We start from the raw sequence: 144,179 nt of genomic DNA, 5'->3' as shown, positions 1-144,179 counted from the left end.
TCTCCTTTAAAGACCTTAGTTATCAAAGTGCTAGTCTGTAATTGCTTTGCAGTCCTTTTTTCACGCAGGTACTGGGTAGTCGGATTGTTAATACTGGAATCCTCTTTTTCTCAGTGCCATTACACATTTTTGTTCCCAAATTGTCTCAAAATTGTCCTATGGTAGTAAACTGTTGTGGGACAGGTTGCAAACACTTGAATTGTGGTATCTGTTGGACACATTCAGAGCTGATGCAGTTGTTTTGCAATATGTACATGTATTCTAAGAGCTTAGAAGAGAGACCTTCATATTACACTTGGTGCGACCAATTATATCATCTCAGCACATAGCAGCTTTGAGTAGAAAATGAACCCAAAATAGGGACAGTTATGGCAGAGTTATTGAGTCAGAGCCACTAAGCTCTGCTGACTGTGCTGTGCTAATTAATCTGTACAGCTTTTCGTCTGCTTACTGAGTGATATTTTTGCAATGATATGTGATCTATTTTTTTCCATCTTGTATTATAAAATGTTATTTTTCTTTTCCTATCAAAAACTGTATCTAAATACATTTTTTTAATTGTAGACAGGATTGTTCCCTTTTTTCAGGGATGCTCGGTATTAAATAATGCTGGAGCCATTAGTTCTGTCCTCTGTGTTAATGTTAATATATTTAATATGCATCATAATTAATTTCACTTAGCGAGAGTTTAAAAAGAAAATGTATGTAAGTTGAATAAATCAGAACCCCAGGATATCTGCTTTCAGTTCTTTCTTTATTAACAAATACTGTATTTCAACAAGGAATGTTGGTTATCTTCTGAATGTTCATATGTGATCTGGAACTCTACCACCCAGGAAGACAAATTTGGTGTTTAGTTGTATTTGGGTTTTGACTGCCACAGAGAACAGAAGCACATTGCAGGGTGCTGGTGTGCTTCGGAATTCATGCTTTCTAATAGGTGTATAAGGAGTAGTCAATTATGTATAGAAAATCTATGAGGGACACCATACGTTTTATGTAATGATATTTTAAGCTTTTTTCCATTCTGGAAAATAGCATGGAAGCTAACAGCTTTTCTGCATCAAAATGACAGCTCTGATTTATTTGAGTGACTTTTTTTTAACAAAGTTGTTGTAGTTTAGGTGAGAGAATTGCCATCTGTGTCTGTTTCTTACTGTCCAAAAGAAGTTTACATTTGAAATACATCAAGGTAGATTATGAGACGCAATGATAAATACACTAGCTTTGATCTGAAATGTGCTTGCTTTTCAAGTAGATTGAATACTTTACTTTCAAATTATAAACTTACAGATCATTGTTTTACTGCGTTGATTTATACCTTTAATAATATTTTTTTTTTCTTTGGTTTTTTGTTTGTTTTAAAATGCCATGAGCTTTTTATCATCCTGTAGTGCTTTCTTGAGAGTTGTAAAAGGCAGGTGGAAGAAATGCAAGCAGTTCCAGGTGCAGGAACAATTGGTGAGACTGGTGCTGCCCTCCTTCAAGAGTTAAGGGATGGTAACTGTGTGCGAGAAATAAGTGGCTGAAAAGCACTAAGCTTCCAGCAAGCTACTTAGTGTGTCCATTGAGTTAAACTTAAATTAGTGATTAAATCATCTGATATAATATCCTGCATGCTCTTGTTAACAGGCTATTGTAATTCTACTTAAAAATGTGGTGTTTTGTTCTTTTTTTTTTTTGGCCCAGGAAAGCATTCAGTTTGTCTGTGAAAGCGTAGAATTAATCCACTGAAAGTTTATTTTAATGGTCAGACAGCTTTACAGGTAAACCTGTGCTTGTAATTTTTTTGCAGAGATGGGCATGTGATGAGATTCACTTTGCCCATGAGGACGGGGCTGTTATGCAGTGTCATGCAATCTGTACGTGTGATATTCTCCCAGCTGAGTCCAGTAATTGAAGGCTCTGAGGAACACTGATTAGATCCCTTCTCTGTACATGTTTACTGCAGTGATTTTGCAGATCTCACTCTTAAACTGCATTTGTTGAGAGCAAGAAAGATCTTTTTGAAGTCTGTGTTTTAGGAAGGAAATGGAAGTATTTGCTGTGACCAGCAAGGCAAAAGTTCAGTGGGCCCTCAGATAAAAAGAGGTTTTTTTGGGCTCACATTCCTTTAGTAGCTAACATAAAGCAGAATTGCGAAGCAGCTCTTTCTTTGATGTCTTTGAAGCTATTTGCAGTGGTTGCCTATGATCAATAAACTTTTGACTTGCTTTGGGAGTCTGTTTGGGGCTGATAGAAGGCAGCTGCATTGAAAGGTCATTCATAATTTGTTGAGTCATTCGTTCTCATCATATATTCTTATACTGGTGTTAACAGTACAAGAATATAAAAGCATTGTAGTTCTTAAAGTGTTTTGTAGCCTTTCTAGCCATTACCCTGACATAAAAATATAGCTGCAGCAAAGATTAATGTATCAAATAGAGGGATCAAAATAAATATTTAACTTATGTAGCTTACTTTGGAGACAGGTTTTATGTTTGTGCCCTTACTTCAAGTTGGGGAAAATGTATTGTCTTTTGATGAAACCAAGAAATGAATGTTTATGTGCACTGGCAAGTGTCTTCTGTGTGTACGGGAAGCGTGATACTGGTCAGTCTGGTTCATTTCCACTTCACATGGAGGACAGCAAAGATCTTGTTCAGGAGATGTGATACTCTGCAAACAAGATAAGTGGGAATTACTGAAAAACAGCTCAGCGGATTTGTGTGCGTGTATCCATCGTTTAGGGTAAAGGTTAATGTGAGCTGAAGCCTCCCTGGATTTACAAGCTTAGACCGTAAGACCAGGTATAAAAGAGAAGTTGTAGTAGGTGCAGAAGGGACGAACAGTGAGACAGAATCTAGTGGGACCAAGTACATTGCTTTCTCTCTGAGAAACTTTTTAAGAAGAGGGTTCTGCTGTCCTAAAAAAAAAAAAAAAAAAACTACCATACAAACTTGTCTGTTTTGTGCTGGGCTGTGCAAAGAATTTCTGCTAGGAGGTATGGAACTGAAACTTACAGGTTTTATCTGTCAGCATCTGTGATAATTGAGGCTGCATCTGCGCTGAGCTAACTAGGACCTGTGATTCTGCCCTGAGAATGCAACCAGCTGACTCATGACAGAATCAGGTGTATAAGATTTATATCATGTAACCAGTGGACCTGTTTGTGAAAATCACTTGGAAAATGTCATTTTAGGAAGGTAAGCATACTTGGTAGTCCGGTGCATGAATGTGCTGTGTTAAGTATTCTTTGTTGCTAGAACACACAAGGTTGCATAACAAACTGTTACCACACAGCCTGCAGGCTGTTGGAGAGGCAGTTCAGTGGGCAGCAACATTTGGTCAAGAAGCTGTTCAAGGTGCTGTCAACCTTTCACCTGTGTCTTAGAGGGTTGCTTGTCTCTGCCTGTGTTTGGCGGGGTTGTGTGTTTAGTTATGAAATGCCTTCTGTGGACTGAGACACAAACTCAGCTTTCCCAGCTCAGAGGCCAGGAAGTGGGGCCCTGATTGACTTTCACGACTATGCAATTTGAAGTTGTGTAATGTTACTAATTAAACTACAAGCTATGTAATCTAGGAGGTACCCTGGAATAAGGAATCTGTCTGGATGGAAAAAGACTTGTGTGGGCAGTGTAGTAGGACCTGTGCAAAAACCCCCTGATCCAAAATTTTCCATCCAAAATCCACTGGTTTTGCCTTGAGTAACTTCTGGATTTGTAACAGTTCTACTGCTTAATAAGCATGCTACTTAGTCAGATATTTTAAGTATTACAACTAATGTGTCATCGTTGTATCTACTTTATTCAGTATAAAGATACATTTGCAGAAAATGAGTCCATCTAAGCTAGTTTAATTTGTTAGTGTTGGTTTTGCTTTCCCACTGTTGGAATTTGTGCTGGAGGTAGTGGAACGGATAGGTACCTAAAATTAATAGAAAAGTAGATAGCTAATTTGTAGGTGTTACAGGCATGGCTGTGTGAATTTAATGTGCATAGTACACCTTTGATATTTTAAGGTCCTCATTGAGTATTAATTCATAGGCTGTAAACCAGAAATAAGGATAAGGATTTTTTTTTTTCTGATTAAAATTTAAATTCTTGATTCAATTTTAAAACCTTCACAGCTAGCTACTTGTCATGGCTTGTGAAACTTGCCTGCCTCCCTTTGGTAAGCATGAAGAATTCATGCCACCTTTTGCTTTTTGGAAGATACAGCACTGCTGGTGCTTCTGTATTCAGAAACGCATTTTCACACTTAATCGGTCAGTTGCAGTTGGCTTTCACAAAAGCATTTCTTTGCTCATATTGATAGCTGAGGATTAAGGTTTTCTGTTTATGCTTTTTAATAATTTTTATTATTTTTTATTTGTAATTTTTAATAATGCTTTTTATTTCAGTCCCTTTTCTTTGGCTGTGGAGCTCGTATGAAAATTAAGGGTACTACCAAAATTTATGTATGGTATTTGTCTTAATTTTATGATCATTTCACTTTGAAAAGTACTCGTAGAAATCGTTGATCAATGTGGGTCATGATATGACTTTCCATATTTGTTTCCAGTTTCAGGTCTGTCCAAAAAGTTTGTGTGTTTCAACTCCTGGGCATCGAACTGATCTCTTCCAGCGAGACCCTCAAAATGTTCTGATAACAGACTTCTTTGGCAGCGTAAGAAAAGTGGAAATTACTACAGAGACAATTGCTTTGGACCGTAATTTAGCTGGCTTTGAAAGCGAGTGAGTAGTAGTCATTATCTATTATATTTAGTGTATTATTTAGCTTTGTTCAGCAGAAACAAAACTGCCTTATAACTGTCAATGGAAGAAGAACTTTGTTTTCTGTGAAAGGACCAAGGAGTCAGTATGGACTGTTACTATTGATAAAATGGAGATTTGTCAGCAGAGAGCATTCTGTTTAAGAAAAATTCCCACTCCTTCATTCCATCTTCCAAGTAAATACTTCTAAAGACCAAGGTGTGGCTATCATCATCAACAGCAAAGAAAGTAGTGTAAAATTTTCTTTCTTCTTTGATAGTTTAATGTGCAGAGACATTTTGATTTTTATTTTTATAGTAGTTTACTCCTTCCGATAAGCTCTGAGTTCGAAGCATGGGTTGTTTCATTAATGTTTTCTTAATAAATGCTCTGTTTCTATTCTGCAAATTCTCTGCCTTTTGGCTTTAACTGTCCAGAGAATTTCAGTTGCAGAGATGTAATGATTTACCTGAATAACACTGCTGGTGCAAATTTGCTGGTAGAGTTAATAGGGATTCTATTTCTTTGTGGATGAAGAAGGAATTATAAACTCCTTTGTATTTTTGGTATTCTGTTGCCACCTATTGGAAACATGTAAAGGAAGATGTGCTTGTACAGCAGTTTATTTGGCATTGTACTGCCATTTCTGATGCATATTTTAGCTTTCACAATACTTTCCTCTAGGAGAGAAGAAAGAAAAAATTGTCAACTCTAACCAAGATTGTAAGATTTTTTTTCAAACTCATAAATTTATGTGAATTAATATTAACTGTCACTCAGATAAATTAAGTTGTTAGTGGATATCAAGTTCATTAATTTTAAAGATAATGCTAGCTCTGGCCCTTCTAATTAATACTATCCTACACTAAGTCCAGTGTATTTTATTATTTAGTTTCATATTGTGCTTTTAACTATATTGTGCATGGTAGTACTAACCATATACAAATTAAATAATTCTTTGCTTAATTCAGAACAATTTAATGAAGCTAGATCTTCTTTTGCCTCTGAAATAAAAAACATTTTTTGCTAGGACACCATGTGGGATTCTAGTTTGTGGAAAATTTAAAGGAGATCAGGTTTTAGACTTCTTAATTTCAGAGCTGCAAATTATATACCCTCCTTTTCAATTAAATGTAATAGTGAGATACATTTCTTGTTATGAAATCTTCTGGTTAAGGCTCTAATTAAATGTTATTTTGCTTTTAGAATACTAACAGTAAGTGAACTTTTTGTAAGCTTACTTTGTTGCCTACGAGAATGCTGAATTATGAATTGTACAGGATGCTTTCTTGGACCACCTCAATACCTCATTTGCTGTTTTTTCCTATGCAGCTTTCAGAATGAGCTTGGATGTTTTGCTGTTAGGATGAAAGATCATTGTTGTTTTTTTTTTTTTTTTCTTCAATGTATAGTGAAGATACTATTTTCATTTTCTTTTATATCGATGCCAAATTTTAAAACAATTTTTTAATGAATTTTCACCTTAATCCACAAAAACCAGAATTTAATAATCTTTCCAAACCAGTCATAAATAATCTTGTTTGTGCTTAATAGTTTTTCTAAAAGCCTTTGTGAAAGCAGAAAAGTCGCGTAGAATGGAACTTGCGCTCCTTTGGAATTTGCCTTAAAATAAACACACGTATTTGTCAGGAGGTGTCTGATACAGGAATCAGAAATCTATTCCCCCTAATACAAATGTTGATGTGTTACGCAGGTCACTGTAAATCTGTGCTCGCTGCTCTTTTTCTGAGAAAATCTGTGCCGAATTTTGAATCTTTTCCTTGTTCTGAATTGTATTTGTGTCATTTTTGTTTAAAAGATATTTTGCAGTGTTATTTTATTTTTAACATTTGATGTGTTCTCTTTTGTTCCTTCTTTTTGGAATCATTTTCAAGCTTTTTCCTTCTGTTCTTACATATTGGTGGCAGTAGAGTGCTACAAAATATTTGTGTTAGGGAGAAAAGCGGAAACAAAGTAGGGACCCCAGCTTTGATCTGGTCATTAGTGAGTGTTAGATTGGAATTGTTTTTGTTATGAAGTTGCAAGGGTCTACGTGTGCAGCTAAGTATGTTGCTTGAAACACAACAACCAAACAAAACCACTGACTGCACAGATAAGGGGCAGAGGAGATGCTGCTGTGTGATATGACCATGCCTTGGAATTGTGCTGTTTTCAGACAGGGTGAGGTTTCAGCTAACTCACTGTGCTGTGACTTTGCCAAATCTTTCCATAGATCTCATTTCTTCTGTTGCATGGTTCTTTAGCAATTACTTTGCAGTGTGGCTCAGTGCAAGCTCAGCACAAGCAGTTCGTGCACTGCGAGGTCAGTGTCTGATGGTGATACCAGCTCTGGTAGTCCCAGTGCAGCCTTAGGAGTTTCCTTTGCTTGAGCTGAGCTCATATAAAGAAATGACAACTAGATAATCAAAAGGTGAAGCTTTCTTTCTATCTGTGTAGTAGTTGGTGACTATTTCAGACTAAAAGCTTTAAAATTGAGGTGGAAAAAAGGAATCCCCTGCCCTTTCTTCATAGTAGTTTCATCTAAGCTATGTTCACTTCAGAGGGTTTCTTCCTGACTGGGTCTGTAGCTGCAACCTTCAAAACCTGGATGACATTCATGGACTCTGGGGCTCTGGCTGTTATGTGTGTGTCTGAATCGCTGTAAGAGCATAACGTGAACATGAAGAACGAGATGGTGAGTCTTGGAGACAGGTCTGTGTGGAGCTGAGCACTGCTGGTCAGTGTGGGGTGTCTCAGCCTCGGGTTGTGACTGTACAGCATGTTAGATCATTTCCTGCTGCTCCTGTCATGAGGAAAAGTTGTGTAACAGAGAAAACATTGGGAAAAATGAGGGGTTAATGTTTCCCTAAAGGTAGTAGAAGGTGAATTAAAGACAGCATCATATAAAACCATCCTAGTTTCATTGCTTTTGAGGTTTGGGCTTCAGATTTATTAATTGTGCTGGGCTGAATTGTGCATTACTCTCAGGGGCTGTTGTCCTAAAACTAAAGAGTTTTAACTAAACCACTTGGCGTAGGAAGGGTGCTTGTGTGATAGAGAATAATTGTGAGTGATTGGCTTATTTGCAGTACACTACTACCAAAGCTATCTCCCATCCATTTTTTGATAGTAACTCTTTATTTCTGTTTCCTGTTCTTCTTTTCTACTGGCTATTTTCAGTTTTATGCGCTTGGTGGGTGCAGCTGCTGTTGTGTATTCCTGAATTACAAAGGGATCCAGTTTGTGAACAAATATGTAATTTCTTTTGGCCGGTAGATGCTGCTCAGCGCAGTGAACTTCTCCTAAAATAGCAGAGGCTGTGTTTGTTCAGAGATTGCTGTTAATTTTTGACCAGGTGCCTCCGTTTGTTTAGAGATCACCATTGATTTCTGATTAGGCGCTCGCAGAGGCGGGCGGGCGCCGGGAGGTGGCAGCAGCGCGAAGGCAGCCGGGCCGTGCCGGGATGGCAGCGGCTTTGGGTTGGGTCCCTTTTCCCCTTTATTTGATCAGCTTTAGAGTGAAATTAGATGAGGAGAGGAATCACAGAATTGTAGGGGTTGGAAGGGACCTCCAGAGATCATCGAGTCCAACTCCCCTGCCAAAGCAGGTTCCCTACAGCAGGAGGAGTTGAATTACTATTATTATTATTATTATTATTATTATTATTATTTATTCAGTGTAAATTCTGGAGAGGCTCTGTTTTTATTTTACACTTGCTGGACATCAGTACACATGAAGTATGCTCATCAGTTATGCACGTAGTATACTTTCCCTTAATGCCTTACCATTACAACACACAAAATGAATTCATAATTGTGGATGTTCTTAATCCGTAAGTGGTTTAATAGCCTACAACTAATTTAGAGAGTTTGAAGAAGTAATAGGCAGTTAAATATTACTGCTGTATTTCTTAAAGTATTTTGTAAATACATTTATTTTTTCTCTGCTTGCCTGGGAGAAGATAAATATATGTGTATATATATATATACATATATATATATATATATATATATATATATATATATATGCACACACTACTGTGTTTGCAAATGTAAAAGATAAATTCAAAGTAAGACGATTGCAATGGCAATAGTAGAAGAAGTTCTATGGAAAGGTTGCTCCAAAAATAATGCTTCCTATTTTATTATTTTGGCCTGTAACATCAGAGGTGAGTGCTGATGGCACGGAAGTAGAGGTTGAACCTTCCCACCACTATCTCATTACATTTTATTGCTGTGCAACAGATGACAGCAGAGGGGAAGTCTGACAGAATGGTGACCTGCATTGTGTATTATATGGTAGCATGCATTTTCACTAGTGTAACATGACTATAAAATAAAAAAGGATGACTGCCAATATCAAAAGGAACTGCTAGCTATAAATTGTCTTGGGAAAACCTTAAAAACACAAAAATATTATGCTTGATTATTGTGCTCCCTGTTTAGCAATAAAAATCAGAGTTGAAGTTGAGTAATAGATTTTAATTTTTTTACTAATTTAAAATATTTTTTGAGGATAATTTTTACCAGAGATTTTTGCTGTTCATAAGAAAATATGTTTTCTTGCACAACTGTAGTTTGACTCAGATTTTCTTTAATCTTGGATGTATTTCCCCTTCTTCTACCTTTAGTGGAGTTTATAGGGCATCCTATATTTGTTCAGTGACAAAGCTTCAATTATTACTACTAGGCTGTGCTGCGATCATTTTGTGCGTTTCCAGTTGAATGCTACTCTGCTGAACCTATGTGCATAGAGTTTAAATAGGCATTGACACACAAAAAAAGAAAACTGTTGATCTGCAGAGTTGCTGTGTACTGTGAATGCCCCACAAAGGTTGCTTTAGATAAGGACTAAAGTACATAATAGTTAATGGCAATCTTTCTATTAACTTCAAACTTGTTCTTTGTAAGTGACTTTCACCTGCAAATTGACTTATGTATTATAATAGTTTCAGGTACTAGACAGGTAATGACTAAATTAGTTGGATGTCAGATTTCAAAGGAGTCCTTCAGTAAATTTAGCAGATTTTAACAATCTAAATAGCTGAGAATATCTAGGAATCTCAGGATCTTCAGTCTAGATTATTTTTCATTGTTTATCTATTCCTTTTTACATCTTTATATGTAGTGTTCTTGTTTTTTTTTCTTTCTTAATATTTCTTCACCTTTTCTCCCTTGTGTGATCTTTACCTGCTATTATTTTTACAGTTGAGTGGGCTGCTTTCTAATTCTAGTCCCCTAAAGCGCTCTTTAGACTTTCTACTGCTCTTCACGTGGAGATCATGATTTGATTTTCTTCCTTTGCTGTCCACTCACAAAATTAAAACTATTGTCTATTCAATGTACTTCTATAGTTATGTTCTATATTTTGCCACTCAGGAATACCATGCAGTCAACTGTAATGTTTGTCCTGTATCTGACCAGTTTTGTCCTGTATCTGACCAGAAAGTATTTCCATGTATGTATTTCTTCAAGGCTTTGAGACAGCTTTATAATTTCAGTAAAATTACATTAGTTATTATTATCATCATCTTCATATAAAAAATACCAGAGCAACTGTTGATCTTTCTTAAGTGTAACCTTTGTTGCGTACTTTTTTGTGATTTCAGAAGAAAATTTCAAGGGAATAGAAAAAAAAAAAGGGGGAAAAAGCAAGGAGGTGTCTTGTAACGATTGTTATGGGACTGTTATGTCTTTGGAATTTAGTGACCAAGCATATGTTAGCATACTTTATGCCCCAGAAATGAATCTGGGCACATAGCAATTAAGTCTCCAGGCTCAAATAACACTGCTATTTTTTTCTATGTGGTATTAAAGCATATGCACAAGCCCTTAGTCTTTCTGTTTTGATATTGTGAAAAAGCTTACACTTGTTTTTTGAGTGCCTGAGGGATTACCTTCCAGATGGCCAGAGATTTATGCCACTGAAAATTTACATCTCGTCCAAAGCTGTGGGGGGGAGGAAGGGGCATTTTGGCTTCACAACACATTTATATAACTGATGGCTAAAAGACCATAAAATGATCTCTATCTGCAATTCCCAGCCCTTCCAATAGGAGATACATTTCTCAAATCAGGTGTTTGGTGGACTGAAGTTTTTGCCATAGAGCTGTTAAATTTCTTACTTAAGTCCTTGAAGTCTTATTATTGATTTCAGTAAGCTGCAAGATGATCTCTTTGATAGGAAGAAGTTTCTCTGCACTGCTTATTTCTGAAGACTATTAGACTCAAAGAAGTTACACTTCACAGTAAGCTTTCTAGGGGCTTTAGTTCCTCAGTGGGAGAAAAAAAAAAAAAGAAAAAAAAAAAAGAAAAAAAAGCCAAGAAAGAAAGGAAAAGTATAAATGTATGTTGTGGGAGGAGAAGAAGAGCAGAAATCCAAAAAAAGCATCACATTATTACTAGGCATCTCTTTTCAGTCCAGTTAGCTGCTTGAATAGACAACTGGAAATTTCAAGCAAGGAGAGAGAAGGGAAGCCACAATTGCATCCAAGGATGGAAAGAAAACTGGAGGTGATTACAAAAGCAGATCTGATCATATAAGAAGTCGGTTTACAGATGGCTTGCTGAGCACCATATAATACTGCTTTACAAAGTGATCTTGTTTATATGCTTGCTCAGAGGTATCAGAAATCTATACAAAGTGTGGGAGGAACAACAGATGCTGAATATGTCTACCAAAGTGTTCAAGCTACTGTTAAGATTATTGTATGAAATCTGTTGGACAGCAGAATATTAACTGTGTGGCAAGATTGATCTTACAGGAAAAAAAAAAGCTGTAACTAAAGAACTTTCTGCAAAATAGAATTTATTCAGCTTTTTTCAAAGGCAGTAGACTGTAATTGCATGAAGGATAGATATTGGTAAACAGTAGGAGAAATGAACGAAAAGTAATGAAACATAACAAAGTGTTTTGAATGTCCTGAAACAAAATTGTATAGCAGGAGGAAAACAAAGATAGTTGGAGCAATTGCTATTCAGACATTGCATGCGATGTAGAATTTTTTTGGATCCTAGCTAAGTCACTTCAGTGGGCTCCAGTTACTATTCAGTAGTAATTGTGGATGTTCAGCTTTTGTAGGATGGTGATGCCCATCTTTGTTGTGCCAGGTACTTTTAAAAGGGCAAGACTAAATTGGACACAACTTCACGTAATATTGAAAAAGAACTGAAAGGCATGAAAATCCTTTACTCATCTGTCTAGAGGTCAGATCCAGTTTGGAACATAAAGACAGGCAGGATTTCTCTTTCATAAAGTGAGCTGGAAGATCCTATGTATGTTTATTTACACTCATGTTCCTATTTTGTAATACAGTGTCAGAATTAGTACAATTGAAGGCAGTTTGTTCCTTAGTCACCAACAGAACTAACATGTTTTGATTGCAAACTGACATTACTAGACTTCTGCAAAATCAGACTGTATTTGTGTTTCTTGTGGATGTAGGAATTGGTATCACTGAACTTCTAAAAATATAAATTGAACTGATCTCCATTATTTGGGGGAATCCCACTTTCATTCCACATGTATGATAGGGAATTAGTGAGAATGCAGTGTCACCTAAATAGTATTTTGGTAGCTAGCAGGAATTAGGATTTGGGAGCAAATGGAGGGGTAGGATGTCCCCTTCTTGAACCCTGAGTATTCAAACTGCACTTCATTCCAGTAGTTTCCAAGAGAGGACAAGAATACAGTGGAGACTGGATTTTCCTTCACTGTGGGGAAGGAAGGAATAAATGCGGAGCATTTATATTTACAGGCACTTTAGCATAAGCTCTTTGAATTACATGATAGCTATTTGAAGTTTCTATTCCTCCTGGTTAAAAAAAAAAATGGTGCTGAAGTCTAGGTGACATACAAATTTGTTCCAATATTGAGTGAATGCTTGATTAGAAATCAAAACACTTAACAGTGTTGCATCATCCTCCTGACACCCGTTGGCACATTTTCAATTTTATAGTTATATTTTCCATGTAATTTCTCATATGTTGCTATGTGAAAGATACAAAATCAATCCTGCAGGGACCAGATATGGAAGAAAAGATTGAATAACGTAGACTATCTGTTGATACATTTTTAGGCACTCTGAAGGATAACTAAATTTTTTTTTTGTTAATCTCTAAGAATAATCTTCAACAGATTATAGTCTTTATCTTGACTAAGTGTATGTTTTCACTCTGATGCTCATCACTTTAATATACTTTTGTAAATGTTGATGAATTAGATTATTGGTTTTCCAGTGACAGATGGTGGATGACAAATGTTTGGACTCACGCAGTTTCAAAAGGTGTGTGGAGGGGTACTTTGTGAAAGTGGGCTACCTCTTATTCTGCAAAAAGTTTAAGTACATATTTAGCATTACATTTAACGGGGCCACAAAGATGATGAGGGACCTCTTATGAGGAAGGGCTGGGAGACTTGGGACTGTTTGGTCTGGAAAAGACTAAGAGGGGATCTTATCAATGCTAATAATATCTATATATCTAAATAATATCTAAAGGGTCAAGTGGATGGGGCAGGCTCATTTTAGTGGCTCACAGCAACTGGAGAAGGAGCAACAGGCACAAGCTGGAACACAAGAAGTTCCATGAACATGAAGAAAAACTTTATTTTGAGGGTACCAGAGCACTAGAATAGGCTACCCGGAGAGGCTGTGGAATCTCCTTCTCTGAAGATATTCAGAACCTGCCTGAACGCTTTCCTGTGCAACCTTCTCTATGGGAGTTGCTTTAGCAATGGATTGCTCCAGAGGTCCCTTCCAACTCCTAAGATTCTTTTATTAGGAATCTGAATAGCTCCATCCAGTTAACCACTACTGAAAGTGTATTTATTGGTGTGGTGCATCACATGCTCTTAAGCCAATTCTGGGCTTGTTTATTCTGCTTGGAATAGCCAAATTGGCTATCAGAATAAACAACTAAAATGCATGTTTTCTGTAGTCCAGCTGGTCCCAAGTAGTTAGTCTGTATAATTTATACTCCACTGACACAGCAGAGCTGCTGCCCTTGCAGGGAAGGAGATTATCTGCAAGGAGTGAGCAGATGGTCTTTGTGCTCCCTGCTGAGGGCATTGTATCATGGAGAGGGCAGAGCCAGTCCGTGGCTAGGAGTCACTAGCTTGGCTAGCCAGAGCAGCCAAAGGCATCCTGCTGGCTGCTGCTCCTTGCTTTGCAGTTTGTGCAGAGCCCATATGGGCTCTTAAGAGGACAGGAGGGCGAGGGTTGTGAAATGCTGATCTTTTCCCCATGGCTGACTTCCTGGAACTACAGTCCAGGGCTATGGTTCTGCTGGCAAAAGCTTTCCAAAACTAGGGACAAATCTGCCTTGCAGATTATACATCTAAATTTCCTTTTGCACAGCACAGTGCTCTGAAGGATAGGAGTGGACAGATTTTCAATGCAATAGGAAAGATTATTTAAGTGCAAACTGTGTGAAAGAAGCACATAAGGGATGTTTTTTCCCGTACATCCACTGTAGCTGTTTACATTTTACAGGTGGGATACTGTATATTGTATTATAATTATATTAAATAATTCAGATGAGATAAAAATCAGAGTTACTTGTATTCCTGCATGATTTCTGGTTCTGTGTTGCCTGCAAATGAGACATGTTGCCATAGGCACGTTTTAGCTGCTCTAAAATTTTAATATTATTTTTCTGTTTGAAATAGTAGGACAAAAGCTACATCTCTACATGGTTAGCAGTTTATGACTCAGTTTGTGAAAAGAGAATAATGAACCTAGTAGCTGTTAAAAGGTTTATCTCAATTTAAGTACAACATAATATTTAAACTTCATAGTTCCCCACTGAGTAGCTTTTTTTTTTCTTGTTGGTTACTTAAGAGTCTGAACCATGGCTCCCCACTAGAATAAAATAGGAATGAAGACTGCTTGCTGTAGGTCTAAATTTTATCTGGGGAATTGGAGCAGAACAGCCACTAAGTGAAACTGCTCTGCATCTCAGCTATAGAGGACATAACCTCTCTTGCTTCCTTAGCTGTCAGATCGTGCCCTACTTTGTTTTTCTTTTGTGTGTGGTTTCCCTCTGATACAGTTTTACTAATGGATAATTTATTACAAAATAGTCTAAGCTGACTTCTATCCTATTAGATGATTAGGAGCTTTTATAAATGTCTTCATAAAAAATATATAGTGTAAAACAGATAAATCTACACCGTACTGTAACTTTTTAAAAGTAAAAGCTTTGTATAGGCACAGAAAATGTGATTAGATAGAAAAAAAAATCCTTAAAACAGTATATTTCTACGTGGTCTGTGAATCCTTAGAACAGTATATTTCTACGTGGTCTGTGAATCTAATGGTACTGCTGAAAAATATTAGCTTCTGTAGGAATCTGCAATGTATGAAGTAATTTAGGAAGGAGAGAAGAAAGAGGTGCTCTTGCTGTGGCAGGTAGAATTTCCATGCCATGTGTTCAAGGTGGCTTAGGTCAGTGGTCTCTCTGATGTATTGTATGTATAGTTGCTGTATTTTAAAAGATGTATAATTGTTCAGTTTCTATTGAGCAAACATCTAGGAAGCACCTTGAAAGCAGCTTCTCCCGTCGCTGTTTCCAGTAATGCCGGTGACTGCTGAAAGGCCATGGAGAGGGACGTGCTTCCATTCTGGTGGTGGAGTGGGGATAAACTGTGGTAGTGGGGTACATGTTCTGCTAACAGAGACTAACATTAGTCACAAAATCCATACTGCATTGGACTATCAGGGTTTTATGCAAACATAATTATTTCTTTAACACCAAGAGGGAGTGAGTATACGAGTCATTTGGTAATTATGTGCCAAATTATGACTGTTGTTAAATCATCTAATTCTAAATATAAAGCATTTTAAATTACAGTGCAGATCTTAAAAGATTATCATTATCGCTGTGTTGGATTTGTGTACACACACACGAGTTTTATGGCAGGTAATAGATGCAAAAGATGTATTAGAATAATAGTGATTAGTAGTCTGACATGGAATTTATTTGTGATAGTATGGCACCCAAAGCATACTTGGTTCAGTCTGTAGATATTCTAGATAATTGTCTCTTACTGGTTTCCAGCTGTTTCTTCCCTCTTTCTCTAGATGTGAAATGAAGACTAAAATAGCTGTCCTTTACAAGATATACTGAGACTAGGTGAAAAAAAGGAGATGGTAGGGGGAGGCTCATTTTACGTGTAAGTGATTATATTAAAAAATGCAGGTATGGAGCAGACATAATCTCAGTGTGACTGTTGCCTCTATTTAGGTGAGTGTAAGAGAAAAAGCTGCAGAAACTATGGCCAATAAAGATATTGTTATAAAGGAAATCCCACCTGCAGAGGAAATCCCATATTCTTTTAATGTGCCAATTGAATATGCAACCTGCACACTGTAGCAAACTGAAGTCTCAGTAAAGATGGTGTAATATAAATTGAAACAGGAATTAATTAATGTATTAATGCGTTTTGTGCCTACTGTGCTCATCTGGTGATCAGATTATTTTGCTAAATGCAATCAGAATTGTACAAAAGAATATTTATATAATAAAACTTAATTAACTAGAAATTTAAGGTGAAAAAAATTATGGGAGTGAAGGAAATTGTAGAATGTTGTCATCAATAGCTGTCTTTGTGAAGTATAAATATAATTTCTTGGTATGATTCTCTTCAAACTGAATTGGAAAAAAAATAGCAAGAGAGGAGCAAGTCATGAAGTCTGTAATTAGAAATAGCAACAATTTACATGTTGCTAGGTCAAAAATACCATAAAGTGTTTTTGGTTTTAAGAGCTGAAACGAAGGATCATCTTCCTATCCATAATCTGTGATAAAAAGACAAACTGTTTGGGCAAATGAATATTGAATGCAACTCACCCCTGAACAAACTAATGGAGAATCGCTCTGAGTGCCAAATTCTTTGATGTAGTAACTTTCTTAGCTTGTAAATCCTTCATATATTTTGCTAGTATTTTTGATAGTGCTTAAGAGGACAACAGTATTAAATGCAAATTATTCTGGTTTTCGGCTCTGTTGCAGTTTTCAAACTGTTTTCAAATGTCAGTGTTCCAAAGAGGATAAAAACTTCCTTGCTAACTTGGTTCTTATCATTTATTTTTTACATTATGCCGAAGTGCATGGCCCAGGGTTATGGCAGCTGCAGAAGTGTGGTAACTGAGGAGGTTAATTTGAGACCTGCATTACGTATTGAGCAGGTCTGCAGTCCTCTCTGCTTCTCCAGATGTCAAACGCAGAATCAGTTTGATGCTTTAGCTGTGCAACTGGGTGCGTTTCACAGGAAGTTATCACTTGGTTTGAAAAGATGGCCCAGAGAGCAAGATAGCAAAGGGTGACACTGCCTGAGGTTATGGAATGGCTGGGTTGTGAGAGTCTGCCCCGAGGATGATGGTATGGGCTGAAGAAGCAGTTTTGGTCAAACCAAGCTCAGCTCAGTAGAGAGAGGGAAACAGGGTTAAGAGTCATTGCTTACAAGAGGTGATTTCCATAGCCTACTCTTGTCAACTGGACCTAGCTGTCTCCAGCACAGCACTGCCAGTGTATATATTCAGGAACAAAATTAGGGGCCAGATGTCCACATTGGACTAAAACTTCAGAGATGAATGCTGCTTTTGGATCTTAATTAATGAATGAGGTAGTTAATCTGTTTATTGTTAATAGCTTGGTGTGGATTTATATTTTTAGTGTTCAGTCATGTGGATTGAATAAATCTTTTGTAGTTTAATCAGCCCAGGGTTTGTCTGAATGCTTGTATTTGAGTTACTTTTCATGAGTAGAGGGGCAAACATTCATGAGAGGTGCTTCCCATGTGAAGTAGAAAAAATATGACATTGTCCTATAGGAAATATCAAGAGAGCATTTACTATGCATTCAAGAAAAACAACAAACAAACAAAAAAAAGAATTTAGTCCTGTACTTATATAATCATGGAAAAATAAGTGTAAGAATCTGAGTGAAAAGTGTTTGGAGATGGCTCAAGCATTACCGTGTGCTTCATCTGTTTGCTGGCATATGCAGTTTGCTTCTTATATGTTCTAGACCAACTTGAGAACAGACTGCGTTCTAATGTGAAGAGAGAGTTTCTGAAAGTGACAGGAAACATTTCCTGTATGAAAGAGTGATTTGAACTGATGCTGATCTGCAGTGGTAGCACAGCACTTGAGCACATTTAGCAGTTTCAGGAAAAAAAATCGCTCAATGCTTATTTGTTTATTTGTGTCCTGCCTAATCTGCTTAAAACAACGGTGGCCAGTTTTCTTTTAAAAAAAAAAAAAAAGAAAAAAAGTGCCAAATCCAACTGGTTTTAGTACGTTGCCACAGAAGTTTCTTAAACATTACAATTTTTAAAAATTGCTTTGTCCTACGTATACTCTCAATGTATTTTGTATGAATAGATTTCAGATTGAAATAAGTAATTGTGCTCAGACATTAAAAAAAAAGAAAAGCTTCAATTGCTAGCTTTCAAAAAGTAGTAGAGCGCCTTTTTTTCCAGTTACGAGTGTGAAATAGCCAGATTCTCATCAGTACACTATACAGCACTTTAGTCAAGGAACTATTGTTATTGAGCAGATAAGATTTAAAAAAAAAATCATTGGGTTTGATGAAAACCTGCATGAACAGTGGGGGAAAAAAAAGCTGAAGTTACCATAGCAACCACCAGGGCTTTAGACAGAAGCTAAGTAAATAGTGGAGAAATGTAACAGAAAATGTGAGGGCCATTTGATAAAGCATTAAAAAATGAAAATGAAATTTTAAGGCAAACATGATTAATACGGAGCTTTTATCCCTTCAAAATCCCTAATCATCAGCTGATTGCCCTTAAAATAAAAATAAGAGGCCTATTATCAATAAAGTTTTAGTGTTGGAATCCATTAGACTCTATTAAAGAGATTTTTTGTGAATTTCATGAAGAACGGGTGACAGTTGTATGAGATACTTCTGCTTATTTTCTTCACAACAGAGTTTGAGGCTACAATGTTCACCTATAGCTGATGAAGCTTTAAGAATGCCTCTCCTGACATAAACAACAGTTAGACTGAAAGTTTGCCTGATGAAAGTGGTCCCACAGTAGAAATACCATGAGTTCTCTGTGGGATTGTGTTAAGTCAGCTGACTGCATAGGATTGGCATAGGCATCTTTTAAGTTCTTGGGCAGAATTCCATGAATGGACAATGTTGGTAAGCTGAGGGGGGCAGAATGTCCTGTATAAAACAGGTTTATGCAGTCTGCGCAGTCACTTTCCCATGCCTTTGTGTCTGAGCCTGTCCTTTAATTTACATGCCATGCTTTGCTTTTTGTCTTTAAATGCAGTTCTTCATTCTGTGTGTTAAGCCTGGTATTTTGCCTATATACTGCTTCACAGTGGGCAGAATCAGTTGTTATGTGGGTTAATATCAAGATTGCAAGCATCATTTCTTTCTTACTTTCCGTGCAGCTATTTAATCTGAAATTTGGTTTTCGTGGTCATAGAGTGGTCCACATGTAACCTTAAGTAAATAAGAAACCTTTGAAAATGGAACATACACTTAAATGTTCCATCTTGAAAGAGTGTGAACATTGAAGCATTCTGAATGTTTAAGTTCGACAAAAGAAACAAAGAATACTTTGTCCTTTCTTTAAAATACTGTCTGACTTGCTTCTTGTTTTCAGGACTGTGTTAGCACCTGCTTGGTTGTCACTTATGTTACAATATGCTGGCATGGTGCAGGTGGCTGGTACCAGCTATCTGTGCTGTGCCCTGGGGCTTTGCCTGTGTCAGTGCAGTTCTTAACTGGTGTCTGTTTCTTCTGTTCTTCTGGTTCTGAAGTATTGTTTCTGAAGAGCCAGTGATTACAAATATATGTCTACATTAAAGTAGGAACTTAAACTGGTAAAGTCCAGCATGGCTGGGCTTCAAGTGATAAAAGTTCTGTGTCAGAGCAGTGGGTTATGATGGTGCCAACTTAGCACTGGGGCAGCGTGGGGGTTTGGTTGCTCTGCACTCATAGCCATTGCAGGTGGTTGCTGCTCCCAGATCCTTCCTGCAGCCAGAGCACTTTGCTCAGTGTGCCCGCCTCTGCCAGAGATCTGATCCAAAAGCCCTGCAGAATCAAATCACAGCATGAAGCCTTATTATCTCACAATGCAGTCTGTTAGGGCTGTTGAGGTTTTTTGTTGTATTGGTGTACACTTGAGATAAGAAAACTCATAAACATTACATTGTGAAGTAGTTTTCTATGACGACTCAGTTAAGTTCCTGCTGAACATGTTTAGCACAACTAAAACAGGAATGGTTTTCTAGCACTTTTTTTTTAATATGCTTTTGTAGATGTGTGGAAACCCAGAAATGTGGTGCTGTAGTAGGTCATGCAGGCTTGAGATACTGAGCATATTGTGAGAAACATGGTCTGTCACTGGTGTCATGAGGCAGGAGCACGGCTAAACCCTGCATTTTTGTCACATGAAATTCAACCCCACTAGGTGGTGCAAGCAAATAAATCATCTTGCAAAATACTTCTTGCCAGATTAGTAAGCTTGGGGAAAATGTGTCTTTTACTAAACTAGAACACATTATTTATTTTTACCTCTGTAATTATGTTTTTATATATATACGTGTGTGTGTGTGTATTAGTTATTAGGAGTGTCATAGACTTCTCTTTCCACATGCAAGAAAAGGTGCATTCTGTTCTTTGCTGAGACGTGTATCTGCCTTTCAGGTAGCGTAGGCTGGCAGCAGAGTGCTGTGCTCACAGCTGAGACTGTGACCTGCAGAGGAAGTGGAAAAGCAAGCTTGTAGTGTTTGTGTGCTGGCAGAAGGGCCTGCTGATATCCTTTGAGGGCCTTTCCAGAGAGTCAAACGTACCCTGCCTGGCCCTCAGAATCTCTCCCATTAAGATTTATCCTTCGCCAGTTGCACTTGGGATTTGCTTACCTCTGCAGCAATATCATATGCATGCAGTTAAATAATATATTTACAGGAAAAGCAGCTTTCAGATGGTAAGTTAAAATACCACACCATCAAGTTATTGTCCTGAACAGTTAAGTGTATAAAATTCCAGTAGAAATTCACTTTTGCAATGTAGTGTATACAGCTGGCCTGTAATGGTCACTGTGCTGTGTTAGATCATTGGCTCTATTATGCGTTAAACAAACAGCAATGAACAACAGAAAGAAAACCACTCAAACCTGGAAACATACTTGTGTTGTGCTCCTGGACATCATTGTAACATGGTATTATGCTGTACTAGGTATACCATTGTGTTGAATTTAGACCATAATTTCTCAGTAGTTCAATCTTTTACTAGATTTTCTCTTCCTTCTCATTCCCATGAAAAGTCCTCTTGTTGAATGGCAGCTTTGCTGAAGATAAGCTGGACAGTGGTTGATCAACAGCTTTTCATAGCTGCAAGCCATTAGCAAAAGTATTTAAATTCTAACAAAGCGCATTCTTGAGATAAGTAGAAATTCCTGGGGCCTTCCATTTATGGAGAGCCATCAGCACTGTTGATTTTTTTGTCATAAGTCTTAATTTATTCAGAATTCATATGGCTTCCCAGTGGAACCCAGGCTGCCAGCTCTCCGAGAAGGTGGTGGCATCGTGGCACTGCCGTGGTGCTGAAGCAGCCCCTGCCTGCGCTGCTGGGTGAGTGCTGCAGTGAATGTGTTGTCAGCTGCTTAGCAGTCAGTGTGAGACAGCAAGTGTTCTTCTGTGGTGCTGTTTTTCCCGCTTATATCTGTCTTTCAGGCCTTTATTTCACAAGGAGTGCAGTGTGTTCATAAATGCTTTATTATCATGTTTCAGACTAGGGTTCTGTAATAAGGCAACGACTGCAGCTCTGTAGTGAAAGTTGTGTACTTTTCAGTGCTGTATATTTACTGAAATGGAAATTTTTCATTTCAAAGTGACTTAAATATTCGTCATTTAAGATGGGTGTGTTTTCCACATTTGTCCTAGCTCTTATAAAGCAGGGTATGTTTGTGTTGCTGCTGTTGTTGTGGGCTTGTTTTCTTAATAAGGCAGGGAGACATTAAAGTATAAAAAACCCAGCAATATTTGACATAAAACACTGCACATATAGCCTGCACTCCATGAAATCTCAATTAACCAACGGCCAATACATGTGCCAGTTGCAAATAATAAACATGTTCTCAAAGTTTTACAATAAGATTTTATTAGAATGTATGATCTCTTTAAGATAGACAGAAAAATTGCAGCAGAGATGTTGTATTTAAAATGCAGAAAGAAGGTTTTTTTCCTTAGTTTTGTTGTGGTAGGTGACCAATATGCTCAATTATCATCATATAGTTTTGGCTCTTATTAACTCCAGAGTTAGAGTAGAATTTGTACTATGAGTGAGGTAGAAGGATTTCATCTATTAAAGCACTTTGATATTCATACTGAAAGAAGTGGTGCTTGTGATAACAAGTTGAAAGTTGCATGGCAATCTGAACTCTTCACTTTCTCAATATATTTGATAATATATAGAGCGCAAAACTTTTTTTGACTCTCATTTGTGTTTGTGCCTTCCTCACTGTAGATTTTTTTCATGAGCATATTACTGTGCAGTTGGAGAGGTTCTATTGTTTATGTAACCGTTAGTTATTCCATATGCAGATGGTGAAGGAGAAATCTGGCCTCATTATCTGTAATAAATGGACCAAGAAACATAATTCATACCTCAGTTTCATATTTGTCCTTTATATATACGTGCCTGTGTACAGATACATGTATTACAAAGGTCCTGAGCAGCACTGAGGGCTTTGTTCTTTTACATAAGACATCTTGAGAGGTTGAAATTTCTAAGTTGTGACAGGTTGGCATTGTGATGTTTTCTGCTGTATGTAGTCTTTTCCTGGTAGTATCTGCTCTGTAGATGGTAAATATTAGCAGGAAATAACTTTTAGATAATGGAGAACACAATTGCTGAGATTAGGTTAATAAACCTTGCTGGACACAGGCACAGCCAGTGAGATGTGTGGCTGGAGAGCGTGTTCTATCTAAATACTGAAGGTTGGATTTTAACAGTTAAAGTCCAATTTTCACGAATAACTATTTACTATCAGTCTTCAGAAGACACTTTTTTTAGCATAGTAATTCTGCTGACAAGTTATTTATTTACTTATTTTACCCCATACAAGGACAACCCATGCAGATGTTCTTGAAAAATGTGCTGCTTAATTTTTTAGGAAATAAAAATATCTCATGCACCTAGTTTTTGCTGAATTATTTTGTAAAGAAAATCTTGGGTGATTGTGTAACATTGTTTAGTATATACAACGTTGATGATTAAGACCATTCCAAGATTTTTATAAAATAAAATTCATATAAACATCGGTATGGAAAAAACTGAGATTTCTTTTAAAAAACCTTTTTGTATTAAATGTTTTTAGTTCTTTGCTGTTTTAGTAAACCGAGTAAAAACACTACAGAAAATCTAAGGTAACTGAGAAGGAAAGATGAGGAGGGGTATGGTTGTACCTCACTCAGAGCTGATTCTGTTCCTTCTTTAGCCTTGTCCCTTGAAGACTGCAAAGAGAAAGGGAGCTTATAGCTTGTGGCATGCTCAGAGCTACTGCATCTGTCTTTTTCCAGCAAGAGGAGAGTGAGGTAAACAGAAAACTGGATTTGGCACGTGTCTGAGATACTGGATTTTGTGTCAGGTATTTGGATTAGAAACCACCTTGGAACATTAGAAGCCTGGGTTGTCCAGCCTGCTGTTCAGCTTTGCAGCCAGGGATAACTTACAAATCCAGGAATGTCTCTTGTGTGAGTATATCTGGCAGATAATGGTACTACTACAGCACTGAATTGATTGGAAGGCGATAGTGTCCCTGTGTCTGTCCCATGTACTTTGGACTTAGTGGCTTACCTTGACAAGTGGCTTGCCTTGCTGCTGCTGTTTCTGTTCCTAGGAATAGAACGCCAAAATAATTCTAGCTGCAAAATCTGTACAATCAAAGAACTTAATATAGGGTGCTCTGTTTAATATGCAGTGGTCTACAGTGGACAGGAGCTGAGTCCTTTCTGGCCCTAATACTACAACCAGGATGTAAGGGAGAATGGAAATACAAATCATGAAATACCAATGGTTTTTTTGTCTGCTTTCAGGTCACACAGTCATCGATTCCTTGTTCAACATCAGCAGACTCCATAGCCTGCAGTACCTTGACCTCAAAGAATGTAAGGTAGCTAAGTGTTAGGATTTGAACATGAGGTTTCATCTGCCATTAACAAAAACAAACAGAACCAAAATCACGACAGAAATGATACAAGCTGCCTGTAAAAACAAAACAAAAAGGAAATAATGATGTAGAAGATTAGACAGAAAAACCTTAAGAGCTGTCTGTGTTCCGTGCAGCTAATGTGAAGAAAAGCTCTCTAATGTGCTTAATAGTATACTGTTACCTAGACACATGTGCTGACAGGAGAGCCATTGGATCTCCTAAAGTATTTATTGTTGGCAGTCGGCCGATTTGGAACGCTGCTCAGTTCAGCCATGGCTGCTCAGAGCCAGCTGCAGAGAGAGAAACAAAGGAGGATACCCAACTGGTGAAAGGAGAGAAAACGGTTAAGTTATGTAGTGTATTGTTTTGCTGTCCATTGTGTATATCTGTTTTCTGCTTTGTACAAATGTGTTACTGATGCTGTATCCAAAGAAAAAATGCAACATTTAGTGTCTAGGGGGGAGCTGATTGCACAGCAAATCACTTCTTGAAAACCCATAACTGTAGTTTTTAAGATGAATATTCTGAGTGCTCAGGATATAGCATGTTTAAACATAGCCTATTATTGGTATATGCCTTTTTCTGTGTAGAAATGCTTAAGTTCCTTTTTTGTTGTTTGTTTTCTTGTTATTTTGTACCAGCAGAGGCTGGAAGCTGGCAGGGCTGATTAGCAACCCTTCTTTAAAGAATCTGAGGAGCTGTGGTGGACATGAAGTTGCGTAGAAACCAACAAGAGACTGTCATCATCAGTAAGGCAAACTGCCTGCTGAGGTACATGAGATTGTTAGCAGATTGAGCGATGTTACTACTATTTCTCCTTGATCAGTGCTAGTGGAGTGTCACCTGAAATACTCTGCCTGACTTTTGGCCTTCCCCTTCAAGAAAGGTGCTGAGATCCAGGAGAGGATCAGTAGAGGTTGCAAGAAAGGTGCTGAGATCCAGGAGAGGATCAGTAGAGGTTGGGCCAAGATGCTGAGGACCTTGAGCACCCAGCCTTGAAAGGTGGTAGAGGAAACTGGGCTTGCTTAGGCTTGTAAAGGCAGGAATTGTAGTGGCAAAGTACAGCAGTTTGAAATGCAGTTAGAGATGGTAAACTCTCTTCTAACCAAGGGATATTGGCTGTAGGTTGCAGCTTGGACGATTCAGGTTTATCATTAGGAGAAAAGTTCTCCTCTGTGAAAAAAATGTTATGTGGAGAGGTTGGTGAGGTTTTGAAGGCAGCTGGTGAAGCTGTGACTGACCTAATGTGGTATTGGGAGGTCTAACTAAATGATCTGCAAAAGCCTCTTAGAAACAATATTTCTTTAATTCCAGGTGACTATCTACATTGAATTTGAGTGAAAAGAAAAAAAAGTGAAGTAGGAAGCTTGAACTGCAGGGAGTATGGTAGAAGGAGTTCTGATGGCAATGTCAGATAGGGAACAGACATTGCCACTGTTACTTTGACAGATTCCTGTAGTGAACTAAATATTCTCATTAGAAATTATAGCTGAATGGTACATTACATGACTCATGAACTGAAAAAACAAAAATACTTTCTGTAGGTGTAGAAATATTGGGACTTAAAAACCCTGCGCATTTTAGAAAGTGCTTGTTGAAAAGCATAACAATTTAGACAAGAGCAGATACATTCTCTTTAATTTAAACATGCAGAAAGGAACAGTGAAATGAAACAAAATATGAATTTAACTGTAGTGGCCGCTAAAAAATGGAACTGCTGTGCTGGCAGGCTACCATGTTAATTGTTTGTTTTAAAAATATCTTCCCACTGATTTTTGTGATGTTTCATGTGCTGGCAGGTGTTGTTAGAGCCTCAGTTACTATGCATAGCAAAAACACACTTCAAACAAAATTGAACTTTTGCTCAGCTAGGTGGGAGATAGTCTTTTCTGGCTGGTTTGGATCATCAGTAAAAGCTCCTCTGATATTGCTAGACTTGTCTGTATGACGTGTCCCGAGTCTGGGGAAATTTGTGGAGTCTCTTATTCTCTTTTCTTCCCCACAAACTCTGCATGCTGAGGAGATGAAAAGTAAAGCAAGGGCAAGCTACTTTTTGCTGTGGACTCAGATGGTGATTTTCAATGATAAAGGAGAGACTTAGCAGGTCTTTTATCTCCATTTTTTTTTATTAGCATTTTGTGCTTCAGCAGCATCATCATGTTGAAGTTTAAATTAATTCAAGACAGATTTTCTAATTTACCTAAAATGTGGAATATTTGAGATAACAGAATAAGCCCTCCAGGTCGTGTGTTTTCCAGTAGCAGCAAAGACAGTTCTGCTTAGTTAAGCTAATATTGTTTCAAATTTCTTTCCTGTGTCTTGCCTAAGTATAAAAATAGGAGCAGGAAGAACAGAGAGTCCCTTCAGTGTCTAAACATGTTTTAACAAAAGTCATTGGCCAGAAAAGAGAAGAGGAAGTATTGGTCAACCTGTGTATTTGGCTGAAACGCAATGCAGATTTCCATCACCTCTTTCTAGGATCTTGGGATGGTTAAGTATATGTAGCTTGGCAGAAGTTAATCACTTGAGATTCTTCAGATGAGAAATTATATCTGGATCGCAGAAAGGCAGAGGAACCATTTGTTACAGTCTAGTTTTATACAGTTTATGAAGCAACAGATTAAAGCTGAAATGTGTCTGGCAGACTCTGGAAATGCTAACAGACCTTTTATGATAGCATCCAACAGAAATCACCGAGTGCTCAGAGACTCCAGGATTAAAGCTGTGCAACTAGTTTGGGTCAAAATTATTGACGCTTATTTGAAAGAAATGAACAGATTGCACAAAGTATTTGCATTTCCAAACAATAAGATGCTTTGCTTCTTTGTTCTACATAAATGAGGCCAAGTAAAGGTCAAGTTAAGTAAGTTTACTGCAGCAAGAAATTTTTTCTTTTCAATACAAGTCAGCAATACTGCTTCCTTCTCCAGATGATAAATCCAATTGCGTCTAACATTGATTTAATTTTTCATTGTATCAGAGATCCTTTTTTTTATTTCTTTTTTTTTTTTTTTCATGTTATATTGTTCATTTTTCTTTTTAAGCTTGAGTAGGCTACCTGCTGGATTACAGCTTCTGCAGACATTGTGAAGTGCAGGTTACTGCATTCATCTACCCAAGGAACTTGGTGTGCTTGGCTGTAATTGTGAAATACTTGCATATCTCCACTACAGACATATCTCCTCTTCATCTCTGAATATACAATAACTCATCTGTTGACTTTCAGACTTCACAATAGTGAACTGCAGAAGGTGCACATTAGCATTCTTCTGGACAGTCACGCGAAGTCACACTAGGTAAGCTGCCAGCCCTCTGGCTCACCAGAGTTCAGTACAGTGGAAGTGAGTGAAGTTGTTTGCATCATTATGCATATCAGATTCTTTCAGGGGGACATCCATACATTTCTGAGCAAAGGTGGTGGCAGCCAATGTGTGTTGAACATTCTGCTAAATAGTTGAAAGGCTTATTTTGATTATTTGATAGGAGAAATTGATACCATAAAGAGACATCATGAAGAAATTCCTTGGGATGATGATTACTTTTGAGTGTTTGTTTTTCATAGATGTGACTATCAGTATGGTGGACATGCCTATAGGTAAATCTTGCATGCCCTTGAAAAGAGAAGAAAAGAATGTATTTGCACATTTTTTGAGGAAAATCAAAATTAACAGTGTTCTCTTCTGGCATTTTCCATGTATTTTAGTGCTTCTGTTGGTTAAATGTAACTTATTCTTAAATACACATGAAGTTAGGACTTAGCAGGTAGATCAAGTACCTGGCATTGATCCAACGTCTAATTCTTAATCTTCTGTAGTATGGCTATGGTAGATGAATTTCTTAATGGCCAATTTTAAAAACTATTCACTCAAACCTGACATAGACCATTTCAGTCTCTCTTTAATGGGAAACCTAATAACTTTTTCTGATGTGGCACATAAAGCTTTGGTGTTCTGTTTTCTTTTTACTGCCAGATGCAAGCACGTCCATGTATTTACAGTCAATAAAGCTATCAGTGCTATACATGGACTTAGATTAAGAATTTCAGCCTTTTAGCTTGGGATATCTAATTTAGGCTGCTGCTGTGTTGTTTGCATCCTTTGGCAGCATGTTGACTGTCTGATCAGTTGCAGCATTTCTTCTTTCAAGCCACTTTTAGAAATGGGGCAACCTGTTGCAGTGCCTTCATTCACAATTTTCAGGAGTTATCTTTTAAACAAACGAGGCTGCGGTTTGTGAGCTGTGCAAGGCTCTTCTTCCTTACTGTGTTTTTGTCTCTGATTGCCTCTTCTCCTTACCCTGACTTAACACTCTGACTTTGATCTTGTGTGGTTTCTGAGAGGAGTGGTTATATGTTAGGACTTACCTTTCAGAATCAGTGGCTTCAAAGAGGTGCAGTATTACTTGTGCATGGGTCTCACATGTGCTCTTTTCAAACCAGCATATCTAGAAACTGTATAGGCCTTAGCCCTACTACCTCATGTAATTAATGAATGTTTACGTTGACTACTGAGCCAGGCTTTATGGCTGTGTTGTGCAGGTTGTCCTGATTATCAAGTCTTTTCTCTTTCCTGAAGTGTCCTAACTGCACATTTCTGCCATGAGCAAACCAGGTAGTGATCACATACTGCTCTTTTTTCTTGTATTTTTTACAATGCTTGCATGAGATGAAATGTATCTATGCCCTAAAGCCATTGCAGCTATTCTGTGTAGCAGACCATAGCACTTGTGGCAAAATATGCCACTTCTTGATTGTAAGGATTTGTACTTCAGCACTCATTGGGTCTCTCAGGAATTTTCCCATAAGAAAGAACATGTAAATGTAAATAACAAATAAGATTTTTCACTATCTTGACACATTTTACTGGATTTAGACTCACTTTCCATAGTGTCTGTTTCATGCTTACTTTCCTCCATCTGAGAACACTCACAGCAGCAGTATAAAAATAACTTCCAAATTGAATTTTTCGGGATCCTCCTCTTTTGCTCTCTTACTGCTTCCCGCATCTCTTCTGATTTTCTGTTTCTTCCTAGTCTTCTCTATAAAAATCAAGATCTCCTTATGCTTTGCTTACTAGCTGTCAGGCGTGATGCAGTATATGCTGATGTGCTGCTGTGTTAGCTTGCTTTGCCACTGTTGGCAGCACTCTGCTGTCATGCTCAATTGAGACAGAAAGGAGCATTTCTCACTGGAAAATTAATTCATGAAAGATGACTTTTGTTTTTTGTAGTAGAATTGTTTTGAAAGACATCAAGCATACAAAGAAATATGTATTACAACAAATTAGCTCATAATGTTATAGAGGTTTAAGTGTCAAATATCAGTGAAGTAAAAAGTGAGGCCAAATGATTTTGTGAATTTACAGCCTCAAATTACCTCGTGATTTGAGCACAGATTCCATCCACTGAGGTGACTTTCTGTATTTTTTTTCCCGACATAACTGTTTTTTAACAAAAATGAATGCAATTCCAGGCATCTGGAAATTCTGTGAGCAAAATAAGCAACTTCCTTGTGTCTGTCTGAAAGAGAAAAGCAAGGTCAGAAACATGGAAATGGATATGATCTTTCTCCTGACCTGTTCTTCTTCATCCACCCTAAAAAACACAGGAGGAAATAGAACGTCCTCTGTGTCAGCTTTTTTCTCCTTTCTAGTTACGGCCTTTCTGTCCTTTTAGAAGAGTCTTTTACAGGTAATTCATCCAGCCAATGAGGCTCAGCTACGGTGGGGCTCGTGTAGGATTCAGTTGCAGTTTTGCAGTAGGTTTTCCCATCCTTCTTTATACTGACTGTCCTGATTGTTGCTTTTTTTAATTTGATTGCAAAGCTGACCACGCTAACTAATTCTCTTGATGGAGTATGACAGTGTTCTGTGCTCACGAATTAGACAGACGTATGTACTGTATTGCAGTTCTGTGGTGTTTATCTGTCAGCATAGTCTCTGATGCAAGTTTTTCTCACTAGAAGTAGTGCTGTCCCAATGTTTGCACATGGCTCAGGCTATACTGGTTGCCAAAAGTAACCCGTTTTGGATGCTGCTGCTTTGGGGAAGGGAGGTACGTGGTGTTGCTGGATCTTATTGGCAACGAGTTGTGTCTGTTCTATATTAAAAAGACTATTTAAAATATAGTAAATGTGTCTACTTCCAGAGGGTTTTAGGCTCAGATAGCTGTATTTGTCTTATACATGCTTATAAATATAGGCAAAAAACAAAATTTATGTTCAGTGAGAGCTTGATGTTTTTGGTTGCCTCAATTATCTGCATATCCTCTTCACAGCTGATTTTTCTTAGAGTGAGCTGAGCACTTGGTGGTAGGAGGTGATGGTCTGTTCATTCTCTTGACAAAATGCCCTGCTGTAACTTCAGATGATAGCACTGCAACATCATAATAATGAATACCATGCTACTGTTGTCAAATTTACAAATGCCACTTACTGTGAGTTATTCTTGCACCTTAGCCCGTAACCTCAAATGCCCAAAGTTTATTGATACAGTGCTTTATCATACCTGCTAGCTCAAGTTAATGACTTGCTCCAAGTAAAGGACATTCTTTGGCAATATTTCATACAGCTTTTTTGTCACTTTTTTGAGCTTCCATGCTTTAATGTATGCAGTTTAATATTAAAGATTGAGATACATGCTCATCCAGTTGAGGAGGCAGGAGAGAAGAATCAAAGCTCTTTTGTTGTCTTGACAGCTAGTAAATCACTGAGTACAGAAGAACTTTGGAGAGAACAGTTCTGAATTCTTCTGAATTACCTCTGTATGTATACATGTGTGCATATATAATAATTTGTCTATCTAAATCTTGTAATCAGTATAAAATATACAATGTAGTGTAGTTCAATTGGCTTGATTTTTTTTTTTCCTGAAAATAGATTAGAAAAAACTAAAAAATCTTTCTTGAACTTGAAATTCTCCTGTCAGCCTAATTTCAATGTAAATCTAACTTTACTTTAAAATATGCATATAAACATATATGTTTATACTGTTCTTTCTTCTCTCCCTGCTTTTTCAGTAAAGATTCCTAAGGCTCAAAATTATCTTGATATTTTTTCTCTTTTTAATCCATTGACATTTAAACAAAGGTCTTTTTCTGCAGTTGATGAGGAGGTTGTTTGACTATGCAAAGGGTGCTGACTCTGTCTAGACAGAAAACATTGCCAAATGTTCAAAGTCCTTCATAGAACAGACAAGGTTTTTTTATTTCCTGCTAACATTCAGTTTAGAGTAATTTCAGCTGTTGCTCACAGCTTCAGATCTTCAGTTTTGGGATTTGAGATGCAGTTTTTTCCCCGACTTTTGCGTTGTCCTTTTAAAGACTGCTGGAATAAGCATTCAAGATATAAATGAGTATTCTGTGTGCAACGTTTTAATATGCACAACTGTGGCTAAGAAGTGCATTGATGTGACTGGTATCCATAAATCAGGGTAATTTATCAATTGACAGGCTCAAATTCACATCAGATGTGGATAAGTAAATAGACAGTGATATGTCTCATGTTGGACTAAAAAAGGAATTTATTTCTTACCATGTATCTTCTGGATTGCATATGCATTTCTTACGTATATTTTTTAATTTGGTGGAAAGAACTGAAAAAAGATGTGGCTACTTTGTGAGGGAAACAGCTGGATGCAAGTTCTCCTGCAGGAAGAAAGAATTGGAATATTGTTTCAGAATTGATGGTAGTTTTTACTGGTATTTCAACAGAAAACAGTGAAATAAATAATTAGCTTGTTCAGTGTTGACCTCCTTGGAGCACCAATCATTACTACTGAAGTTTGGAAAGTGGCAGTTTGTGAGTACAAATTCATCATTGCCATTAACAGTCCCTTGTAAAAACCTTGTAAATAAATCAGCTGTTTCAGTGGACCAAATTCAGTAGTTAACAGCTTGCTTATTTAATTTTCTTTCATTCAGCCTCTTATGTGAAACTTAAAAGCACTCCAAACCACAACAAAAATTCAAAAGTTGAAAAGGGAAGAGATGTGCATTTATGGTTTTCTCTTTTATCATTGCAGAGGCAGTCTGTAGTTTCTGTCTCATGCTTGGCAGCCAGTCTGCAGCTAGAATAACCCTGCAAGCCCTCGTATCAGTTTTGAATTAAATGAGTATAAGTTAGTAACCTGAACTTGCAAAATAGCATTTTGGCCAATGTTTTTGACTGAAAGTAATTCCAATTTAATATTGTAGAAAGGGTTTTGTTTTGTAGAGATCATTTTTCCTTCATTTCTTCTCATATTGCTGAAATTCCTATGCTTAGAGCTCTTTAAAGGAACTGATAAAACCTTGAATGATATTTTAAATTTAGCAAATGCTGTGGGTTTCAGTTAAAGAAAGCACTATGATTAAAGGGTTTAAAACATACTTTTGTACTCATTTACTATCATCTAAATATTCTTTTGAGAACATGCATATGGATCCTGCATTTTCATTTGTAGCTGTGGTTTGTTTGAAACTTAGAGATGTATGATGCATTTTGTTGGTGAAGTATTCTGCTCCCGAAGTTGATGTTCTTTGAAACATCAATTTTTTTTTGAAACATCTTGTTGTTTGAAATAGATAATATATGTTGCTCTGCTCTCTAATGCAGAAACATTGTGTTGTTTAAGTCATCAGCTGGATACTGATATGCACTGGCAGGAAAAGAAGAAAGAGTAAACAAACCCTCTTGCCTTTTGAGGTGGTCATATTTGAGTTATGTTGGCAGGATAGAGTGAAGAATCTTGTGTTATTAACAATCCTGATCTGCTTTGTGAACTCGTAAGGCTTCTTGCCTGTGGGATTTTCGATCCAGTTTTCACCAACGCTTTGTTCATTTGGTACTAAACTGAGAGATTTTCACGGATTTCTGCCACTAAATTGCCGATTTATCTGCTTTTGTTGTGAAAAAACTCTACAATAATATTAACATTCATTTATAGTGAACTTATTATTTTACTCAGCTATGTAAGAAGATCCTTTTGTTTCATTGTAATCAAAACAATATCACTTCTAGAATTTTGGTATCTGGGATATACCTGAAATTCTTAAATTTCAGTAATTTCATTTTTTTCAAAAACAAATATTTTTTTGACTTTGATAAATGTTAACTTCATTTCTTCCCAGGCTGCCAAAGAATGTGTTGGCAACAGAACCACTTAAATATGCTGATCAGCTTCCTGTGGCTCAGATAATACACCAGGTAAGTCTTTCTATTTTGAGGAATTTCTTTGAGAATAAACAACATCTGTAATATTCTAACTGCTTTTCTAGGTCATGCAAAATCAATGAGCTCGTGCTAGAAGTATGTAAAAACAACACACTCTTGTTCAGATGACAACCATTAAATTATAAAAGGCTTATTCAGAACATGGCAATGAAATGATAACTTGCTGTATGACACAGTTGTCACTTCAGAGGTTACTGTTAAAATTGTTGTATGTACTGATGTTAAAGAAAAAAATCCATGAATTTTATCTAATTTGAGTATTTTCCCAAATCATATTCCTGCTCCCCAAAAAAGCAGACAAACTATAGAATCGCTGTTGTGGAATTATGAAGCGTTGAGAGAGGAAAATAATGTCCCCTTCTGAATGAGGTGCTGGCAGTATTTCTGCTTCCAACTGCAGCAGTGTCATCATACTTCCTGCTTTGCACAGGCCTTTGTTTGCTTTTTGTTTTTCACGACAGAAAACGGAGATTGAGATTTTGCCTAGATTGTGCCCACTGTGTCCTTACTTCAAATCAATGCTTTTCCATTGATTCAGATACTCTAATGAGGGAGTTGGGGCTGGAATTGAAAGGCAGGCTACGTTTTTAATTATAGCATATCTAATTTTAGTTAACTTATGGCAAGAAGGAGGAAAAGATCTTTCTTCTGCAGAAGATTCTATAATCCCTTCTTGCTCTTTTCTCAAAGTTCAAGGTCTGACACACAGTCCATTCTGCTGATAGATGAGATGCCCAGCCTTTATTCATATGTCTTCTGAAGCCTGATGGCTGGCTTTTAGCCACAGTGGACTCTGCGTACTGTGTGGAAAGACTAATGACTAAGTAACATCCATAAAACTTAGGACATACTGTAAAACCTGAATATTGAGGCTTTGCATCTCTGTTCTTGGTGATGTTTGAAAGAAAGCAAGAAGACCTATTCAGTTGCAGTCATTTGGAATTTTGTCTCAGAATTTTGTTTTTGAACTTTGTAGATGCTAGGCCTGCTTCAGGGACAGGCAATTGTGATTTCCCTAATTTAGGAATTAATAGGTCAGATTACTGCTTTCTTAATAGTATCTCAACAGTGTGGAATCCTTCAAGTAATCAGGTACCCAATGAAAGATAGACCTGAAAGCTGGGGAGCATTATGATAGTTCCCCATAGGAGAAAAAAATGGTACAGTCCACCAAGTCTTTTGAGACAACAAAAACTTCCATCCCGGAAACTGGGAGATGATATTGATCAGGATAGTAATAAGCCAAATCAGCAATGTTAAATAAAGCTGTGATGTCATCCTGAGCTGGCTTGAACACATGAGAATAATCAGGAAGAAATGTCCAAATATAATTATTATTGTAGATCTTTTGAAATACCTTTGTCAGTTGGTGTTTATGAGCAGTTGTGTTGCATGCTGCAGGCAATGCTGGTTTTACCTGGAAAGAAACACAAGCTCTATTTTAAAACTTTAAAATGTACAGGTCTTTTCTGCAAGATGTAAGCACAAGGGATTTAAAAACTTTTGGCTGAAATCTGCACCTCTGGGAGGAGTATCTGATGTGTTCAGAACATGGAAGATTGGAAATCAGGACCAGTTTGTATGTCAGGAACTCCCTGGTGTTGTCAGGGCTTCAAATGACCCAACAGCCCGCAAATGTCACATTTAAAATTCTGCCTTCATGCCTGACTCTCAGCATAAATGAATTAAACAGCAGAGCAAGCAGCCAGTCAATATGTTCTTAACAGTGAGAGTGAGCAATGAAACAGTTTGGGGGTTGTTTGGAATCAGTAAATAGAAACTGCACAGAATATCTCACCTAGAGAAAAATCTCAAATAGGAAACAGAATTAACCTTTTAAGATGGTTGACCAGATGAAATGTCATAGTAATATTTTTACAACCTTGGGTGGGCAATAACCAAGGAAGGGTTCATTTAGCTACTGTGTATTATACTGCAGTAATAGAATATTACACTGTGGAAAGGCAAAAATATGCTTTTATATATTCTTGTTTGCTATAACAAATTTACCAGTAATGTAGGTCCAATCCACACAAAGCAGCAATTCAGTCCTAAAATAACTAGAAATGTCTTTGATGTAAAGAAACATAATAAAATGACCATTGTTATCATGTCAGGAATCAGACATCGTGTCCTGATTTTGTGTTGTTGCTGCCTTTTTTGAGGCTCTTAGCTGTAGTCAGCTAAGGATACTCTTCACCAGTGTGCAAGTGAATTAGCATTTCTAAGTTTGTAATGTATTGCTTCGGAGGGACCTTTGATAATTGGAACATAAGGCAAGGACCATGTTCAGTTTATAAGAACAAATATTTCTGTTTTACTTTGAAAGTAAAAGAGATGGCATGAATAAAAACAGTGAATGCTGTTTATGGTGTTAATCTTTATCTGAAGTTAATCACTGTTAATTCTGGGCCTTTTTTTCTTGTTAACCTGTCTGTATCTTACCACTAGCTAGGAATAGCAGTGAAGATTGCAAATGATTCTGTTGCATAAATCAGGATTTGTATTTGTATTAAGTACATGTTAAAGCTTCCCAAAGAGAGACAGTTATCCTAAATCCACGTAATGCCAAGGTGCGTTTTATTTATGTAGCAGCCAACATGGCCACTAATTTTATCCAAATTCCACTGTTAATTTATGCTCTTGAACATTAGTAAGACCCAACACAGTTTCCTTGGGAATTTACACATGATTTCTAACTTACTCTTCAGTACTTAATGTCTGGTATTTTAAAAAATACTATATTAGCCAAGAGAAACTACTTTCGTGATTTCTGATCTGTCAATTCCACAAGGAAAAATTAGATGGATTAAATCCTAAAATATGTAACGAAAGGACAGCAAGAATCTGATTTGGAGTTTGATCTTAAACTTTATGGTACTAGTAATTATTACTGTAGGCAGCATAAAAACAAAAGAATGAAAACCCCATAAAATTCCCGGTTCCTGTTCTCAGACAAATGTTAATGTCCAATGTAGTTAGACCACAGTCAATTAAAAAGACAGATGTGAAGAAAAGAAATTAAACAGTAGAATGAAAACAAATAGTAACATTTAAGCCATTTTTAGACGTGTACCAAAATTAGACATTTGTAAACAAAGTAAATAATTTTCTCTATTTTGGAAGGAAAAAAAAAAAAAGGAAGAACGTGTATTTAACTGAACTTAAAAAGATATATATATACCAGTTGAGGAATATAGTCAATATATACTTCAAAAATGGGAAAAGTTAAGCTTTCAGAGGAGTGCCTACCTTGGGTAGCCTTCTAAAATGAGATTCTTTGTGTACCATAATGTGTGCAATGCAGCTGCATAGGATGAGTTTATGAAAAGTAAGGCCAAAAGCTGGAGAAAAAAGAGAGCTACTCATTCTGTGTTTGACTTTAGTGAAAATAGGTCTATTGAAAGAATAAGCAAAACTGCATTTGAGAAGATTGTTTTTATATATCATTAAGGATATTCATTGCTGAGCCTCCAATTCAGCATGGTATTTTAATAAAAGTACTTAACTTCAGTGACAGTGCTCATGCTATGAATGTCACTGTGCAGTAATATATTTTGCCTAACTGAGATTTAGGATATTGAAGAGATTTAAATTGTTACAGGTGTCTTACTGATGGAAGAATGTTTTATTGATGAAAGGCATATTTCAATGGATAAATGCCAGATTTTTCTGATGTTATAATTGAAAACAAAATGAAACAGCAAATTCAGAATATAATCAGCTTGCATACGTATTTATTTTAGTCCATGGTAAAATATTAAGCAGATAAATTAATACACTGTTAAAACAGGATGGCATTTCAGGAAACCAACTTCTTACTCTTGGCAGGGATTAAAAATTGACCTGGCTTACAGTTTCAGATTTACGTAAAATAAAGGGTTTCTGGATGCTTTCTCATGTAGGGAAATGCACGAGAAAATGTTGTGAAGATTTCCCAATGAAATTGGATGAAATTTCTTTTAGGTGGTACATGTTTGTTTTGTGACGTTTTTAACCAATGCATTACTGTAGCCTCCTCTGTAGAAGCTTCAATGGAAAATGCCTTTTGTATCTCAGGAGATAACCATAAGAGCATGCTAACTCTGGTGTGTTGATTGTAGAATCGGAATTGTAGGGATTGGAAGGGACCTCTAGAGATCGTTGAGTCCAGTGCCCCTGCTGAAGTAGGTTCACCTTCAGCAGGTTGCACAGGTGGGTGTCCAGGTGGATCTTGAATATCTCCAGAAAAGGAGACTCCACAACCTCTGTGTGCATCCTGTGCTTTTTTATTAAACATCCCAGTTGAGCAAAATATGTGAGCACTCTTTGGAGCTGTACCGTTAGCTTCACTCAGTTTAGACTCAGTGGGCATTAGGAACTTGCCCCATCAAGTCCAGCTTGGGGATATTGACTGGGGTCCACAATGAGGGAAATGAGATAAGAAATTCAAGAGAAAAGATGGGAAAGGAATATTCAGAGTTACAGACAGACAGGCTGATGGCCATCAGAGATGAGTGCACTTCTGTACTGAGTCTTCCAAGAAGGTTTAAGTTTCCGTAGTTTCTGGGGTTCTGTAAATATTGGCTAAAAAAATCCTTTTTGCTTGGAATTTAGTGTTTATTCATTCTTGGGACTTTGTTCTCTTCTAGTAGAGCAATGTAAATTTATTGCATTCATCAGTGTTACTACTGTGTCATGCTAGTTTAATTGGGAGAGATTTTCTATAGCAACATTTGGCAGAAATTGTTGAAACAATATTAGGAGAATAGAAAGCAACGTGTATAGGTTTTTGAAGTATTTTTGATTGCCTATAACACAACAATTTTAGCTCTGTATCGAATATATTCACAAACATGAATTTAAGTTGTGTCTTTGAGAAATTAACCCTGATTTGAGAAATTACATGTTGATACATTGTCAGTAAAGCATAACTTTAATGTTCCGGGGTCACACTGGTGCCTTCCCCTACCCCATTGCTGCCCTTTGGCAGTTATGTTCAAGGAGAGGCCTTGCACTTGGCCTGGTTCTGTCCTGTTGGTGGACTCTTGTTTCCTATTTGCACTTTATGGAGACTGTGAGGGATGTTCAGAACTGTAGTCAAGCATGCAAAGTGCTGATTAGAACAATGGTAGCACAAGTATTTATTTGTTTTTGATGTGGACAGCAATTTTGTTTTATGGATAACAATTTATTTTAAAAATTTCTAAGTACTTTGATAATTGATACTTGCTTTTTCTGATGTCTTTACACGCTAGAGGGTTCAAAAGCACCTTGTGATACTAAGATATGTCAGTCTGGATGTCTGAAGTTTTAGACTCTACTGCTTATATGTTCTCTGAAAATCCATCCCTGTACATATGTTTAAAAATGACTTCAAAGCATAGCTTGCTTTTATAAAAGCCTGGTCACTGTATCCAGCGGGATGCTGTCAGAGGTGAAATGTGACATTTCATCAGAAGATCCTTTTTGTTGTTGTTGTTTTGGGTTGGTTTTTTTTTTTTTTTTTTTTTTTTTTTCAACTCTTAGGACAGTCACAGGACTTCTCAGGAAAGCTTTTCATTCTGAGAACTGATTTTTGGGGAAGGTGATGATTAAAAAATCAAATTTTTCATGTTATAGATTCAAAATCCAATTTCATTTTAATGAAATATGATGTTAGCCAACACAGGGAGACCTGGAGTCCATTTCATTAGGTAGGCAAAAGCCTTGCATCGTGTTGCCTTACTCTGGGACACCTGTCTGGCTTAGGTTTTACTTTTGTAGTTTGGAGCAGCACCAGCAGCATGCTTAGAATGGTGCTGTGCTCTTAATGCTGTGCTGCTTCCTATGGCCCTTTTGGAGTACGCCAAGAGCAGCAACGTGTTCTGATGTTCATGTCTCTCTGTAGTGGACTAGAGGTGAAAAAAGATGTTTCTGATTCATGTCAGGAAAGTCTGTGGATGTCTTCTTCCTCACCAGGTGACCTGAGCTCCCTTCAGGGCTCAGCTGTTCTGACTCCATTCATGCACAGAACAAAATCCAGCTGTGTTGCACATCTTTTGTTGAACCAGCCCTTCATCTCTGGCTCTTGGAGTGTGTTGAAGTTAGAAAATAGAGTGTTTTAATATGTTTTTTTTTGCAGTAGTTTTCTTGTCTATGTTAAATAAGTTTGTGAATTCTGTAACCTAGTGGTAGTTTGCCTGCATTTTACAGCTCTCATGGATGTGGTGTGAAGTGGAATCATAACTGGATGTTATCTAGTAAATAAGAACTTGCTTTTTTCCTCCAGGTGAGATACATAATATGGATTAAATTTCTCTCAATGTTGCAATTGTTTAAGTTTGTTTTGGCCTCATTTAATGCTACTTTGGATAAAACTTTCTGTTCAGAAGGAGCAAAACAAACTTTCTGTTCAGAAGGAGCAAAACAAACCTGTCAGAAGCTGTTAACTGCACATGTTACTGCCACCAAAGCAGGGCACAAAGGCCTTCCTGTCAGCAGTGTGATACAAGTAGGTGCATGGATATTTACTCCCCAGTGCTGCTTCTGATGTTAAGGCTGATTTGTGCTGTATGTGAGCCATGCAATGTATGTAATGTGTACCATTAAATCTAGAGTGTGTAATTATTTTAATAGTACTATTTTCTATTAATAATTTACAAAAATAAAATAATGTAATGATGTATGTAATAGTATGTATGTATGTAATGCAATGTAATAGTCCCCTGTTTTCTCTGGCTCATCCCAAGAAATCACCAAACACATTCTTGACTTCTTGACTTATAACTGCTTCAGATCTTCAGTGGCAAGCATTAAACCTGCAACATTTTCAGGCAGTTCTTCATCTAGAATTACTGCAGCAGGAGTGATGATGCTCAGTATCCTCTGTGTAAGCCATTAATACACACAAGCAAGGTCGATACTCTTTTTACCCTCAGTCAGAAGTCTCATAAGTGATGTCCTAGTACTCTTGAAACAGAGCATATTTCTAAGTGTAGCATAAAGTATTTTTGTAAAAAAAATAAATATTGAATTTTTTTTTTTTTTATGTGCTGCTGTTTTTCTCATCTGTTCTTCCTGATCACAGGATACAATGATAAGGAGTTAGCATAAATCAGTGATGGTCTGCTTTTACAGGCAAGGCTCAGCTACCTCTGTTTTGTTATGCTTTTCACCTGAACATGATGGGAAACGTTCTGGAAACTGAGACACAGTATAAAGCTGTCTCTTTTCTTCCCTCTTCCCATTAAAGGACTGCTGCAGGTGATCACTCTCTGCCTATTCAGAATCATTATTTTTCTGTTTCTCAACCACTGTCTTGAAGTTTTGCTTCTTTATCTCTTAATTAAATTGAAGTATTAGGTGGAATCTCTCAGTCTTTGTGACACAATAAAGATAACTACTTTGGAATTATTTTTCCTTCAGATGCTGCTTTCTAAATCATAAAAATTTAGCAGTAATTACAAGGAAATTCATTTCCATAAAGATTGACTACCAAAATATTCATGCATGGGGAATTCTTCTTTTGTCTGCACACAACACTGCTTGTTAGAGCCAGAGAAAAAGCGTTAGTTTTTTTGTTGCTGACCGAGCATTACAGGGGAACTGAATGTAGTATTAAATTCTTCCAATTATGGCTGAACACAATGGATTGAATGAGTAAATGCGCTGAAAGGTAGCTTGCGTGAGGCACCTAGCAGTCAGTTGTGGGGTTCTTGCTTTTAACTGTTTCCTGGTAGAAATACAGCATTGAACATTTTCTGTATGCCAGGGAAGGGTGGCTTTGCCATGCATGACCTGTCCCAGCTGCTCAGAGGCACTGGAGATTGAGGGTGGTTGGTGTTTTTTTTCTTGCCATAAGTATTGCAAGACATGTTTCAGCCTGGCTTGACTACAGAATTTCTGAGGCCATCTAAAATAGGTGGTATAAGCCAAAACTGGTAATGTATACATATATTGCTTGAAAATGTTTGTCTGTATTTCTCATGAGTAGGTGAGAGAGAAACTAATTGTTACTCTGGAAAGTAGGTATGGGAATAAATTAGAGACCTTTGTGCATATTATGGGAGTGCTCAGCTTGTGCTTGAGAATAGTGATAATATGAGGCATTATGTGTGAATGTGGTGTCATTCATTTAATTTACTGGGCTTATGAAATATCATTTTCATATGACCAGCATGCAGAACTGTCAGATGTACTGTTAAAAATATATGAGAAGATACCCAGGGACTCAAGTAGCTGTAATTGTTAGAGGTGCCATGTTGGAGCTGCAGCTTCTTTAAGACATAATTTCTGAAATAATTTACTTCTAAAGCATTACCTAAGATTTAAAATGAAGGAAGAGGTTCAAGAAGTGACTGTAACATGTCAGGCTTCAGAGAGTGCTATGTATCTTCGTGGTTTATTCATCTGAACTACAGGTGACTACGTCTGGAGGGTCATTAGTAGCTGTATGACCATAAGCTCTAAGAATTGTTATATTTCCTTACGTGCCTGATTCAGACAGAATATATGTAAGCTATTTTTCTGTATGTGTTTCATGATCCTATATGCACAAACCTTTTAATATATTATATCAATCTTTATACATTTTATCTTGGCTTTTGTCTTGATCATGCTGTGATCACCTTTTATTGCACTTTACAGCCTGCCCACAGTCATGATTTTAAGACAGTGGTTATTGTTTATACCGTGCTGTAAATATGCTTAGAGCTTTACAGAAAGAGACAGGTTCAAAATTGCTTACAGCTTAAAGTAAACTTCATACAGCATGTTGGCAACAAGCAAAATAAAGTTAGCAGTGAGAGATTTTATTTGTATAGAGCCATGAAGGACTGTTATGTTAATCTGTCCTGACTTTCTGCACAAAGTGCATCAATGCTTTGTTTGTATGCTCCCCTTGTTGACCTATATTAAGGTCAGGAAGAATGACAAAAAGAGCAAGCGAGTTGTTAGATGTTTAATCAAAATACCTTAATTATAGCGGGAATATAAATTAGGAGGACAGTAACTACACCTTAGTACATGTTTGGGATTATTGTGAGGTATGCATGATATTGCAGCTGTTAGGAAGGAGCAGTGTGTGTGTGTGTGTGTGTGTGTGTGTGTCCCAGGAGTCTCAGTTGTTAGCGTCATATGAATTGAGGACAGCTACAGATAAATATCAATACCTATCTTGCTCTGTTTTGGGCAGCTGATATTAGAACTGTTGCTGTTGCTGACAATGTAAGGGAAGTTATTTTTAAGTGAATTCTGTGATTTGAGGCTCTTTACCCACCTTTGTGCTTGTAATAAGCTTGGGTGACATCAGAGCTTTCTTAGAAAAATTCTCTCCAGTCGCTTTCAGTCACAGTGTTACAGTCCTCTGTTAAGAAAAATTTACATTTTTCACCATTCATTGCATCCATGTGATTTATTTTTTTCTTTTCTTTTTGGTTATGCACTGATCTCCATTCATTATGATTGGATCATTGGTCATTCATAAGCCCAGATTCTTAGATGTTCGTCTCCTTTTGGGTCTATCTGCACTAGGTTCCATTTATTTGGTATTCCTGCAAATATTGGGAAAGTGAATACTATTTAGGTCACTGTGGAGTGTTGTCTCCAGTGGGGATAACTGAATAGGTTTTCAGTGCATAATGGTATGCAAATAATATACTTCTGACTCACATGGGAATAGACTAAATATATGCACAGGCTTTCTGTGACCTTAATAGATTTGTAGGCATCATAACACACCATGTGCTGCTGCAGTATAGCATCTGATGTACAAATATATGAACTGTGGTGGAGGGTAAAGAAAATCATGAAATAACTCTGTAAATTTAGTGTGTGATCCACACACCTTACCTTATTGTATCTGGAAATGCATGCCAGCAATATATTAGATTTACTTTGTAACATAAGCAGTGAGCATAATAATAATCACTGGTAATAAAACAGAAAGTTCTTATGCTTAGAACACACTAATTCGTTACGCTGATAAAGCTTCTTCATGCGTGATAAGATGAAACTGAAAACATGTAGGAAAATGATAAGTAAGGTATTCCGTTAGGTGGTTTTTTACATTTATGATGTTCACAAGGAAAAATAACTTTTATAAATCTTTCTTCGTTTTAGTTTATTTTTTATTCCTGGTTCTAGAGCAACTCAGGAAACAGATGCTGCTTTAAGAAAGCTTTCTTTTAGTGAAGCTTTCTGTGCAAGAGAATTCATTCTTCCTAAAACTTCATTTCACTTAAATTAACTTGTATTTCCACTGAGGATGGCTTGTATTAAGCACAAAGGGAGGCTTAGCGGTTTAGACTTCCATCAAATAAACTGCATAACTAAAAAGAGGAGATGCCAAGCCTCATACTCTTGTACTTGAAAGTATTGTGTTCCCGCTTGTGGGAACTTGAGATTAGTAAAATTATAAAGGCTTTGCATTAAGAACAGGGAGATAGAATTAATTTTTGCTTAAGCAGGGAAGTGTCAAAAGCCTATTATGGTAATTTTTCAATTTTGTCTTAACTGTTCACACATTTTAAAATAGTTGTACAATTGAGTAAAGACATAATTGATGTGTTGTGGTTTCTTTTTTATTTCTTGTCCTTGGGCCATCATAAAACATAGCTGAGGTGCACTTAGAGGCTTGGGAGAAGTAGGTGTGCTAATTAAGTAGTTGACAGTTTTCATATCGTAGTGAGAAAATTTGCCTAATGGATTGAAATAGTTTTATAAGAGTGGTTCCCCTATTCTAAATTACGACCAAGTACAAAATATTGATATTAGATGAAGGCAGCTAAGCCACAAAAAAATTAAGTGTGAACATATAATTCCTAGCACTGGAATTTTGGGGTTGTAGAAACCGTCATGCTCATTAGCATCATGTCAGCAGCAGCAATAAAGATTTGTATGAAAAAATGTTACTTTAATAACTTGATTCATTGCCTTTTAATATAAGCATTGATTCTATTAAAGATGCTGAAAATATCAAAGAATGCAGAGCTATTGCACTTATTTTTTTAATTATTATGGAATTATCAGTCTTGTCTGTATCATAACACGTAATGGTACAGCTAATGGTATTGACTATGTTGAAAAGAGTGTTTTGTAGCTGAGAATGTGCTCTATTGAATTGTGTTATTGCACTCTTTGCATCAGTTGTAGTTTCCATGGAAATAAATAGGAGGCAGTATTTCCAGAGCAGCCTCTGTAGATGAAGCCCTGCACAATTCCTCTTCACTCTGCAGCCCAGGCAAGCCAAAAGGTGGAGGAGGGGACCTTGTTAGATCCACAGGCAAAGGGCAAACTGTTTGTTAAAACAATTGCTTACTCTTGGTGGCGCAGGGTATAAAAATACTGTTAGTGTGCTTTTGGTGGAGTCGTGTGCAATTTGAGCCTAAGACTACATTCTGTGCTTTGTTTTACCTGTCGCTAAAAAGGTGCAGGATCAGAACATTTCTATAGGAAACGGATTACTGAAGTTACAGTGGGTTGTCCAAGATGCAAAGTTTAATTTCAGTGTTCTGGTGTCAGTTCAGTGCTCTGTAATGCTTCAGTTTCTCACATAACTTTGTTTGGTTTTTTTAATCATTACTTTTCTACTGTTTACACATGGAAGTTTCTCTGCTAGACAGTGTTTATTTCAGTGAATAGTAAAATTAACAGTAATAGTTTTCCATTTTTTTCATTCTATCGGCTGTATTTCTTCTGAGTGTATGCAGGATAAGAAGTAGCTGTTAGAATAAACTTACACTGGTAAGGACAGATTAGAATGTTATCAATTTTAGCTTGACATACTTTGTGGAGCTGCCTGTGATGGTAGATACTTTGCTGAACATTTTTCCTCAGGTGATGGCACTGTTAGCTACAAATATATTCACACATTTATCCCACTTAACCATGTAACTCAGTGAGGTGTTGTTGGTGATACTTTGTGTTAAGTTAATTATAGTTTGTTTACCCCTCAGTAGCGTGCTGCGAGGAGCATGGCAGTGTAGCTCACAAGCTCTTGACAGGACTGATGAATGGCTGGAGATAGAGATATTGGCAGGCTGCTCTCTGGTGCTCTGTCTGGAATTGTTTTCCTAAATAATTCAGAGAGTTGAAATTTGATGAAATCATTTCCATTTTAAGAATGGGTGGAAGAGGTAAATGAATGAAGACTCCAGGAATGGGAGAGCTCTGATTATATTGTTGAGCAGACAGGACAGCATCCTGTCTCGTTGTTCTCCTGGAAATCCTGTGTGTGTGTGTGTGTGTGTGTGTGTGTGTGTGTGTGTGTGTGTGTGCAGTTCAGCTTCATGCAGGCAGACACTTCTGTCGTGCTTTACCTGCCCTCAGCCACTCTGCTCCCAGCACCCTTTCCCTACATGTTGTCTCTTGTGACTCAGAGTTCCTGGAGAAACCCAGCTCCAGCAGAGGGACGCTTTGAGCTAGAGAGGGATCTCGTGTTTTTAGAAGGATTGCGTGCAAAGAGTTCTGAAAGTCCATCTACAAACAAAGGGCTGTCAGACCATTAGTACTTACGTGGGACTGAGTGACAGCGTGGCACCAGTAGGGCAATAACCAGTGGTTAATTTAGGTGGGAGGAAGCTAAAGGGGAACTGGTTTGCTGTTAGATATGAAGATCTGTGGTTTCATCTTTTTAAAGGACTTACCTTTCAGATCAATGCTGGTATTGCATGTACTGATGTGTTTATCTGTGGGGGTACATGCTCAGCTATACTCACTCATTCATTCTTCCAGAAAGATGGACTGTTGAGCCCCAGGTAGCATCTGACTGATGAACTGGTGTCATGCAAATGATATGGGGGAACAGGAACACTGAATATTTATGACACCATAAATCTGCCATTCTTTCTCAATGGCAGCTGCCAACAAAAACTCTTTACAGGAATGAATCTGCTCTCAGGGTCTCTTTGTTATTTGACACATGAGGTGTAACATAAATGGCTTTGTGTTGTAGTCTAATTATGTGCAACCACAAGGTAAGTTCCTGTATTGCTTCCATGTTTTATGATTTGTTTTCAAGGCTGTATAGCAGCTAGAACTGCCAAAAGTTTTGAGTTGATATTTCAGAAGAGTTCTTACTCCTTTAGCTTTTTTTTTTTTTTCTTCTGCTCACGGGGAGAGTTTATGCAACATAAACTTGGGTGAGAATACTTGTCTGGCACATGAGTGCAAAAGCACTGCAGACAACAATTGCTTTTAAAAGCAGGGTTGTGATGGGAAACAGATCTATCAGCAGCTGTGGTAGCCTGATTTCTCACTGAAAATGAAAATGTGTGGCAGTAGAAACACATCTATGTTCGATCTTGCTGATATAAATGTGTGGGCAGTGTTTGCCTCAGTCCTTCTTCCCCTGTCCATTTTTTTCTCATGCCTACCTCTTAACTATAATGCAGTTTTGAGTTGTACAAGCCACAGCTAGAAAAACCTGCACAGGTATAATGTCACACAGAGCTCATGGCAAAGGAGAACTTTCAAAATTATAGTTGTAGAGATCCCAGAGACATTTAAAAATTGAGCAGTGAAAAGTACGCTAATAGGGAATATTGATTTGGATTTCATTTTCTTTAAATGTAGCTGTTAAGATGTTTGATTAGATTTTGGACTCAGTATGACATATTGAGTATAAGATCTAATGTTGTCTAACATCTGTTGTTAATATTGCCTGCCACCTGGAAATGAATGAGGAGTTACTCGTGGGATATCCAGGACAAAAAAAAGCGTGGTTAGAACTGTCACTGCTACTTTGACAGCAATTGATGAACATCATGGTTTCTCCACATAAACAGATAAAACTTCATTGTGAGTTCAAAACTTCAATGTGAGTGATCAAAATTCTGCTTCATAATGGAAGTTTTGAGACATGCAATTAATTTTATGAGATTAAAGAAAAGAAAAGAAAAAAACTGCTTCAGAATCCATTGATTTACAGGTACTTAGAAGGGTTCACCTTGAGGCAGTGACACCATGGGAAATCCAGGTGGAGCTCCCCGGCAGCAGGCAGGGCTGCCCGGTGTGCATCTCCCAGATGGGGACAGGATGAGGCCTCTTCTCTGTTGAGCTGGGTTATTGGTTCTGGTTCTGCTCCCACTGGCTTTGAGTTGCTGTAGCAACAACATCTGCCCTGTAAAAGACTTTGAGGTAAAGCTTCCCTAGCGGAAAGTGGGCAGTGTATGCTGCTCCAAAAATGGAGTTGTGAGAGTGGGTTGGCACACTTTACACCTTTCTAGCAAATATAAATACAAGATAACTTTGCCCCAAGAGCAGCCTCTGCAGACCCTTTTCACAACTTTTGTTCTTTTGCAACAGCCTTTTCTGTCTGCTTAACCCAACATTTGGGTTGCAGCAGGTGAGTCACTTCTACATCTGATCGTTTTTGGAGGTCCTGGCCATGGAGCTGCAGCCACTAGTGCACAATCCCTAGTTTCTCACCCCCAGTCAAGAAAGGTTATCACCATATGCTGAATGTCTTTAGTCTTGTTTTTGCTAATAATCTTCTTCTTGGTTGAATTAATTACAAACATTTTTGAGAAGGATGCTTCTTGAAGTAATGGTGGCCAACTTTTAATATCAAGTCTGTCTAATTACTCTGCTTATCTTCTATTTTTGCATGTTTCAGTTGGCACGAAGCTCAGTGTTTGCGAGTCTATTTCATATATCTGATGTGGATGTAAGTGCTCTTTTATGAAAATTATGATCGTGGCTTCCTAGAAGTATATGAATGAATGTGAATTTAAATGTAATTTGCTTAGTAGGTCTTAAATAGATGTGATTTTATATATATATAGTTTTTCTTCATCTCCATCCTTCAGTGTATGTATGCTTCTAAGTGTCATAATGGCACTTGTAACTGAGCAGGTAAGAGCTCAGCCCTCTTACCTCAGCAGAGTTAAGAGTTCTGCAGTGCTAGTCTGCCAAAGATAGATGTGAATCATTACAGCTGCCAGTGCAGAGCTGTGTTTGTTGGCTTTGGTTGTATCAAATCACACATGTTGGTTTGGAGGGCCCTTTAGCACAATCCCTGTTTGCCAGGCATTGTTCGTATGAGCGCTGGCTTGTCTGGAATTGAGCTGCACTGGGTCTCAGGTGCTGGGAAGGCTCCCTTTGATTATAAGAAGTATATTATGTGTTGTGTCAGAGGTTGGAAGATTAATGAATAACTGTTAAACCACCAAAAACACTTTAAAGTGCTATATAATGCTGAGAGATAACACTGAAAGTAGAAAATAGCAAATGAGCAGCCATTTTTGAAGTAGAGGATCATTTCTAATAAGCCCTACAGATTACATATTTTAGAAGGAAATGAAAACTGCAGTATTTGTTTTATGGTGACTGTAAAATTTTCGAAGTACATATTTAAAATGCAGATGTTGGTAAAACTCATGTTGTCCATGAGTTTGTGTTGAATGAACTTTCTTCACCATTTTATTAATGCTAGAGATATCAGTAATTGTGGCACTGTGGTTAATAAATACAAACCAGGAGATTAGACAAAAGGCTTTAAAATATTTTGCAGATTAACAGGAACTGCTTGTGTTGGAGTTCTGTTATGACTGTAATCTTGCTATGGGCACAAAAGAGGATTAAACTATTTCTAGATGGCTGGAATTATTTGATTTCCCCCACCCCACTGTGGGGATCACAAATCAAAATGGTAACCAATAAATTAGAAGTGCATACTTACACAAAAAGCTCTGAGGATATGTTTTGTGCTGTGATTTAATTGTGATGCCTGTAAATTTGTTCTGAAATTAAACTTTGTCGTGTGTTTGCATACAATAATTATACAATGATTATGTGGTCTGAAATTTTAAATTGGAAGCAAACCTGAATTTGTATGGAGCGTCTCTGAGAAACACATAAAGGGCTCTTGGCATGGTGTGCTGTCTGGTAGAATTTGGCTCCTCCATATCCTTTGGCCTGAGATCAGTTTTTTTCCTGAGTCGAGAAGCAGGTGAACTGTTTCAGCCCTAGGTCTGAGGTCAGCCTTGGATTTCAAAGACCTTTTTTTCCAGATTTCAGTAATGGTCTGTAAATCAGACCATAACATAAAATTAGGGATCTTCATTGTAGTATTGTAATGTGAAAGAAATAGAAATACTCATTCAAATGAGAATGACTTTTAAATCTGCACCCTAAAATATATAGCATTTCCTCCAATGACCTGATAATGATGCAGGACACTGCACTGGCAAGCAGCACACGTGATTTACTTCCTGCTGCTGCCTGCTGACCTCCAACACTGGCGGAGGTGGAGAAATCTACAGAGAGATAGGCACAGAGCTTCCCCTAGTAGCTGCTGCTCCTGCCAGAAAGCCCCAGGATCCAAGGTGGTGTTTTGTATCACCAAAACTGGGCTTAGGACACTTTGAAACTCCAGTTTCTCTCTTACAGAACAAGCTGTTGACATAGACAGAAGCGTTGGCCTGTCCTTTTCTTGTCTGGGAATGGCTTCATTCCTGGCTGTAATACTGCTGTGTTTATACCGTGTGCATTGCTTTATCTACTGCTGCCATCCAAATAGGAGTTCTGAGTTTAACTTTTCTATACAGTATTTAACTTGGAACACTGATATAAAGTTGAGTTCTCCTGGAAGTGGACCATAGGGTTAGATCATAATGGTATTTATCCAAGTGTTTTCCATGCGATGTTTTAAATCTTATTTCTGTTCTGATCTAACATTATAAATTTAAACCATTCTTAATTTAATTACTACTTCAGATCTAACACTTTTTTTTTCTTAAATAAAACTAATTTTAATTGCAATAGTAAGTACTGTATGTTTTACAAAACACTTTCAATGAAAATCTTGGATACTTTCCATTATGGTCCCTGCAGACCCATCCAGTTTGAAAATACACTGTTTTATCCTCTCCTCAATTACAGTACTTGGAGCAACTTCCTGTTAACTGTTTCTTAAGTTCTCAGAATAATGAATCTAGCAGAACTAAAGAGACTGCAGCAGAAAACTGTTCACAGGAGGAAGCTTGCTGTTGCTTAGCTACCTATCTTCTTAATTTGGAATCTCCAGCAATTCAGTAACGACTGGCCCTTAAGCTGTTGACCGTATTTGTTCATGAGGCATTGTGCCATTTCTGTGTGCATTGCACCTGTGTGTTACAGCTGTTATTGTGGGGAGGAAGGGGGCGTTTATAATGGGGTTGTATTGTAGCAGAAATCACAAAACCTAATAAATATAAGCAGTCCTTAGTAAAGTTCTTATGTGGGTACTGTTACACTGAAATTCAGAATAACCTGAGTCAGTGCTGCTCGAGAGAAGTCCCAAATAAGAGAAAATTATGCAGAAATTTGAAGTAGTAAAACCTGCAGTCTTCTAGTAATACACATTTTCACATCAATTTAGGCATAGTAAAGGTACGTAATTAGTTGCAAATCAAAATACTGCAGCACTTAATATTTTTTGTCCATTTAGCATTTTATTGTGAGTGAGAAAATGCCTGACTTTCAAAAATTTGCCTTACAGAGAAATTGGCTAGAATAAGATGCTGAATTAGGCCATGTTCATATGTTAAATATTGATTTATTATTGTAATTTAAGAATCTAGAAGAAACTTTGTATTCACTTATGCTTTCTAATTCATGCATAGCGACAGTTTATCTAGGGATTGCTTATGGCTGCAGTACTGGTATTCCTCCAGCTCTTGCAGGTATGCTTTAATGGTTTAGACATGAATCTGTGTAACCCCTTTTCAGGTGTTCATAAGGTTTTGATGTCTGCATGTTGCTAATGGAAAGTACTGGCATATTTCGATATAATTTTGTGCTCAATTAACCTCGCTATTGACTTACAGATGTACAACAGAGTTGCGTTTCTTTGCCCTTTTATTGTGGTTAAGTATTTACATGCAGTTACCAGTCTTCACGTCTGTAAAAACTTTTTTGCTCAGGTAATTTATTTTTAAGATGACCAAGCTCTTGTATAGCTTCAGATGCTTCTTGGGGTACTTTCATGTTTTAAACAGTAACATATCCTTCATGATTTAGCACTGCATCACGTGGCTTTAAGCTGATTATTTCTATGCCCTTGATGTCCCCGTGTAGAGACATGACTGCAGTAGCCTTTGTTTCCTTGTGGAATTTCCTGGAGCAGCCTTCAGCACATGGTGTGACAGAATGTAAAACCATACCCATAGATCACCTTATAAATATTTATTCATATAAATTCTTTAAAGAAATTAAATTACGTGATCTATACAAAATAGGAGAGAGAGGCTTTTAGTGTCACTGACTGCAAATTGAAGTCATTTGTCTAGAAGGGTCAGGTGCCACTTTGTGGTAAGGAATTTGTCTGAGATCCAAGAGAGGGAAGATTGATAGTACAAAGAGATTGATGAAACGGGCACTGCAATATGCATATGGAGTTATGGGTTAATTAGGAGGATTTGAACAAGAAAGTTCCTCTGTGTGGAGAAGTGTCGTGTGCTGTTACCTGCAGCAGTGAGGTGTGCTGGCAGCCTGTTTGAACATTCAGAGTTGATTTCCTGAGATCTCTGTGTGGAGATGCATGGCTGTGAATAGCAGTGAGGTGGCAGAGTAGCAGTAACGCATCTGCTGCAGGTGATGAGTGCTTCTTAGGAAACAGTATATGTTGTTTTTGCTTATAACTGTAGGTTTGTTGTTACAAATGTAAATTATAATGCCTGTTGTGATTCTGGTTTCAGAGGAAATGAAATCTCGAATATTTCTGGGTATCAGCTCCTTCAGGTGCCTGAGGAGACAAGGCCACTTGTGCCACTTGCTAAGTGCAAGCACGGCACTTAAGCAAAAATCTGAACGTTATATCTATGGAGCTTAGCAGATGGAAGCTGAGCAATCCACAAACGTTGTTTTCTTCTTGGTAGAAGAGATGTTTTGAAAGAACAGATGCTGCAAAATGCTCCTTATTGCCTTCAAGTTCACCAGCCACCTGGTATGTTTACTGGAGAACAACAAGGCAAGCTTCTGTAAGCAAATTTGTGCAGAAATTGAAGCAGTAGCATCTCTTGTAAGTTATTCATGTTGCTGGCAGAGGATTTTAAATTTGACTTAAAGGTGTTGGAACCAAAATACGCTTTGTGCCCCTTGTGCCTCTTTCTGTTTAAGGACAGAATAGTGCAAATCTTTCAGCAAGGCAGAGTAAAATAACTCAGCACTCACTTCAGTATTTATTATTGTAAATCATCTCTGTCTGCATAGAAGATGTGTGAAGCACAGCTGCTGAGGGCAAGAGTTGACATAGGCATGACAGGCTGAATTATACCTTTAAATACCATAATTCTGATACTTTTGTCACGATATTCTTGACTAAAATTTTGCATTCATATGGATTCACCGTAGCCTTACAGAGACAGATCTTGGGGCATGCAGCAGCTCTTATCTTCCCCAATCCATTTCTCATAATATGTGGAATATCTGAAACTTTTGTAAATATGAGAAGAGGAGGAAGGAGACAGACGAGTTTTATCTTGCCTTACTGTTAAGTGCGTGTTAGAAAAAAGAAAAAAACAGACTGCAGTGTATTTCTTTTTACCAAAGATGAAAAAATTGTTGAAGGGACAGGTATTTGAATGGCAGAATATATTTCTCCATTAGGGAAAAGCAGTTAGACTCAATGAGGCCTCTGGGAAATGTGACTGACATTAAAAACAATCCTATTTTGTGTTATGATACTCCTTTAATAATGAATCTGAGCTTTTTATGTGTTTAGGTATGTTTATTTAAATAACTGCGTTAAGAAGGAGCTGTAGAAAACATTCAAGGTAATGGAAAAACAACACCTCTCATATTTTCAATTCCTGAAATTGTTTTTCATGCTTGAAACATTGTTCTCTTATATTAGCATGAGACCAGATAGAAGTTCTGTCTGAACAAATGAGTTCGGACATGTCCCCCAGACTGATACCATCAGTATCACCATCAAAGGTGTCTCAGGCACAGTTCTGGTGGCTTTCTGTGGTGCTTTGTCTCCTTGCCTGAGCATCAGTCTCTTCCCATCAACATCTACAAGAAGATGCTTCTTCATGAAGAAATACAGCTTGTGTTTTTCTCTGCAGCCAGGATGTTATTTTTTTTCAGTTGATGAAGCACAGTGCCTGTTTCATATGAAGACGTAACTACTAATTGTGTTTCTCTCTTTTTTTTTTTTTTTTTTTTTTTCAGAAACCAAAACCAAAGGACTGGCATCCTCCAGGAGGGTTTATTCTAGGACTGTGGGCACTGATTATCATGGTTTTCTTCAAGACATACGGAATCAAACACATGAAGCACATCTTCTGAATTTGAGCAAGCAAGACGATTGCATTGATTGCTACTTTGGATTCACTGGTGTCATCTGAGTTCTCTTTATGTATATTATGGTTATAGTGAAAAACAGAGTTGGCATCTCACTTCTAAGTGTTCTTTCCTGCTCTGTTAAATACAACCCTTAGGTCAATCCTTACACCCTAGACAAGTTTGGATTTAGGATTCTGAGTTGGTACAAGTGAAACAAAAATATGATTACCTCACTGAATCTACTTAAAAGATATGCCAAAAAGAGTGAAACTATGAGAACACCATGTCCACCAAGAGCATGTCATAGATGTCATCTTTTCACTCCATGTGATCTGGATTTGGACGTTTTGGGGTTTTCACTGCACTGGATTTTTGCATAAAGCAAAACTGACTCTAGGATCAGGATGGAAAATGTTATAAGTGGTATTATTGTATTCAGTAATTTCTGAGCACTTGGAAGATGAGATTTATAATTTAGGTTTTGTACATTCTGTTCAGGCATATTGATTTGTTCTTTTGGACATGTAATGATGAATGCATGCTAACTGTGTTTTGGCTGGGTAATACACAGATACTAATAAAGAGAAGAGCAAATTTCTGCATGTATAAAAACAGTAAGTGCCACTGAGACTCTCAGCTGTTTCTTGGGTTGGATGCTAGACAACAATAAGCAACAGAAGTGTAGCTCATCTCGTGAATGTAAAAATCCTTTTTCTCCCTGTATCTTCTAGGCTTGGAGAGGATAATAGTACCAAATGAGCCATTTTCAGGAGGTAAATACTTGCTTGCTGCACCTTGACCTCACAATAAAGTTGTGGTATCTAGAACCTTGTGGTATTTTTTGCTGAACAGCAGGAATTGCTTTCAGCATTTGCTGAGCTCCAAGAACAGCAAGTAAGCTGTATTGAAAACACCAATGTCCTCATAATTTTATAAACTGTTCTTCTGTGGAAAATATTGGTGATTTCTTCCCAGTTTGCCACTGAGAAGTTTTTATATAACTGAAGCAGCTCAATCAGAAAGGTGAAAGCTTTGTTCGCTTCTTCAGAGAAGGTGGAGGTGAGAGGCTGTGTGAAGCATGAGGAATGGATGTCTTTGTGATGTACTGGTTTGGTGGTTTATTTGCTTTTTGGGGTAGGATCTTTCACAATCAGTAGGTTCATATGCAAAACATGATGCCAGGGTTATTTCTCTTAAAATGCAAGAAGCTGTACGTTCTCATACAACAACCTACTGAGATCTGTTGTAGGCTGCTGCAGAAATACAGAGACATAGAAATGTGTAGATACTGTAGAAAAATGAATCCTGCAGAATTTGTTCTTAGAGGATTTGCTTGCATTCCATTTTTTAATCCAGCCTTTGATCCTCTTTTTCTATTGTAATGAATATTTTTAATCAAATATTTATTTTATGGGCTGGCTTTGTCACATATTAAAAATGGCTGAAGTGAAATTGATAGAGCTTTCTGCCTTGCTTCAGTTTGAATTAGAGTTACTGGGAGCCCTCAGCACTTACTGAATTTTTTTTCTACCATCTTTTGCAGGAAATGTTGGGTAGAAATGTCAGCAAGAAACAGAAGATACCAAAGTTTCTGTCTTTTTAAAACTTATCTGCTTAGGGAAAAGGAGGCAATTAGGTAGGTTATTAAAATGCAATTTAGAAATAGAAGCACTTGCTAAATGTGCCCGTGAAGGTGATTAAACTGAAGTGAGAACAACAATTATACTAAAATGCGACAAACTACACCGTGGGCTTTTCTAATGTTTTTGTAAGCACAAAGTAAGGGGTTGGAATACATGTTTCTCACAGTCACCATAAAGTTGCCTGTACTACATTATTCTACACATTATTTTTTATACAATATGTTTTATTCTTTGTTTAGCCTGAAAACAACTCTAGAAATATCTTCTTGCTGTCTGTAAATGTGTTTGTGCAATTACATATTTATTTCTTTTAAGTTGGTATCTTTTCTGCTGGCAGCCCTTCAAACTCACTTGGGATCTGGACTCCAGGAACAAATGAGGACATTCTTATACACCATTCGTGTTTTACAGGCCAGAAAATATGCTTGTGCAGTGCAGATGCTTTCTGCGTTGTGCACAGATGATCTCTGTAATGGAATTGAGAAAATAGGCAAGTTGACAGCTCCTTTATGTTTCCTTGCATAGAAACTTACAGAGCAGAATTAATTTTGATATTTTGAGAGTCTGTATAGGTAGGTCTGTGAACCAAACACACTCATGCTTGCAATTTTTGGTATGTGTACGCCTGCACCTTTTGCTGTGTAACTGGACTGATCTGTCTGCAATGGGTTTTGTAGATGTTGTTTACAACACCGGTGGCTGATAAAAATAATTGTTTCATTTCAGTATTTCAGCTCTCTCAGAATCATGTATTGAAACAGTATTCAACTGAAGAATGGTAAGTTAACTGCTGTTATACTAAACTATAATATAACTATCTTATACTAAACTATACTAAACTATATGCGTTCTCCTATGCCTCTGCACTTCCTGTCATTTCTAAATTGTCTTTAAAGTATTGCATGCATTTGAGAGCAGTTTCGTATGACCATGTCCAAACATTTACATAAATGCAGAATTTAAACCGTGCTGCTGTAATAGACTGAGAAGTGAGATTCCTCGCAAATCAGTGAAGGAAGTCTGAGAAGTGACGACACAGCATTTAAATTGTCTCAACCAGCCAAATATTTTTTATTTTTTATCTGAATATCACCAAGAAATGCTGTCATCCTAGCATAAGCAAAGGTAACAGAGTCATCAGAAGTATTTTTACAATAGTATAGCATAGAGTATATGGAGTATAACTGTTCTAGATAGTGACCTGTTCCTCCACCTTCACTAAAAAATGGTCTCCATTATTGATTATAGCAAAGCAAATGAGTGCAAATTGAATCCATTTCTCTCTGTTCAGCAGTCAGGGATTTCCATTCTCTGGTACCACATCCTGGAAACATGAACACGAATCTCATGGCCTAATGCCCTGCAGATGGGCATTGGTATGTGCTGAAGCAGAGCTGAGCTGTACGTAGCACTAACCCAGTGGTGTGTGAAAAAGCAGGGACCAGACTCAACTGTGACTTTATCGTGAGTGGAGAGGATCTGCATGGTGATGGGGCAGGAAGGTGTTGTGTATAGGACAATTTGGGGACAAAGCTTGGGAGCATCAGAAAACTCAGTCTACCTGTGTATAGGTCTTCCAACTCTGTCAGAGGGCTCTTTGTGACCTGGGAGAATGATGCTTTCTGGATGAGTTCACCTCTGGACTGAAGACAAGCATAAAATATCTCACCCAAGAGGCTAACAGAACCATAAAGTTATGAACTACAGAAAATAGTGTGCATAATGAAAGTGTCTCATCAACCGTAACTTCAGCACTTCTTTGCAGTAATGAGCATAATGGAGTTTTTGTATTTTTGGGGTGTTGAAAAGCAATTTTTTATTTAAAAAAATAAAAAGAATAAATGTTTCTTTTGGAAGATATCTTCTGCTCTGTGTGCTCCTCTGTTCTCTCTGCTTTATCTCTTTCCATTAACTTCCAAAAATAACATGCTGTAGGGAAACATGTCTTGAAAGTATTGAGGTTTTCTGATGAAAACTTGAATATGCTGTGTAATGTGCTCTGAAATCAGCATTTCATAGCACTGATTTCACTTGCAAGTTATTTTAAATAAGTCACTTTTTTCTCCTTAATGAGGATTTCTGCCTTGTTTGATGATTAAATTGATAGCGTTTAAGGTTTCAGTTCAAAGTTTATAAACACATACAGCTCTTAATGTTTAGTTCTGCTGTGTTTCCCTATCCATGCAAATTTTAGATTTTTGTTTGTGTTGCTTATTTTGTATATACAGACAGCTCACTGAAGCCTTGTCAGTACAGGCATGTCATTTTTGCTGCTCTGGCCAACAGGCTTACTAGAGGCGTGGATTGTATCAACACAAGTTATTTTGGTAGCATTGTTTGCAGGAGTCCCTTCAGCAAAATAAGCACTACCAGAAACAGGCTGTCTCTGCAGAGTAAGAGCAATGCTGGCAAAGCTCTAGCATAGATGCTCTTTCTTTCAGTAAGATTTTTTTCACACTGCTCACTGAATCATTTCTTTGGTGACACAGCTGCTGGGATGTATTTTGTTGGGGAGGTTTGTGGCATGTCACGCTTTTTCCTATGTCAAAGTCAACTAATTTGAACTAGGAAATGTATTTCTTTCCTTGCCTGCAAAATGACATGCTGGAATAACGCTGTCATACATTACACATTTATTTGTTCCACTGGTGGGCATTTAAAGTTTTGACCCTGTGCTTTCTTCACCTTTGGTTCTAATATGACAATAGTTACTTCCTTTGTCAAATGCTTTGATATTTACCAATGAAGAACACCACTAAGTATTAGCTATTGCTGTTTGCTTTTTGTTAGTTGCTTACTATTTTTGTGCTGGTTTGTGTGTCCAGGTTAGGTGTGTAGCTCGAAATACGGTGGCTCAAGTTGTGATGATTTTAGGTTCCTGTGGTCTTTATAATGCAAGAGGAGCAATGAGCAGAATCGTCAGTGTATTGTGACAGTGCACAGCAGTATTTTGTACAGCTGTTCTGCATAGCCTCCTTCACACTTGTCCCCATCTTCTGCACTTGCTTTTATCGCTTATTTCTGTGTAGCTGCTGCTTGTGTGCAACAGGATTTGCAACTAAGTGACCAGGGGAAGCCTTTTAGTGTATGGTATACTCCTTGTCTAGAAGTGTATAGCTGTATTTAAAGGGGAAAAAAAAGCAGTGGGAAATGTTCCAGTTTTGTCCTACACGGATGAACAACACACTGAATACTGGTAACATCTTCTGATTTTGGCATTGTGTGCAGCTTGATTAGGACAGAGATGGAATGAGGGGAACACATCCTCACCAAAAGCTAACCATCCTAACCAAAGCTCTTCCCTTAGACTCACGTGGTGATTTGGATCATGTTGTGTGTTTGGATTATAACTAAAAGGCTCTAGCTTGATCTGATGGCCAAAGCGAAGTCAACGAATTCCTAACACCTTATATCCTGCTAAATATGCATTATTCCTTTTATCTTCTCTATGCTTTAGGAAGTACTTTGTGTCCTAAAAGCCACTGATGTTATCTTAATGGTTGTCTGTCTTGGTTGCTTAAAGAAGCTGCCAGACTTAAATATCACTGTGCATCTCCTCAAGAAGATAAATCTGCTCTGAGAAATGAGAAATGATTAAGATAGCTTTCCTTGACTGTTAAGTAGGGTCCAGTCTTGCTCTCCATCTGAGCTAGATGCTTTGACATTGCTTTCAGTAAAATGAAAATGCAGTTACTGTTGGATGTTATGGCTGCCTGGCACATGCCACTGCTCTGCGTCGGCACAGTGTGAGCGTGCCAAGACTGTGACTGGGCTTCAGCACGAGTTAATGTTCGTCCTGTACAGAAATGTCTGTTGTTTTTTAATTTAGAGTCTAGCCCCTACATACTGTGTCTAGGTGTGACCTACGATAGATGTCAAGGGAGCAGTTCAGAAAAGCAGCACAAATATATTGTGACATTTTCCCGTGGAATTCTGCTTGTAACCTTGTCCTGACAGGAAATCTGAGGATGTTTCTCTTAACTTTTGTTTCCTGCGTTCGGATGGTCTCCTTGAGTGAAGATCTCTGTTGTGCTGTAGTACCACAGTTTCTTTGCAAGCCTTTGAAGTGCAGCCTTGCAAAACCAGTTGTGGAGCTCCAGGTGGACTCATCACCTGGTTCTTGTCTTGCTTCAGAAAACTTGACACTCTTTGATACCCATTAAGGCTCTGAATGGAAGGTTGTCTTTTGATTTTGTAGCATGATCCTGTTAGCTGGGCATCTGGCAACTCTTGTGCCAAAATAACAGAAACCAATGGTAATTTTTTCCCCATTCTTAGCTTCTTCAGCAACTGATCTCAATTCCAGCTGTCCATGGTATGGCATAACAGCTATGGTTCTTCAGGACAAAAAACAGCTGCTCAGATTAAACCCAGCATAAAAAGCTATGGTATGCTGAAAGTTCAGAGACAAAATAACACACCTCTTAAAACTGCTCTAGTGTGTAAACACTGTTTTACAATAGTTTTTAATATGTAAAATGATGCATAATGAAGATCATGAATCAGTCAAATTATAGTGATGAGTGTAAGATGACAGCATAAACTAGAGAACGGCAACAGCTTCTGGTTGCACTACTTATCCTTGGCCTGGCAGTATTTTTTTAATCATAAATCTGTTTATTAATAGGCCATAAAACCTTGCTTAAAGCTGAAAAGTAGCAGGATATGCTATAGTTCAATGTATTGCTTTTTATAAATTACTCATGTATTTTTATGCAATTGAAATTGCAGCATTTTAAAAAGTTTACCAATTTGTTTGCCATCCTACAACATCTTACATATTTCGGACTGGATTCATGTTCCCTGTAAGTCTTTGTGATCGTTTTTTGTTTTTTTTTTAATTGCTGCCTTCTTGACTTCATCAAATTCCTTTTACATAAGTTAAGCTTTATACATGTGGGTGTGACTTAGAAAATACACCTCCATACTTTCCGTAATCTGGTGAATGCTGAACCGTCACAGGAAGCTGATGAGACTGAGTTGGGGTTTTTTGTTCTTTAAAAAGACTGGAAATGTACTGATAATAACTATTTACAGAAACTGAAGAAGGAATATTTACAACTATTAGTTTTACTCTGTTGAAAGTCAGATGATCTAATATCAGTTTATCCTACTTTTCTTCTTCAGATTCTTAATAGTTCACCTGATCTGTTCTGCGCTGACCAGTCTTTCCGGCAGGAGGCATGCACATGGAGCACAACACAATCTTGCAAGTCCTGCTGAACACTGTAAGTAGATCACCGTAATCTATTTTAAAACAATCTATTTTTACCAGAAACATCACAATCTGAACATTTAGAATGTAGGTCCTGCAGCTCTCAGTTAATGGGAAAACTAAAAGCTTACTATATGAAAAGATCTTTTTATTGTATCACTAATAAAATAACAGAAGGGTTGTGGCATCACAGTACCTACTGTGATCTGCACCATCTCTTGCAGTCACATTAGAAATGATCTGTAAATCAATTTGACAGAGTTCATCAATTCAAGTAATACATATTGGATACATGCCCCAGTACACATGCTGAAAGGGATGTGCAAATTACTATCAGTTCAAAACCCGTTCTGTTCTTCGTAGAATTCTGTGAAACGAAGTGGAAGGGATAAAATATAATCACTGAATGAGGGACAGTTAGAGATCAGCTGGCAAGAGATGGGTCACAAGTAATTGGCAGAAGCAGAGATTTGTATTAATTTTGTGTGGTGAATGATGTATACCAGGAAAAGCACTAAAAGAAAAGTTCCAAGGCAAAATAGGTTGTACTTTATTTTTTACCTTGTGATAGTGGGGAGTGCTGCAGCAAGGAAGGGAGCTGTTGGAGAAGGTCCAGAGAAGAGCCACAAAGATGGTCGGAGGTCTGGAGCACCTCTCCTGCAAAGACAGGCTGAGGGAGCTGGGCTTGTTCAGCCTGGAGAAGGCTACAGGGTGACCTCATTGCAGCCTTTTACTACCTAAAGGGAACCTACAAACAGGAGTGGAGTCAACTCTTTGAAAGGGTAGATAATGGCAAGACAAGGGGAAACGGTTTTAAGTTGAGGGAGGGAAGATTTAGGTTGGATATTGGAGGAAGTTCTTAGAGAGAGTGGTGAGGTGCTGGAACAGCTGTCCAGAGAGGCTGTGGATGCCCCATCCCTGGAGGTGTTCAAGGCCAGTTTGGATGGGGCCCTGGGCAGCCTGGTCTAATGTTAAATGGGGAGGTTGGTGGCCCTGCATGTGGCAGGGGGTTGGAGGTTCGTGATCCTTGAGGTCCCTTCCAACCGAAGCCTTTCTATGAAGGAGAGTGGTTCTCTTACACAGCATTACAGGGGTAACACTGTTCTACCTCTGACAAGGTGCTTTACTGCAGTTTGTCCCTAGAGAACTAGGGCATCTGCTGGGCAGCTGCAGCTGTTGCTGTGACATTTTGTGAAGACGAAGTCGTAACATGTCATAACTGAGTTTAAATGATACTGAGTTTGGTTCCAATTCCATGTACTGTCTCTGAGGTTGAGCTCATTGGCTTTAGAGGCTTCAGTACCTTTGTTCTGGCTTTACTATTTGGCCAATGAGAGACACCTTTGTCAGCGTGTTTCATGCAATAATTTCTTCAAAATAATCAACAGGAGCAGTTATAGATTTTGTATTTGTGAGGCAAAAGGAGAAATATTGGCATAAATGAAATTTTCTTTATTCACAAGCCAAGTGTAACCCAGTAAGACACAGTGTGAGCTTCCACATGCAGAACTAGCATTGTCCACTCCTTGTGTTTGCCAGACTTGCGTACGTCACACAGATACTGCAGGTGTAACTTTGCTGCTCTCAGGGAGACAATTTCATGGAAATCTTTCTGCATCCCAGCTTCGGTGCTGTCCAGGATCTCTGAGGTCAGTGGTGGTCTTGGAACAGTGGAAGGCATGGATTACACAGGTGTGGCACTACCATCTTTTTGGCTGGTCCTGTAGTACACTGTAGCACAGCTTCCTGGTTTTAGAAATTTGGTTGTGTTGTTGAAAGCCGTTGTTACAAATTGTCATTGCTTGTTCTGCAGATTGTTGCCTCAGGAAGGCTGCTCCTTCAGCCTCTGCAGGACCACAACAAGCAAAACCAAACACAACCCCTCAGCTGTAGTTGGACTCTTCTGCACTGAGAACATGGTGCTGTAAACTGATTTCTTTGGGATGAACTCTGACTTCCTTCCCCCCATCTCTAGATTAAAATAGAGCAGTTTGATAGCACAGCAGCAAATTCACATTAATATCAAACAGAATTTCCACTACCGTTTTCATATTAACATGAGATGCCAGAATGTAAAGTTAGCTAGATCTGCACATGGGACCATTCTTGCTGTTAAAGGCTTTAGGCAGGAACGGAGCCCAAAATTTTTAAAAGAAATGAAACATTTCCAGATCAAATATTAATTACATGCTATATAGAATCATATTTTTTCAAACAAATTTTATAAATAAAAAGCTAGGCCTTTCAAACCATCAGCAATATTAATTTTGGATTTGAAAGATTATGAAAGATCAACACCCACAGAACTGTGAACTAGAAAAATACTGGCCTAGGTTGCATAAAAACCTCCATTAAATAAATACTGTCAGTTTTCACTATGAAAATTCAGTGGTGTTGTACTTTAAAAAACCATAATGAATTACCCATCCCGTTAATGATACCGAGTTGCTTTTCACAAATCACACACACGTACAGGAAGTCAGATAATGGCCCAAAAGGCGACGTACTGGATTAACACACAGTTCAAAAGAAAGTACCCTGGATGCACTCCTTCATCGGAACTTCCTGACTTGCTGCAGTTATCAGCTGCAAATCCTGTTACCCTTTTGCTGTCAGTTGCCTTGCTGTCCCAGAAGGTCCAACACCCTGATGGCTGATACAGTCGGTGATTGTGGTTGCAGTCTTATGCATTCATCCCTCAGACCGCTGCTTTAATCTCGGGGTGATTTACAGTAAGTGGTTCTGGTTTCCAGTCTGGCTGGAAGAAGTGAATATTGAATGTCCTCGCCCAGTTCTCAAACACTCGTTTCTCTGTGATGAAACGATGATGGCTGCCCTTTCGTCCCCGCTCGTGAGAAATGTACATTGTGCATTCATCGGGTCCCAAAGGTTCATAATAATGATAAGGTACTGAAAGATGATTAGGATCTCTGCGGGAGAAAAAAAAAAAATAGATGGAAGCCCCAGATGTTCTATTTTACTGATTGAAAAGATGCTATCTTTAATAAGCTGATGGGCTCAAATCTACTTTTACTCCCAGTTAAACTGCATTTTCAGGTATCTGCATTTTTCCTGAATATTTAACACATCAGAATGTGGCAGAGGTTTTTTCTTTGCTCCTTCCTTTAATCTCCTCCTCTCGGTTAAATAAAGGACAGCAGTAGCTCAGAAATAAGGGAGAGCGCTGCAGGGCTGTGCTACTACTCTGAAATTTGAAGCAAACTGCTTAAGAGATTTATATCTAGATAGTGATTTGTAAAAAGCTCTGCAGAGGTATTTACTGGAATAGGGAAAGAAAGGGAGAAGAAAGATGGAGGGGCAGTGGTTATCTGTGTCACAGCAGCTGAGCTGAACACTCGCAGCTTGGTGCACACGGGTGTGAGTGCACAACTTCAGTGAGCACATCTGCGTGCCAGGTGAGCGATACAGCCCGCTGGTCCTGGCTTTATATCAAAGATCTAATGCCTGAGCGAGTTGTTTGCTATTGTAAAATGGCAACTTGCACGTGTGTATGTGAGCTGAAAATTCAGGCCATTCACACTGACCTCGTGAGCCCATCAGCATTAACCAGCAGTTACAGTGTCACATAGGATGCGCCAAAGACTCATTAAATATTTAGGATAAAGATCATTTTAACAGTTTTAACATCAGTGCTTTGATGTTGCATTCTGTAAGAGACACGTGCATTGTGTTTGTAATGTAATAAGCCGCAGTGGTTCACTCTCCTTTTATTCTCTACATTAAACTATACCCATTATGTTCTTTTGCTTTGAGCACAGACTGACAGGAGCTCATACAGCTGTCTCTGTCCTGAATTCAAGGAGAGATAACTGTCCTAGACAGAATAACCCAACTGTACAGTGCTCAACAGTTAATACCAACAAAGTATTTTGTAGTGGCAGAAAAAGTAGCAGAATGTTGATTGATTGAAATACTGCTATTTAGTAAAGCCTTAGTGCTCTATATGAAAACCTGAGTCGAGTAAGGATTGCACGACAGAGCAAGAAATCTCACACAGAGTCAGGGCTGTCAGCTCTAATATTGAGTTGATTATTTTCATTTTGAAGAGCTAATATTTAAGCTCAAATTCAATTGAATGCATCCACAATCTGTCACTATTCTGTCTTGGTCATTATTTTTACTGTGTAATTCTGTCACCTATGCAATTCTCTAATTCTTCTTATTTTACCATTATCCATATTGTATGCGCAGAGGTAACGTATGATATTACTGCTGCTTTCCATTTGTACTGTAAATTAACATTTTAATTCAATCAGTCTAGCTTCCCAGTAACACAACAGGGCGATCAATCTTACCACACTAGAATAACAATAATATTGTGTTTCCAGAACAAGATGGATTCTAACTGTACTGTACGTATTCTCACTGGAATACATAAGAGAGCAAAAAGAAATCTTTTGATTTCCCACCTACAGAAGGTGTGTTTTTAATGTAAAAAAATACCCTTTTCTGTACATTCTTTCTAGGTACAACTATTAGATCTCAATCTTCAATTTCGTTTTCATATAAGTTTCTCTTAAGACACTGGACTTCTTGTTACAATCTCTAAAATGAATCATTTGTATGATTACTGTAAAAGTAATAGGAAACGCTTATGTTTTCTTACAACTACTAAACACACAGACACCTGCCTTTCATTTAGGCTTCTTTTCTTCACTCTAGATGTGTTTTACTCTTGCGTTCTCCAGGGTAAACCTATATTGCGTGATGGAAATTTACTGCTTTAAAATTATAATTAGTGAAGTTGAAATCTTATCTCCAGCAGTCTTTGAATAAATGCAGTCACAGAGGAACTAAATTAACTGCTCAGGCCCAGTACTGCACCATGAGTCAGTCAGGCTGCTGTGCTGATAGCGCATCTGGCTAGCATCCTCCTGCCTTGTTTTCTTCTGACATTCTGAGGCTTAAAGGTCCAAATGCATTTTAGGTTTAGGAATACCGAAAGGCTGTTCAATACCTACCACTTTTTGTTTGAAGTTTTTTTCCTTTTGAGGCAGTTCTGGATTCCCCCAGATATCATGCTATTAAGGCCTGGATTGGAATTCTGGCCTGAGCAACTACAGCATAACTGAAATTAACTGTACTGTGTTATCTTCTAACTCTGCAATTAGCTTGTGTCACCAGCAAATGAAATGCATGAGTAATTTCTATGCGGAAATTGCTTGCCACCTCATTTATTAACATTAAAACAGATGCTGTTTTATCACTGACTGATACTGGACATTAATCAGTATTTTGTCAGGCTTCGCATGCATATTAATATCACAGCTGGGAGGAATCGGGAGAAGATCCTTTGTAAAATATACTCTACTTCCTGCCTAATCGCCTGCCAGCGCAGCAACAGCGTAAGTGCTTGTACCCAATGTCAGTCATCCACTGTTTGCCACTTCAGTGCACATTTTCCCACAGATGGTATCCACCCACAGCAAAAGCTGAAAATACAGCAAGCAGTGTTTGTCTCAAAAGAAACGAGACAGAAAAACATGGCCATCCCATCCCGTGTTCTGGTCAACCTCTCCTTTTACAAACAGGGCTGTTACAAAGCAACCCGCTGAAACCACAGGTGCTTGACTTGCTTTGTCAAATAATTTGTTCTTTGAAGGGTGAACAAAACGCAATTAACATGTTGAGTGATGGGCAACATGCTGCACCAGCAGTCCTTAAGTTTTTTGGATAATTTTTTTGTCTTCTATTCCCAGGAGCTCATTTCCTTGGCATGCATTCCAGCCCGGTTTTCCAAACCATCTAAGCATTTTGTTACTAAGTTAGTAAGGTGATGAAGTGAGATTTGGGTATAAGGAACTAAAGGGCATCGCTATCTCCCATGCAGTTTATATTATCATCTACGTGCATCAAGTCCTCCGTACGCCCCAGCAAATGTAAGTAGCAACAACTGCTTCTTTGCAGTTGAATTAAAGCAATTGAAAGTGGAGAGAGGAGGTAAAAAAAAAAAAACACACTAGATTTAAAAGCGGTGCCCAAAGGAATAAATTAAAGGATTTCAAATGCCAATTTTCAGGCAAATTATCACAGATGGGAAATGGCCTGGCAGTCAAATGAGGATTCTTCATAGGAAAATGATCTGACTCCATAATTGGAGCAAAAATTATTCATATCAGTTAAAATAAGGCTCAGAATTAAGCTCTAAGTTTCTTTGAGTTCCAGAAGGCCCATGAAGGGGGGCAGGGAGGGAAAGGAGGAGGAGGACGTTAAAGGGATCTCTTCAACACCTTGAATTTTCCTTGCATATGTAAGAACAGAGAGATCCCTATAAGAAACCAACCTTTCAGTGCTGCAGAGAATCCAACAGACAGGAACTGGTGTTACTATAAACTGCATTAAGCTTTGTCTCTATCCTTTGCAGATGCTGCTGAGCAGCCACAAAGAAAAGCAGCACTGCAGCTTCTGCAGGAGTCGTGGTGCTATCTGTGCACTGCAATCTGGCTGCTGGTGTAGGGAAACAAGAGGAAAATGCTTGATATCCATCATAGGCAGAAGTGAGTCCTTGCATGTGCATATGGCAGACTGCTTAAGGCTGCTCAGAGGGGGCAGTGCTTCCTTCCTGCCCGGCTAGGCTCAGACTGGATCCCTGGACACGAACAAGTACAGCAAGATGACTTGTTTTGTGACAGAAAAGGGAGAGATGCACACTCTCTCCAAAAAGCTTCGTAACGTGCATGCAAGCACAGGCTTTCATCTCATTCCAGAATGTGCAAGACAGACATATCTAGCAGCGTGAAAGCAATATCAAAGCCATTAACCCTTAGCACAGCAGAAATCTGAAGCCAAGCAAAAGGCAGTTGGTATTACATACATACTTTGCTTTGTGCTACCAGAAATTTATAATAATCACATCGTCAATTCCAGTTAAACTATCAGTTCAATGTCCAGTGAAAGTAAATAGAAATGAATCTAAAACATGTTGTTGCAATTAATAGAGGCAGATCTTTTTAGTCAGTAGTGCAGACTGCTTCACTGGACTATTTTTCCCGCATGGGTTGCAAGCAATTTGGTTAATGATCTTAAGCTAATAATTTGTAGCAGAATCAACTGTATAATGTTGATGATACCTTTGAGGTGTCCTTCATGTTACGGATGTGATGCTAATTCAGTTCCATGACAGTGATCACCCACACTCATTACTTACTCCACAGATTAATACTTAACAAATAATGAATATTTGCTGGAGTTGTACTTGCTGATATTCAATTTGAATAATATTAAGAACATTAATGTATATTTTTTAAATCTTAATGATTCCTTAGTTGCACAGCAAGTAAAATACTCTTGTACCTATACCATCTCATGCATACATGAGAGGTAGGGTGGGTTGGGTTGGTTTCTCTTAGTTTTGTGAAATGGTAGTTTTGTTTCTTTTTTGTCTGGAAGCCAGAGAAATCTGCCCTAACTTATATTTGTTTACAGAATGTTTCTTTCTTTATGATTTCCTATTTTGTTCTCTTATTTCTCTGAAAGGATGCACTGTTTAGATTAATGAGTGGCTGATGAGAAAGTAAGTTTAACTTCATTTATGGCAGCTGGTGCATTTGCAACTATAGTTTTCCCCTTCATAGTTTGTTAAATAAACCTTAAGACATTTAATATTATTTTGGTTAAGAAATGACCTTCTTCCTCTTCTATGGCCAGTTAAGTGCATCTTTGTTATCCAAGCTGTAAGCATTATTACATTTACTGACAGTAGGATTTATTACAGCATTTTTTTATTATAATTTAATATTACATCCATTTGATTCCAGTGTGTCGTTTCTATGAAAGCCTTTTACGTGGTCTTAGTTACCATTTTACCCTCTCAATGTTTTTGTATGTTTTTTGCTGTTTTTGTGGGGTTTTTTTTGCTTTTATTTTTTTTTGTAAATATATGTACCTAAGCTTATCTGACTTTAACAAGGAACCTGGCCTGAAAAATTCAGATTGAGCATTGTTATCTTCTGCATTTCACATAATCACAGAATGACTTAGGTTGGAAGAGATATTAAAGATGATCCAGTTCCAACCTGCTGCCACAATCTGGCTGCCCCCCCCCCCCCCACCAGCTCAGGCTGCCTTGGGCCTCACCCAGCCCAGCCTCCAGGGATGGGACACCTGCAGCTCTCTGGGTGGATTCTCTTTCTACCATCTGACCTAAATCCTCCCTCTTTAATGCCACTCTTGTTCTGTCACTATCAGACTGTGTAGAAAGCCCATCCCCCACCTGCCTGTAAGCTCCCTTTGAACACCGGAAGGCCATGAGGTCTCCCTGTAGCCTCTTCTTCTCCAGGCTGAACAAGCCCCTCTCCCTCAATCTTTCTTCACAAGAGAGATGCTCCAGGCCTCTGAGTATCTTTGTGTCCTCCTCTGGACCCGCTGCAACAGTTTGCTTCCCTCCTGTGCTGGGGGCCCCAGGCCTGGACACAGTGCTCCAGATGGGGCCTCACAAGGGCAGAGCAGAGGGGGACAGTCCCTTCTCTCTCCCTGTTGCCACCCCTGTTGATGCAGTCCAGGATGCAGCTGGCCTTCCGGGCTGCAGGAGCACACTGCTGGCTCACAGCCAGCTTCCTGCCCATCAGGACCCCAAAGCCTGTCCATGTCCACTGGATTTTTAGACGAGAAAGACAGACCAGCCACTTACAGTGATGACAGGGCCATAACCACTTCAGAACAGGAACTGAAGGAATGTGTCTTTGCCAACTGAAATGACAAGGGAACCAAATACTGTGCTAGCGAAGGTATTTATCTTGCCTGAAATATCTGATCTAGTTTGTTGTTTTCCTTGGAGAATTCATGATGAGATGTGGCAGTACATCACAGCATTTATCATTGGGGTTTTGTTATAATTTGTAAAAATTCTCACAAAGTGGGATTTAATGTTGACATTTTATACTATAATTTCTTCAGGGATTTCTACTGTTTTGTGCCCAGGATAAATGCAGATTTTTGAATGATCCTTTTTAGTGCTCACAAGAAAGTCAAAAGCAGTCCTATTCTCTATGACAGATGAGCTAACCTGTCACTGCAGCGTTGCTCCCCGTGCCCTTGAAATGTATCTTGTATTAGCCAAGGAAACAGACTTCAGTCAGATCACTTCAGTTGCTCTTAGTGAGAGGAGTTCAGGAGCAGGGGATGAAACATTTCATACTGTGCAAACCAGCTCTGTGCACCACCTGACAGTGCAAATGGATCAGGACTAGGGGTGCAGATGTTAAGCACACATTTCAGAAGGCCTGAGCGCTAGGTCTGGTTATAGGCAGACAGATGATACTGAACAGCATAAAAAGACCATTGATGTAAACCACATTTGCAAGGAGTTTATACCACAACTACCAAGTCTTGAAGTCAGTTTCCCAGTACCTTGGGCCCACCACAGGAAACCCTAACCAACACCTCAGGTCTGAGGCCTGTATAGTGCTGGGGCATCATGGAGTTGTGAAATGGACACAAGCTGTTACTTTATAAACCAACATCAACATGTCCCACGGCCTCCACTGAGAGAACGTGTGTGCTCCTACCACGTGTTCCCCACACTCTGCACGACCAAAGTGGGTGAAGAGAGGACCGAATGTATCCACTCTGCTGATGCAAATTCTGTGGGGTTGTTGTTGGGGCTTATTTAGGGAACCAGTTTACTAGAAGATTGGTATTTTTGTGACAGCAATACTACAGTCTTAACTTTAGTTGCATAGGAGGTTAATTTAGAAGCTAGTCACTGTAAGAACTGCTCTTCTCTCTTAATTGTGGGGCAACCTTTAAAAACAAATTCAAAGTAATATTTTCTAGTGCTCTTTTTCAGATTAATTTCATGCCAATTACTGCTTTACTTTTAGCTGATAAATATTCAGGGACTAAAAGAAACCAACAACACAGATTAATTCTCCTGCACTACAAACAAAAATTTTTAATATTTTATATGACATAATTAAATGCTGTTTGTTGCTTTCAGAATCTGATCTTGGGACATGTTAATTAATTGCTTTAAGAGGATGGAAGATGTTTCAGAGAGAAAATTCAAGATTCAGATATTTGTAATGTTCAACCTCGTTGGCTAATAACGGTTCAAAATTAAATCCTACCTGCAGAAATCCGGTGGCACCATGCCATAAACATTTATCCTGTCACACAGCTCTAATGCGATAGTCATTGTGAACCAGCCCGTGCTAAGCCAAGTGTTGGATATCTTCCTGAAAGCAAAAACATCATTAAGTTTCTAGTCTGACAAATAATTCTTTAAAATATCTGAAATAATTTCTGGGCATTTTTTTCATTTCTAAGAAAGGTTACGATTTTTTTTTTTCATTTTTATGAGAGGTTATGAAAATTGAGCAACCAGGATGACTTTGCTCATTCATCTTTTAACAGTTTTTACCAATGTCTTCTGTCAGTCAACTAACCTGTGCAGAAATACTGTCCATAATTAATTTTGGGCACAGCAGCATTCACATTTAGCTGACCTTTTGTAAAGTTTACCTTAAGTGAGTGAAACTTCATGTCCTGTACATACGTACTCCTGCTAGTAATGTGCTGGATAAACACCACCCATCTGTAATCAATTAATGGAACTTATATACTAAACAAGAAGACACATCACAGGGAAGAGGAGTGCTTAAAAATGCAACCTCCCATAGCATACAGAGGAGCCTGTCTGGTAGAGGAGATGAGACCAAGTACTCGTCTCATCATCTGCCTTCACACCTTGGTCCACAATCTAGAAGGTCTCAGCTATGCCCTGTGACTACTGGTGGGAAGCTTGGTTAGGTGCAGCCACCTGGGGAGCTTTCCCATAGACCCCAACCCTCTGCTTGCTCTGAGTCCCTTCCCTGCCTGGTGGCACCTTTGAGTATGACCTATGAGTGCTGCAAGGGCACCCTGTGTGGCTACTCACCTGGCCTTTTCTACAGGATGGCAGAAGTTCTCAAAGAAGCGCAGCTGATCCCAGCATTATTTATGCAGAATTAGTAGATATCATCCTGTAACCTCACAGATTTAAGGAGATTTAATACCTGTGCTTAAATTGTGCTCTGTCACAGACTCTCACCTACAAAATGGCTACAGTAATGTTTTTTCATTCTAGCACTTCTTTGTCACTGCTGTTTTGTGGTTAAGAGCTGGCAACTAACTGTAGTGGTTACTGATTGCCTGGCACATGGGGCTGGAAGTCCCAGTTCTGTGTCAAGCTCACGCACTATGCCTGTGCCTGGGAAGAGCTGGCTGTCTTGGAACAAGAGGACCAAGAGATGCTGGTGAGAAGCAAGTCTTAAAGGTGTAACTGTGTATTTAGGACAGCCGTGCAAGACCAAGTCAGGCATCAATCCTGGAAGGAGGGACTCAAAACTACAACAGCCATTACAGGCAAGTGCTGTCATCACTAATACAGAAATTCAGCAGACAGGAGCACACTATACAGCTTCCCAAATGAGTGCTGTGTTGGCTCCAAGTAGGTTATCTGCAGGACAGTAAGACAGATGTCCTGAATGCTGTCAGACTGAGGAATGCCTGGTACTGAGGTCTCCTATTTCCTCAATGAACAGTGAAACTATTGCAAGTTAAGCACAACAAAGTGGTACAGAGGATGCTGGGGAGCCTCCGCGTTTTGCCCTATCAGTTACGTAGTAATGTAAAAGATCCCCAAATGTATGTATTTACTACTTCTGACATAAATTCAGGGCTAAACTAGCAGTTGGAGATAAACTGATCTAAGCATCTCATCAGTTCCAATTAGGGGCCTTATTTCTTATCTAAATTTGCACTTAGACTTTGGGGGCTGGGGGTGGGAAGTGGCATAGTTTATCACAGTGTAGCTGGGTCATAAGCTCAGCAGAGGCCTTCAGGCATACCAAGAAAACAGCAAATAATTTCTGGCTTGAAATTATTAGGGAAAAGAAAGGTAGGAAAAAGTCCCAAGCAGTTGCTTTCCTGCTGACTCACGAGGTAATTCAGGCTTAGAGTGGTCCATGCCTTAAGACCTTGCATTTAAAACCAAGAGAGCAATTGCACTTAGGCCATGACCTGGGTTCTGCACGCATCAGGAAACCTAGCAGGGCTGTCTGCTGGGTTACTTTCCTTTTTGCTCACGCACACTTAGTTCACAATTCAGTGTTTTCAGTAAATCAGAGAAGAACTGATTTTGAATAAACAAGCTTGAATGCCAAACAATGGAACAAAGATTTAAAAACTTATTCAAGTACTGCTTTGGCCTCTTTAAATACCATGTCTGTAGGACAGCTCTGTAGAAACAGGGTTACAACGTTTTGCCTTTTCATAAAAGATCTGAACAAAATTCTAACAAAAGAATCCTGTTTTTATACCTAATCAGCTGTAATGAAAGAATATGAAGAACTGTCATGTGCTTATTAGGGAAAATTATCAGATATTCTTTTATACTATGAACTAACACACTGTGCTGATAATTCTGTAGTGCACACTAAATTACAATTAAAGGCCTTTCTGCTCCACCAAAATCTCATTTATAATCTCTATGGAAATACTCTTCCTGCAGTTATTTCATTTATGCTTCCTTTATCTAATTACTATAATATTGGTTCTGAATCATATTTTCTTAATGTACCCTTATTCAATTATAAAGTTATTTTCAAGTACAGTTACTTTATAATACCAAGGATACTGCTCTGTAGCCTTTGTCATTCACCATACTATTTAACCGACAGCGTTTTCTGAAGGTTCCCCTTCATTTCAGAATCAGCTTTTTTTTTTTTTTAAATCACAATGCATCCAATTACCTTTTTCCTCATCATTTCCAAGACAGAAAGGAATGGTTTGATTACTGCAACCTTGCAGTCACACTTCTCTCTCCTTTGTTTCTTTTTGCAGGCACTGATGTCGAGAGCTCAGCAGAAACCTCCCAGGGAATGGCATCATTCCGGGCTGTACAATGCACTGCTTCTGCTCCCACAGCTACATAGCTGTTCTTCCCTTACAATGCCTAGCTGTGTTTCTTTTCATCTTTCTTCTCTTTTTTCCATGCTGCTTATTCATTTATTTTCACCTCCTGTTTTAATCCTTTAGTCCTTCATGTGTGCTGCATGTGCCTTACTAACCAGTGGTTCCTGCAAAGCCTGCAGCTGTTTCAATGCAATAGGACCTGGACAAGAACGAGGCTGCATTCTGCTGGGATCCATGTGCCACTGATTCACGCTGGGAGTTCAGGGTGTCTATGACTGAGTACACTACAAACCTGTTATAATGCTATTATCATCTCAGACTCCTTGAGAATATTTTGGGAGTCAAGACTGGGCCCGGTGTTTATGTGAGTCAGTCAAGTAGCGTGATGCTTAGTTTGATCCACGGTAACTGAACTCTGACAGAAAAGCAGATGGGGTACCACAGACACCAAGCTAAGATGCAGTCACCACAAGCTACAGGATACAGGAGCGTCCATGCTGCTGGCTCTGCCCAAAAGACAAATCTCCTGCTCGAGTGTTCTCTGTCCACATAGGACCAAGCCCAGCATATGTACAGTATTTGTAAAATTAGAGAATTTCACCATGAGTTACCGTGCCACCACAAAGCCACCTCTTCATTTGAACCTTAGTAGAGACCCCTTCAATTTCTTACAGCTACATACTTAACATATAGAAAATACGAGTTCATTAAAAAAAAAGTATTTCTCTCTAGGAAGTCTGTGGCTTAAATGCCCATTTTTCAAACATTATATGTGAAAATGCTCGAGTCCTGCAGTGGGTCACCAATTAAAATTTTGATTTGAAGATCAGCCTACCAGTCACAAACAGCCTCATAAAGATGTAACTATCGTAACTTGCCTTTTCCCAGTTGGAACTGTAAGGTGAACGCTTCTGAAGCACCTAATGTATGACTAATGTTTGTTTGTTTTACAAGAAGCTTTACAGCTGCAGTGTTCCAAGAATGCTGAAATTCAATAAACAGCTATTATAATTCACAGAATGGTAGCGTTTCCTCTGTAAGCAAACATAACCTATCCATCCTGATTTTTCAGAATCAGTAAAAAACTTCCAGGTATATAACCTCAGAAGTAAGATTTAAACAGCCCCAGCTCCTACCTCGTTGGCTGTATAAACAGTACAGCCAGATGCTGGCATTCTAAATTGATGAGGCAATCCTCCATACAAATTATTTAGAGGCATACTTTTTACTTACGTTGCAAGTGATGTTATTTGGCGTATTATACCGTACCACAACTCATGCAGCGGAGGATTTAATGGGTGTGATGCTCCCTCTGAGCAGACCTCAAATTGGTACATATAAACTACATTATTTTACTACTGTATGACTTCCCCCAAATGTATCCCCATAAATTTTCTCACCTGTCTTTCCCAGTTTCCCGTTTAAAAAGGTCATCAAATTGAAGCATCTTGTGGCGAGAAATCATGTATGCTTTTAATTGAGGCAGTATCTGATTCATCAGCTGCAGGTTGTTGTACACCAAGCCTTTACCATCTCTCCTCATGTAGCTGCTGGGACCCCAGAAGATGAACACAGCACCGTGGCTCATGTTTAAGAGTTCGTTGCGATTGCGCAAAATCCTCTGAATACTGGAGTGTGCAATGACTCGCAGGCTTGTTTTGTTCCCAACATCCTGCCCGTAACCTCGAGTAGGTGCATCATTCATTCGTATTACGCACTCCGTCTCGTCGATTCTGTCACCTTGCTTACTTCCCAGAAGGTGTCCAGAACTGGTTACCAATGCACAGCTCTTGCAGTGCATTTTTAAAGGCTGCAAAAGACATACATATTTCAAGATCAGCGGTGAACACCTCCCCGTGCACTAGGTATAATTCATGTTTTACATATACATTGCATATTTTAGAGCAGAAAGACCTCAGAGGGTTTTGCACAGATCTCTCAGCATTCTTCCCAAATAACTGGGGATATATTACCTATATCTTTTATAGATGGGGAAAATCACGTGTAGCCCTTAAAAATCCTCCATAGAATTGAATCCACTGTTTAAGTCCTCCTTCCCACCGCGGTTTAATAACCTTCATATTTAGTAATCGCAACAGCTTCTATGCCGTTCACAGCTGCACAGCGTTGTTGTTCTTCTGCTTGTTATAAAAGAGTTCTAATTGGAGTATTGCTGATTCTCCTTCCAATTTCTGCAGGAACTGATCATTTTTTTAAGTCTCCGTAAGCACAGGCGTGAATAGCTTTTCAACCTTGGGGTCAGGACATTTTGCACAGGGAAGAGAATTATATCCTGGTCTAATCCTTCCGCACCATTTCCAAGTCAGTGCCATGACCACAGCAGTGCTCTCATGCCTCCACTGTGATTCAACAGTCAGAGCTGCTCATTAACGTCTGCATATCTCTTACATGACAGCAAGTTAGAGCACTGAACTTTTTCTAGCTTGTCAGGTCATGCTTAAAAGTTACACAATAAAATGAAATAGGCAGTGCCTGTTCAGTCAGTGCCTGACCTAATAGAGCTGGGAGAATAAAACAAGCTTTCAGGAAAATGAAAATGCTTTGCAAATCATTCTACTGAAGTTTGTCACCAACACATATATAAACAAGAGACGTATGTGTGTTCATCTGCTGCTCAGTGTGAGAGCTGGAAAGGGGCAAAGGGCCAAAGACCATCCCCAAAGTGCTGATTTCCAACAACAATACAGCAAAGTGGGAGGCACAGCCTGTTTGAGGGTGTACCTCTATATATTGCAGCATCTAAGATCAGCAACACTACATTACAGACCATAGATCTGTATCTGGTGTATCCAGCATGGGGAAGAGGAGGTGGTCAGAACTGCTGTCCTGACATGGCATGCCGGCCAAAAAAACACTCCCAAAATAAAACACAACAAACTGAACTGTGGTTGGCCCCCACTTTGACATTCTGAAGGTAGCAAGAAGTGGTTGCTGTCTGAATTTGTTTTCTGCAAGAATGGCTAACTGCTTGTTAAATTAAAACAAAAAAATAACTAAACTGTATGATTTGTGTAATGACAGAAGCAGCAAGCTTTGTGTCTCAATCTTCCCCAGAAAGAAAAGTCCTTTCTCTCACATGTGTTTGGACTGCACTCCAGAGCTAATGATATGAGTATCAACGTTTGTGCTTTTGTACTCAAGGCTTCCTAATGCAGTATTTACATGCATTTTCCTTTCAGCTTTTTCCTGGCACTTTGATGAATTACCTAGCAAAAGGCTTTAAGGTGAACTAGCTTCTCCACCATCCTGCTTGGGAAAGCAAGATGAAGTGCTAATGAGGTTAAAGGAAATGTAGTCAGCACCAATGTTAACTCACAAGGGTTCGAATACCCACACTTCAAGACTTTTTCACCTACACCAATCTCTGCTGGTTTCTTGCCTACTGAGCTACAAGTACTTATTTTAAATGTCTGCCAGAGGATCCATCACCTGTGAGGAAACAAGCACAACCATCAATGGGGCAGGGAGGGAAATGTCATCATCTGCTAGGTGATACACATTAATACTCCCACAACATCTGTCCTGTAGCTTGCTAGGAAATGGTTCCCTTTGGAAAAAAAGTCTTCTGACTGAAACATGCAGGTATTACCCAACTAATTCTTCAGTGATGCGTGGGGGCCGAGCAGCTGTACCCGCTCCGGGCCAATCATTGATGCTCACCTCAGAGTTTTTCTGCACAGATCTACAAATCTCACACCTAAAACCGTCAGAGGAATTCACAGCCAACAGCCACAACATTCTCACACCAGCTGTTTCTAATGCCTTGACAATATTGAAAGCAAGGGGAAAAAAAACCTACTGCTGTAATATTAGCTGGCCAGGAGGCAGTGGTTGCACCAGAAATGTCATCTACTTAAGCAATAATAATGGAGTCACAAAGCGTTTCTTTGGGATTGATGACCAGCTAGGAAAAGTTGATGGCCTGAGAATAACCAGGGGCCATTAAGCCAGAAGAACATTAAGTTCACAGAAAGCTCTCTGCTAATGTAATTATTACAGGGATATGTGGGGAAAAAAGCAAACTAAAAAAAGCAAACCCGTGACATGCGAGTTATATTTTAGGTAGGCAATGCAACCCACACTCCATTCGTCTTGCTTCAAAATGCCCAAAAAAGGCACAGGGTGAGAGGACTTTTATGGTGCCTGTGCTAGCTACCTTGAAACATAACCCACAGAGTACATAAACCTGCTGACATTTGACAACGGCCATTGATACCCACTGTGTTCACCCAGTGAAGCTGGCAGAACAAAGCCATTCCCTGTTAGAAGGGCTGTCCCAGGGAAGGGAAGGGAGCAGGAAAACTTACCCGGTTCTGGGACAGCCCACAGCAGCACACTGGGGGACATAACAAGTGTGCACAACCTGGCACAGCAGAAGTACCGCGTGCTGAAATGCTGCCGGCAGCTGTCACTGCCACGCGTTACAGCCCAGTAATACTGCTGCTATATCAATGTCTTCTGGTTTGTTAGTAACAGACCAACAAGCAAATGGCAATGAAAAAGCATTGCCACAGTTGTTCCTGTACTTTCCAATTTAAGCAATCCCTGCTCTGTTATTGACTTCAAAATCTATGCCGTCCAATGACAGAAAGATGTTATTTTCAGACACTTTATTGCTCAAAAGAAATCAATAGAATGTTATTACTGATTCCAACTATGTTACTCTTAGATAAAATTATTTTCTTTGTGATGAAATAAAATGCCTTATTATTTTTTTTATTTCTGCTTATCACAGTCCTTTGATTTTAAAGGTAAGATTTTAGAAAAGAAGACAGCTACCTCCCAGTAAAACCAGCAGCACTGGGAAGCATGATGCTTCCTCCTCCTGCGCATTTAATGACTTACTTTCAAGACCCCTGGGTTTGGATCATTCCACTATCAGTAATATAAAAGGTTTCTTTCTATAAATATATTTTAAAAAAGCATATTTTACCTTAACAACGATGAAAAAAATGAAAAAAACCCCGAACAGTGAAGAACACCTCACTACTGAGCTCAGCAGAAAACGAGCACCCGTTAGTTCGTTAGCACCAACATTCCTAATAGATAATGCTGGACATAGTGCAGATGAATCCCTAATGCACTGAGAGAAGGCAAGAAGCAAAGCAGATGAAAAAATGCTACAGAATATCCAAACTCCTTTTGGATATGTGATCTTTAACCAAACGTTTGAGACCGCAAGTGCAAAATGCCAACGATTCTATGAAAATAATGCCTGCTCCCCTATATTTTTTGCTTTGTAATATATCAGTGTTGGAACAGGGCACATGAAAAGAGCTAAAGGTGAAATAAATGTACGAGCACAATGAGTTTGCCTTAGTCCCATGCACACGACACACTTGCAATGATGCCCTCAAATCAGTCTTCTCTGAACAGTGAAAATGAGCATTTTTTGAGCAATACTTTGGTGTACAAAAAGCTGGAAGGAAAAGTAGAGTGAAAAAAAGCACGTAGAGACTTCTTTTTTACCTCAACCAACTTAACCTTTCTGAGGTGTTCAGGTCTCTGTGAACTTTGGTTTCATGGTGCCGAGTTCTGATCTAAGACATGGCCTTGGTTTGGCCACAGGCTTCTCACACTCACATTTGGTTGGGGAATGTAGCTTGCTTTCTACATTCTGCATGCCAGCTCTGATTTTCCACTGAAGTTTCATAACTTTTCATTCTTTAACCCAGACGTCAGCAAGTACGGAGAGGTCTTAACGAGGAAGAAAAATTCCCTGAGCAAACGCATTTGTAATTTTTGTTGAACTAGACTTTTGGAGCATTAGATGCTCTGCTATGAAAACAAACTGCATTATCTACTGAAATAAAAGCACCGATTGCTTCAAGAACTGTTACCCCAGTGACCGATAGCACACAAGTAAATAGAAAGGGTTAGGAGATACCACTTCCCCAACACTGCTAATCCTTATGCAAATCCGCATAACAAGCATCCGCAGCAAAACTTTGCAATTCAAAAAAGGTTTGGCAAATCTGTTTAGGAAGATAAATGCGTGTCTGCTTAAAAAGATAAAAGATAAAACAAATGAATTTCTTATTACTTCTCTTTGTTTTTCGGGCTGTAGAGCTTGAATATGCAGGCTTCGTGGAAACATTAGCATCCTCATTTCCTATTGATTCTTCAAGAGTTAATTGTATAACTGGACTCTGCCTTCAGATGTTTGTTGAACAGCAACAGTGCAAGAGCCGAGCTTCAGCACCTGCGTTCATCACGCCGGTGATCACAGCGCCCTGGGTTTTATTTCTCAGAGGAGCAGAATATTTTTGTCTGCCATGATATTATGCTGATGGGCACCTGCAAAACTTGTAGTAAAAATACAATAAAATTCTATTTTCAAACGGTCCTTAGGCAAATCTACTTCAATTTCTAAACATGAGGCTGGATTACGAAAGGCAAAATAAAAAAAAAAAAAAAAAAAAAATGCACTCCATAAAGCTTTCACTGGGATAATTTTCTTAGAAAAAGTACCGTTCAGCACATTAGTCACTGAAGAGTTTTGTGCTCGTGTGAAGTGCTTTCCGGCACATTAACTCTTTTTCAGAGACCTGCCTGCTAGTCAAAGCTTCCATTAGATTAATTAAAATATGGCTCCTCTCACTGGAAAGAAAAGGCATGAGTTTGGTTACAGGACATTGACCACATCCAGAAAGCAAACCCTTCCCCGTCACACGAAGAATGAAAAGAAGCTGCGCAGGAGATGGAACAACGAGAGAAGTTCTGGTGTACAGAGCACATTTCTTTTCTTATTTGGAAGCATGATTACATGGTGCTGATGTTTTCCCCAAAGCCAACTGAAGTGAATATAAGGTGCAACCTTGCAAATTGTCAGTGCGTATAAAGCTAAGATTTAGAGAGTAGTTTCCAACCTGCATCCTATAAATGTGTCCCATGGGGCAGATTAGTATCAATCATAGGCTTATTGGAGGGGGAGATAGGATACAATGATAACCTGGAGCTATCCACTAGAGTAATGGTCTAAGAAGAAAAAGCAATCAGAGAAAGAAAAGAATATCTTCAGTGAAAGACAGCACTGGAAAATCAGGCAGGAATGCATCACGTTGATGAACATGAGCTGTTATACAAGAGAGAGAATCATATGAACAATATGCAGGCTCAAAAGAAACGGTTATTGCCTAATGTTTATCTTAAAAGCAGCGCAAATAGACATCCATATTACATCAAACCGTTTCACTTTTGTGCTGCCGTTGAAGTACTTGCACTGAAATGCAATAAAGCAACAAACGTGGTGTCTTACTAACTATGCAAACAGTCATCAATGGCATTTTAGAAAAATGGGAACTGTTTCAACGGTCGGACAGCTTGGATTTTTGCTTTGGAAAGCATTCACATCAACTCCTCCAATCCACTCTGGCACGCTTTGGCAATTCTTCCTTGTTTAAATCCTTCAGGGAAATACACCCTGAGCTGCTCCCTCTGCACCTGCCGTTGCCGTGCAAGGTTTTTTTATCTAGCTTTAAAGGTGAATACCATTGATCCTTAAAGACTGTTTTCAACCGAAAGCACTTGGGTCTTTCTGTGGCACTCTCTGCCTTTTCCAAATACATCTAAACTAGAGCCACATCTCCAAAAGGCAATTATGGGATAGCACTGGAAAGGAACAAGGGTTTAAGCCCCTCCATGCAGCCAGCTTCCACACAGCTTCAAAATCACATATTAGGTCCAGAACAAACTTAAGATCAAATGTCTGATTAGAGTTACCCGCTCCACAGAGAATTCTCACTAACATGTATCTCGTATTTCTCTACCTTGTTGAAGCTGACTGTAACAAAAAAGCACAGCTCCTTATTGCTTTCAAAGGTCTTTGTTTCAGTAACTGTCAGAAATGTCTAACCTCACCATGTCTACCAAGACCTTTTGATTTTTATGGGCTAGCTTCACGTAATCCTCACCAGTTCATTTTGTATTAACCCCAACTGCTCTGTATGTCCCTACTTCTGTTCCTCTACGCTAAGAGTACATAAGAAATCAGAGAGTTCTTTTTTTTCCTCTGTCAGAAGACACTACTTCTGGGTTTTACATGTTTTTTTGAGGATGTTCCAGGTTCAGTGACACACAACACTGTACCACCTGCAGAGCAGGATCCCATAGCAGCTTCTGCAGTAAGGTCACTGAGGACAGAAACTGGTACTGGTGCTGAAACCGATGATGCTACTCATTACATCCACTGCATTCAACAGCTACTGGCTGCAGATTGTCACTGGGACTTTCTCCAATGCATGTATGTGGACAGGAAGAAGGGTGAGTTTGGGGCTAAAGTATTTGCATATTTACTTTTGGACTAAGAGCATACGGCAAGAAAACATCCCAAAGACAGCTATTTAAAAATCTGCAGTTGAAACTATTCAACTCTTGGGTTTTTAACTTTTTGGGAAGCTACAGCCAAATTTGAATTTAGGGGTTGGCTTTGAGTACTTTCAGAAGGGTCTCAAGTATTCCTTACACATCTCTCCAACTAATTTGTTCCCATTATCAAGTCCCGATCCAGAGACAAACATAAACATATTTATCCCACTGGGATGTCTGCACTGAGCCTATCTGCCAGAATGTATGTTAATATGAAATTAAACACTCATAGGATGGAAACGTTTTGCACTGAAATGCTCCTATCACTGAGGGTTAATTATACAATCAAGCAAAAGAGATGGCACTGTCTGACAACGTGGATTTCCCAAGGAGATAAGATGCTCTTAATTTATAGCAGGCACATCAAAGCTATCTTCTGACTAAGTCAGGGGTAAGTCAGCTCAACGGAAAAGTATGAGGTTAGCTGGGTATCTCTGGAGGAAGCAGAGAAAAAGCCTGACTGGAAAGAAAGGAAGGGCTCTCCCCAACAAAGGCATCCTGATCTGCAGGGCAAATGAGAAGAGAACCCTTGAGAAAATGCGCCAGGGAAAAGCTGATAGCAAGTCAGCTAATTATTGGGAGAGAGGGTGTCTGACCTTGCTAGAAGTAGAGTTAAGTATATTTCCATATCTGGGTATTTCACAGACATTTATAACTGTGCATCTCTTGGGGCCGTGGCACTTAAGTGCTTTTATTTATGTTTTACTGTCAGCTGATGTGAGTGAAGAATGATTCCCAGGCACTTGGCTAACACTCTTCAGTAATATTCCTTGCTTCAAGATGTAGCTTATCTACACGCTGGGGAATGGTACTACTTACATCCACTGACCCAGCACGTCAGGCCGAGGTGTTTGAAGCACAGAAGGGCGTGCCAGCGAGAGGAGGAGGGAGGCAGCTGTACCAACAGATGCCACAGAAATCAGGGAAAAAAGAACCATCTCTCAGCGTGCAGCAGCAGACGGGAGCCTCCCCAGAAAGAGATGAGGTGCAGAGTACAAGCCCCAAGGGATTTCGGAGTGCTTTAGACTTCTTTGCGTCTTATTTCACCTTAATAGACCTAAATTGCACTCCTTTACCATGATGTGTGTGTCATTTGAAATGCTTTTTACCTGGTAGTGACATTAAGCTGTTCCTGCTCACTTCCTCCTGTATTTTTTGCGGGGAATATACCTCCTGAATTGGTCGTCAGATCCACTTCACCATGGGAACAGCAGGCCAAGAGAAGTAAAAACAAGTCAGAAATAAACAACAACAAAGAAAAAGAAGAGAGGTAGATGGAATATCTTTCTATAGTGATGCTGACTGTACATAAAATTCAGCCCAAAAGGCCACAAGAAGGATAATGGTGGTGGGGAAAGAATGGAAAGGAATAACAGTAGCACGACCAACTACTGCCAGACTGCAGAGGACTATCAAAATCTCTCAATCTTTCATTGCTTCAAATCCCCATTATCAAATGCTTCAAGATATGATATGTGTCAGCAGGAAATCTGAAGCTGTGTGATGGCACTCGCTTTGCAGGTTGCTGTGCCATGCCTGGTTGCATCTGAAACTCCTGGCTCATGGCAATGAATCTCTGCTAAACAGAGCAATATTTGCATTCTGAGTTTTCCAGCATTGGACATATAGGTCATCGTTCCTTCTTTACAGCCCCAAACAGTGCCTAGCAACTAACCAGCACTTCTGAGAAATCCAGACCTCTCCAGAGCCACTACTTCAAGTCTCAGGAGAGACAGAGGGCCTTTTCTTCTTCTGGGGCAGACACACTGATGTACCAACAGCTTTCAGTATGGAAATCTTTCAGCAACAATTCAAAAAGAGAAAAAGCCTCCCCTGAGGGGTGTAGGCACTGCACTGAGCAGAGATGCATGCAGGTACTTCCTCCTGTCTGTACAGCCCAGCCCTCAGCTGCACGCTGCTGTCCCTGACTGGTGAGCCCAGCTGAAGGCACCCCTTGTTGGGTGCCCACACACTCATGACGGATGTCTCCTGAGGACGCCCAGCACCCCAACACCCTACAAGACACTGAATTTCACCTTCAGGATGGCACTGCCTGTACGTCACAGATGTGCCTGTTTGTGCATCCAAGGGAAAACCACCCCATCCTGCCAGAAGTGCTGCCTCTGCAGCGTGCATGGCCGGGGGGAGCCTCTGTCCTGGGAATGCATCCTGAAGGCAAAGAGCAGCCGAACTCAGGCACGTCCCCATTCAGGTACAGCTGCAGTGTGGGCAATGCCTTTCTGCCACGCGTTCTGCTTCTCAAAACACCAAAAACTGCAACCGTGCAGAATTTCTACCCTCAAAAAAATAATAATCACAACACAGCTCTACTCTAATTAAACAGAAATTAATTACATCCTCTACAACAGGACAGGTTCTGAAGGCTTAACTGGTTTCCATTTAATTATTGTATAACTTTGTGAACACAGCACAAATCTTCTTTTTAACATTCTAAACACAGTGGAGGGTTTTGTTTGCTTTAAAAGACTGCAATGGATGCCACGTTTGCATTTAATTAAAAAAAAATAAGTTATTAAACTAGTTTATTTTGGTTCAATGTGTATTTGTTCAGCCTGGGACGATTTCACATCAGAAATCAGATTTTTTTTTTTTCCAGTTAGTATTGAGCAACAGACATTGGGGAAAGCAAATAAAAAAGAACAGATCGATGTATTTTCAAAGGAACGCTTGTTAATACAAAAGCATTTGGTCTTGTCACAACTAGATTATCTTTGAATATTCATTGTTTCCAAAGGAATCAATCCATATCCTGAAAGTTGAACATTTTTGGCAGGAACAAGACAGCACGCTAGAAAGCAGAACACATGCAGAAACCTGGTGCTCAAGTAGGAACTGCCCTCTGGTCAAGGGCAATGGGAAGGAATGGAATCACCATCCCTGGACGGGCTCAAGGAAAGGCACTGAGAAACACAGTTCAGCAGGCATGGTGGGGATGTGCTGGCAGTTGGACGAGGTGATCTTAGTGGTCTTTTCCAACCTTAATGATTCTGTGAATGATATACATACGTTTGGTGGGTGAGGCTGTGGGATGAGTGCAGTAGGGCTGTGGCCCAGGCACAGAGCTGGCAGAAAGGTTCTCCTTTCCGTATCCTGAGCAGCTTCATGCAGAAGGCAGGCAAAGCTGCTGGCAAGTGCAGGAAAAGAACGGCAGGCACATGAAATTCAGATGAGGAAACAGCCCTCTGGTTTACGTGCTTCCAGGGCTAGGCAGCAGCTAAACTAAGATTCTTCTAAACTGCAATTTTACATTTGGGTTTAGGAGCTTTAGTTGGGCTAAGTCCTGCTTTAGACATCAAAGCTCTTCACAGGATCTAACTCTCTGCCTTTGTATTAAATAAAAGTCCTAGGGAACCACTTCTTCACAGTCACATACCTGATTCATCACACTTTGAAAGCCTACAATAAATCTGTCATGGAAGCCTACTAATTGCTAGTAAATCACCAAAGCTGGAAGTGTCACAAGCACATGCAAAAAGAGTGAAAGTGAGGAGCACAGCATTCATAGAGCTCTGGGGTGAAATCCTGTCTTGAACTCATAATCTATGTGAAAATAAATGATGGATAACAATTACTAACTTAGAAATCAAATCTTCACGTGGGGACAATTCAGTAAGGTTAGATGATTACGGGACTATGCAGCAGCATCAATTATGGAATCAGAAATAGCGTCACGGCCCTCAGAAGCTAGAAAGGCTTTGCAATGCTTTGTTCAGCAACATCAGAGGGCACCCAAACAATCTGGGGGTTCTCATTTGGAATAAAAGAAAGAAAGAACAAACGAGCTGAAGGCACAAGCCCAGAAATGACTGGCAATGATCCTAACTTATCATCTGAGCCACCATTTGCTCTGTCAATTGATGGGAAATGAAGTGTGATCAATTCTAGCCGATCGTACATTGTTCCCCCTGACTGACCTGCCAAGGCTTTGATTGAATAATTAGTTAAGATGTGAATATCACACATTTTGCACAGAGTTCACAAGTCAAAGCCCTACTATCATACAATGGAAAATTACCATATTATCTTTGACTTTACATCTTTCACCTGAGCCTCAATATTGCAAAAATCTGGAATAAAAACATAACAGTACATAAGAAATGGTAAAATGCAAAAGCATGAAATCTTGGAGGTCAGTGTAACTCCTCCAGTAATACTACACAGCTTTTTAATCCTACATATGGATAATAAGCCACATCAGAAGGGATTAAATCCATGTTCCTCATTTACAATAGCTCACTTCTAGCAGCACCTGTCCGTTTGCCCATCTCAATACCAGGGGAAGCAGCTCCATCCCCAGCGCTGACATCAAGGCTGACATTTTAATAGCAGCTACTGTTTAAGAGCGCTATCACCACCCTGCGATTCCTTGAAAAGATTTAATCAAGCTTTGACACAGCAAAGCTCTCTAGAGCAGACAATCAGCTTGTAGGGTTTGTAAAGAAGTGGGGGTTTCTTCACTGATCACAGTGACCAAAGACGCTGTGTGTACTGTTTTATCTCATACGCTGATGGTGCTAACTGTGAATACAAAGCAGTTATTAGTGCAAAACATAGCCTGACTTGCCAATTGGACCCTTTATGTGCACCTTGGCATTTTTACACTTGGCTCATAGGTGGATGCAGTGCCATAGTACCACAGAGGCGTCAGAAGACAGCAGCTTCCTCAAACCATTCCGCTGTACCCTTCTCTGCACTCAGCAGTTCTTTATCTCTCCTGCCTATTCCCTTCTCACCTGCCAATAGATAGCAGAACCAAAAAGAGAAATGTATAAACTGGAAACACAAAAGCATCACCTAAAATACAGAAATGTGTCAGTGGCATAGGAAGTAGAATTGGAGAAACCATGAGAAAGAGAAAATATCCTATTCCGCATTACAGGTGACTGATTTTTTCCCACCCTACGCTGTAATACATCGCAGCCTTTGCTAGGAAAACTCTTTCCCGGAGCTAATAAAGACATGCCCTGATTAGTGCTTGCTCAGTGTGCTCCAATGGAAGGCATTTCTGGTTTGCCTGGCAGCAGCACCTCAGATAATCCAAGGGAAACAGGTTCAGCTTTCCTTCTGGGCTGACAGCACACCAAAAACATAATGCTACAGCTTTGCGTCCACAAAAGGCTTCCTTTGGACTTTACCCGACCCTATCCCTGATCATTTTAAACTGACAGAAAATTCCATACCAGTGTAATCCCAACACTTGCTGGCAGATTGTTTTTCCGATTCCCCAGCCCAGCAGGTGTGTGAATAGCTGGGACACACTGCAGTGTACTTCTATGGCTGCTTCTGTAGTGCAGCAGTTTGCATAACACTTTGAAGTGAGCACTTCTTAAGAGAGGAAATCTGCATTACCGAGGCAGCACATGTATTGCACACAAACTATATATATTCAAATTCAACCCTTGTCTTTTTATGTCAAACCAGCTTTCCTGTGTCAATGGGATTTGCAGATTATGGAAGTGACGTGGGTCGGACTGACTGCCACACTGTATTTGCCTGTGACGTCCACACCACACTTTGTGCGTCAAGCAGACACATATTAGGGAAATGAGAACTACATATTTACTGCATGCAGGCTGATAAAAGAATGGGATGAGTAACATAAGCTCACAGAAAGACAAAATGCTGGCATTCCACCCTCCCTAGAAATAACAGCTCACCTCCTGTGGTTATTTATCCACAGCCATCTGGGTTGCAGTGGTTTCTCAGCCACTCTTCTTTTCAAGAGCAAAAACTTTATCTGTGGTTTTCTACAGGGCTTAGCTCTGGTGAGCATTAATTAAGCACTGAATCATTGCAGAAAATTGCCTCCTTTCTGCCTGCTGGCAAGAGTAGTTAGCAGGGGGTATATAAAATATGAAATAAAATATTCTGCCCTTTCCAGATTAGCCCAAAGCACAAACAAGTACTAGCATTCTCTTTGTTCTTCTTACTCAGAGCGAATGGTGTATCAGGTTTGAGTAAGACAGTTGCATCTTGAGCAAATTGGCTCCAGGAATCAATCAATGCACCCCAGCCAAGGAGCTGGGATGTCTAGACGTGTACACTTGTGGAAATGGTTACTAGACATGCGGTAATAACGGCAACACGATGGGCTGACAAGATTTCATTTCCTTCTGAGATTGGAAAATTCTGATTCTGTTTGACAATAAATGTAAATTATTTACAGCACAAAGACTGGGTAGAGACTGTATGTACAGGGCACTACTGGGTGTGGGCAGTTCTTATTTACAGCAATCGGGGCACTATACACACACTGATAAAGTGAAGAGGACCGAAGGCAGAGTATTTCTATCTTAAATAATTTTCCACATATTAGCTATTTATCTTAATACCATATCCTTTCATATCTGCTTATCTTATTAACATTTGGTAGGTTTTTTTATTCAGCTAAAGCTTATTGAATGAAGAAAGTCTTGCAATTGTTCAGCAGGTCAGGTTAAAAGTGGCTATCAAAGCCTCAGTACCACATAAGATGCCAACATCCTCCAAAATAACTCACTAAATAGATTTTCACAAGCAGCAATCTCTATTTACTAAAGCAGTAAAATCAGCCTTGCAGTATCTAAAAGAATTAACTGTTCTCTGTGAAAATTAGCCATATAGCATCACAGGAGGTTCCCCTTTACCCAGCATCAGTTCAATTTCACTGTCTCTAAGAAGGAGATTATATTTCCCCTTTACAACTCAGTTGCCAACTGTCTTAACACACTTCAGCAAGCTCTCAAAGGCAGGCTGACATCAGCCAATTCTTTCTCAGATCCAGGCTGCTTCCCTTGCACCAAGCTCCTCCTCCCACTGCTTTTTCAGTTCTCTTCCCTCTCATTCCTGGTTTCAAAGTCCCCAGCACATCTTTACTGTCTAGGATAAAATCTCTGTGCCACATACGAGTCACTTCAATCATGCAACATAAATGATGCACATCTGGTAAATTAAGAACTCATTTGAAACATCCCTGAAATGCATTCTGAAGGATGAAGGGAGAGCATCAAAAATTTAGGATGCTACAGAATGTGAATTTTGGAATGTGTTAGAAATCAGCTGGGCATACTACAGATTTCAGACTTTATTTTCTGTTTCTATTGTATTTGCTGCCCTCATAGAGTTATCAAAGACTCTGTATGGATAACATGGAACCTACAGATTGCTTATAAAATGCATTTCTGTGTGTATTCCTCATTTATTACAGACTTATGTAGTTGTTACTTTAATAAAACACATTTTGGTATTTATTTACAAGTTCAGGGTTTACATTCTAGTTTTTTTTTTCCCCTCGGGAATAAAGTGGAGGTGGCTTACATCTAGAATGTGCAAATTAACAGCTTTTCTGGATCTTAGTAAACAACTTTTTTTTCCTGGCAACCACATAGGGCTTTCCTAGAATCAGGGGCATCACCAAGAGAAAAAGGATGAATTACTGTATATAGCAGTTTTAGACTGAGGATCTGATTCCTCTCGTTACCATACTGCCCACTGTTCAAATCTTACTGTATATTTCATAATATTGCATGTTTTATTAAATCTCCAGCTCCAAGACTGGTGAGATTACAAGAGAATACATTCCTCAGAGTAGCCGAGAATCCGTATGCACACAAACTTCAAAAGCAAATGAAGAACTCCAAACGCAATACCAATGTTTAAAGCTCACGGTATTTAAACTAATATATTTGTTATATTTAAACTAACATATTTGTTGGACATGGTTTCTGGTTGTCTGACTTGGATTGACCACAGCAGTCATACAGAAGGGTAGGAAGGAGGAACCAGGGAAGATCATGGAGCAGATCATCTTGAAGGCTCTAAGTGCTGCATAATATTCTAATTTTTAACCTTGTTAGTGTTAGCATTCCTATCAGGGGCCTGGAAAACAGTGCTCCAGGTGTTGTCTAATGTATTCCTCTGTTTTACTTTAATATGTTCTCCACTTCAATATCAGTTCTGCACCTGTATACAAACAGTCTCTTAAGGGTAACAGGCCTTCAGCATCACAGCAAATCCCCTCTGCTTGGCTACCCCATTACTGGCTCCCTTCCTGTACTCCCAGACAAGCCACATACTTTCCAGCACATCTATTCCTACTCCCTCCCTAACAGAAGCACAAGTGCCTACATTTGCCTTACTCTTCACACTTCAGTAAAAGACTCCATTGTGCTGCTACTCCTCCACTCCTCCTTCTGAAGAACAGGCCACCCAGGAGTCACCTGCCATATGTCCTGCCATATGTCCTGGTAAAAAAGTAAGGTTATGTGGACCACTCTTTTCCTCTAAGCTTTTGCCTTCACCCTGAGAAAGTCAGCAACTCTTCAACACCATTTTAAAGGTGAAATTTTTGCTCACCTTGGGAAAGTAAATTTATTGAGTTTCAATCTCTGTCCAGTTCTTGGTACTCATATGCAGCTCTCAGAGCAATAATGTGAATGGAAAAATTTCTTCTTTTTTTTTTTTTTTAAAAAAATTTGAGCGAGACTGTAACCAGCTCATTCAAACACTCAGCAAAATCCTTCATGCAAAGTGAGGGAGATGTTACAAGCTGCCTTAAAAATTGATCCCAAATGAATGAGTCACCTTCTTACTAAGTAAGACTTGGCAGGACTGATTTCCATCACAAAGCCACCACTGCCTTCCAGCATCCTGATGGCACTGTCAGTGACAAAGTCAAAGACAGAGTGGGTACAGATACAGATTAGAATTACTCCTAGGGCATGCTTTAACTGCCGAGTTGCAGAACTGTAACTATTACTCCCTAAAACACTTTCCTGCCCACAGAGGAACATTTATGATGTCTCAGAGGACTCTTTCAACACTGAGGAAAGTATGCTTGGCCCCTGCTCCAGCTGCTTTCAGACAACACATGGACCCAGCAATCCACGTGCTGCTGGTTCCTGAGCCTTACAGACTATGCAGTTAGGATGTGAGGCTGCTGTTCTCTGGCACAAATCCCAAATTTGCTACAGAAGACTGTGATCATCAATGATTTTTGGAGAAAAAGATACACCATGAGAAGATACCATGGCTTTTTTCCATGTACTCTTATTTTGGCAGAAAATAAGCTTTTAAAAAACTCTTTTTTGGTTAGCGGTAAATATTCAATACAGTAATTTATCACTAACAATTCAACTATTACACTGAAACTAACTACATTTAAAGGATGCCCATGGTATGCCCATGATAATGGTTTCAGGTAATTCCTGATGAATTTCCATGCCTAGATACGTCAATCAAGTCAGCTTCTTCAGCAGCAGAAATAATCCACCATGAGCATAACAACTGCATTTACCAAATGTATGTAAATAAATTAGACTAACAAAGTACCAGTTGAAAAGCAACACCCAAACCTACTTGTATTTATCTGCATTGAACAGTCTTGACACATCTCCGTTGTTTCACAGAAGACAGACTGGAAGAGTGTGATTCTTTCACAGCCAGTAATCCTGCTGAGCATCACCTTTTACCCCAGTCTGTTCTCAAAATCCATTCCAACTGCTGAGTGTGACAGGTATGCAGCAACACACACTTGGCGATAAGCAATTCCTACAACATTTAAGTTGACCTAGTTTTCAAGGTAGTTCGTATAGCTCAGTGAGAAGAAGAAAAAAAAAATCTGTATCAATGAATGGGATAAGAATGCTATTATAAAATTATTGTCTATACAGACCTCTCCCAAAGAGAAAAAGACACTCTCCCTCTCAAGCCTTTTTCATTCTTAGGTTACTTTTCTTTAAGAGGGACACCACTGTCAGAGCAAACAAGTAGACTTTGTAGAAAAAAAAAATGTGGTCATAGAAGGGATGAAGCTGTAGGATAAAGAAGTGCACTGTACAAGACAAGTTGCATCACACCCTCACAGTCAAGGCAAATTCTACCAGATACGTGGGAACAAACACTTCTATGTTCCAGTTTCTTCAAGAACAACTGTGCCACTCTGTGATCACACCTACTCTCCTCTTAGGAGACCTACAGGTCTCCTAAGCATAAATCCGCTTTCTCATTTCCTCCCTTCAATACCAGAAGTAGCACTGATAAAGTTATTCCTGTTAAGATGCCAACAGCCCCCACTGCCATTTTGACATTTTGACAAGGCATTCCCTTCACAAGCTCTAGAAATTCCCTTTTTCATGAGGCTTTTTTTTTTTTTGACAAACAGAAAACTACCCCAGTCCTCCCACTACCAACTACAAAATCAAACTGACCAAAAGTTTCCTACCAGACTGCTTCTCTTCTTCTCACTTCTCTGTTTAAGATCACATTCACTAAGGCCTTATGTGCTATTAAGTGCTTTTACAGGCAAGAATAATGCTACTTTGTTCTTCTCAAGTATTCAGTGGACAAATCCTTCCTGCATCTCTTCCATGTAAAACTTATTTTAAAAAGGCAATTTTGGTTTTCTTCCACCTAACTCCCAGCACCAAATACCAAGCATAGTTTTTTCTTATCTCATGAAGAATAACTCAGTATTTTTTGCTGGTTCGCAACGTGGCTGAGGAGGAGTAAGGCAGAAAAATTTGAAGTTTAAGACTCGTTTCCATCACTTACTGCAGAAATCAAAGCCAAGGAATATCTAATATGAACGAGAAGAAATGGTAAGCAGAGACTGTAGAGCACGCTTGCCCAAAGGCTAAAGAAGTTATCAGGTGCTACAAGGAATTTCATGAATTGTACATGAAATGGGCATTGGATAACATACAGAAAGACGAGCAGAGGTTGAAGCTCTGCTCCCCCAACATTCAGCTCTCAGCACTGCTTGCTCAGTTCTTTGTCCCTAGAGGCACAGTTGTAACAGGAAGTTACAACAAAATGTGCTCTGACCCTTAAGTTAGTTTGTTGTTTGGAGATAAGGGACATACCCTCAGAGAAAGAACTGTAAATCACCTTGGACCAAGACAACATTAGGGTTTTGCCTTCTGCATTCTCGATAAGCATTCTAACCACCAGGCTACGCTTCAGGGCAAAGCACAGGACCCTCCTGTTTGGCGGAGGATTACATGTGCTTTTTGCAAAAGTGACCTTGATCTCTGTTTTAAGGAAAGGGCTCAGGAGGTTATTCCAGGATCAGGACTTAGATCAGCATGAAGGAAGGTGTTCCTTCAGAGGCATGAATAAATTTGAAGATATGAGACATATCGCATCCTTCATTGTTTCTTATCATCTCCCGGTTTTTCTTTTTTTGTCCAGGTAATTGTATATCACCCAAAACATCTGTCAGTGAGTAGATATTCACTAAATAGTGCATAAAGTATGCAGATTTTTCATTTTATGTGCATATACAGATATACCTCCAAGGCCTAAACAGTATCTACTGAAATATTTAGGATCTTCAAACACATCATTGTATTTTACACATTTGATTCTATGGCATTCCTGAATTAAGACGAATTTGTATTTTCAATAAAGAACAGATGTTATTTCCTGAAATATAAGCCAAGTAAAAAACATTTCTGAGGTTACGTAACATGTTTTTGTACTCCCTTCTTACATCTTTACCTCCATCACTAGTTTTGTAATTCCACGTAAATCCCTAGGTATATCTCCTGGGAGAATACAAAACACCTTCTTCCCTTCACACTTACAGGGAAGCACAGATACTGCACTGTTCTTCCTCAACATTTAAGTGCCTTCTTGACAGAGAAGCGTCCACCTTATTAATTCAAACAATATCTGAAAGGCATGAAAGCTGTGCCAATACTTCAGCAGCTACCACGAATCACAAACTCTTTTTCAGGACATTTGAACTGGGACCTTACTGCTGTGGACACTGATTTCTCAATACAGTTATCTGACATGATGCAATTTTAGAGCAAAATCACATCAGTGACTTAGTACCAGGTTCTAGATGAGAGTCTAATTCTTTGCTGATTACTTAGAAAGTGCAGCTTCAACGGCCCTGTAGAAGGGTAAAATAACACCTATAGAAAATAAGGTGAATAACCTTACTGGAGAGATGAACTCTTGAGATTTTAATTCTGCTTCACTCCTGTTTAGCAGAAGTTCATTAAACTCCTACATCATGAGTCTGACCTAGAAAAGTAAATAAGTACTCTGTTATTCCCTTTAGAGCCCTGAGTTACTAATATGGAATGATAAATCTCCAGTCACTTTGTCAAGCAGCCAAATACATCCCAAGTGAAACACAACTGCAAAGTTCATAAAAATGAGACCGATGGAAATGCAAGACTAAAAAATGTGATTTTGTTTTATAGACCATGAATTAATACTGCATTGTTTCTGCCTTTCTGAGCTACAAATATGGATAACTAGGAATGAAGAGAATACAGCTACATTTGCTGACCTAGTCAGCTCTTTTACTGGCCCTTATTTGTCTCCTCCTTAAAAACATAAAGAGACTGCACTTATACAGCACTATCCATCACAGATATTTAAGCTCTTTATGAAGACAGATTGGCAGTTTGGATGTGGAGAGACTCCGGAGCAAATAATCACAAACATTCACATGTGACTTAGCCAAAGTCACCGAGCAAGCCAGTGATGAAGATTTGGTAATAGGACGACAGAGCCCTGGCTCACCCCTTCCAGCTCTAAAGATGACAGCATCTCATGGGCAGTGATCCAGCAAAATGCTAAGTATATCTAATACTAGAAATGTATGAATAATCAAGCTGAAGATGTTTTTTGAAACAAAGCTACAGTTCTCCTACTCAAACAATGAAATCCTGGCTCTGCTGAAAAACCTGACTCCTTCTGGCTTCAGAAGATCTAACAATTTCCATTCTTTTCTCATCGTTTTTTGAATATCTGCTTTAGATTTGTTAATCTGTTTGCTGGATAACCTCAGTTATACTATCCAGGTTGTGTTAAATATAGTTGCTTGAATTGTCATTACCTACAGCGATTAAGCCTATAATTAGATCCCCTTCAATGTCTTCTTGACTTGCAAATGCAACCCTCCAACCTTCCCCAATTCTGTTTTACCATTTGACCCTGAAATATCTGATTGCTTTCCACATGCAATAGCTCTGAAGTCCTCTTTGAAGTAATCCGGAAAAGAGCTGAACACTACTTTTAAAAATCTAGTGAGCATTATTTATGATCAAGATTCCTGTGTCTAACAACAAAAGACCTAAGGCTCATTTACAAACCATCTTACTACAGATCATCCAACTGCTTTTGCAGCTGTCAGTCAGAGCACAGTTTTGCCTTTAGAGCATTCTGCCTTCTGAAACTTCAAAATACACAATCAGCCATGTAAACATTGTGTTTGGTAGGAATTTGGAGATATTTATAGTTCTGGTGTACACTCAACCCATCCACCACCTTGTGAGGCTTCTCAGTCTGTGAAGAAACTCCTCTAAAGAGCCATAAAAGTCCTACATCCCCACAGATATGCCTTTTTCACAAGATTCATCTTCTGTTCATGAGTCAGATGCTGTCCACTTGGCTGCTGCCTTCCCAGTCCAGAGTGGTCTGTGCATTGTACATTCTGCATAGGGACTCTGCACAACAATAATTAATACAGCTTCACAATTTGAATTGTATCTGATGTATTTATCCCACTGATTTTTAATTCTCCATCCACCTCTTAAGCTGAGATGGCACTATTAATTACATAGCTGAAATACTTTATAAAAAGGTGAATGAAAACACTAAATTAAGATTGCCTTCATGAAATCATTGCTTTCTCTCATTAGCAGTACAAAAGTGCAGTAATTGAAATGCATACCTGCAGCTGTTTGTTCGACTGGCCAAGAAACTTGACAGTTAGTGAAGGCAATCTCAATTCAAACAAAGAGAGGGTTAATTAGAGATATGCAAATAATTTGTTGTCTTGTATTTCAAACTAGGAAATTCCTAGTGTTCCATTCAAATAGATGATTGGAAGACAAAGGATCCTTTGAAGACCGCAGTGAGATGTGAAACACACAGAATCACAGAACCACCAAAGTTGAAAGAGACCCCCAGGACCACCCAGTCCAACTGTCCACCTGCCACTAATATTTCCCCATGAAATGACACCACTTAGTACAACACCTAAACGTTTCATGAATGCCACCAGAGATGGTGACTCAACCACCTTCCTGGGCAGCCCATTCTAGAGTCTGACCACTCTTATCATTTTTTCCTAACATCCAGCCTGAACCTCTCTCCCTCACTGCAACTTGAGGTCATTACTTCTAGTCCTATTGCTAGTTACATGAGAGAAGAGGCCAACCTCCACGTCACCACAGCCTTCTTTCAGGGAGCTGTAGGGAGCAATAAGCTCTTCCCTGAGCCTCTCCCTTCTCCAGATCAAACAATCTCAGTTCCTTCAGCTGTTCCCCATAAGACTTGTGCTCCAGACCTCTCACCAGCTTCACTGCCTTTCTCTGGACACTCCAGGGCCTCAATGCCATTTTAGGGAAGGTGTTAGAAAGAATCGACTGTGTGAAAATACAACTAGGAAAATGAAAAACAAAATATTGCATTTTTGGTCCAATTTCCATGTATTTCAGTATCCCACTGAGGAAATAAACATGCTTCATAACTACTGACACCTTCAGATGAAATTCAGAGACCTACTCTCTGAGGGGGTTGGGTTTTCACAGAATTGAATCACAGAATTCTAGAGGTTGGAAGGGACCTCCAGAGATCATCGAGTCCAACCCCCGGCCATACACATGATGTTTCAAAGACAACACGTCACAGTTTTTCCAGCTCTGATGGAAAGAGACAGACATGGCTTTGGGCTGTGAGAGAGATGATGCTACATGGGTAAACCAACTAAAAATTCTCCAACTGTTTTGTAAACTGAAGAGCAATGCTAGCAACCGGTTATTTTGTGTCTCCACTGCAGGCAATTTAATATCTCTTATCTTTTATTTTTCTTCTCTCTATATTCCATAAAACGCCAATAAATCCTCCTTTTCTTTAATCTAAGCTTAATTGGGTTTTTGGCTGTTATCTGGGGAAATTACTTTTTCACATTCCTGAGGGAAACAGAGCAGCGTCCTCAGATGAGTGAAACACAGCCATCCAGTCAAGGACATGGGAAAAATGTTATCTTCTTTCAAGGAACTGCCTCGGAGGGGTCAGTGAACACATTATGAACACAGAAAAGGCTAAATGACTAGAGAATACTGTGCACCATCAGGGACTTAGATCCATGTAATAGACTACAGTTAGTGAGAGGTAGGATTATACACAAACATGTTAGGAATAAGATGGATATCTTCAGAAACATTTCATAGGCAATGTGTTCACTGAAATACAGTGATGCAAAAATCATAACACTTTAATTATAAAAGCAAATTAAAGTAATAAAATGCCTTAGCATGAATGCAGACAGAGGTATGAAGGTGTTTATTCCATGATAAGCTAGTCTTAGAGAATAAAAGCATGTCTGGGATAAAACATCTTAACACTGTATCTATGCTCATGGAAGAAGATGACTACAAGAAAGGTAGACAACACGGTTCTTTATATTTAAAATGTGTGTGTGCGTGTGTGTGTATACATAAAAACTTTTGTTTGCTTATCAAAGGAACCACATTATCATCAAAAAGGAAACTTTTCCTCACTGATGTCCCCAACAAGAATTTCACATACAGACTTTCGACTAATAGTTCACAGCATCATGTAATTACAGAAGATAGAAACAGACCAACTGTTATGAGGTACTTTCAATGGAATTCTCACTTTGCAAGTCTGAGCTTAGCATTTTTATTATTTTTGCTGCTTTGTATCCCTGTGCTGTTTGGAATATTTATTCAGAGCATTTGTATTCCAAGTATTTCCATTTTCAGAATACAATTTAATGTATAGACACAGCAGCAGACCGCTTCCTGACAGTGCTGATAAAAGCCCCAATGTTTACAATGTAAAATTCTGAGAAGGAAAGCAAGAGACCTCTGCAGGACAAGCGCTCAGACAAGAGTATCTAGTGGCAAATCTGAAACATGGCACACTGACAGAGCCATCCTTCTTCCCTGCTACCCAGAAAGAAATGCTCCTCTGAAATGCCAAAATAAGTACAATCAAGACAATTCTGAATGTAAAAATACTACATCTCCCTCTACCATGAACAGATATACACTGGACATGAACATATTTGGAACATTTTGCTGTACACCAGCAAACATAGATTTTTTCTGCCTAGCTCAAACAAGATGCTACTGAATAGTCTGTGATGTGCTAGGACAAACATATTCATAGAATATGAAAACTTGCAACCTTTGTGCTGTCCCTAGCACTGAGTACTGTTATCTTCAGCTGCACTCTTTGGCAATGCTTCCTGCAATCACAGCCTGCAGTCACAACCCACTATCCCACTGTCTAGTACCAAGTTTCTCTAGCCCAAGGAATCTGCCAAAAGACCACAGCATCCATAATTCTACTTGGCTACGTTGTGAGAGGGATAGGGAGGAAATGAGCAGCCCTGAAACAAACAGCTCTATGAATTATTCTGATGCAAATTTGTACTCTAAAACATTTCTGTGCGCGCTAGGAGAAAAGAATGTAAATGACTGAGAATGTATTTTTATATATGTGAATTTATCGTTATGAAAAAAATCAACTCTAACAAACCTCCAAACAAATTTAAATGTTAGGTCAAAATTACAGCAGCGATGACCAGCTAACTAATTTATTCACCCAAGACAGACTCACAGTCAAAAGATGCTAATTTTCGTTTTTCTTTTTTCTTATTTAACGTTGCAGATTCTAAAACATTTTGGCCTGGATCTTTAAAACATACAGACACATCTTTCTGAAATGAATGAGAATTTTCATCTAACCACTTTTGAAGAACTGAGCCTCTGGATTTCTCAGGGCATTATCATCAGTTAATGCATTCACACAGAAGTGAAATTGGCTTAGTCACACAATCCATCAGGCGAGGTTTGCAGCACCCTCCTCACTGAAGAAAGTAATTCCCTATCAAACTTTCGAATGTTTTCATGCTGCCTCAAGTGGCAACACTGTTTCGCGCAGCCTGATCCCCTCCTACTGTTGATGCTAACACGTGAACATCACCACAAGATCAAGATTCTAAATCAACAAAGTAGTGAACTGTACTGGAATTACTCAGCGCCTACTGTAGCAGGCTGGCGGCTCCCCAGGGGCTCCCCACAAAGCCTGGGCCTGGCTCAGCACAGCAGGCCTGGACTGGTGCCATGGCAAAGCTGGAGACCAGCACTTCTGTGGCGCTGGTTTCAATGTCAACGGACAGGGCCTGACAGCCTCAGGCAGGACTGAAATGGGGCCCACAGAAAATGGAGCGGATGGGGAAGCTCTTCACATCCCTCCCCAAAGCAAAAGCAGAGTTTTTATACAAGTTGAGCAAAGAGTACCTGTAGGTTCTGAGGGGAACACAGGTGAAGACGACCACTCTATTGGGAAAATCCTGTCAAGTTAGGGAGGAAGGTCCCAGCACCTACTTATGCTGGAGTACCAAGTCCACAGAAACGTCAGTCACAAATATTTGCTGGTCCATAAAGGAGATCTAAAAGTCAGGCATTAGAGAAGAGGTCAACAAGTAATTACAGCTGTAACAGTCAGTGGTAGGATTCATGGTTAACATAGTTTATAATAGGGGTAGAAGTCATACGAGACATGGCATTGCCCATCACTCCCTGTTACAGTGATTACACAGCATGGCTAGATCAAGTCAAACTAAGTGTGATCATTTACAGTTTTACCACTCTAAGGCGTATCAGGGTAAGGTATCAGCACATGACCTTTCTCCCATACACATTATTCTGATAACATTTACAAAATACCAAATTATAAACCTGATGTCATTATTCCATAACAAAGAGTTCAAATCTTTCATTTAAGAATCCTAAACGTGAGACACCAAGCTCGATCCCCAAAGCAGTCAACTGCTATCAATTTAGGGCAGCTCACGTCCATCCTACCAACAGTTTATTGCAAACAAACCTTTCTTTACCTTCAAATAACAACTTGTAGCCAGTCTTTCATAGAAGACTGTCACTGTGAAACTCGTTTTGAACAATCTCTTCATTTTTTCCCAATGCAACTTTAAATTAATGTGTTCAATAAAGCAGGAAACACTCCAGCTCTAACAGCCAGAATCAGGCTTGATCCTCATTTTATCTTAACTAGAGATAATCACTTGTTACTAATGTTGAGTGCTAAACACATTCCAGAATCTCAGTGAATTATTATTAAACAGATTTTGATTCACATCACTCAGTACAGCTATAAATGTCAGTTTACTTTGTCGTTTCCTGCTTGCAGACAAAGGTTTGCAAACCTTGACTACACTTTCAAGTAAATCCAGACTTCAGGACCAATTCCAAAATCTGATACAAACAAGCAATTGCATCAGTTGGTTTGCACAAATCCTTCTCAAATAGAAAAATGCAATACTTGTTTTGCTGAACCATTTTATGTGTATTTATTACAGATAGAAGATGCGGAATTTACATTCCGAATAAGGCATCGTACGTGTCATACATCAGCTATGTAGCAAGTAGTCGCTGTTTTTTTGTGGGGGTGTGTTACACAAGCTGTCAATAGAGTTTGTCAAGCAGTACTTTGAAATTCAGTTATATCTCACTGGATGACTGGCTAATTTTATGGAGTCTAGACAGAAAGTCTGAAAATTAATAGGCATAAATTTGAATCAATCATTCCTATGCATTTAGCACTCCCTGCACTACTGATATCTATGGAAAAATGACCAAAGCTGTCTGGAATATCAATAAGAAACCCTCTAGGTAGCTATTGTCAACAAGCCCTGAAGTACCTATATAGTGACAATTACAACTATGTTGGAAAGGAGATACAGTTTCTCTAAATGAGGTAATCATGTCCTTAGCAGCTTGCTAGCATTAAGTAGCGGTCACTAACGGTGGAAAATCTCCTGGATTCAGGCTTAGTATGTACAGCACTGCGTTCTGCATCACATGTGCAAAGACTGGCTAGGTTTCCACTAATCAGTTCTCAGGGTCAAAGGCTCACTGATTGTTTCATCAACTCAGGTTTATTCCAAGGACAGCTCATCAAATTACAACAGCCGGACAGACACTGAAGTACCATACAGCATTACACAGCTGATGAGCACAGTGTCACGAGATTAGAACTGAAAAGAGGAAGAATTTTTCTTTCAAAACACATTCTACTAAATATTAAGCTTCTTCCTTCAAAGTACGCTTTGAAAAAAATTAACTGTGTCATGCCAAAAAGCTTTCATATTGGTATGTCACTACTTAGCTGTACACTCCAAAACACCCTACTTTTACTGTGTGTCTGCAGTGACACTTTTGTACACATTGGAGTAATATGACAAATGTGGCCTTTCGTATTCTTAATGGATCAGAACCAATACAAGGACACGAGTTGGTTGATCTGAGAAAGCAACAGGCAGACAGACATTAATTCAACAATGTACCTGATATATGAGGTAATCCCCATAGTGGATGTTTCACATGCATCAGATATGCTGCTTTGATATTAAAGCTCTGAAGAAATATTTCAGCCTTCCTCTGCAGTCTAGTAAGTAGTTAATAATCTTAATCTTGTCTAGTATATCTTTAAGCAGTGTAAAACATTTTGTTCTGTTGTATCTACCACACATATTCAGCAGAACCAGGAGCGACACTGAAAAGCATATATCCTCAGTCTGGTACTGGGACACACACTTTTACTATCAGATAGATCATTTTGGATCATAGGAGTTTAGAGCCTCTGAAACATTTTGCAGTACCGCAGGAACCTTTCACTGCAGCAGCATCTACAATAAGCACAGACATCTGTAGGTAGTTTAGTTACTAACTTCATCCAGTGGTATCTCAGCACTCTTCTTGTTTTTCTGTTGTTTAATATACTTATTTACATTAACCTGTAATTACAGGAATGTGAAATAAACAGTACCTAAAAGATTTTCACTGAGCACCAACAAAACTTCTCATAGTTCAGAAACAAGTGTACCACAGCAGTAACTTGACTGATAGTTGCATTACCTTGCATCTTCTTGCTTTAACTATTGCCTTCCATCTTGGTCTTCAGCAATTAGAGTCTGGGATGATCTATTTATTATATGTTTGTATGATTCCAGGCATGTTTAGGCTTAGTCCCCTACTTGTTTCTTAAAACAAACTTGTAGTAACGTGAAAGATTCTCTGCTGCAATTCCCTAAAGACAGTACTCACTCCTAGCACCTCAGTGCTCATTTCTTTTTGATTCCCAGACCAAAGTAATGCAGACTCGCATATTCTACTCACAGGAAAGTACTGCATCTAAGAAAGGGCTGACCAAATGCAGCAAGCAGGACTTGATTCTTTTCAAAAACAAAACAAAGCAAAAAAAAAAAAAAAACCCACCTCTCTAATCTACACTTAGTAGGACTTGTAATTCTGTGCAAGTTAGTATACACTACAATTGAACTATCCTATTAGTTTAATAGATATAGAACCAATACTGTCCTCCTTTATTCTGATTCTGATGGACATGAGGAAGTATTACTTTTCAGAAAGGGTGGTCAGGCACTGGAATGGACTGCCCAGGGAGGTGGTGGAATCACCGACCCTGGGGGTGTTCAAGGAAAGACTGGATATTGCGTTGAGGGACATGGTTTAGTAGGAGCTATTGGGAATAGGTGAACGGTTGGACTGGGTGATCTTTTAGGTCTTTTCCAACCTTAGTGATTCTATGATTCTATGATTCTATGATTCTATCTTTTTTCAAACATAATCTGGCTATCCATGCTGATTGATATCTGACTATCAATCCATATATTTTCACATTGCTAAGGTACAACATTACAAGAGAACAGGAGCCCTTTCTATGGAACAGGCTTCAGTTCTGGATCTAAAAGCACTAATACTTTTATGGATTACATCATGCCAACAGTAACTAATGACAAGCCACCCATGAGCAGATTTAAGTAGCCACTTATTCTCAAAGGAGATTGCATCCCTTCATGATGATGTTCACAAGCACCAGGGGAAGTCAATGCTGGTTTGGAATCAGCCTAGGATTATCTGGAGTCCAGCACTAATTGCTACAGCCTCAACTCAGCAGGACAGTTAAGCATGTGCTTAAACATTAAATTATTCTCACTGAAGTAACAGAAGAAATCACATGCCTAAGTAATTTGCTGAATTATAGCTGTAATTATGGACTATTCTTCCTGCAAGTATCTTTCAACATCACTGAAGATGGATTCTTCAAAGTATGTGGACATTTCTAGAATGAGATCAGCTGTTTAGAGGAGTAGGACCTCAACAGCAAAGCCATTCAGTAATTTCTCAGCACAATCTCAGTGAGTACTCACATCTGGTCTATCTCAAATATTAGATATCTGTAAGTTTAAGAGAGTCAACACAGTGATGCTTCTAAAATACAGTACAATGCATTATCTGACAAAACTCTGCTCCTCCCCAAGGACTTGTGAAGCAATAGAAAGTGGGTTAGGCATTAAATAGCATTAAAACTGATTCTGAAGCCCCCTTTCTGATAATCTTCTATACTGAATAAAAAAAAAATAAATCTTCATCCTCTTAAATAATTCATGATAAACATAATCCTGGGAATCTGAACACACAATTAAATGCTGCAATCATTAAACATTTATAAAGTTTGACAAGTATGGGACAGTTGAAAATACCAGGCACATCAGTTACAGAGAAATATGACTTGCCCTGATTATTCACTGAATCCCTGACATGCAGTAACACACAGCACTACTCCTAGAACTTGGCACTCGAATCACTGCATTCAATGTTTGCTCATTATAGATCTTCACAGACTATAAAGGAAATTGTTTGTCTGTTTGTTTCCAGATTTTGCTTTCTTTGAAGAAGCAGAAGTTGTACAGTGAAGGTATTATGGGAGGAGAACTGGAGGGCAGGAGTCAGATGAGTCCTGGCCTGAAATTATGGATTAGGTATTTAGTTTAGTTACGTTTTTAATGATCAAGCTTACAAAGACATGGGAGCACTGTGAAAGGCAGAGTGATCTGGCAGGATAAATGAAAGATCTTAATGGCACACCTTTACCTCCCAAACTATCATCCCCTCATAATCATTTCTTCTAAAGCAATCAGTAGGTAAAGCAAAGTACTGATCACAGTCATAATTTGACCACAGAATCTCTCTGCAGAAAGCCTCTCTAAACCCTTACTTTAAAGGCTGTAAACACTAGAAAACTAAGTTTCCTGAAAAGTTGTATTTCTCCCCTTTAGATTCAGGTTTACTCAGCTTTACTGAAACACAATGTCTTTTTCAAATGCAACATATTTTTCAAAATATATAATTTTTCCATATATCAAATTATATTAACATAAAATATGTAAATTTGTTTTCAAAACATTTAAAATGAAAAACAAAAATATGTATATATATATATATATTTTTTTATCTTTCTGGTAAGTTCTCCCAGAAAAGAAAGACACAGATGCTGATATCAATGTATCTTTTCATAGAAGTTGGTCCCTTTATATATAGCACAAAGAATGATGAAAAAAGTATATCCTCTCATTGCTATTATATACAGCTCATTGGTAAACACATACCAGTACACAAACTGCATGCAACATTTTCAGAACCACTCCATTCACTTAAAAACAACTAAAGAAATATCCTTGCTATGCAAATTATTTGATATTAAATCAGTAATTAAAATAAGTTTAATTTCCCTCGGGTTTCCTTTTTATCTTAGAGCAAAATAAGTAAATAGATCCTATTTGTTTTCATGTTTGTGCCTTCTTTGATCTTCAAAATCAGGGAAATATACCGTTTTTTAAAATAATTTTGTATGTTTGGTATCATTAATTCCTACTAACAAAGTCTCTAAACCACAGCCTTATTCTGGAACAGCACATGGCAATGCTTAGAAGGAAGATTTACCTCTCTCCCATAGGTTATTTATGAATTCCCATTAAAAAGTACAAAGATGCAAGCTATTAATTTCTCCAGTAAAAAGCCGAAGTAATGGCTGGTATATCCTGCAATGCTGAGCAGTGTTAGGTTTTTAGAAGGCAAGTTTTATTCTCTTACATAAGAAACAAGAATGTTCACAATCATCAGAACATTATGTACCCCCGATGCACAATAATAAAGAATATTTATACTTCCAAATAAATGACCGTACAGGGTGGCTTTGATTTAGCAACCAATTTAAGGATTTGGGTGCCTCATGTCAAATTTAACTTCACTTTTACTGCAGTGTAGTTTGGGGAGGTAATTAACCACAGATTTGTTCAATGCTTAAATTCACGCATCTTATTTTTTTTTAGGACTAACGCTTTCTATGACAAAATAAAATGCATCTGCAGGAGCACAACTTAAAGATGAAGCTGCTTAATTAAACACTACTGGGAAATTTCGCTCCGCTCCAGGCGGGATTCCTGACTGGAATTACTCCAAAGTGGCATGACTTTTTTGAATTCTAAGGAAATCTGTAAAGTATTTGGCAGCGCTGTTACCCAAATCCCCAGCTGTTTCTGAACAGGTAACTGTTCTGTGTTAGTTTGTCTACGGCATTATGCGCATTAGCTAAAGCTATGGAGCTCAAGCTTAATTGCTCTGTAAGGACAAGGAAGTCTGAAGTGGAACCAAGCTGAGGTATTGATCCTTAGCAGGTGAAGTAGGCAGAACACGCATCATGAGCCCTGAGTAACATTATAAACCTCCAACAAACACATAGTGCAAATATATATGTGAAATTTAAGAAAATTAAAAGGCAGAAGTAAAACAAAACATAAAATACGACCAATTATGCAAAAATGAATTAGAAAGGCAGAAAGTAAAGAAGGTTAAAAGCAAAAAAGTGTGAAATTTCATAGAGTGTTACACTGTTATTAAGAAAGTAGAACACTACACTTACAGAGTAAGTGAATCTTTATGTATAAAGTCTCAAGGAGAGTACTGGAAAGTATAATGGATAACAACATGGGATTCTTTTGAAAGAAGCAGCCTTCAGTGAAAGGGAACACAATTCCTGTGATGACAAGCACTCTCCCCCATCAGCCAGCCAGGTTGTACAATGGGAAACAGGCAGTGCACCGTGTGTTTAATCAATTCACTTAGAAGCTGCGAGTACATGCTGTATGAATAAGCCAAGTTTTTAATTCAAGAACCTCTGTACTAAAGCATTAAGATTCACAGCACAAGTTCCTCTGTATTTCAGGCTTTCTCATCTTACAAGAACCAAAATAGTTTCCATGTGCAAATTGCAATAATGTACTATACGACTGCACATAATATGCATACCCCCATATAGATGTCTGGTGGGAACACATTCTACCACAGATACCAGTTCTGTTATAGCTCAAACTACTGCAACTCAGTTCTTTCGTTCCAACTGCAGCATCCTTTAGTTCTGAATCTGTCCTTCTCCAGTACAAGCCTATGATGCCTATCACATACATAACTAAATAAAGTACCAATACAACTGTTTGCACAGCGTAACATCTGAACTTACGCATATATGTTGGGAGAACAGTGGAGCTTTCAGTTCTCAATAACTAGAAGTTCTTGGCAAATGAAACTAAAGGAAACATCTCAGTAAAGCAAGAGACTGAAAGAACTATTTAAAAAAAAAAAAAAAGAGAGAGAGAGAGAATGGAGAACTACCACAGAATATATTTCAGTATTACTACCCCTTAAGATAGCCCTTAGAAGTCACTGATGGATTTGGTATTGACTCCAGGATGTCAGAATCCAATTCAAACCATGTTCATTTAATAAATTCTAACAAAGTACAAGATGAAAGTGCTGTCTGCATTTCTGGAATGCCTAATGTTATGTTCACCACATCAGACCACCTGACATTGAGGCTGAAAACCAAGATAACCCAGAGGAAGAAGCAGTCATTAACATTCCAGAACATATCACTGCTACTGAAAGAGTGGGTAGCTTGGAAAAGTACTGAATTTTAGAGAATCATCTTACAAGACATACAGCAAGGAATATGGATCCATATGCATGCCTACCTGGAGGTGAACAACTAAACTCCCTACGGGCCAACAGTTTTTCAAGGAGGTTGAAAAACAAGATAAGACTTTGCAAATGGGCAAGGAGAAAAAGCAGGTTTAAGACTAATTCCTCAAGCAATTATTTAGTTTTCTATAACCTCATAGACATGCTAAATTCAAGAATGTATTAAAAACCATTAATGCTATATAACCCTAGCATTACTGATTGTCCTTCCAACTGTTTGTTGCTCTGCCATACCTTCTACCATAAATCACTTAGATGACACTTGTTAAATCCTATGGAATGCTGCTTCACTATCTACAGCAGTACTGAGTTATTTCCTACAGTAAGACTCAAAGACAGTAGAATGAACTTATGGCAGTACACACAGGCCACCCCATCATCATAACCCTCTATAAACACATGGATGCTTTATATATGTGGTCAGGACATATAATGAGAGGACATATACAATGAGGGACAGGAAGGGAAGACATGACACGACACATGATGTACCTATCTGAAATGCTCCTACAGCAAGTCATTTCATTCTAAGTACTAATTTATCTGCAGTTTTAAGGGTAACTGCAGTACACACAAAAATATGTTTCTGGTAATAAATGCTTAGCAGCTCTAAATAACCAAAGCATTACAATATTCATATTACATTCATTACAGCGAATGAGCATGGTGAAGAGTCAAATATCCATTTCTCACTGATTTCAATGGGACTCAGTGTACTGTATCTGATAAATTGTACTGCCCAGCTAACACAACACACATGGCACTACACGAATAATAATGGATATTTCTTTTTTTAAAAAAAAAAAAATTCTATAGTAAGTACTTTGAGTTTCATATTGATTTTAGGGTGCACATAATACGTTCTGTCCCATTAGAATCAATGAGGAGTGAGAATACAATTACTGAAAATAATTTTGATTAAGACAAATATGATTGACCTTTTAGCCTTTTTCCAAGTTTTCCACAAAACAGGCTGAGAAACAAATTTAAGATGACATTTAAGTGTAGTACAAAGAGGTAAGAAGACTTGTGACATCCACAAACAAGGCATGGACCTACAAACCAGAGAGCAAAACTACTCAAGTAAATAACAAATACATGAAGAGTTGATCTGACATGTATTTCTTACTTCTTGCTTCTTATCTGTCTCCCATCAAGCTTAGTTTTCTATCTAAACTAAACACTGAAATCATCATCACTTTTCTCCCAAAAACTGGAACTTAGATTCTATAGCATTTGCTTAATCTTCTGGAAAACAGCATTAACAGAAGCAAAGGCAATTATATCAGAATATCACATAAATGGATTTTACAGACTCTTGCAAAAACTATATAGATGAACTCATCAGTCAAATTTAACTGCTTGAGTAAAATGATAATGCTACTTGCTAAACATGGCCAGGAAGAGCTGACAGACTCCATAGTGAGTAGCAACACACACCTGAGAATAATCGCAAACAGCTCAGCTAAAAACAAAACAGGAGTCATAAACTTCACTCAGAGAGCGGGAAGACAAACAGCATAAAGAATATTGACAGAAAGGCAAATTACAAACAGTAAAAATCATCAACATGTTGTTTAGTAGTTATATCCTGAATACAGTAATGCAAACTACTAAGCTCCCTCATGCAGGACACGGGGAAATTAATTTTCAAAAGCAGAGTCTTCCAGAAGGCAAATACTGAACAAGTGCAACTGTTCTGCTACCTCCAAAGAAATATTTTCCTTCCTATTTCTACAAACTTAATCATGTCTCCTCTGCTTCTTGCTTTTTTAAAGCACCTTAGCGCTGTGGGGTGGTTCTTTCAAACTAATGAGATTAGAGATATTCATTATTGCTGTCTACAAGTAAAAAGGGAAAATGTGTCTCACCAGACTTCAGAGCTGAGATTTTCAGCATTATGTATCTTGATGGTATATTCCAATCGAGTGCACAGCAACAGACTGCACTGAGATGTAATGAGATGAGAAAATGACACAGAAAAGATTTTTTTTTCTAAAAAGTCACACTGAGATGATATAGAATATCCAATTGGCACTTTTGAACCTATTGCCCCCCCAGTACAGGATTTAATCTTTACTGAGGAAAAAAAAAAAAAAAAAAAAAGAGCATCTGACATCTCTGTCTTCAAAACAAACGTTGCACTGTGTTCCACTTCAGCACTGGCATCACCAAATAATTTGAGGTAAACACAGCTGCAATATGACTAAGATGATTTATATTTTCAGCACTGGACTTCAAATCACAACCTTTTTCTATCTGCACACCAGATTTACCATGTATCACAAACTGCACATAAATTACATATCTCATCTGTATCCCACCTCACATCCCATCACCATCTATTCATGCACTCTCACTTTTACAGCAAGTAACAAGATGAACTATTCTGAAGACCAAACCAGAACAGGCACATCTGAGCCATTCCAAAAACTTCATTGTGGAGAAAATACTGAACCTAGTGTCCCTTTCTCTGAGATCTTCAGAACTGGTGAATTCATCATTGGATTAAATGTCAATGGAGGTTAAGGATGTCTGCTACTTTTGCTGCTAGATCTGTTACATGGAGTAAAATAAAAACTACAAAAAGAAATAAGGCAATCACATGCAAAACACAGACGCTTGGTTGTGATGTTCTCCAGTTTCCTAGAGATAAGAATGTTTTGCCTGGGTTTAGTGCCTACATTCAGTTAGGCAACTTTGTATAACATCCTTGACAGAAAAAATGAAAACACCTCATTTATTTCACTACGCTACTTCATGGCTGTAAGTCAGTCTCCTTAAACAAGCAGGAATTCGCTGCCTTTCACTGAACAACCAAAACAGACAGGCAGCAGGTCCAGCAACTGTGGGTACAGACATGAAAAGAATTCACATCTGCTCATGATCCTCCTGGTCAGCCGCCGGCCAAGAAACAGAGAACTCCCAAGCAAACAGCATGGGTTGTCTTTCAGCCTAAGTAGCCCTGTGGATCATTATGGACACACAGGCTGCCTAGCTTATAATGAAATTATTACTTGGAATTTCATTTTTCAGCTTTAAAATGAGAGTCATCACATTGATTCATTTTTCTCCTGAAGAGCTCAAAGCACTTTAGGAAGAGTTAGCAAGTGCTCAAGTATATCACATTAAAGGAATAATCAATAGCATGGGACTGTCTCCTTGTCCTATGTCTGAAAGTACCTGGCACCCCAGAGCCTGTTCTGCAAGAATGCTTAAAGGAATAACGTTGACATAAATGAACACCAAATTGCATAACTGTGTCCTGTGTGCACTGCCCTCAGAGCCAATCAGTTCACCGCCAGGAACAACAGCAAGGGCTGTTCGTAGCAGTCTATTTCTTGCATGGCCTTGAATAAACAAGTTCTTACATGGAGTCATATTTTATTGAGAAAGCAAAACGTCAATCACTAAAGCCAAATTATAACTTGCCTTCTTTAAATGCTGTTTTTAATACATAGGAGACAATATACATAGGAGATACATAGGAGAGAATAAAGCTGGGGACAGCATGGAGCTGCTCCCCAGCATCTAAGAGTGACAGTCCCATTCCAAAAGCATTTGGCTATTTCAATCTGTCTCAACTAAACCTAAACTCATCTTCAGTGTTGTACTACTTACAAATAGAATACTTGAAATACTAAAAGCATACGGAAATATAGCAAGGCACTGCATTCATAAAAGGTTTCTCCAATGACATCTCTGGTTTCAAGTTGAGTGACACACCTTCAAACTCATCAGACAAATGGTACTTTTATTTGCTTTCCCAGCCTTTTTATTTCATACAAGTGCTCTTCTCCATTTCCTGAGATTTGGAATAACATATTTAAAAGGCATTCAGGACTCACATTAACATCTAACCAGCAGCAAAACCTGTCACTTCTATTTTAGCCCTCTTAGCTCCCCAATTACGAAGTTCTATTAACTGAAAGTCAGCACCAGTTCACAAAGATAATCAAGACAAAAGGTCAGTGGTCTATGAAAGGTAATTCTGGCTTTTTGGGGCACTGCTGGGATTTGAGCTTCAAGAAAAGGCAGAGTGCTCCTCATTAATATAACCCTAGCACCACTCATAAAACCATACAGATTTCATCACATCTGAGGATACCCTGTGAAACATCAGCTCTACAGGAGGGGAACTCCATATAAACGATCATTGTGCAGATATCCAGCTAGCATCAGAATAACATACTGCAATCATCACTGCCAACATCTGTACTTTAATAAAACCTAGAACTGTTAATAGAAAAACAAATGCCACTTTCTACTGCTGCCACACTGTATCATACGAAATCCTAAAGCAATGTTTCAAAATAGCAGTTATATTCCCCATCCCTGTTCAGTATTAGTGCCAACACTGCAGTTTCTGCTGCTAACATTCTGAGTGCTTGAGCTCCTTTAATAATGAGATCTACAAGCAAACATGTTTAGAAAGATTCAGGAAGTACTGGGGACTTAAAACTTATTAGCCCAACTCTTCAGCCTTCCACTCTTTTCCTTAAGCAGCATGAATCTGACAGAGGAGTGGACTTTGCATGAATATTTACCCTTCTGTCTTCAAATTTTATCAATCTGCAGATTTCAGCACTTCAGAGCAAACTTAGGAGATAGCCTATGCACCACTGTAAGAGAGGCACTCTGGTGACCAGCAGCTGATGCTGGGCTGTCAGGTCTGAGTCCACAGCACCGGCAGCTTTGCTGAGAACAAATGACTGGGCAACAAACTTGGGTGCTGACCCTGCTTCTGCTGATTTCCAGGGGAGAATTCCATGAAGTCTTAGCAGAAACATGACTGGGCTCTTTGAATAACGACATTTCATTCACAGCGTTTTCTGGCCTTGTGTGCCTCTTCCCCACTCTGCAAAGCAGCACATAGGAACCATTCAATGCTACGCTTCTGCTCTCCTAAGAAATACAAAGGGATTGAAAGTAACATGAGTATCTGTATATATGTGACCATTAAGAGGTGCACAAGAAGTGATGGATTACAACAAAGAAAAAAAAAGTTGTTTGAGGCTGCCTTTCCTGATAGAGTCTCAACATCACTTGATGGATTATTTGTCAGAGTTCACCATTTGTGAGTCGTGTAGCTAGTCTAAGCTACAACACTGTGGCAGGAATATGTGTATTTCAGCATCTAATCAGAATGGCCAGGTTCATACACCTTTACTCTGAAAGCAGCACGGTAAAAGTAGCTTTTATTGCTGTTTTATTATCCATGATAACAGAATTCACTACTTGAAATTCTCTCCTCCAACATTCCTATTTTGAATTAGAAGATCAGAATTGTCTTATCTTCATTTTCACCCAAGAAAGGGAAGAGAAAAATATTTACACCTAATCCACACAAGGCAAAGAAAACTGAGGTCACTTTGACTTCAGCTGCTTAATGTTACGCCTGAGAAAAGATTTGAATTTTTTTCCCCGAAGATGATACTCTCTAAATCCCACATTTCTGTACCAAGTATCTCACCTCTGCTCTGCAGAGAATACTTATACTTTTCGTATCTGTATTCTTGTACTTGTAACCTATTGTACTTGCTCTTTACACCCTACAAACGTTAGGCACAGGAAACTGAGGGCTATGTAAACACTGAGCCTTTGGTGGATGGCCTCCTTTACCACTTCCACTTACAACATCAAGCACTCCAAAAGCAATTTGTCTGCAACTCCAGACTTCCATCTTGGGCAACTCTGGATTAGCATTCATACAGAGGTCAAGGACTGAGCTGGCAATGTAAAGATTGCTTCTAATTTTGATCTTAAAGAAGATCTATACACGGCATATTGCAAGAATTTTCCTGTTCTTCCCAAATTGTTCCTGTTTCATAGGATTGTGATAGACTCCACACTCTAATACTGTCAGTCAGGTACTTTATGCAATCATAGTATTTATATTCAGCTATGTTTCAAATCACCTTCTTTGTAGGTCTTCTGCAGTTGTGCAAGATTTTGCTTTTCTTTCAAAAGATGAAAGGATTACTTGAACATGCAAAGAGTAAATGTTTAACAATCTGAAATATGTGCTGTCATAACCCTTCTCCCCAACACTGAAACTTACTTATTTGATCATTAAACATAATGTATCTTGATATAACGTCATATAATTGTTCCCAAATCCACAATATAAAATATATACCAAATATTTTTAAGGTGTATGACATTAACAAACTTTGTAGAAACAGCTGGTATTGATCTGATGAATACGCTGCTTCCCAAAGTACTTCAGTCAAAGAACCAAGAGTGCCTACATTTGCATGCCCCATTGAAGTTTATTACAGCCCAAAATACCATGCAGCCGTGCTGCATACATCAAATACCATGCTCAGAGTTAACCTGCCCAAAGTCACTACAGTTGCTGCCAAACACATGTGGTTCAACATGCTCTGAAAATCATTCATTTATATGCTCATGTAGTAATGTGGAGTGAGGGCTCAGCATCACACAGACAACACCTTGGCAGCATATGAAAGCCTAAACCAAAAATCAGGGTCTTCAACAGCCTTGTTCAGCTACTATCTAAACCTGTGCTCAAGTCCACACTTGACCACACGTGACCACAACCCAGCAGTAAGCAGGTCGTGCTGCTTCCTGGAACAGCTGACATAGCCACATACAATGAAGGAGCTGGAGGGGGCTGAGGGAGTTAATTTGATTGAACAAACGGGGAGGCCTCCTTGGAAAATTACAAAGTAACACCATAATCTTCAATTCATGCAGCAAAACTTTTTAAAACACATACTTCAACAGTTTCTGAAACTGGAACTCATAACCGATTGCAGTCGTCCCGAGCTCAAGACTACAATTGCTCTCTCTTCTGTTATTGGTTACCTGGACTAAGCCATCCTCCACCATGATCCTGACCAAAAGAAATCTGCACTGGAATTTCACTTCAGTACTTTTCAGTTGGGCTGTTCTCAGGTAGAACAGGTACCTTGAATCCATTTTCAGGTGCATAACTCTTCCAATCCGCTGTATATATTCTCATTCTCTCTATAGAGAACAATGTTTGAAATTTCATTTCCAAGTCAAGCATGACAGTCAGGTGTCTCACATGATTACGGTGGACCTATTCTGAGGTTGAGTCCCCTCAGTTTTCAACACTTGAGCACTTTTCAGACTCCTCTCTGAAATTCCTATCTGGACACTCAAAGGTCAAAACTATGGTTTGAACTTTTTTATGTTTCACTGTCCCCCTATGTAATAAGGAATTAATACTCCCATACTTTAAAGCAGAAGTTTCCATTTAACGTTTCTATGGCACTTGGAGATCCTCAGAAGGAAGGCGATACAAGTACAAAGTATTATTATTTAATGAGTTCAGGGACAGAACCTCTTGTTTCGGAAAATGGGAAGGCTGCATGTGTGTAAAATACAAAAATAGCCACTGGAAACCATATTTGAAGGCGAATGACACAAAAAATTCTCACTTGTTGAGGTTTCTTTTACTATTATTTCTAAAAACGTAGCCTGATTAACAAAATCCTATTTAGGCAGCTACCAAGCTTAAAAGCCTATCTGTAGTAATTTCAGCAAATGCTTCAACATTCAACCTGTATCACACCATTGGATGACTGCAGTACATCTTTTAAGGATCATGTGTACAAATTGCACTATTAGGCTATTTTGAGATAATTACTTTAAAAATTCCTCTTGTAAGTTTTGGCTAACGCAACACTACAGTACACAAATCCACAGCGAAATCTAAGCATTCAATCCCTACAACACAACAATGTGACTACTCAGAACCAGTTTTATACCTTGCTTAACTTCCAGCTTCACTACTCTTTTCATACACTCTCATTTAAGTCTAGATATGCTGCAACTACAGCACATTTCTAATTTTTTGTGACATAATGTTGTAATTTGAAAAGAAAATGTAAGAGTAATTACTGATGTAATAAAACATGAACACACTGTAGACAACTCAATAGAATTTTAATTAGGAATGCAGGTTTGCACAGTTTCCCTTGTCCTCCTTTCAGTGAGCTTTCACCCATAGCACATCTTATTTTCATGAATTTAGTATTTTGAACACTGTCAACTTTGTCTTCATATTTCACAAGCATAAACACAAAGCAAATTACGATGCTGCTAAATAAGGGCTTGAAATGCAAGCTTCTTATAGAAACACGTATGCCTAACACAGCTTCTCTTTCTACTGATTGATCGCTCTGTGCAAAAATACGAAGGCGTAAATATTAGGAGAGTTGATTCGTCTTAATTTTTTTTGCACTTAGACATGGCCTCAGTCTAAAGAAGGATCTAACCAGAGCCTGACAGTTACAGATTAACAGTCGTGCCATACCAGCAGGCTTGACAAAGGAGCTTAACTTAATCCTTAAGGCAGTATAAGATGTCTTACGTGTATTACTGGGTAGGAGCACAGCTTTGATAAACACAGTGTAATGTAATTGTCAGTACTTTTACTGATGTAAAATATGAAACAAAACAACAAGAAAAAAGACACATGTATTTGTTTTCCAAAGGAAACAAAAAGGAACTAGTTTTTTTTTTTTTTTTTTTTTTTTTTTTTTTTTAAGATTACTTGTTTTGAATTTCAAAGTCTCAGTGCTCTGCAGAGACTGGTACACAAAAAGCAATTCCTGTAAAGAAGACAAGCAGATGCAGCTAATCATCCACAGTCAAGAGGCAATGGGACAGCAATTGTTGCTAAACTGGCTTACACACTGACTGTCACAGCTGTCCTTAGTTTTCACCTCTGATCTCAGCCACAAGGTTTTCATGCACTTCCTGTGAGCAATATACTCAGTTTTAAACTTTGGAGGATTTAAATAACAAAGTCCCTGGACTTTTCATGACACAGATGAAGCCACCTCCTGCACCTTCAAGTGGAATAAATCTTCTTTCGTAATTAGCTACTGAGTGACAAATAACCATCATAACTATCATAGTTCAAATGTTAAGACACTAATAATCATTTTTAAACATTTTTTTTTTCACGTTACAAATAAGAGGTGTCATATTCACAGCACACTGAAAAATATCCCTAGGAAGAGGTATAGTTATAAAAAGTCATTTCTGAGAAGCTTTAATGAAGCTGGTGCATGTCACCACCTAGATACACCTGAGAGCACCAATATGAGCATTACATCTCTGCCAGTGTTTTTAGTGTAAGCCCTGTTTTTATAGCTCTCCTAACACAGCAGAACTGCTGTACGCCATATCAACACAAAACCTGAAAAGCTTTTGGGTCCTGTGAATTGCCTCAAATCTAGACTTGATCTAAAGATATGTGTTAGTACAGGTTATATGCAGATACATATATATCCCACCTGGTGAGCTCTGACACAAAGACTCAGAGCCAGCTGCACCTTCTGCTGAAGCCCAAGGTGTGATGCATTCATTGTCTTTCACAGGAGCAGAATTAGGAGCCTTGCGCTTGCAGCTGGGTAACAAGCTGTGCAAAGTTTCAAATCAACACAGCTGGGAGTGAGAGGTGATTCTAAAGCCTCATTTCACTTTCCAGGCCAAAATGTCGACAGGCATAATTAAAGATACCCTGAAAGCTGCTCTGTATTGCACAAATTGCTGCAGATCAAAAGGGATCACTGTGCTGGCAGAAATCAGACACATTAATACTGGAGATACCCTCCTGGCCCTGATATCCCTCCTCCACATCTACCAGCTGCACAAAGTACCTCATTTATGCCCTCAAACCACCAGGGACACACCAACACTGCCACTGAGAACGAATATTCAGCATATCTGTAACTAGCTCTGGTGCTTTTTCTGTGCTGCTACTGAGACATAAAGCAGATTCAGGGAAGAGGAAGAATTTAGCTCTAGTTTTCAATTCTACTTTTCAAAAAACATAGCTTTTGGCTACTCATAAAAATTAAAAGCGAAGTCAAAATTAAATCTATGAATATGAAAATTAGCAACAGGAAGAGTAACATTAAGGCTCAGCAGTCTTATGTTAGACAGTGAAGAGATGATTAAATATCGTACTCAAAAATTCTTCACCAATTGAAATTAAGGTGCAGTTGTCAGCATTTCCAAATATGTATAGTAGGAACACCAGAAAACACGTTGCAAATGAGATGCCCTGTCTGTGTGTAGAGAAACAACTACACACAGACAAACAGAAAAATCTTTACCTGATTTTCAAACACCATTTCCTATAGTTACACAGTTCAAGTCGTTCCTTTGACAAGTACACATCCAGTGAAAATAGCAAAATTTTCCTCAGTGGAGACTTAGATGAGTAAGTAGTGCTCTGTGAACCTAACTCTGGGTCTCACACCAGTTTGAAAACCTGACTCACAATGCCATCTATCCTATTAGGCTGTTGTACAAAGACCATGCTCTGCCTGTAGGTCAAGGCTGTAGGACACACAGAAGCTCTACGTGCAAGCCACACAGCCACACTTTAATACGTGCTGAGTCCAGCAGACCCTTCCTTCCAGTCAAGCTTATTAGTTCTGGCTTAGCAACGTGCTCACTGCAGCCATTCAGCTGCCAGAGCAGAGCCGATGCATCTTCAAGCGGCTCAAAGGGAGGGCAAAGCACGCTCTCGTCTGCTGGCAAAATCCCATACAGACATATGCTTAGACATCATGTCAGCTGGCACTCAGCAAGATGGGGAAGCCCTTACTGAAGGACCGGTTATTTCACAGTCCCATTCACGTTGGAGGTGGTTCTCATGGATAACATGAACAACAGTGTAACCAACTGACTCAGACTACAGACTCTCGAATCAGCATTGAAAACGGACAGAAATCCAGAGCAGCGTTACAAAGAGCATACACAAGTAGATGAATGAATGGAAGTAGCAGTGATTTTGCTGTAGGTTTTTAATCAGTAAAATGTATTTCGGAGAGTCATCAGTAATAATGATTATTTTAAAGAATATAAGCGTTAAGAAAGAAACTATCTCAATAAAATATAAAGAGTTTTGGTTTGCTTTGATTTTTTAGAAAAGGAGTCCACCTACAAACATCCAGGCACAGGACTGAGGAAGGACAGGCAGTATTAATTCCTCATCACTCTGACAGCTGCAGCCAGACCACTGGCTGTATTTTTCGATTTTATGTTCCTATTTCAGAGTCAACCGATATGCTGAGATATGTAGAACTAACCCTTTTATAGTAGCATTAGGAATAAAGTGGAGAGCAACAAAATTTAGGAGCACATCTGTCATTATTCTAATCTCCAGGGATGAAATTTAGCCAAGTATCTCAAGGACTGACCCAAGAAAGGCATACCGTAAGCTACACTGGTGCAGGGAAGGGACAGCACGAGTTGTACAACAGCACATACTGCCTGGAAGCTTCCATGTTCTGCACAAAGGTTGGGAGAGCAGTGCCTCCACATAGACAACCAGAAGATTTCTCATAAGGACTATTTACAGGTTTTGAACATCATGTTTTTTAAACATATTTCTGATCAAATATTCAATCCCTGCAAAATACAAAATAGTTCTTGTTTGCATGGCTAAAGTTAAGGAACAGCTAATATAGCAAATGCAGTTACAGTCCCAGGCACCGCACCTGAGAATTGTTCAGAAATGTTTTGGATATGTCTATAAACCTGTTCCCAGGACACCCCACAAAGCCTCAGCCCGTCCTGACCCTGACTGCACAGAGCAGCACAGCCCAGCTCCAGAAGAGACACAGCTGCCAAAGGTCAGCACTTATTTGCTCAGGTACAGACAAATCTGATTTCAAACTCAAGCTAACAAGCCTGTCTCCAACTACACTATGCAGACTTACTGACCCAGCCTGCTCTAGCTTTGGGAATCTCTACGTCTCACTTTATTATCCCATAATGATGTGCCACCTTCCTATCAGTTGCCTCAGTTATGTACTTCCTCAGATGCTTACATTTTGTGCAAGTCACACGGGTGAATTTCACTGATACAGAATAAAGATGTCTGTCCACAGAGAATGCAATGCAGGCAATGAAGTTTAGACCGTAACAAGCTTGAATTTACTATCATGTCACTATCTGCTAGACTTGTCCTGCCATCTCAAAATGGAACAAAAGGTATTAAATTCCATGCAGGTGAACTGGCCGACAGCATGTGCTTGGTGATAAACGCAGTCTCCTGAAGTCTGTTTCTCAATGAGCCATTTTGTAAGCATAAACACCGTTCCTTTAACTTTCCTGTGCACAAAGCTTGATACAGATGTACATTTGTACAAACTTTCACTGTTGGATTTTTTTCTTTTCCTTAGAGATAAGCCTTAGACTGGTACTCTGCTGAGTATCATTACATCTACTCTTATGACCTGCTATAGCTGAGGGCAAGATATACTCTAATTTAATACTGTCTGACAGAATAAACTTTACAGAATATTTTGTTTCTGCAATATTAATGCCAAGGCAGTGTCTAAGGAGGCTAATAACATACCAAAACAAATATATAATACTTGCTAAATAAAAATGTATATTACAATTGCACAAACTGTTTAGTGAGAAATATCTTCCTCCTCTTTTCCAGGTTATGTCTTACCAAGTCATCCATTCTGTAATGGAACTTTTTCCACAGCTGCAATTAAGTCTTAATGTGTTCTATTAGAGGATGAAGCACATATTTATATATTCTTGTTCTGCATTACAACAGTCCAGATTATTAAATCCAAATTAAGAAAAGCTGATCTACACTGCCTGTATGCCACATACACTCATTAGTGATCCCTTGTTTTGAACAACAAATATTTTGCATTTTTTGGGGAAAAAACCCCACACTCTAGTAATCTATTAATTTGCCCCCTCAATGTTGTAAGATAATCTGTTCTTCTTCTGAAGTTTTCTTACAGCATTGCAGTAAGAATCTACTGTTTATTACTGCACTTAATGTACACTGGTACCCCCATGAGTACAGCCCAGGCACTAACAGCACGGCCAGATTTGCCAAACCTCAGTTCTGATGTGCATTTCCTGCAGGAATGTAATACAGTTTTGAGCCCAACTCCGCCTTTTATAGAACACCACTGGGGGCACCTCAGAGCTTCACATCTGCATTTTACACACTTCCATTGCAAAGAGACTCTCTGAAGGTAGATGTTACAGCTTTGGTTTGTCCCCTTCCATGCTTTAAGTCTCTTATTTTTAACTTTATTTGGATATTTTTAGAATGACAACAAAGAATAATTAATATCAGTGTCTAAACCGAAAATATTTGCTTTTCCAGCTGAGAGCAGATTTCAGTAATTAACCTGGTCTGAACACTTCTAGCTGTGATGGCTGGAGCGAAAGAGTGATGAGGTTGCTTAGGGGTGAGGCAAAACAGGATGAGGTGAGGCATCATGATGCTTCATCTCACCTTCAAAGTGGCTTTTGTGCTGTCACATCTGCTTATATCAGCACGGAGCAACTGCTGATTTGATCATAATTGCCCTAATTAGAAGTTAAATTAATATACAGAGTTCTTCAATATCAATGCCACCTCAGCATCAAGGATGTGCATACAGAGCATTGCTGAGCAATACAGGTTAAATGAATAAAGAAGGTCACAGAGAAAAGGAAACTACTTGCAGCCTATTGTTCTGAAGATATCACATAGTTAGGACGACACTCAATATCCACATATGCCCCAGGGCAAGCAGAAAGGGGAAACTTAAGGAACTCTATTGAGAGATATCCATCAGTTCTGAACAAAAATTACATTTCCTGTCATTGAAAATCTCATTTAGTTCAGACTTGCTTCCACTAAGGATTAAAACCCTTCAAAAGAACACTTTGTCTTTCTAGGAATAGGAAAATAGCCTAAAACGCTCACAGTGAAAGTTGGTGTGCAAGAAGTGGATAATATGGTAAAATCAAATGGTTATCAAATATAATATACTTCAGCACGTACTGGAAATATAAATGTGGTCATTGAAATTAATGATGAAAATGAAAAGAAAAAAAATTACTGTTTTTCTCATGAGAGATGCACAAATCTCCCTAGCAGACTGTCACCAATTCCCTGTCCAGAAGTATTTTGCATATACATGAAATGAGGAAATTTTTCACGTCCACAAAAGGTGATAGGGAAGGAGACAGAAGAAACAGGCCCTTTGCACTTATTACAGCATGATGCATAGGATATATATATATACATATATCCTATATATATATAGGATACAGCAGGGAACAGTGTATTTACTCAGCCTTCACTTTTCATGATTCAGATTAAAAGCTGTAATTCAGAACCAAGTAAAAACAAGACATACAAAATAAATAAAAACATCTCCATGATTCTGCGTTTTTTCTTATGTGAAGAAGAAAAGTAAGAACTTGGACTTAATCAGTTGTAAAAAGAAGCTAACTAGTATGGCCAATGTCACGGCATTGGAAATTGCTGAGAACTGACTTTTTCAAAATGTGAGAAAATTAAAACCCATTTTTGCATTAACTGTCTTCATCTGACCATCTACTGACTATCTACGCTTGTACTGAAATCAGTCATCAAGATTTTGTGATACAGTCTCTGAAATAACCTTTTTGTTTCAGCTAGTATGAAAGAATAAAGCTACATCACAATCTGGGATAATGTTGCAAATTACATGGGATGAGTACATCCTGTGTACTCATGAGGTACATGAGTACCTGGTACAAACTCCAATACTTTCAGTGTCCCTGGTATAATGGCAGTGATTTACCCTGCTTTATTTCCTGAACACAGCTAGTTGTGGCTGGTGGATTATGCACAGCATTACATTAATTCATGTAAAACTAGCAGTATTAGATATCAAACATCAGAGGCACCCGAATGACTCCTTTCAGATATCTCTGTCCAGCAACAGACCTCAACCTGAAGTCATCCCCTCTACTAGATTCCATCGTCAGTGGTATTACTTTAGAAAGAATTAGGCAATAGTCAGAACTGTAAAATATTGCTCTGTTTTATTGCTCTGATAGCAAACATTCTTCATCTCTCTCAAGCAAGCACCAAAGTCAGAATCCTGCAGAAACATTGTTACAACTACAAAGTATGCCCCCTTCCAAAAAACTCAATTAAAAAGATGCATAAACTGCTCAAGAAACTGATGCCTCTACATAAATAATATTTCAAAATACAGCAAGTAGGAACAGTGCCAAGCTAGGATTACTGGCTCTTTGCAGCAGTGCCAAGCAAGTTGGAGAACAGAAAAATGTGCCATCGTTTCCCATCACTGTTGTGTACACCGTACTGCACACTAAGTGCACATACACACTGCTAAAGATTTCAGACAAGGATTGTCAGAATGAATGAATCCAGTATTTTGATTTGTTAGGCTGGAAAAGTAGGCTAACACAGCAGCTCAAAAGCAGGAAAACTTAAAGCAAAAAATAGCAGTTATTCAAATGCTGGGTACATCTAGTAATTTCTAATTGTCTCTGCCCCGCATGTTTGTATATTCAGTTCATTCTCCTATTGTAATCCTTTGTCTATTCCATTATGAAGGCTTTAATGAACTTACAGCTTCAGAGAAGGAAAGGCAAGTATCCTACCTCAAAACAAATACTCCAAGAAACCAAGAGGACACTGCCCAAGGGGCTCTATGGCCTCACTCCTTGCTCACGTTTATGACAGATGTGTCCCTCAAGAAGGTTATTTCAGAATGAAGTCTCCCCCTTGTGGATCTCTCTCAAAAATAAAAACTCCATCAAATAACTAATTGTAAAGCCTGAGCTCCTTCCTTTACAGGTAAGACTATCAGAGGCAAATAAGAGCATGTAATCAAATTAGGAAAAGCATTCTTTGACTTACCTCAGGGGGTTTGGTCTCACCTCAGGAATGAGGAGCTGTTCTGTCCTAAGACACCTCACAATTTCGTGCAAAATTCATTTCAAAGAAACTAAAAATCTCTTTCCCTGCCATCTCCACATAGGGTAATTGTGAAAATTGGTTTAATGAACCCCCTCAAACTTCAACCCCAAAACGTCAGTAGTTTAACTATTTAGGTAAAATTCAAATTTCATCTGCTTCTATCTAAATGAACATAAAACACATCAAGATGTTCCCCCAACTCTAAGTGGAAAAAGTTCCCACTTTCATCTGAGAACACATTCTTGTGTCTCAGAAATTACGGAGCTACAGAACTCTTTGCAGAATGACTTCCTCAAAGACTACATTAACTATGCCATTCTCTGATCTGCATTAATTTGAAGGGATCACAAAGATTTCTTTGCATATGATAATTCACATTATCATAAATTAAGAAAACATTGTGATCTCTTTCATTATCACATTGGTTCTCATGCTCTGCTATGGCATTTAAGCACAGCTCTAGGAACTCGTACATTTTGTCCATGAGATTGATTTTGATTTTTTTTTTTATTTTCTAAGAAGCGAAATGGCTTGAAATATTATTTAATTATGTATGTGACAAACTCATATTTTATTCGTAGTACCAACTGTTGAGTCGATACTGACTAAAAAGCTCTTTAACTACTCAGAAATTGTTCTCATATTCATTTCAGAACAGTAATAGAATGGTTAAATATTTATTTCTTGCAAGTTTTGGAATTATGCTATGTTTCCTACTTTCATTAACAGTCTCTTATTTGTATGCAGTAATTGCTTTAAAAATAAAAGAACTGTAATTTCTTGCTATCACTGTGGTAAATCAGCAGAAAGTGTTACCCCCATTCCCCCACAGAAGAGCATAATTCTGCTTCCCTTGACACCGATGACAAAACATCTTTAATTTTAGGACTATACTCAAAGAATTAATGAAAGATGCTCATTGGACAGTCTGGGACTCTTGTCCTTTCATCAGCAGATGTAAAACCTTAACAATCCTACTTTGCCAAAGCGCCTCTGCAGGCAGTGACAGCTATTCCAACTACAAGGGCAGCTGCTTCATCTGCTGCAGTCCTTGACCCCTCAACAGCAGCCATCAGCAAACCACGCTTTCTTCTCCAAATAAGAGTTTTTAGGATATAAGCATTAGGATATTACTAAGAAAAAGTATCATTGATCCATTTCAATCATCCATCAGTAGTGATCGTGAGCTGCTCTTGGACTGCGACATGCTGTGGTGAGATGCCAAGAGCCCATCTCTGAACCTGGTGCCATTTTAAACGTTCTTAAGAGTTCAATTTAACAAAAACAAAGTTTGCAGTCCTAAGCAACAAGAGGCTGCAAAATGGATTCTGATCTCTGCTCTTCCATTCAGGGAACCAGGCTTACAAAAATCATAAAGACAAAACACTACAGAACAAACCATTACAAATCTGACCAAGTGACAAGAGACTCCTGCAGAAAGGCTCTTCAAGCCCATAGAAAGAATTTTCTGTATTTTAGTCATATTCTCAGACTGCCTGCTTATCTTGGCAGGACAGATGAGAAACTCCAGTTCTCACTGAATGTGCAATAAGAGGAGGGAAATAACTGCTAATTCCAGTATTGGAAGCTATATTTTAAAGTCATTGGTACTTCACTAGGTACTTTGATTTTCTGGGAAACAGTCTCTGTATGTGATCACTACTAAATGAGCTGCACTGCCAGTAGTGACAGACATAAGTAATTTGTGATGTACAATGAGATGAACAATAGTTAATTATTTTCCCTGAAGAGAAATGTCTATATGACTGTATAACATGGCCTCTGTATGTGACAACATTCATGCTGCAATTCTCGATTAATAACTACCACTTAGCATATAGCTTCAGTGTGCATTCTTAACTCTCATTAAACACAACCAAAGAGGTGTAACACTACAAACACTGAACTAGGTTGTCCTATTAAAGCACACTATAGGAACCAGAAAAATTCATTCTAACGTTGTGGACAAGTTTTAGCTCCTAGATCTGAGTTCAACATTTACTCTACTACTGCCAACAGTCAAGAGTACATGGACACACACAGAAGATGAACTTTGTACAACGGTCATTCAGCTCCTAGACAGACAGTACAAAGATTTATACGGGAAACTAATGCAGCTGTTTTATGAAAAATCTACCATCCATTGTGATTTTACGCTGTTATCTCTTTGCCATCAAAATAACACATACCATTGCTGAAGTCATTCTCCTCTCCTTACCTTGCCAAGCCTGTATATTGCCATACATCAAGTGCTTTTTATCTCCTTCCAGACCTGCTATCTAAAGTATCACATCCTCCCCACAGACACTGAGGTTTATCATACACTCTTCTTGCAGCTCTCCTAACATTCCTTAAATCTCTCCAGTCCCTTCATTTGCTCTCACTTTGTGTTGGACATGAAAGTCCAACACGAAGTCCAACGATTGTTATCCAAGCTGTCTGCTCTGCAGTCTTAGCTGTCCCCCCCAAGAACATCTTCTCTGAAACTGTTCACCCTTTTTCATTTCTTGCAAACTCTCTCTTCCCCCTTCTCTCATCATCATTAATCCTGCTCCCTTCTTTTTCCAAGCTATTAATGCCTGTGATTTTTGATTTCTCCATTTTTCATTCTGCCAGAATTGAGGTATTCTGGAATTCTAAATCCACGTTAAATATCTGGGTCTTTTAAATTACTAAAATAGCTACACTTGTTAAGAGTCAAATCTGAGCTCTGTTCTTGTCTATCATCTCCCCATGGTAATACAGAGTCCTCACTGCTTTGCGTATCACAGTGGCACAGCTCTCTGCACAATCTTACGCATTAAAATAAGACAAAGCATGCCAGGAACACATCAGGGACTACGTAATTTTTATTTTTATTTATTTATTTTTTTGAACCAGAGAACTTATGTGGGAAAGTTATTAAAACTTCAGCAGATTATGACTGTGAGATACGAGCGACATGAAACAAAATTTAGAAATGGAGTATCTATGGGTTTAGACATACTACAATATATTGAAAAGTCAGAGGAGCAGCTTGTCCCAAGACACAGAAAAACATTAAAACTACCTTGAAAGGTAATATACATAGAAGACTAATTTTAAATATATTTTAATGAGGAATGTTTCAGAGACAGGAGAACCATCGGCTAAGCACATGGACGGCTTAAAAAGCCCCACAGATGCCTTTACAATGATCACTGCTTACAAACATCACGTGCACACACACCCACACCACATCACGATGCTCATGTTCAAGAAGGACAAAAGAATTGCAGAGAAACACACTGTTGGCATACACACATTAGGAAGCCCCACGGCCAAACTTACTTTTTCTACAGCCAGCAGACATCACCTCTGAGAACTTTCAAAGAACCATGTTAGAAAGCAAAAAACACCTTGAAGGGACCATCAGGAGCTATTTTTCCTGTGTTAAGTGCACTACAGGTAACTCCTGCATAGAAAGTGAAGCCAGAAGGAACAATAAAAATCCATGTATATCAAGGTCACTAATCCTCACACAGTACCTCTAAACTGAGGCCAGTAACCTGTTTGACAAACACATCCTTAAGAAAGATATTAGTCTCGATGTCACAACATGAGAAAGTTAGGAATCTTTGCTCGTTTTTCTCGTCCTTACTACTTGAAACCTTGCATACTAAACGTTACCTGGGAGTTCAGTAGGGAAGGATCCTCGGAGCTCGAAAAGCAAGAAACTGAACACTGAGTAAGTGGCAGAGGAATCTGCCTTCTGAGAAAATTATTGAATATCAAGTACCTCTTCACTGGATGTGCCACCCTCCTCACTGTCACTAGGTCTGTCCTCTGAGATATCAAAGCTCCTTGTGCCTACCTTCAGTGAATGGATATCACAGTCTGACAACCCAGCCTTGTAATTTCTGCATCAAGGGGAGGGACATCATTTTGTTCACCATTAGAGGTGCCCCAATTTCTGGAACAGAAACCATGGCTGACAACTTCTGCTTCTCAGAAGGATGAAAAGGTCATTTGTACAGGAAATACAGTTCTCTTCGGTTTCCCAAGACTGAATGAGCTAAGAATAAACACCTACCCATCGACTTTCCTTTGAGTAGCTAAACTTACTTTAACCCTTCCTTGATGCTAGAGAAGGCAGAATCCCAGCACTCAGCACCAGAAGCAAAACGGCATCTCCTGCTGGGCAAGGGAGGAGAAAACCAACACCCCACAGATGCCCAACCATTGGGCCAGACACAGGGCCAGGGGTCCGCAACAGAAGGCTGCAGAAGGCAGCCCAGCAGCCAGGCTGCAGAGCACCCCGAGCACAGCACAGCCGGGAGGAAGGTGAGCTCCGCGGTACGGGGTCGGGGTTCCCCGTGGGAGGCCGAGGCAGCGCCGGACCCCACAAGGAAAGCACGGGCCCCGCGGCGGCGGCTCACCTTGTGCTCCAGGACGCTGATGTAGCCCTCCAGGAGTCCGGCCCCGACGGGGAGCGCCGGCCGGAGCTGGCCGCGTGCCGGCGGGCGGCTGGGCACCGCCGCCACCTGCTGCTGCTGCTGCTGTCGCCGCCGAGGCTCCGGGTGGCCCCCGCCGCCGCCTCCGATGCCGCCGTACATGAGCAACAAGCTGGTGCACATGGTGGTAAGCGCCAAGCAGACGGCCAGCCCGTGGCGCTGCGGGGGGCAGAGAGAGGCGGCTGAGAGCCCCGGGGACAGCGGCCGGCACCGCTCCCCAAGTTTCACGCCGCAGGAGCCCCGGAAAAAGTGCGCCGGAGGTTCGGGACCCCCCTTGTCCACGCACTGCCACCCCCCGCCCACCCCTAGCCCAGCTCCTCCGGCTCCCCCACACCTCTCCTTCCTGCCCCGTCCCCCTCCGGACACCTCACCCATGCATTTCAACGAGTGCCAGGCACAGGCACGGTCACGCTCTCCTCCCTGTTCCCCCCCATCTCCAGCCTCGTCCTTTACGCAGCTCGGTTTCCCATCCGTTTCTCACGACGCGCACACAAAATCCCCAAACCCCGAGCAACACGAATAAAAGAAAGCATGCGGAAAGTTCGCTGCCGCCGCCCGGCTCGCGCTCGCCTTCCCGCACCCCGGAGAGCCGCGAGGACGCGGCCGGGGCAGGCGGGAGCGCGTGCGCCCAACCCGGGGCAGCCCCGCGCCGCTCTTCTCCCGCCGCCGGGCCGAGCCGTGCCGTGCCAGCGCCGCACTCACCATCAGGGTCTTCATTTTGTGCGCCTCCCGGGCGCCGCTCCGCCCGCTCCCCGCTAGGCTCGGCATGGCGGGGGAGCCGCGGCCATGGCTTGGCCGGGGAAGCGCCGCCGTGCAGGGGATTAGGGGGGAATTACAGCCGGCCGGACCCTCGGAGCTCTGCCAGAGCCGGGTCCTCGGCCGCCCCGCCTGCCTCCGCCTCCTCCTCCGCCTCCTCCCGGCGGCGCGGCGGCGGCTTTAGGGCAGGTGGAAGTTAACTTCTGCCGCCCCTCGGGCGCGCTGCTCCGCCGCCGGCGGGCACGCGGAGGGCACACGGCGGGCACGCGGCCCCGGCTGCCGGCCAGCGGGGAGCCCCGCGGCGCGACCCTCACGTGGAGCCGCTCCGGGTTTTCCCCGGCGGAGAATCCGTGGCTCTTCCCCGCTGGCTGTGCTGGCTGAAGCCGGCGGCGTTCAGGCAGCGCTTGAAATTCGCGTTCGTTAAAAAAATCGACGCCCTCAACTCCTTGTGCGGCGCTAACGCCGCCCTCCTTCGTGCAACCCTTCTCCAAAGCGATATCGAAGGCTTTTGATAGAAGCTCCACTCTATTTTTTTGTTTTGCTCCCCGTGCCATCTTTGCAGTGGCCGAAGGTGGGCATTTCTCCCCCTTCTTTTACAAACGGCCTTCCAAAGTTGTTTTTTTTGTTTGTTTTTTTTTTTTTAATGTTTCCTTCTCCGTGCTGATGGTTCAGACAAAAACTTCATGAAGGGACCTCAAATTACACAGATGTCTTACTCTGACAGTTCCGCGTATTAGGACGTGCTCCTTCAAAACAAGCCATTTTAAGGTTGATTTCTTATGAAGTTATTAAAATGACAGCGTAGCATTTAAAAAAAATAATCTATCCCCTAATCACGACGATATTTCTCCTGAAATTACTCATGGAAATAATAGTTCTAATATATGCCTTCACATCTAACCTATAGCTATATAACATTAAAGATTACATTAAGGAGAAAACGATCAGCAGGCTAACTCAACCATGGGCACAATAGCAGCTTTCTCAAGGCTGAAATTGTCATTGAAATCCATTTTTTATCTTCGCTAATTCATTGGGGGACTAACAGTGAAACAAATGCCATCTCGAGCACTGGCACAGAGCGCAGCATTTACCGCCCTTTAAGAAAATGAAAAGGAAGAAGAACGTATGGGTACATCAGTGGATAAGGTGGTAAACATGCTTTATCATTTCAAGGAAGAATGTCCTCATCACACGCACCCTTGCTATTTATTCAGTTGGTGGGTTTGGTTTCAATGCACCAGTTGTTAAGACAAACGAAGCAATATAAGAAGAATCTTATCAGGTCTTGGTAATTCGTTATTATGTGGTTGCACTTGACACTCAAATTAGTGAAACAAAGGGCCAAGCTGATGAATCATTGAAAGCAAATTATCTGTGGCTCTCCAAGGCTTCCTGCTATAGACTGCAAGAGGCAGCTCATGCATTTTGCAGTGCTGTTTCTCAACTATCAGCAAGCAGGTTGGTAGTGACTGACCCTTCTAATATATTTTGCCGTGCCAAACTGAAGCGTCATTTTTATGATTTCAGTTCATGGCTCCGATGGCTAACATGTCATGTTAGACATCTGTTACCCACTATATGTCCAACCAAAGTCATTAAACTTGTGGGTTTGGGTAGAAGAGACTGATTCAAAAAGCTTCTGATAAAGGAGACAAACTAAGTTTTCTGATGTAATGCTGAGCTGGACTTGAATAATGTCCAGCTTTCTGCTGCTCAGATATTTAATTAGATTGCTGTGATGGTCACAGGCAGCATTCTTGGCAGTCAAATGCACACTGAAACAAATACAGTAGCGTAATGTAAATCCTACGGAGGCATTTATGTGTAAGCATGGGAACTTTAGAAATCATCTGGAAAACAGCCCAGCCATTTAATTTTAAATTCCTATGAATTAATAGTTTTAGCTATTGGGAGGCTTGCATTTTAGTAGTATTTGAATGCACATACATGTGCAGGTAAGCATCTGAACAGCCAACAGTTAGACTTGAGAGGAGTAGAAGAGCACAGGCTGAACGCACAAGCATTTAATCAACTTGGAAACAAGTCAATGAAAAAGGTATGTTAAAGTGCATCTGACTTTCCACTTAAAGCAATTTATTTTCAATGTGCAGCCAATACTGAGCTGGATTTCTGGCTGGTCAACACTTTGCTGTAGTCCTGTATACCCAAGGCACTGCAGGTGCTTTTTCTCATCCATCAACAGTTTTGTTTGTCACTTTTGGCTGTCATGTTTCTCCATGGTTTGACACTCAGTGGGATACAAAGCACAGGCAAAGACTGTGTTCTTTACACAAAGATACCACTCTTCACAGCGCTGGTTATGTCACCATCCGTGTAATTCTCTTCCTACCTAAGAGCTAGGGGTAAGGACAGAATAAAACAACAGCTGCTTTTCCTAGCCCAGGAGGAAAAAGAAGTGGCAAGGTCACTTTGTAGATTTTTCAACAAAGCCTGACTGAAGAGAACTTCCCATCTGCATGGAAGGGACTGGGCTGTCCCCTCCCCAATTGACCCTGGTCATTGCCACCTTTCTGGTAGCTGCATGCTGACAGAAGAGTCACATGAAATGAAAATCTGCTTGTGGCAGCTTCGGGAGAAACTAAGATACTAATGACAAATAAAAATCCATGCAGCGTGAGAAATCCATGTAAGAAGTAGTGATGCAGATAGAGACAAACTTCTCAAAATTGACAGCTTACTTGGAGCAAGAGAGCTCTTTCACCAATTGCTCAATAATACTGCTCAAACAGTAACTTTCCCTGAGCTGCTGGGATGAATGAAGTATCTATCCCTGTATCACATGTTGTTTAGCTTGTACTCCTGAGATTTCCCTGTGCAGATATAGTATATATCTAGATATTGGACAACATCTGTATAGATAGTGTATGTATTTCCCTGTGTAGATTTCCTTGTAGAGACATAAAACATCCTTTTAAAGAAACAATGACTGATTTCTCATTAAAAATACAACAAAGCATAAACTTCACCTTAATATCATGCAGAATTCTAAGCGTGTTTTCTACATTACGGGTGGCCTGGAATGAATACTTGAAACTCATCATCCATGCCTTCCATAGCTTCTCATCAACTGGCTGCCAAAATATTGAGTACAAGAGTTAGGACAAGAGCAAAGACTGGAATTTCTGCTGATGACCCTGATGTTGTGTGCCAGGATGTTTCTCCTGAGCGCCCTGGCTGCCATCTATGTGACTCCAGCAGTCTCCAGCTCTGGACTCTGCTGTCCCTCTCTCCTTTCCACCTACTTGAAGGTTGTAGGTGCCTCCATACTGCAGCTACTTTTCAGCCCTTCTCGGAATGAAAGCCCAGACAGTCTTAAATGTTTGATTGTTTTGTGACTCGTTAATGGCAGTGTCTGCTTTCCTGCAAAGAAAAAAATGACAAAATAATTTGGCTCTATGCCCAGCTTTAAAGGGAGAAAGAAAATGGTGTTTTTGTTTATCTCCCATCCTTCAGAAAAGACTGAGAAAAAGAGGGATCTGGTGTGATATAAGTAGTTAAACTCTAGGTGAGTTCAGCATATTACTTGGCAGGAGTGCTGAAAGCACTTTAATACATTCCCATCATGCAACGTGTATGAAGATGTTTTTCAGAAAGATATTGGTGCTGGAAGTGCTTAAAATAGATTGGAGGGGGGAGGTTGATTGGATCAGAACCACTTTGTGCCTCTGAAATTAAGAATCTGAGTTACTAAGATTCTATACATGGCTAAGCGTGAGAAAATATTTGTTAAAAATATAAAATTAATCTAAAAGCGACTCTATTAAAAGTTGTACCACTTTGTCATTTCCACTGTATTCTGTTGTCTGTGAAGCCTTGGATCTGCCTCTTCGAGAGGAAAATCCTGGCCCCACTGAAATTAACTCCTATACATCTTTTATCCCTCTGCTTGCTGGGGCAAGGAGCTCACTAGCAAGTACAAAGCTCCCACTTCCAGCTCTGCAGGCTCATGAGATATGAGCTTAAACCCTGATCACTAGTGTAGAACAGAATATTGCTTCTCCTGGGCCTCAAGCCAGTGACATTTGGGAAAATGGCTTTGAGTGCCACATTTCAAGGGGGGAGAAGTGAGCCCTGTTGACTGACTAGCTAGAAAAATGAGCCTGAAGGTGCTAAGGAGGTTGCAAGATGCTGAAAGTTTGTGTGGATTAATGGACAAAGGGGCAGTCAAAAGTACATAGGAAATGAAATAAATCACATGGATATCACCTCCAGATGTTGTTTTATTATTTATGTATATATGAAATTTTAACTTCTTTTTCCTGAGAGGAAGGGCTGCATTTTTGCATCGCAAACACAACCAATGGAAAATATTCAGCAGCCAGCAAAGTAATGAGCTTACAGTATAGATTTTTCAAACTGCCCAGTGATTCATGAAATGCTTTCCAAAACTAGAAATATGCATTGAGGATTGGTCAAAAAAAAGGTAGAAACAATAATACAGCTCAGTCAATACTGTCCCTCCTTTATGAAAGCAAGCTGCCTTTGAAGTTCTGACAGAAGCAAACTGTGATAGATGGATAAAAAAAATGAAATATTGCATAGAAATAGAAGTGCAAATGAAAACAGAAAGGGGAAAATAGCAAGATAAGATCTGCTGAATCTGCTGTTTTTTTTCTTTCCTATTTCTTAGTTTTATCCTCCATCTTGTAAACATAAATAAAGATATTGTATACTTCAGAAACAATCTGTCTAGCTCAACCGAGATGACCCATCTACTTTAAGAACACATAAAATGCTGCATTGATCTAATCACATTTTTAGGGGGAAAGTTAAACAAGGCACATCCTAGAATATACTACACACCAGTTGCTTACATGTGTTTATAATAGTTCAAAATTTCAAGTAGAAAAACGTTGGAACTAAGAAATTAGCACCAGAGTTCACAGATAGAGGCTACCCAATATGTAATGTAGAAGCCAAAAGGCCCTAATAGTGACAAAAGAAGGAAAACATAGATAACCTCTGTGATTACAGAACAGCTTTAACATATGGACTTAAGCAACTGAGGACATCATTACCACAACCGAGTGAGAAACTGGGTACACTGGATAGATTCTGGTGTACCATTGCTGTAATATAGGTCATCTCAACAGGATCCTGAATGACTGAGCTTTCTCTGTGTGTGTGTGTATGCAGATAAGAAGTCAAAGCGTTAAAAGAAGCAGAATTTCTAAACTTTGAAAAAAAATTACCAAGCAAATACCAGGCATGAAGCATTACAGCAAAAAAGGGAAGCAAAGAAGGATAAGAACTCATTATGGATTGCTTTGCAGTTCTTTATGTATTATTAGAGAGTCGATATAAAACTCTCCTGCTATTACTAACACAAACACAAACATCACTTATAATGACAGGCTGAACAACTATGGCAACAAGGGGATCCATTACCATCAAAGTGAAAAGGCACAGTCACAGTGTCAAGTAAAGCCCTTCAGTAGTCAAGATATAAATACCCAAGTTTGGTAATAGCTTTTGTTTTCATCTACAGATTTACAGAAACCTTCCTCACTGCTTCACATAGTATGTAACAGTATAAGCACACATACAAATTCAGATTAATAAATCAGTGAACATAACAGTGTGAGAATAGCTTCCCCTGACTCCTGTCATAGCTCTGCAATTTCATGTTTGGGTAACATGTGCTTCTATTTAAAAAACAGTATTTCCTATGTACCTGTGCTCTGTAATAGTTTTGTTTCCTTACTCAGCTTTGCTAGACAAAATAGACGATACATTTAATTCAGAGTGGTTAGGTTGAAATTATGTAGTGACTTTCTGTGTTATGTAAGAATTTCTTTTGTTTACCCAGAATACTCAAGTCACCTAAAGGACAAAAAGTCTTGGAAAGTCGAAGTTAGTGCTGAGGGATCCTGAACGCTCCTGTTTCCCAGGGAAGATGACAAGAACTGAAAGAGGTTCTCTGCATTCAAATGAGATGCCTGTTCAAGATAGCGTTGGTTGTAGCTGCCTGCAGATTTCAGTGGTGATATTTCTATCAAGAGATAGTAGAGAGCATGAGTGCAAGGTGCAGTCATTTGAAGGAATGGACATAGTGTCCTCGTTTATATAACTTTCATAATTAATTGCAATTGAACACAGAATGTGGACCTACAAGAGAGTACATAATGGCTATGAAATTATCTCCTATGTCAAGGCCAAACCATCCTAGATAACTTTTCCAGCCAAGATGAATAAGCATTGCAGGAAGTAGTCTGAAACAGTGGGAGAATTTATTCACTGCCATAGGTATCTAACTGAATGTTTCAAACCAGCAGCCAAAACAAATGATTGTTTTCCTTTATGACGGGCTGTGTCCTTGTTTAAACATTTCTGTCACATTATTGATATTCATCACAAATACAGACAACAAGGCTTCTCTCTAATTCATAGAGGATAGATATCTTGGGTGTCCACTGGCATGCTCAAATTGTGGCTTAGAGCAATCCATGGCTGCATACGTTCATTTTTCTCTCTTATGCTTCAGGGCAGAGGACCAAGTCCAGCTCAGCTGTAGAGCTGGATCCAACACTTCCCACAGCAGCTGTACCTTTCTTTCTTTGAATGGCTATTAATATTTGTTACCTCGTTCCCTAGCCTTTATCATCACCACCTGCCTTGTGCTTTTCATTCAAGTAACAGAACTTTACAAATTTGTGTACTTTTCCTAATCATAGTAAATATTTTATGCAATACGACAGTCACATACGTAGTCTCTCCAATAAACTACAGTGCCAGGAACATACTGGCTTGAGTTTTGCCACAGTACTTTTGCTGCCTTCTGATTAATTCCTTGGTGGGAATTGCGTCTGGCCTTTTGTTTTTCCTAATTTCTTCAGAGACAAAAGCATTCTAATTAACATCCCATTTATCTAATTGCTTTGTTTTTCCTTTTAGTTTAGGATTTATTTCAGTTTAGAAGTGATTATTATGATGCCTTCTTTTTATTTCTCTAGAACAGCTTTTGTTTTTATGGTAAGTATCTAATTTTAGTCTTTACCAAAAGCCCCCAAATTCTCTAAGGCTTGTTCAGTTTTCCCTGTAATCAGTACTTGAAGTGTGAAGCTAAGCTCTGCAGGGCAGGTGTTGTTTCTGTCCTGAGTTCAAATAAATGAGGCCTTAGGCCATTTATGGTTTAGCCCATAAATTCAGATGTCAAAGGAACAGGTGGTAACGTGACACAAGCTGTTCTTGCTCGTTGTCTGAGTTTCCTCTGCTCAGTCTCCTACAGCTTCATCTCTGTCAAAGTCCCGAATCACTCTCCAACATGGCTACTCCATTTTGGCAGCTTCTGCTTCTGTCCATTGATAAATGAGAGCTGCTCTGCTTCTAAGTAATATCAGTCTGGAAAAGCGTGGAGCTTGGAATCCGAGAGCAGCTCTATATTGGCACAGTAACTCAGGCACAGCACTGCATTACTGTGACTAAAGCCTTCTGGGATAAACTGGCTCGCATCTGCCTGGCTTGGAGCTGGTGCAGAGGAGCTTGGGTCCATCTGTGCATCAGCTCTAACTGACTAGCTGCCTGCTAGGCTGAACCACTAGGGGTTGTGGTTCAAAAACCTGCTGTAAAGGAACAAAATCTTACCAGAGAACTGAAAACAATAGGCATGATATATTAATGAAACATACTAGTTGTTCAGTGCTTGTCCAGTCACTAATTTGTAGATTTTTTTTGTTCATAATTTGATATGCTACTAATGAACAAGTGTGGATGGTGTTAGACTTTCTAAGCGAGGATAGGAAGAGTTATCTGCAAGTCTTATTCGCATAGCTGACTCAATCATTTTGATCAAAGAAACTACAGCTTTGCCAATTTCTTTAGGATCCTCAAAAATTTTATCCTAAGCACTATTAATCTTCAAGCACTATCTACACCCAAACTACCCTCCCAGAAACTTTGTGCAGTCATCACTATTTACAGAAAATACTTGCATAGTGAAAGTAAAACATGCTGCTGACTAACTCCAGCTGCCATCTTATAGTTATTACCCTGTTTCACCAGCACTGATTGTCCCAACTCATTACACCTGCAACCAGCACCTGACACACAAACCTTTCTCAAGTTCTCCACCCTCAACTAGAATCACCTGTGCTTCCTCCCGTTCCCCCCCCCACCTACAACTGACCCTTGCTCACTCATGCAGCAGCTGGACTGGCTCCTCCCTTGCTCACAATCTTTCTTGCTGTATCTTTAATCCATGCAGAGCTCCATGATGTAACTGGCTAAGCATGGTTCTGCTCTGCAAGTTGCTTTTCAGCAGAGCAGTGAGTGATTGGTAGCACAGCTACTTATCTGTAGCTGTATTATTACAGCATGTCTTTTTGATTAATTAGAAACAGTACTATACTATGAGTTTCACAGTCAGGGTATTATTAACTAACATGCAAAAGAAAGAGTGCACTGTTGGCAGTTTTCTGTATCTGAAGTGAGAAGGAAAGGATTAGAGTAGGATGGAAGGAGTATAAGCAATAAAGGTAGTTACAGTGCAGGATGAAAAACCATACAAGGGGTTCTTAAGGGGCATACTGGGAATAAACAAGACACTATGTGTCATTACAGAGGGTCAAGGAGTCAAAAGAGATATTAATAGAAGTGCTAAGTCTGAGCTGCTGCTTCACTCACACAAACAGAAAACTGTGGGACCTGAAGACTGCCATGCGCTGCTGAAATTTCAAGCCAGGCAATTAGGATTTAGCAAAGCAAGTGGAAGATGGCACACAGGGTATGCAGTGTCAGCTCTCTGGCCGTACCAAATGGAAGTATCGTTTCCAAATCTTAACAGAGAGGTGATTTAAAATAACAGCTCTGCTTCACCTTGCATGAAGCTCAAGATCCATGAAGGCAGAGACGGTGTATTCAGACTTTGGTGATTAAAGTGTATTCCTGAAACCAAATGCATACAAGTGTGTTACTTTTCATCACGCTGCACGGTCCTGAAAAAAACAGCTCTAGATCCATGCTGGATCTTTGTCTTACCTTTCATCTCACCCAAAGCTGCTTAGCCTTTGTGCACGTGTGGGCTAACCTTTCCCTTTTCTGGTCTGTTGCTATTGAATTGTTCATATATCTTATGACCATTGGGTAAGCCTTCACATTTCAAAAAGGGAACATTCTTTTTGCAAGCTGATGTTGGCTGTTAGGATGTCTTTGTAGCACTAGATTATGTGAACCAGGTACTGACCAGCGGATACGTTGTAGATGGCAGTGCACTGATTTTGGCAGCACTGAACCAGTCAAAAACATATAGCAATATAGGTTATGTAGATCCATTTTATTCCTAAATGTAGATATTAACAAATTGGCAAAGTCATTGGCCAATTGACTCAAAGTATAAGCATTAAAATAATTCATCCTGAACAATGCGTGGTTTTATTTTATGTTTAGTACAGTAGGCTTACCTGCATGAATTTGCTATGCTTATTTAATATCCTCTTTAAGATGAAAAATGATGCCAGTCCTATGGTAATAGCATCTTTTGACGCTGAGAAAGCATTTCCACTGGATTGAATGGCAGTTTCTCTTTACTATGATGGAAATTTTAAAATTTGCTCTAAATGTATTGCATCAGCTACACTGTTCTGAGCAAGGATACATGCTAATGTCAAAATACAATTTTGACTTTTGAGGGGGACTAGTCAAGGGTGCCCACTTTCAGGGCTATTTTTGCTAGTAGAAGGAAACCGGTCTTCAAAAGACCAGGGAGACTGGGTGGATGCTCTAAAACAGAATGCATTAGGGCTGAGAGGTTGTATTTGTAGAACTGCCTTTAAAACGTTGCCTCATTTTGTTATACAGTAGCAATCCTTTGGAGACTCTAAAGCAGATTTCTGATGAAAGAATTCTTGAGAAGTATTACTGACTGATCTCCCTATGGTCACTGGAGTGATATGAGGAAGAATCATCTCTTCCCTTTGTGATCAAGCACATCACCATGAAGAAAAAAAAGAAGATCCTTATGAAATCTCAAGAGATGTACAATTTCAGAGTTACTTTTCCTTGGTATCTTGACAAAGTTAAACAGAAATACATCAGCAGTATTATAATGATTGTCTCCAGAGGGCAAATTAGATATGAATGAATGTACATTCAGGCAAACCAAACATCACACAAGCATCTGAGACACAAGCTCTTCCGCTATTACTTGGCTTTCATCTTTCCCTACCTGAAACACAGTAAGCATCAGAACATTCTTCTGTAATGTTTTAGAGATTTCTGGTACATTATGTTCACATTAATAACATGGAGCAAATATCCTCCAATATTGCTGCTCCCCAGTGTGCACCAACCCTTTGAGTCTTTCCCAACCCTGGTTTTTGTTGCTGTTCTCTCCAGCACCAGACAAGCTTAGATCTTCTTGCAGACAGGTGTTGGCAAAGTTCCTCCCACTGTCAGCTTACATACAGCTGAAACCTGCAACCTCTATACCAGCCTCACTGCTACAGATTTGGGAAACTGGAATTAGTCCCTATGGCAACAGAGAAATCAGCAAAGTACAGGTGAAATCTTGTGAGGTACCTGATGAAACTAAGTAAATAGTTGGTTCCAATTTATCACAGGCTTCTGTGATCAAGTGTATTCAGACCATCATTTCCACTATGAAGAAGATTGGAGATAAGACTGCATGGCCAAGGAAATACATTCCTTAGGTAGAGCACTGTAGCACAGGGGAGTCAAAAAGGTGATGGGACATTTAATTGCTCCTAACATCAGCCACTATTTTTTAGCAAGCCCTGTCTTTCAGTAACATGGTAGACAGAGGGAAAAGAAATCTAAAATAGCTACAAACTGATTTTCCATTCTCACATCACAAAAGATGTTGCTGAAGGAAATTCTTCCAAATTCATTACTTTTAGTCTCTTGTTATTTGTTTTTATGGAATTATAGCAGTTTTCAATATATGGTGATGCAAAGTAATACACATTTCAAACGTTCAGGAACAACGTCCGATAGTTACAGAAATGGAGATTTCACTGAGCGCTTAATCACAGCGCCTAAGTTCAATACGAAATTAGTAAATAAAGTTTAACAAAGGTAAATTGAAAGGCGAAATGAACTCACTCTGATGAGTTAATGTAATTCCCTTATGTAATGCTAGTTTCCCTACAATAATTAATTTTAAACACTAAACCAGTATGTCGGTTTCTTGATAATTATAAAAATGCATTCATCCATGGCCTTGCAAATTATTAATATTTATCATAAGGAATATCCTGTAGACATTAAGAATCAAGGGAGACAGACTTTTCAGAAAATTCTTGCACAGCTTTACTTAAATGATAATGGACTTTTAAATACCTGGGACTGCAAACCAAAGAGAAGGATGGGACTAAATCCTCAAGTCCTCTTCCCACAGTCTTCCTTACAAATCACTCAAGCAAAACTTGAGTTGAACCTCAAAATCAAAGATTTCAGGACTGCGAGTGTGTGATACAAGTATCCTATGTACTCAGTTCATTTTTGTTTCACTCCAAGGAGGCAAGAGTATCAACGGTTCTAAAGGGATGAGGCCATAATGATGTTATAAAAAGATTATGAAAGCCCTGTAGTTCTCTTCCATTTGAGGGATAACTTCAGTGATAAGGAGACTGCACCAACACACTTTTGAGTTACTTCTCTAACAATTCAGCAACACTGATTATCAGTAGTCTCTTCATGGATATTCTTAAGCCTCTCAGCACATTCGAACATTAAGATTTCACACTTGTAGGAACCCTAACTCATCTTCAGTAGCAAGGAGCTTCCCTTAAGTCAGCATCCGTCAGTGGGGGTTTTGCTTGTACAGAATCTGCTGGATCAGATGCATGTGATCTCATCATGCTTTGGTTTACTGATTACGATAAATGTGAAAAGCAGAAACTAGAGCCAAATATGAAGCAAAGCATTTTGCAGTTTCAAAAAAGTTAGATTCTATTTAACTTTCTTCTCTGTAATAACAAGATAAAACCAAAATTTACAGAATTCGCTACTTTCTGAACAAGAATTTGACCACAACGTCTTTTCTGTCATAACATAATCCAATCCAGAAGCAGGAAGCAGAGCAGTTTTATGGAGTATTCTATCACATTCACGATTCACAGAATGGTTGAAGTCGGAAAAGATCTCTGAATCTGTCTGGTCCAACCCCTCCTCAGGCAGGGCCACCTAGAGCAGATTGCCCAGGACCAGGCTCAGATTTGAAGAACTCCAAGGAGGAAGACCCCATAACCTTTCTAGGCAACCTGTTCCTGTCCTCAGTCACATGCACAGTAAAGAAAACGTGCTGATAGAGATATACATATATGTATATTTATATATGAATTTGTGTGTGTGCAAGATAAAGAGAGCACATACAAATTAAAATGTTCTTGGATAATAGGTTAGATCTACAATTTTGGGTAATTTTTTTCACCCACACTAGCAGCAATGACTACAACAGCTATGGTCATTAAAAATTATTATACCCTTCCAAAATTATAGGCCAACATTAGTTTATATTTTCATGAATTAGTGGACAACCAGTGTCAACTGCACATTAGGAGAGGGAGCTGAACCTTGGTGGTGATATCAAGAAATCTTTGTAACCTTTTTGTGACTACTTCCCAACAAACTGTAGGAGCTGGGTTTTAAGAGGATATCTGGAGTTTTTCCTTTTCATTTTGCTGAAGTAAAGCAGCTCAGCACTGTTTGTGATGGGGACTGTGAAACCACAAAGGAGAAGATGAGACAGAGCTAGATAAGAAAAGACAGAAGTGTATTCCTTGTCCTATCTCTACTTGATAAGTAGAGGAAGCAGGAGCCAAAGCAATGTCTGTACTGGCAGATATACATTTTCCCTGCACGCAGGGATGATGCAGCAACCTGCATTTCAACAATGCAAATTAACTTCCTGCTTTTTCACATACCGATAGAAAGACTTAAGCCAAAAAGTTAGCTAGCATGCTGAATATAGATATAGGCTGAGAAATAAAAGATTCGTTTTAACTCCTCAGAGTCACACAAGACAACTAACCATGTTGGTGTAAGACAGATAGCTAATATGTTCTAAGGATGAATAGTTCTTGGCTCTGAATGTGAAATGTTGTAACTGGTTTGCTCTCTCTTGCTGTGATTCCCAATTTTGCTCACCTTGGTGACCACTGAGAGAGGGGAGTGAAAAATACTTAGTGTGTGTGATTGTAGGGTGCTACTTTTTTGTGTCAGTGTTCTTCATTACAGAGATGGCTGTTTATGCTGCTGTTGCATAATGTGAAGCAGATGTGCTGATAAAGTATGAAGGGTATTCTATAACCTGGGCTGTACTTTCAATTACCTCACAGGAACTTAGAATTCAGAAAGGCCACTCTGAACAAAATCAAAATACAAGAAGATAAACTCCATTAGGAACTGAAGAGCTCTGGCTGTTGCTGAAAATGGTCTAATTAATAGTTATTGCATCAAACTCACGCAGCAGTTGCAGTAATGACACTGATGATGTTGATGGCATTGAAGATGGGCTTTAATTCAGAATGGAAATGAGTAGAGTATTTGTCTGTCAACTGCATATTGCTGCAGGCAGTGGAAGGCCTTAGAGCTTCTTTGTTTTGTTGTTCAGTTGGTTTGCTTTGGTAGTGAAGCTCCAGGTGATTAATATATATTTACACAAGACAGAGCACGTTATTTCACCCTATGCCTGACACTTGGCCATGCCTGAATGATAAGCATTTATTGGTTTTTATTCCTGCTGTTTGGTTTTTCAATGACAGATACATGTAGGTGAATAGTTATGTAAGTGGGACTCTCAAATTTTTTGCAACTTTTATAAAACATTTCCCTTTCTTCTTTGGTTTGTGAAAGCTGTTGGCAACAGATAATGCCAACTCCTGCATCCTGAGATAAGGTTTCATTCTCATCAGTATTTGGTTTCCATTCAGACTCCTGTTGATACATTTTCTTTCTTTTGGTTTTTACTGATGTATCCGTTTGGCTCGTGTTATTGTTCAGAAATAAACATGTCACAAAGCCTTCCTGTAACCAAGCTGACTTCTGTAGCTAGATAAGGTCTTCATCAAATGTGGGGATTGCTAAAGCCCGCATCTGCTCTCATACTAATGCCCTCTGTCTCACAAACACCATTTATTAAAATGAAATGTCAAATTCCTCAACTGGAACAGAAATCATTGCCTAGTACCAAAAGCGAAGGGAATGCAGAGCTTAGAATACAACCACCAAAGTCTCCACAGTAACTGGTGCCTTTAACATTGGCACCTCAATGCTGAATGGGTCACACAACAAAGCTGAAGATGGCCCTGTGATAAAAAGCAGTCAGCATTATATACTCTGGCTCAAATCTTTTTTCCAATCCCACTGAATTTGATGGTAAAATTACACCTGACTTCAGCAGACAAAAAGATTTATTTCCTTGCCTCTATGCAGACTTGATTCACACTGTCATGTAGATTTCAAGGCTGCAGTCCCAGGTGGGACAAAGGTGCAGCCTGGCATCCTAGTAGGTTACTCAGGTAAGCAACTCTCAAATCTACAGGTGGGCAAAACTTTATCAAGAGAAAAAAAAAAGTGCCTCAGGCCTCCAGAAACATTAGGGCATACTTTCAGAGAGGCACTTAATATTTCTAAGCCTTTCTCAATAGCTCCTTCAGCAGAAGGCAGCTGTAGCACTTGTTCAGTTGGTTACCTGTAGGTTCTGCTAATTCTCTGGTGATGGTGTGGTATAACGTTTCTAAACTAATTCCTTCAGAAGAACCTGTTAAGAAAATAGGATCCACTCTGAATATCTCTCTGGCTTTAAGAATGTTCACTTGTGATTATAGGCCAGCTTTTGACTGTGTTCCTTTCTTTCTGCCTCCCCCAGCATCAATAAAATGCTGGGTCACTCAATGACAAAACTTCCCCGAGTGAATCTTAGTTGATGCCTTAGGAGCAAGCTTACTACTTGCTTTCTTTATATTTTAATTTACTTTCCCTGAAGATAACACTTCAAACCAGCAACTAATGTTCTGTAACCTTTTTATTGATCCATCTTAACACCTGTTCATCCATTTACAAAGAGAAACTCTCTGTGAAGGAGGAAGAATGGAATTAGAGGAAACATTGTAGAGGCTTGTACATATTCCCAGGCTTTACTAATATTTGTGTGTTTGGCATTAAAAGAATAAAAAAAAAAAAAAAAATTTGAAGGTTTCAGTCATATCTTACATGGTGCAACTAGTTCTCCCTGATGCTGCGTATCATAAAAATATTATCTTTTAGTCTAGAGCTGCCAATAACACAGCTAGCTGCTCTGTTTGACCAGGTACACACGCCACACAGCTTGAAAATTCACCTTTCTCAGGACCTTCCTCTGCCAGTCCCTGGCTTTCATTGTGAAAATTTTTCTATTCATTTGCAAGGTCTGTCCAAGTTTTGGAATGAATGGAAAGCAGACAAAGCAGTAGTAGAAGAAAAGCCATGGAAAATACTCATTTCCAAGCAGCCATGATAACCATGGTCTTCTTGGTGTCCAATCTACAGTTTAAAATTACTGAGTAAAGGAAAATCTCTACTGCAGAGAATCAACAACTGTCAATCAACTTAAGGCCATCAGCCCCAGAGCTGCTACCCAAGCTAACTGAAGAGGATTATGCTCTTTGCTGTCCTCAGAATAGAGGAGGCTTGTATATCATTAGCATTTCTGTCAACACCTTGTCTCACAGCCCATAGTCTTATGCTATGTCAGTCTGTGGTTATTTGTTCACAGTTTGGATTAGGAGTGGCTGGCAGGTGTTCAGTTGAGATTCTCTCATTCCCATTGAGAAAAGGTATCAGTCTCATTGTTGCACTAGATTTGTAGGATTACAGCTGAAATCAGACCTGCGAACAGTGTTCAAACAGAGAGTCCCAAAGCTCTTTTACTGGGGATATCATTTACTGTGGGAACAACTGAACAAGGACTCGAGAGATTTCCTTTCAGCTCAACCAAACACTTATTATGTGAGTGGAGACAAATCATCTCACCTGCCTTATATAAACAGGAATTACATTTTACTTGGTACGGGATCTTCAGGATAATAACCTCATAAAGGCCAAGGCAAATCTGATAAGCCCAAGAGATGTCTAACAGATAATGTTAGACCTTTAAAGATCTATATTCTCCCCAAAGAAATGTGCAGTAGAGGTGCTGAAATTTGGCAACCTGCCCAGGCATGCCATAGCTGAAGGAATCTTCAAGTTCTATCTTACGTGGGACTCAATCGAAGGGAAATATTCTTACCTTTTTAGCAGAAAGCCTTGTTAAGCTCATTTTGTTGAATGGTTACCAAATTGTTTACTCTAATCCTTCCTTTAAATTCTACATCTGCTCTCAACACCATCACGTAGTATTTTACACAGACTTACTTTCTGTTTTTTCCTTTAGCAGATGTCCAACCCACCTGAGGCTATTTTGTTGTACACACCTCTGCTTCACTGTTTTTTACCTTTCTATGAACCACAGAATGTTTGCAAAATGAGTTTCACAGGCAAGCTGATGCATTCAACAATATTTTCCTCTCTCCTCAGCTATCACAAACAGGATGGCCATTCTGTCTGGCCAAAGTAAATGCAGCAAAACCAAGGCTGCCAGCTAGCAATCTGTGCTTTGTTTGGCATTGCTGGAATAAGTTGTGATGTGGCAGGCAGTGTGTGTTACCTACATATTTAGAGTATCCTCTAGGGTCAAAACCTGACCATTAAAAATCAAGGATGAGTAAGAATGCATGAAAGTTATCCCAA

General features: G+C 39.2%; 2 protein-coding genes across 2 annotated transcripts in view; one reads left to right on the top strand and one right to left on the bottom strand.

Annotated features, from left to right (window-relative positions):
* PIGK (phosphatidylinositol glycan anchor biosynthesis class K) overlaps positions 1 to 53,367 on the top strand; it is a gene marked incomplete at both ends in the record, with an annotated part of 64,142 nt that extends 10,775 nt beyond the window's left edge. The window contains 3 exons of the mRNA XM_079535646.1: positions 4,543 to 4,715; positions 33,033 to 33,108; positions 53,251 to 53,367. Coding sequence (XP_079391772.1) covers positions 4,543 to 4,715; positions 33,033 to 33,108; positions 53,251 to 53,367 — 366 coding nt within the window. The remainder of the gene's footprint in view (positions 1 to 4,542; positions 4,716 to 33,032; positions 33,109 to 53,250) is intronic.
* Positions 53,368 to 62,920: 9,553 nt separating this feature from the next.
* On the bottom strand, positions 62,921 to 127,442 carry ST6GALNAC5 (ST6 N-acetylgalactosaminide alpha-2,6-sialyltransferase 5; the record flags this gene model as incomplete). Its single annotated transcript, XM_079536388.1, has 5 exons — positions 62,921 to 63,152; positions 70,311 to 70,418; positions 74,538 to 74,947; positions 126,600 to 126,833; positions 127,377 to 127,442. The coding sequence occupies 5 exons, from the start codon at positions 127,440 to 127,442 to the stop codon at positions 62,921 to 62,923; spliced, it is 1,050 nt and encodes a 349-aa protein (XP_079392514.1).
* Positions 127,443 to 144,179: the final 16,737 nt, after the last annotated feature.

The sequence above is a fragment of the Tetrao urogallus genome (assembly GCF_951394365.1).
Source record: "Tetrao urogallus genome assembly, chromosome: 5".
NCBI lineage: Eukaryota > Metazoa > Chordata > Aves > Galliformes > Phasianidae > Tetrao > Tetrao urogallus.
The sequence above is the reverse complement of the archived record's forward strand: the minus strand, read 5'-3'. Positions and strand labels throughout refer to the sequence as shown.